The sequence below is a fragment of the Furipterus horrens genome, unplaced genomic scaffold (genome assembly GCF_987537825.1).
Source record: "Furipterus horrens unplaced genomic scaffold, mFurHor1.1.pri manual_scaffold_15, whole genome shotgun sequence".
In the NCBI taxonomy this organism is placed as follows: Eukaryota; Metazoa; Chordata; class Mammalia; order Chiroptera; family Furipteridae; genus Furipterus; species Furipterus horrens.
This window is the reverse complement of record NW_028327185.1, coordinates 22,356,639-22,467,937: the sequence shown is the minus strand read 5'-3', so window position 1 is coordinate 22,467,937 and position 111,299 is coordinate 22,356,639. Positions and strand designations below refer to the sequence as shown.

Sequence of the window (111,299 nt, the reverse complement as noted above, 5' to 3'; positions counted from 1 at the left end):
GCGCGTCTCCGCCTCACACGCCCCCAGGTGACGCGCCCCCGCCCCTCGCAATACGCGTCTCCGCCTTGCGCATCCCCAGGTGCCACCGCCCCTAGCCCTGTTTGTCACCGCCCCGCGCGCCCCCGAAGCCTCAGGCGCCACGCCCCAGCCCCCCAAGCCCTCCAAGACCCCCGCCCGCACCACTCGGGGACAGAGCTCCACGCTTTGCGCTTTCTGATGATTACTTGTTTTGCAGAAGTTGATTTTTTATATCAAAAACAAAGTTTTCAAGTCCTTTTTTCTTTTAAAAATAAAACATTATAACTCCGTGGCTGCTCGTACTGGGATGATGCTTATTTCTAAATCCAGAAATGCCAAAGATAGGATTTGTGTTTTTCAGGTCAAGTTTGTGAACTCGGAAGGAAGGAACGGTCCAGTGGCCCCCATTTGCTCCCGGAGGCCCACGGCTCGCGCCCCCACGCAGTGCGCCCTAGGACACAGTGCACGTGGTGGGGGCGCTGCGCCCCTCACCTCTCAGCCGTGCCGCGGGTGACCCCGAACTGCAGGGCGGCAGGCGGCCAGAGCCGCAAGACTTCCGAGGGAAGTGGCACCATTCCGGCCCTGCCTCCCACTGCGATCCAACCCGCCTAGTAGGGCTGTTCCTCCGCCCTACCAGCAAGCCCTTCATTCGCTGCAGCTGAGCGGGTGGCTGCTCCGAGGCGGTGAAGTTGACTTCAGTTTATGTCCCAGGGCGCCACTCTAGCCTTATCCTCGGGGTGCCCGTGGCGTAGAGCGCTCTGCGCTAGGAGGAGACTCCAAGCCGCCTCTGGGAGCATTTCTAGGCGAGCAGTTCTGATATACAGTACAGAAGAAAGGGACCTGATCCTTCAAGGCTCGGGTAATTTCTTGTGATTTGGTTTCTTTAGTTACTACAGGCCGGCCGTGGAGATAATGCCAGTTCGGTTTCAGACCTCCACAATAAAGTGAGTGCTAATGTTTTTGGTGGTGGAGGGTCTTGCCTTCAGATTGTAAAAAACACCAAACCTGTGAAGCCAAATAAAGGAGGTATGCTGTATTCAACTTCCTACCTATCTGCATGGTCTTATTTTCTAACCCGGCTCTCAGAACCTGAATCCAGCCCTGCTCTTCCTCCCATTTACTTAGTGTTTACACCCTCCCAATGTGTCATCAGGGCCAAGTGTGCCTTTGGTGTCAAGTTCCTTTTCCTTCTCTCCTACTACCATTTAAAGAGAAAATATGAAATTATTCTCCCCATCTCTGATTTTGACCCCAACAATCCATTCTGCAAGAGCAGCTGGAATGCTCTTTCTAAACAATAAATCAGACCATACCATTCCTATGCTTACGTTCCTTCCACCTGCCCCTCATTGCTCTGAGGATAAAGTCCAAACTCCTACCCTAGCTTGCCTCCTGAACTCTCTTAAGAGGGGAGTTAACACCTCTTAATTCCTTGGGCCAAGAAAACGGTCTCCACCCTGTCCTCCAAAAACTGAACAAATCCTCTCCTATAAGGGAGTCACTTCCTCCAAGAAGTCCTCCCAGACCACGCCACCCACCGTCCACTCAGGCTTAGGCTAGGTGCACCAGCTGTGTACTTACAGAGCATCCTAGCATATTGCCAGTCACCCCTCTTGTTTAGAGGTTTCCTAAGGATAGAAACTATGCATTGTTTAACAATGTCTTGCCTGTGCTTGCTGGGATATCCAAAAAAACTTTCTGTTTTATTATACTGAAAAGAATGTAGTGTGTCATCAGAGGCCTGAGCTGTAACTAATGTTGCGTCCATAAAGAGGACTTCCAAGCATTGTACCTGTCTCCTGGAGTCAGTGGTGCGAGATTCCACAGCCCATCCTCTACTTTGAAGGCCATCTTTCAGCCTGGATTATGGACCTGCTGAAAAGCCTCCCTAAACTCACAGTCCCTGTAGATTCATGAGGTTTATCTCTCACACTACAATTTGTATGCTTCTTACTAACATCTAGAGTAACTCCTAGTCCTGGTCTGAGATCCTCATAGCATGGGATCGCCATTTCCATTTCCTGGGGAACATCGAGGTGATTCCGAATTCTACAGATCAAATTGTGGCATGGCTCCAGAGCTGAAACAACTCTGAAGCAAGATGGAAAGTCATCCTTGCTAGATGAGACTAAGCAGCTTTTGAAGTTCTTTGCTTACTGAGAATGAGGAAACAATCATCTTCCTTGAAGGGCTACATTGACGTCACCACCTTATGAAGTTTATGATAACCTGTGACCACTGTCCAAGACCTGTGCATCCTCTACGTCAGCTGGGCAATTGTAAGGATGTTATAGGAATTTACCTGTGGTATTCAAGTTCAGGTCGTAGAATTGGTATGGGTATCAGGTTGTCTGTTGTTGACTTCAGAGCTTTTGGTTTGCTCCTGTCACATGGATTATTATGTAGACCATACGGGGTTGCCCATCTATTTTGGTCCCAGGGGCTCATGATCAATTCCTTTCTGTCAAAGATATCTGATGGGCTGGCAAGTCTGATCCCCAGACTGGCCCTGGGGATGGTCATGGTCACCGTGACTTCTACTGAGATGATCTCACCTCTCCTGGTGGCTGTGCCATGCTGGCCTCTGACACCTAGGACCCTGGGGTCTGTCTAATGCCAGCAGTTCTCCACAGAACCCCTACCTATGTAAAACAGCTGTGACAGTGCGGGTGAGAGATGGTGGCATTTCCCTCTCCAGTGTGCTTGTCAATACCTTGCCGAAAGGACTGTCTTCTCGTCGCTCTCAGGGACCAGGGTTAGGGGATTGGTGGGTGGGTCATCCATGATATGTCCACACCAACATGCCTAGTCCTGCTCCTACGCGATGCCACAGAAATTCAGGCGTCTCGACTCTTCTTGGTGTTGGTTGCCAGGATTCATTCAGCCCAGTCACACTGCCTTGGGAAGGAAGCGTCCTATTCTTTCCCTGGTTAAGCACCTTCAGGTTTGACACCCATGAGTGTTCCCAAGACTTTTACCAAGATAAAGAGCAAAATCTTGCAATTCCTTTGGTATAGACGTCCCCATCCAGGTTTGGTTTTACAACAGGAAATAAAACAGAACACTCAGGCTGTTCAGTCATGAGGCGCTCGATTGTCCACCACCAAAAAGCATAACTCCTAATAGCAGAGTTTGACAAAAAGGAAAGGAATTATTTAAAGGTTATACAGATTTAGATTAATGGCCGAATTCTGCTGTTAAGTCCCACTCCCTTCAAAACACCCACAAATAAGTCCTGCCTCCCCTCTTGCCAAACCAGGCCAGTTTCAGAACAGAAAAGTCAGAGGTGCCGTCTCCCTCTGGGAAAATAGAAGCTCGTGGCTCCGTATTTCCCAGGCATAGTTCATCATTCCTGGCAGCTCCCATTCATCCATGCTTGATTGAGGGGGTCCCACCCCTGTCACACTGTTCTCCAGCTCTTAATCCAGAACTGCATGGCACCTTCTCACATACCAGCCTTCCTGGGCGGGCTTGGGGGGGGGGGGTCCCTCTATATCCTTTCAAACCCCATGGTTCCATCAAATGGCTGCCACCTTATTTTTAAACCCTGACCACGGCCTGTGACGCAGTCAGTGTGGTGACTGGTCCTGGCCACACGCAGAACCTCGCGCAGGCCCCATAGGCTTCTCATCACCATTCTGAGGTCAAAGCCTCTCCCATCTCCTTGGCCCATGGAGTGGCCATAGCCATTTGCATAACTAAGAAACTAGGTATCTTTCAGGAAAATGGCTGTGCTCCACCGAGTCCCATCCCCCAAATTCTGAGGCTTCTGGTCACTCTCACAGAAGGACATGTTAGTATCTGGCTATGGTTTTGGTCTGAAGACAGAAGAAGGGAGGTATAAAGGGACTTGCATTCCTCCTTGCCAAGCAACTTCCTGAGGCAAGAACATTCTAGGTCTTGAAACAAGTGAGGAACAGTGTCTCTGCACAGGGAGAAGGGAAGCTTCATGCTCTGTGTGTCCTCAGTCTCGTAGGTCCCCATTCAGAGACTCCCGATGTTCACTGTTCCCAATCTGTCCCCTCATTATCAACGGGACAAGATCAGATTGTGAAGAGGTTGCAAAAGATAAGATACTCTTCTCCCAATTGGTGGAAGTCCTGGTTTGCTCACTGCCTTGAGCCAGGATTCAGGACCCTGCCACTCACTTCTTAAGTTTTCCAGCCATTAGCACCTCTGACCCCTCCACCCACTGGTGTGGATTCCCGGTGCCTGTTGCTGTTCTCTTGGTCTCTCCATGCCCTGACCTCTCTGTGCTGGTGACGTTCACTGCAAGTGACCACGAGAAATCATTTGTGTCCTGAATTGTCTTAACACTGCCTGGATTTTTATTGTTCTTAGATCCAACAAGACCACATAATCCATCTCAAATCCTCTCCACCTGTGAGTGTGTGCTGCTGCTGTCAGTTTCTGAATTTCTCAGGACTGTTGATTGCAAACAACAGAAATAAACGTTGCTTATTTTTTTCACCCCCCCATCTCTGCCTTTATCTTCACAGCGGTCTCTCTGTAGCCATATGACCTCACCTTTTTTTTTAATTCGGTGAATTTAAGCAGAAAAAGAATGTGTTAAAAGACATGTTACGTAGGAGCTCTGAGATCTTCAGGACATCAGAGAGAGGAGTGACCAGAAGTAATGCTGCAGAACGGGTTCAACGACACCGCTCGCACGCTGGCTCGGACTTGCCGGCTTGCACCACTGGCCACACAATGCTGGACACTATTAGTTTGTAATGAAGGCAGTTGTGAAGAACAGAACACCTGGCAATAATCGTTTAAAGACAAATGCCCCCCTACCCCCATATCTGGAAGTCAGTTGTTGCAAGCATGGACTCAATTATCTAAAAAAACTCTGCCAGGGACCCTGGCTCTCTCAATCTGCTTTATTCCGTGAGCGTATTGGCTTTAATCTTCAGAGTTGTCCCCTCATGGTTGTAAGATGGCTGCGGCAGCCATAGATGCCACATTTGCATTCAAGGCAGAAATTGAGAGAACACAGAAGGGTGACTCCTGTATCAGGAAGGCAACAGTTTTCCAAGACATCTCAAGACACGCCTTCACCTGTATCCCCTGGTAGAAGTGCACCCCGCAGCCAACGAGAGATAGATACAAAGAAGCCTAGGAGCAGATGTACTTGGCAAGCCCAGCTTCTGCCACACAGGGCAGCAGGGGAACGGGGTGTAAGGTGTTGGGTGAGTGAACCTCTCTCTGGAATAGATTATGCACCCCATGCATGTCTGAGACAAGAGCTTCTAGTGCAGAGTCTGGCCAGCACCGTCCTGTTGGAGAGCTGAGGCTGTGTGCCCACATCCCGGCGGCAGTAATGGCTGGGGACCTGAGAGTCTGGCATTTTCAGATCCTACTTCCTAGAGTAGGAAACTTCCCCATGGACCAAAATGATGGCAAATATCTTCCCGTATTGTTACAGACCTTCCCTGATGATTGTGTGCATGTAGCTAAAAGTTTAGAATTAACTTTTTAGGAGACAGATAACGCATTTGCATGAAATAACCTTTTTTAAATTATCTGTCAGCTGTCCTCAGAAATTCTTTTGTTTAAAGGGTGAGAAGAAGGTAGGCCAAAATGATTTTGTGTTGGCCCTTAGCAGGTCACTGAGATCCAGCTACCACCAGGCTGGTCTCCTAGCTCTGAACTTCCTGGTACCTGAGAACCCCCACTGTGCAGCAGCCCAGCCCCCTGACCCCTGACCTTTGTCATGCCCACCAGCGCTCCAGGCCAGGCCAGCGTATCTGTCTGTGCTCGACTTCTGAGGCTTCCCATGGTGGCAAGTAGCTCATTTCAAGAAATCCTTGCTGGTATTTTCCTGGGAAAGTGGCCTGTGTTGCGTTCGGTATGGCTGATTCCTGCTGGTGAGCAACAAGATCGCTAGACACAGCCTGCTCAGTCAAGGCCCCAGAAAGGGACACACTGATCAGGAGTGTCAGTCACGAAGAAGGCATGCCCCCTGGACAGTGGCAATGACACGCACTCATATTGGCAGGTGGACATTGTTGGAGAAAATGACTCAGCAGCTACAGTAGCCACAGCATCATGCTTTTGTCCAGATTTTAAATTCAGCCCCTGGAATCTGAGTGTCCTGGGACTTTCAGCCTCCAGATCCCATTCCTAAAAAAGCTGATGGAAAGACCCGCGACCTCTTCATTTCCATGGCCAACACGTGTTAGGTATTTGATTGATTATTGAATGAGCAACTGATTCACTGGCCGTAGTTGTTGTTCTTAGCCAGTCAGTACACAGACAGCATTCCTTACGGGTTTTTTGGTGTCAATCACAAGCTTAGACTGTGAAAACCTGGGCTTTTGAAGGTTTCAGGAATGCTGGGCCATGCAAGGGGAAGGAGCGGAGAAGGTCTGAGCAGTAATGGTTTTGCAGGCTAAGGTAATTTTGATGTAAAAGATCCTGTTTCAACAAATGAATCTGACTTTTTGTGACATATGAGTGATTTCTGCACCTATTTGCTTTTATCTCATGCTTATAATTCCTACATTTAAAGGAAGCAGATCAGATTTTTAAAAAACTTTATAGGATCATAAAATTTGCCCATTTCAAGTTTACACTTCAGTGATTTTGTAGTAGTTTCACCTAGTGGTGCATTTTCCACCATAAATCTGTGTTAGCGTTTCATGCCCCACCCCCCATAAGCATGTCGGGTTTTAATTCAGCCAGGTGGCCCTAGAGGGATTATTTATAACAAACTCCAATCTAGGGCACTCATTGCCCACTCACTAAGCAGATGAGCAGGTGGTGCTCAGAAGTGCTTTTAATGGTTCAATAATCTCATTTAAACTTGGGTATTAAGTGGATCTGGGGTAAAATGGAACTTAGTATAAATCGGGCCCACAGTGGTCAGGAGCTCGGAAAGCTTATTTACCTGAAAACATAATGAAATCCTCCTTCCTCTGCCCCAGGCAGTCACTATTAAGTAGTTTGCCCAAGTTCTTTCCGGAATTCTTGGAAAGGCCCTGCCTGTCCCTCCACCCCCGACCCCATATTCACCTCCAGGAAAGGTGGTGCTTCAAATCACACAAGCAGAAGAGGGAAACCCCCCATCTCCGCCCACCCAGGATCTCTGTCCTGGGACTGAGGTGCGAGGCTCATGCCCAGCAGGGCTGGCTGTAGTGACTGCCCCAGGGTGCCCCCTGCACACATGCTGAGCACTGAGGTTGCTGGGTGTCTGGGCCCAAGGGGGGTCATGGAGGAAGGCCTGCCACAGCCTCGGTGGGTAACAGGAGTGAGGGGGAGGGCGTGCTGGGACTGCTTCCAAGAAAGCATTCAAGCAGCCGAGCCACAGCCAGTTTTCATGGATCCTAGAGCTTCTTCAATGTTAGAGGCCTTCTCTAAGAAAAGAAAAATAATTTCCAGCCAAAATGGAAACCTAGACAGACATGCTGCATCTCCTTCCACAACTAAAAAGAAATAGAACTACCTCAAACCTAGAGACAACCAGAGTTCCAGAAAACTGAGCTGCGTGGAAGTCCAACACACAAAGATATAAAGAGAAAATAACTTATCCAGATAGGTAGGAGAGGTGGATCCGGGGCGGAGAGGACTTGGTGTGGTGGTGGCAGCAGTGGTGGCAGCGGCAGGCTGACAGAAAGCACAGTCACATGTTTTAAATAGTCAGGAGAGACACCTGGGGAGCATTCCCAGCCCCAGACCAGATTGCACAGGTCCCAGTCCCAGCCCGGGGGAAAATAAAGCCTCATTGCTTCTGACTGTGCAAACCAGTGGGGGTTGAGGTGGAGAAAGAAACTGCTCATCTCTCAGCAGAGTTTGCTTGTTTAAAGGGCCCCCACAGTCCTAGAATATCCACAGACCCACCCACTCTGAGGATGATGGCCAGGGCAACAGCTAGAGGGGCACCAGTCCCATATGGAAGTAGGAGAAGTGCCTGGAAGAGGTACAAGTGCTAAGCAAGTGGCATTGTTCCCTCTCAGACCCCTCCCCAACATACAGCGCCACAATGTGGTGAAACAGGTCGCCCATTCTGATGAATACCTAAGGCTCTGTCCCTTACAACATAACAGGTGCAACAGCTACCTTAGACACAGAGGCAAACAAACACAGGAGCCTGTCAAAATGAGGAGACAGAGAAATATGGCCCAAAAGAGGGAACAGACCAAGGTTCCAGTGGGAGAACTAAGTGACGAGGAGATAGCCAACCCAACAGATGCAGAGTTCAAAACACTGGTGACAAAGATGCTCACAGACTTGATAGATATGCTTGAGTAATGCAAATGCATCAGGGAAGAAGTGAAGGCTATGCTAAATGAAACAAAGGAAAATCCACACAAAACCAATGGTGAAGGAAAGGAAACAGGGTTTCAAATCAATGATTTGGAGGATAAGGAAGAAAAATACAGTCAACCACTACAGAATGAGGAAACAAGAATTGAAAAAAATGAGGAGAGGCTTGGGAACTTCTGGGACCACTTTAAACATGCCAACATTCAAATCATAGCGGTGCCAGAAGGAGAAGAGGAAGAGCAAGAAATTGAAAGTTTACGTGAAAAAATACTGAAGGAAAACGTCCCAAATTTGGTGAAGGAAATAGATATACAAGTCCAGGAAGTACAGAGAGTCCCAAACAAGCTAGACCCAGAAAGGGCCACACCAATACACATCATAATTAAAATGCCAAAAGTAAAAGAGAAAGAGAGTGTCTTAAAAGCAGCAAGAGAAAAGCAGAGTTACCTACAAAGGGGTGCCCATAAGACTATCAGCAAATTCTCAAAAGGAGCTTTGTAGGCAAGAAGTGACTGGCAAGAAGTATTCAATGTGATGAAAAGCCAGGACCTACAACCAAAAGCACTCTATCCAGCAAAGCTATCATTTAGAATGGAAGGGCAGATAAAGTGCTTCCCAGACAAGGTAAAGCTAAAAGAGTTCCTCATCACCAAGCTATTATTGTATGAAATGTTAAAGGGACTTATTTAAGAAAAAGAAAATCAAAACTATGAACACTAAATGACAACAAACTCACAACTATCAACAACTGAATCTAAAAAAATAAAAACAAAATCCAACTAAGCAAACCAGAACAGAAACAGAATTATAGGTACGAGGATCATTTGGAGGGTTATCAGCTGGGAGGGGGAAGGGGGAGAAATGGGGAAGTCGTGCAGGGATTAAGAAGCATAATTGGTTGGTTCAAAATAGACTGGGAAATTAAGAATAATATAGGAAAGGGTGAAGCCAAAGAACTTATATGCATGACCCATGGACATGAACTAAAGCAGGGTGGGATTGCTGTAGGGAAGGGGAGCACTGGGCAGAGGGGAGAAAAGGGGGAAAAATTGGAACTACTGTAACAACATAATCAATAAAATATACTTTAAAAAAGAATATAAAAGAAAAATAAAATCGCAAATATAAAAGTAGGTACTAAAGTGAGTATTTATTTAAAACAACAAATTACAAATTTTAAGAAGCTGACCAGTACAGCCAACATCACAAAATCCAGAAGAATCATGCAACATTTTTACTTATTAATGGTGTGAGGCATCTCTAAATACCCTTTTCCTACACTTTTTGGCTGCATAGTCTTCTTCATATAAGAATGAGTCTGCAATATAGTTTTCTGTAGAGAGAGAACAGAAAGATTTTTTTTCCTCTAGCACAAATGATCCAATACTGTTTTTATTATTGACATTCCGGAGACTTTCAGCTTCATAACTCATTCCTGTTAGTCTTGTAGTCTTTTAGGATCATTGTGAGTTGGGAAAACTTCAGTGAAGTTTTCTGTCACTTCTGAGCCCCAGTTTTGGGGCACCTCCCACTGCCTTGTGCACTGATCAGTCTTAAATAGTCTTTGAATTAAGGACACTCATTACCCAGTTTGTTGTGATGTCCCTGTTGTGGAAGATGAAGCTTTCCATTACCCTTCTGCTTCAGGCCCAATCTGCTGAAAGGGAAAACAGAGGCTGGCCTCAGGAAATGCAAGCCAGTGGGTGGGCCCGGGGAAACCAGAGCCTCACTGGCATCTTCCCTCTGTGTGCACAGTGACCAACTTGTGTTTAGAAGGGGAAGAATGTGTTCCCTGCCCACGTGCCAGGAGGCAGCCTCCTGCATCTTCTCCTGTGGAGACAGAGAAAGGGGAGGAAGAGGAGGCAGGGAGGCTGAAGGGCCCTGCCTGGGAGGCCGGGCTCCTGGGGGCAGGGCCGTCTGCACTAGGACTCTGGAGTCCAACAGGTGCCGTGAGATCGGACTGTCAGACCACCCCTTCTAGAGTAGACAGAAAATGTACAGCTTGTTCGGGAGCATCTAGAAGCAAATCCTAAGAAAAGTACTTCCTCATTGAGCTCTTGAAATGTGAAAACGGCACCAGGGATAATCATTCCAGCAGTAATCATGTTTGATCCCCTGTATTGGACTGAGAAAAAGGAAACTAAGTGTGTTCATTTGCTTGGGCCCTGTAACAAGATGTCGCAGGCTTGGCAGCTGAAACCAGAGAAATTATCTGCCCCCAGTTCTGGAGGCTGGAAGTCCAAGGTCGAGGAGTCAGCACGGCAGGGTTCTGATGAGAGCCCTCGTTTTGGTCTGTAGATGGTCACCTTCTCACTGTGACAAAACAAGGTGGAGAGAGAGGGAGCTCTCTGGTGTCTCTCCTTGTAAGGACACTAATTCTCTCATAGGGGTCCCACCCTCAGGTCCTCATCTGAACTCCATTATGTCCCAAAGGACCCAACCCCATCACACTGGGAGGTAGGGCTTCCATGTAGGAACCTGGGGACACAGCTCAGCAGAGCACCAACTAAACCGAGGGAAGGAGAAAGCCCAGGGAAGGAGCTCAGATGAGTTGGGGAGAAGCAGGGTCATGGATCTCGAGAAGCGGTTTGGGGAGCCAGTGGGAGGGCGAGCACTGTCCTCTCTGCCCATAGTAAGAGCCACCCCATGGCTAGAGTGACCGCAGCTGCCACATGCGCTGCCTCAGCACATCAAGGTCGTGGGACGTTGCCTGCCTCTGCTCTGACAAGCTCGAGGACCAAGCTTCAGGATGCGCCCTTCTCCCCTCCCCCGCTGGAGCACTGGGAGCCCTTGCCAGCTCAGGGTGCAGCCTGGGGTCTCCCTGCAGTGAGCTGAGTGGATGGCCGAGCTGGAGCACGCAGGGGCCGTGGGAGGAGGCAGGCCCCGGCACTGCCGGTGCTGAGCTGCCGATGCAGGAGAGGGGTGGTTCTGGGCTCTGCCTGGGGGGCACAGGTACTCACTCCCCTTACTGACTTAACACGGCCCTGCTGATCGTCACGGCTCTTCTCGTCTAGATTAGACAATCAGCCTCACGGGGCTGTGGTGAAAATGAAATAAAACGGGCACATGGATGCTGAGCCCTGTGTCTTGGAGGAGCCACCAACGCAGACTAGTGACTGGTGCTGCCGCTGACAACTTAGCCACCGTGACAGGGGCCGTGAGCAGCTTTACGTCTGTGGCGAGGCCTGCATGCTGGTCTGTGCCCCTCCCCGGACCTTGTTCCCTCTGTAACAAAAGTGACTCAGCTGCCCGTGGCCCTGAGATGGGCAGCCCCTTAGGAGACATGTGACTCCCAGCTCCAGAGCTGAGGGTCATGGGAACCAGGCGGAAAGAGAAGGAAGTAGAGAGCTGGGGAGGACTTGAGGTACAAATGGGAACCCAGAGTATGAGCAGGGAAAGAAAGACCTGGTAAAGGGGAGAGCTGAGGGGTCCGCTCTCACAGGCTGGGTGGCTCTCATGAAGGACAGCAAACAGGTCTGCAGCCATCCTGAGGTCAGGACATGGGGAGGTGGGGGCGAGGGGGCTGGTGACTGAGGTCACACAGGCTTGAGGGAAGCCAGACAAGCCAACAAACAACCGTTCTTAAGGTGCTAGACTGAGACATTTCAAGCCCAACAGCTCATTCATTCCTAAGCAGATCCGCATCCATCTGTACACCTGTTCCCGCCAGCTGCTGGGTGAAGAAGGGCTCAGAGGGGTGGGCGGCCGCCCCCAAAGGCACACAGCTCTCTGAGAGCGGAGCTGGACGGGGAAGCCTGCGTCTGGCGCTGAGCCCTGCTCCATGCTGTCCGGTGAGCACTGGGAAGGCCCTCAGCAGACCCAGGGCAGGCCCCCTGCCCCCTCCAGCCTGTGCCTTTTAAGATGCAGTAGTCTGGGGCCAGCAGGCAGCCGGCTCTGTCCCGCGCCAGGCAGAGCTGCTGAGTGCCCCGCGAGCAGCGACCACCACCGTGTTGTGGCCTTTGCACTGTGAGCCGCTGAATGTCTGGGCTCAGCCAGGATCCCACTTGACTCTATGCTGCCTGTCGCCGCCACCTCTGTGAGCCTGCCAGGACCCCCAGGGGCTGAGGGACAAACAGCCAGGGGACAGGCTTCCCCAGCTAATTAAATACACCATGCACCATGCACCATGCACCAGGCAGGTTCTGAGAATGCAGAGGTGGTACCACCCAGGCCTTGGCCCCGCCCCCCACGTGACATGGTGAAGCAGAGGAGGGAGGCTCAGTGCCTGGGAGCATCTCAACGGCTTGGCCAGGAGGGGAGGCTTGGTGGGTGAGGGCAGCTGTTCTGCTCAGTGGCCTGTCCGAAGGCCCAGAGGTGAGAGCCTCCTGGCTGCAGGAATGTCCCCACACTAAAGGGCCAGAGTGGGTGGCAGGCCAGAGCCCAGCCCACAGCTACTGCCAGGAGCAGCTGAGTTGGGGTCTCATTCTTTAGGCCAGTATTTGTCAGGACCCTGTGCTGCAAATGTAGTAAACCAACTCGAATGAACTTAAGCACTAAAGGGGACTATCAGACAAGGACCCAAAGGTCAGGGAGGGCAGAGGCTGGTCTGGTCTGAGAGGTGTCGGGCGAAGGTGGGACCCTGTGTATTCACTTGATCATCGCTCTGTGTGTATCTGTTTCCCAATCTGCTCCTCCTATGAGGTGGCCAGCCAGCTTGGGTTAGGGTCCACCCTTATGACCTTGATTACCTCTTTAAAGGCTTCAGTCTCCAAATACTATCACTTTTTCAGGTTCTGTGGGTTAGGGCTTCAACATCTGAATTTCAGGGGACACAGTTCAGCCCAAGACATAGGAGTAACAGGTCGTTTGGGGTGAGTTGTGGCTGGGAAGTGAGAAGGAACGTGATAGTTATTTCCAGTGTTGGTGTGCCAGACTCTGTTGAGACTTTCTCATGAAATAACTACTTTTATCCTTGTAACAAGCAATGAATTGCTTACATCCATTAAAAACTAAAAACAAAAAACAAAAACAGATGGCAGTGGTTGGTGTTGGACCGGAGCTGGAAGGTCTCAGGCAGACTGTGCACTGGGTGTGTGTGTGTGCATGTGTGTGCATGTGTGTGTGTGTGTGCGCGCGCGCATCCAGCGTCTGCCTGTCCTCAGTTCATGCTGCCAAGTTCCGTTCTTTCTTGTCCGACACCCATCCATTAATCAAATTCCTCAGCAGGCATCTGCTGAGGATTCTCCCAGCCCTAGGCCCAGAGCCCAGGAGCTGGAGAACCTGCATGTGTGAGATGCGTTCTTGCCGGGCAGGTAGTTTCACGTGCATCTGGTTTGGGGTGAGGAGCTTCAGAACCAGAAGAATCCAAGAGCAGTGATTCGCTGTGGGTGGAACCGGGCAGGCGGGGACAGCGCAGTGAAGGAGAATTGTCACTATATACCTTGTTGTATCTTTTGATGTTTTTGAAATCATGTATCTCTCTGTATGGCCTGTTTACAAAATTAAGTTAAAAAGAAAGCAAAAGAGTTAGACATGAGCCCATCCCTCAAAGAACCTATATTTAGTCACATTTGTATGAGACTTTAACTTTAGCAACATAGTAAGTCTAGAATTATCCCATTTTCTTCACCTCTGAGAATATGGAGGGCTGGAACCCTTATCCTGCTTTGCAAATAAAGAGCTAAAGGAAAGTAAAGAGACCCCATGAGACACCAGCAAAGCAAATCTCTGTTCGATGTGGTATTGTATTAAATACTCATAAACTCCTAGTAATTTCAAAATAAGCCTTTTCATTTTTTTTCTGCCTGGAAAAAAAACATCTCCCAGTGAATGGGTTTGGTATATTATATATCGCTGTGTATGGACATGCTAAAGTCACCAAGCAGGATGCCACCCCACTGCTCTCTTGGATGTGGACCCCAGCACCCTGAGGTGGGTCCCTCCACACTAGAAAGAAAGGCTTCTGCTCAGAGCAGAGGACACTCGGGACAACCATGAGCTGATAGGAATTTAAAAAAAAAAAAAAAAAAGGAAGGAAGAAAGAAAGGAAGGAAAAAACAATCAGGACATGGTTTAGAGCAGGAAAAATATTTCCTTCTACTCAACAGAGATTCTCCCATGGCACTGTGTAATGAAAGACAGATTCACAAGACAAAAAACCCAGGTTTATCAACATGTGTATCTCATATACACATGGAAAAGAATAACTCAAACAGGTAGCTTAGGATTCCACGTTATAAACATGTTCAAAAGAGAATAATAGGTTTATAGAGGAAAGAAAATAAAACAGAAAGAACGATGCATGGGAGGGACTGAGCTGGGATGACACATGATGCGGTGGGGGACATTTGGGTTGAGGTCCAAGGAGCTGCAAGGTCTGAAACACGAGGTGACTGAAGCTGAGGACACAGAGTCATTCCGTGAGCCCAGACCTGTGATCCTGGTGGGTTTTCTGCTTGGCCCCAGGTAATACGGAATGAAAAACAAAGTAGGAATCGTGCTCCTTGACTTGAAGAAATTTGCCACCTGGTAGGGGAAGTGAAGGTAACCCCTGAGACACTCCCGTAGTGTTTGAGGTGGGTGGACCTGGGTGTACTTCGCTCAGTAGATGGCAGAATGGAGAGGCCTGGCGGCGGGGAATCCAGGTGTGTGACCTGGGTATGCAGAGGGGCAGAGCGTGGTCCCAGCGTGGCTTTGAATCGGCAATCAGGTGACACAAGGCAAGTTATTCTTCCTGTCTGACTCTCGGCTCCCTAATCTGGGAATTAAGTGTTTCGTTTCTACCCCCGGTGTGGTCGTGAGTGTTATATGGACTAAGATCACAGTAGGGCTTTGGAGAACGAACCCGCTGCGCCCACAGCCATCTAGGACTGCAGGACCAGCTCCGGGGCAGCGCGGGCTGAGCTCCCAGGGTCTGCAGCAGCCACCAGCTCAGCCTCCTGGCTTGCAGCCGGCTCGGGGCTACAGACAGCCGTCCAAACCTGCGCCCCTAATTAAGAGTCTTGACTAAATGATAGGTGGGTTTTGTGGAAACCACAGACAGCTGCTAAGGAAGCCACCTGGGTCTGAGAGGAAACCGCCTCTCCCCCACCCTCCCTCTCTTTCCTCCCCTGTGGGCAGGGCGGGGGGGGGGGGTCATTCAGTGTCATGGCCACCCCTCAGAGAACTCGGAGCAGGACCTATATCACACGTGCTAATCAGCACGAGTATAGTTAAAGCCGAGAGCACAGCCACAACCCTTTCTTCCGGAGAAGCACCTGGAATAGCGCGGGCATTGAGAGAAGCGACAGAAATCTAGAGACAGGCCGTGGTCCCAGGCCCGGAGGGAAGTCTGCGATTCTCCCGGCTGAGAGGAGTCAGCTGTGACTTTGATACCCTGGAAAACATGGAGCAATTTCACCTTAAAAATGGTGAACAATCTTTAAATGCAAATGTTTCCTCTTTCTGAATCTTTGAGTTGGAAGAGATCTAAATCGCCCTTTGTTTTTACCGACAAAGAAGGCGTCCTGACATGAGGTCGCCCTGCCACTTACTGGCAGATCAGGGGAAAGAGGACTGAGGTGTCCTGGTGTAGAAAGGCATCTTCTCAGCTATGCCTCCCTGCCTCCTGCGAGCCCCTGGCAACTGGCAAACTGTCATAGGCTGCCGTCATCAGGAAGCATTCGGAACCCCTACCTGGGGAGGACAGGGTGGCGCCCCCGCCACCTGCACAGCCTGCTCCACCTCCCGCAGGGCGACTTTGATTCTCTGGCTTCAGCACATCTAGCCCAGCTCTATTCACTCACGTGCAATCTAAGGAGACCAGGGTCTGTCTGCGGGAAGGCCTTCCAATTTTTCAGTAAGAAATAGACATCAAGTGACTTGGGAAAACATCCATGCAGCAGATGGAAACACTGAGCCTCAGAGGGCAAAAGCCTTTGTACTAAGTAATAGTGTATGAAAAACTCTTGCTATACCAAATAGGAAAAGAAGTTCTGATTCTAGGAATGATGTCTTCGAGGAATTATGATTCATCCTTGAAAATTTCTGAGAAAATTAGCTGGTGAAAGCCAGAGGCAAGCATGAGGATATAATTAAAGAGGCCAGTGATTGGACTAAAAATGCTTATGTACCACAATAGCCTTTCAAAGAGAAAAGTCAAAGAAACCCAGAAGCAGTCAGTTGAACATTAAAAAAAGAAGGAAAGAAACAAGTCAAAGAAAATCTACCATACTAGACTAAGTACATACATCAACAAGTCGGAGAGATAATTAAAGAGGAGACTCATTGCAGAGCATATAGGGTTAGACTAATAATCAAAAGCAAACACATTTGGAAAGAGAGGAAGATAATGATGAATTTAGAGAATGAAGTCCAACTGGCCTGATACTCACCCTCCTGCCTCGGCTTCCTCAACTATAATCATCCAAATTTAAAATTCAGTAAGAGATAGCTAACTAAAATTTTTTATTTCTTAACTTTTGAATTTTCTTCTTCCTGTATTAAAAATTTTTTTAATCCTCACCTGAGGATATTTTCTAATTCCTTTGAGAGAGAGAAAGAGAGAGACATCAATTGGTTGCCTCCCATATGCACCCAGGTCTGGAATTGTACTTGCCTGGACCAGGGATCAAACCCACAGCCCAGGTATGTGCTCTGACTAGGAATTGAACCTGCAGTCTTTTGGTTACGAGATGACGCTCCAACCAAATGAGCCACATCAGTCAGGGCTTATTTCTTTATTTTTAACTAAAACACTACATAGGTAATTTTTCTAGAAAAAATAACACATTTGAGAAGAGAGGAAAATTAAAATCATTCATCTTACCACCCAGAGAAAGTTACTGTGAATATGTTAATGTATGCTCTCCCAGATTCGTATATAAATACAGATGATTTTGTTACCTGTTTTCAGTCAATAAAGTATTTCAAGGATTTTTTTTTTTTTTTTTTTTTTGGTCACAGTTGTGTTTCCGTGCCGTTGCTGTGGACTGCAGTTTAAATGAAGGCAGAGGGTATGGCATTTGTTACAGGATGTGTTACAGCACAAATGTGAGTGGGTCCAGGATGCAAGACATGACAGAAGTTGAGAGGAAAAATAATAAATATGTGATGCTTCTGTTTTTACATAAAAGCTCTCTAATCTACAAAGATGTTTTTACATCTCTGTGACTCCCCAGAGAGCACAGTGTCTAGCATATAGGAAACATCAATAAACATTGTTGAATAAATGAAGAAATAAATGAATATGCTTTATTTTATGGATTCCTCATAAAACTGGGGTGAGACAGGCATCATCAGCATCGTTTTACAGATGTTGCTGGTTGCTGCCCCTGTCACCGTGGTAAAATTCATTATGCTTTTGGTAGCCTTTTGCATAAGCCCATCTCATTTGAGCTTCTGAACTGCTCGGCAATGAAGTACAATTGAATCCCATTAAAGAGAAATGGGAAACGAGGCCCAGTGGTCACAGTTACATAGTCAGTGAGCGGGGAAGCCTGACTGTGAATCCACACCCACTACACTGGCCATCGCTTCCCAACTATGAAGCGCTCTGCTCCATGTTACTTAAGCAGCTGGTGTTATGATAGGACAGAGTCACCAGAGTGCTGGTGTAATGTTGTGCTCTGGGGTCGGGAGCCCTGATTTATAGGGTTAGCTGGTTTCCCTGGTGTAAACCCTCTGACTGTGGCTGATTTGAAGCCAATGGCATGATGTCACTGAATTCAGAGGTGGAAGGATGTGACCACCATCAGCATCCAGGAATAAACTTTATTTCCACCTCATTATTCATTCCCGGAGGCTAGGGACTGTATATCTTTTCAGTGTCATAATGCCACACACAGAGCCAGCAAGAAATAGACGTTTAAGGCATAAACGTCAAGCCTGGCTTTGCTGATTTGGCTTCTCATTCTCTTTAGTTTCCACACCTGGACTTGGGGGACTGCATGGGGACAGTCCTGTCACTTTGGTGTTGCTCCTCCCTCCATCACCACTGCGCCTGGCCATGGCCTGGGGTGCAGAAGGAGAGGCCTTGGGGTCAGGGACTCATGCTTCACAGTCTCTTAAGACCAAGAGTCTTCCCAGGGTCCCAGCAGCTCACTGTCCTCAGAAACATCTGAGCTGTGGCTCTGACTGGTCAAAGGGAGGTGGAGATGGCAGATGGGGGGTGGGGCAGGCAGGCAGTGAGGCTGATCAGCCCTGTTGGTACATTTCTTCAAAACTGACTTGGCACAAAATCCATCAACAATTTGGAAACCAGGAAGCTGCTGGTTCTACCAACCATGGCCACAACTCTTGGGGCTCTTTTCCCCTAAACATCTCGCTGGGGATTTGCTGCTGTGGATCTTAGCTGGAACTGGTCTCTGCTGATAAAGAAATGTTTTCTTGAGAGTGATGTGCTGTGAGACAGCGAGGAGCCAGGAAGAAGGTAGAGAAAAGACATACTTTGGCGCCATCTGCTGAACGCTTCTGCTTTTACATGCCATGTATGAGTTCACATAATATTGACAAAAAAGAAATTTTATATTTTGTTTTCTGATACGTGGTTGATTTTGAACATCTCCTATAAGAAGAAATATGGAAAACATAAATTTAATAAAACACTAGTTAATACTAATTTCTCCCCCACCAAAAAACAAAACAAAACACTGATCAAATCTGCTATCAGATTGAAGTTTAACTTACGTCCCCCTCCAACCTCACCTCTTCTCAGACACTACTATCCAGCAGGACAGCCAAAGACGAGAGAAGAAACAGCGAGAGAAGCCAAGGATGAAACGGTGACTGGCCTGGAGAAACTGTGAAGTGTTTTCTGTGTGTAAAACCAGCACAGCCCCTTCTCAGGAGCGAAAGAACTTCCTGCAACTTCTAAAATCAGGCAACACCAACAAAAGGGAAAAAGAAAAGGGATGCCAGCTTCTGGTGGCACTGACAGGCCGCACAGCCCGCAGCAGCTTTGCTGGAGACCGCTGCCCGCAGCCCGGCCAGCGCTGGGCAAGAGGCATCTGCAGGCCCATGTGGCAGCGCCGAGCCCACGCTTTGTTTCCACCTCAAGGAGCAGCTTCAGAAAAGCTCATGATGCCCTTCTCCTCTTCCTCATTTTCAACAGTTTATTTGTAGGACACTGGTAAATAATTTCTTCTCTCTCCAAAAAGACTAGACCTATTTCACCGTGACATTATTCGGTATTTTCACATCGTTTGATGCTTTTCAAAGGCTGTCTCCGCTGTCACCTCCCTGCACTTTGGGGGTGGGTGGGAAGGAGCTGCTCCCTGTGCCACTGAGGAGAAACCGAGGCTCCGAGAAGGCAGAGTATGTTGTTCAGACATGAGAGACCAGTTCCTTGGGCTCCCACTTACCCTGTGGGGCGTTGTAGGGCCCCAGGGCCATGTGGGGCTTATGTCATGTGGAGAGGCAACAGGGTCACCCTCGCCAAAGCATGAGTGACTGCTGTCACCCCTCACCCCAGGCTGCTCGAGCAGGTGCTCTATGGAGCTGGGGTGGGAAAACCCTGCAGGGATGTATTCCAGAACACCCTGACCTAGCAGCAGAGGGGCGGTGGGGGTAGGCCGTGTTGTGGCTGACTCACAAGATCATTGTGGAGCTGTAACCAAACTGCCTGCTGGAACGAAACCAAACTCGTGAGACAGGTGCTGGTACAAAAGGGAAGAGGTTTATTCAGGTGCCGTGCGACCTGGGAGAATGGTGGGCTCCCGACTCAAAGCCCATCTCCCCTTCCTGCTCAAGCCTGCAGTTCTTATAGGGATAGGGAGGGGAAGGATTCTTTTTCTAATTATCTTGCTAGATTTTGGTGGGCTCAGGTCCTGTCCATTCATCTTTCTGGCTGGTGGTGGCTAAGTGTAAGAACCTCCCCCTGTGCCCTCTTGGCCAAGGCAGGAGACTCCTCAGCACTTCCTGACTGTCTAGGGTAACAGGGCCAGGAGCCAAAGCCAAAGCCAAAGTGTGGTCCCCAGAGGGCTTTTAGTTAGACCACAGGTGAGACAGGTATGAAAAACTACAGCGTAGGGTTTTAGCCCACACCAGACAGTGCTCCCACACCAGCTGGCTGTACTACGATGGGATTCAATTCTGACACCGCCTGGAGGTGGCATCAGAAACCACAGGTCAAGGGTTCAGTCTCACAAGACTGTTCCCGTCTTCAGACACCAACTGCAGGTCCAAGTCGTCACCTGTGCTCTGACCAACTATAAACCAGAGGTTTCCATGACGCCTCCTCAGTCATTTGCTAGAATGGCTCACAGAACTCAGGAAACAGTTTACTTACTAGATTACCGGTTAATTATAAGAGGAGTATTTATGACAAAGGGAAGGGGGCGATTATATCAATAGGAGAAATTTCTGTAGTTGCAATAAGCTAACACAGGGATTCAGGTTGTAAAGAATGTCTTTAATTTCCAGTCCGGTAGTCGTATACTAAACAGTAAGACAATGGTGCTTTTTGCTCAGTTCAAAGGTTATTTTGTCCAATTTTAACATCCAAAGGTTTGTGCAGAAAGACTTGCAAGACAGTTCCCCTGGAATGGCAACTCCGACTCCATATTCAAGTGGCTCGGTTCCCATTATTTTCTACACGTCCAGTGAGAAACAAGGCGAGTACAGAAAAGGCAACCGGGAGACAGAAGTGTGCAGAGACCAGACATGGTTAGGGTATGCCATCAAGGGTGGTGATGAAGGGGTCAAGCTGTAGAATGAAACATCCAAGTTAGCTTCCTGACCTTAAGCAAACTTTCTGTGCCCCAGGTTCCTCATCTATAGGCTGGTGCTAATAAGAGTACCTACTTACACTGGGGTATCCAATGAACATGTTAGGAGTTATCTAATGTCTGACACATAAGATGTGCTCAGTAAATATTAGCTCTAATTATTACTACAGATTAGCATGGCAGAAGGTGGGACGAGGAATGTTGGAAGAGACTTGCATTTCTAGATGGAGCCAGTAGGGGAAGGATGAGGAATCCAGGGAGCGGAGTCCATTTGGAAAGAAGGGAGAGCTGAGGGCACCAGCACCCCGGCGACAGAGGGAGGGCGCTGGGCATTGTCAGGAGGGAGGGAGGCTGTCCAGAGCGGCACTGCCAGGGGAGGGGCCCTCCCCCGGAACCCTCTGTGCACCTGCTTTGTGCGCCCAATAAACTGGACAGGAAGGCGCCCAGAACTACAAAAACCTCCTTTCAATGGGCTGCAATTATGCTTTAGGTGTCTCTTATCTTTCTTCTCTCTTCCTGACGAACTCACTCGCAATTTCTCTGCCCATGTCTGTCTTCGCTTCTAGGGTAGCCTCCCAGGGGCTCAGCCCTGGGGTAGAGCAGGTCTGCTGAACACATTACCTGGGCTGCCGGGCCAGCTGTACAGGTGGCTTGCTAGCGCTGAAACGTATCCTCTGCCCGCGCACCGCCCCCTGAAAGCGCACGCGGGCAGCGCATCCTCCGCGCGCGCACACCGCCCCCTGCAGGTGTACGGGGGCAGCGCATCCTCCACCCATGCACACCATCCCCTGCAGGCGGACGCGCACAGCGCATCCTCCGCGCGCGCACACCGCCCCCTGCAGGCGGACGCGGGCAGGGCATCCTCCGCCCGTGCACACCGCCACCAGCAGGCTGACGCGGGCAGCGCATCCTCCACGCGCCCTGCGTTCCGCAAGCGGACTAGAGCAGCGCATCCTCTGCGTGCGCACACCGCCCCCTGCAGGCGCACGCGGGCAGTGCATCCTCCGCCCACTCACACCGCCACCAGCAGGCGCACGCGGGCAGCGCATCCTCTGCGCGCGCACACCGCCACCAGCAGGCGCACGCGGGCAGCGCACCCTCCGCCCACTCACACCGCCACCAGCAGGCGGAAGCGGGCAGCGCATCCTCCGCGCGCGTACATCACATCACGCAGGCGGGAAGTAGAGAAACGAGTTGAACATTGGCCCGGAAGGCAGGCAGGAAGTGATGGAGGTCTGTGGGACTGTGGTGCAGCTGCTTTCAGACCTCTGGCTTTGCAAAAGGTACATGCACTTCATAGTAACTTTAAAGCATGTCTAGTTGTGCAACGACGCCATACATATCTAGGGCAGGCAAGAGGCTGTATTTGTGTGATTCGACTTATTAAAAATCACCCGTGTTCAGAGGGTGAGTGGGAACCAATAGATTGGAACCCTCAACGTTAGCGCACACCCTCAGCCGCTTAGCATGGCGCTGTGCCTGCCCCGCCCATTGCAACTGACGCTGCTGAGAGCTCCCTCTCGGAGGAGACAACGCTGTCCCTGAATCAGTCTGGGTGCGTGCCCTGTGCTGCTGACTCTTGTCACCCATTCTGCTGACAGTGCAGGTGCGCAGGCTTAGTATAATCTGGACAGCTTCTTTTTGGTCCTGTGTAAGGAAATCTTGGTGTGCCAATGAAATAGTTTAGTTAATGTATAGGTACATAGTGAAGAGAGGTGAGAATGGTGGTTAAAGATTAAACACATCCCTAATGCTGAATGGACCAGGTGTTTTTTGTTTCAAGCATTTTACCTACAGTGACTTGATCCTTATAGTCAGATGAGGTAGATGCCATTACTAGCCAATTGAACAAATTAGGAAACTGAGACAGAAGGTAAGTAGCTTGCCCAGACTGCACAGCAGGTAAGTGGTGGAGCCAGGACTTGAACCCAGGCAGCCTGACTCAGTGTCCACACTCTCAGACTTCTTAGTTGCTGTATCTCTGTATAGTCTCGTGTGTATCAATTAGCTTCACACAGCTTTTTTTAAAGTGGAAACCTCTTTTATTCTGTTCCTATTCCCATTCTCTCTAGCTCCTGCCCTTGCTAATTCACACGAACTTTCCTTTTTTGGCCTTCTGTTCACTAGGGCCTCACAGAGACTGGGTTTCTTCTTTCAAAAGGTCCTACTTCTGGCAGATGACCTCTCACTCACTGCATGTGGACTGTCCCCTCCACAACTGTCAGTGTGAGGAGGGTTATGCCTGAATGACAGAGATGGAGGGGACTGCCGTCTCTGCGTGAGAGGGGCATTGTTGCTAAAACTCCTCTCCCCTAAGTTGTCACATGGAAAAGGGCAGATTTCTCCTCTGTAGATAAAAAGACATGAAGACTCTGGTATATTATTGGGGGAGCCCAAACTGATACAATATTTTTAGATTGGATTTTGGAGTATCTAACAAAATTGTACATGCCCCTTTCCTTAGCAATGCCATTTTCCAAACCTATGTTATAAACCTGCTGGCAAAAAAAAAGAAGGCATTGCAAAAAGTGTCTGTGAGGAGGATGCACATGGCACCTGGGTCTGTAAAAGCAAAACTCTAAAGGAACATCGGTGCTCGCCAGCAAGGCCTGGGTCAGTGGCTTGAGGGGCCTCTGCTCCCTGGAATACAGTGAGCTGACATCGTACACCATATCTGTGCATGCTGGCCTATGGAGACCTACTCTCTATCGCTAAATGAAGGTGCTGCGTAAAAGCAGTACAAACAAGATGTACCAAAAAGACAAATGTGGGGGCAGAGACTGAGTTGTTTGCTTGTATTCCTTCTTTATTTCCTTTAGTAATAGATCTGATCTCCCCGCCCCACCCATTTTAAGCTAAAGACTACGTTAACTGGGGGTGGGATGAAAATCCAGGGACAGTGTAGCCCAGTCCTGCACTTAAGCAGCAGGCAAAGCCTCTCTTTAGCCAGGTTCGACAGGTCTACAATCTTGCCAACAGGATGTGAGCAGAAGTGGTCACATCCTTCAAAAGGAAGCTAGTTGTCATCCACTTCCTCTGTTCCCTTCCTGCCAGTGGACCCCAAAGATAAAGCTGTTGTAGACAACGACCCCTGCTGGGGGACGAAACTTCATGGAACCCAAGCAACTGCCCACCTGATCCCCCTCCTCCAACTGCTTCTAGAAAGAGTGAGAAACATCTACCTTGTTTGAGCTACTGTAGTTTGGGATCTCTGTAACAGCAACTAATCCTATTTCTAAGTAATACAGTGTGTGTTTATAATATTCCCACTAATAGTAATAATTAACACATGTCTAGTGCTTATTATGTGCCAAGCACTCTTCCCAGGCACTTAAGGTATAATAACTTGTTTAATCTTCACAACAACCCTAGGAAGTGAGTAGTGTGGACATTGAGAATGAAGGTACCTAGTAGAAAGGGCTCCTTGTCACTAACTAAACCCAAATTAAAACAACAACAACAGCCTAGCAGCCATTTCTGCACAGGGGCCTCTCGCACAAACTGCACTCCAGGGAGAAAGAAGCCTGCATTCGCCTTTGCCCTGAGCTGCCTGCCTGCACTGTGCTCCTATCACCTGAGCCAGCCCTTAGAGAAGAGCTCCTAGAATCCTGTTTCAACAAATTGGTTTGCCTTTCCCATCCAATTCCAGCTGTGTACTTATATCCCCATCGGCATCTTTACTGACCAATCAAAACAGCTCCATTCTCACCAGTCACTCAGGAAAGTGCCTGTTGAACCAATAAAACTTCGAGGATATGGAGTCCTCATTTGCATGATGACAGATCAATCAGGGACCAGGGGCAGGGATTTCTCTGTATATAAACCGGCTCCCCTCTAGCTGGGACCACACTTTGCCTTTCTACCAGGGAGTGAAAGCTGTGTTTTCCTGGTTGAGCTGAAATACCAAAGATGTTTTGCGGTTGCAGGTCAGCTCAGGCCAGAGCAGACCAACGAAGAGCAGGGCAGAGCTGTCTAGCCTGAGAGCGGCCTGGCCCCAGGGCTGCCTCACGACTCTGCTGTGCCGCAACTGAGCTGCTCTGCACTGAATCAAGCCTCTTTTTTCACCACACCCCAAATGGGGGTTTCCTGTTGGCGTTGAATTGGCACCAGTGATGGTTACTTGTCAGTAGCATTGTTGTCCCCATCGTACAGATGAAATAATTGAGACATGAGGTGGTCAAGTAACTTGCCCAGGGCCTTCCAAAAAGAGTGGCAGAGCTGGAACATGCACTCAGGCAATCTGACTCCAGACCCTGTTCCTAATGTGGGATCCTGAATTATCACGAACGTGGGATTTAGGGAAGGGAGAGGAAAACTTTCCCTGTTCGCTTTATACATTTCTGAATGTTTGCAATTTATAACAGAAATGCATTATTTTTACAATATAGAAAAGGGAAGGTTATTTTTTTTTTAAGAAGTCTATTTTACTGAAAAATAAACACAATGGAGAGTGATAACAGTAATTTAAAATACAACTAGGAAAATAAAGAAATATGCTTTTCAGGCCCTGTTGCTCACTCCAGCTCAGAGAAATGGGAAAGATGCCCGTGGTGAGCCCTGATGTTATAACAAGATGTGTTGAAGAATCGATTTGATGCTGAGATGAGCAGATGAGAACAAAAGTGCCCCCAGATGGGCCAGAGGAGCCAGCTGATACTGTTGTTCAAACAACCCTCTGAGTCAGCCAGGCCTCCCTGGGAGTCAGCGCCCCATCTCTCTCTACATCTGTAAATATTTAGTGCTCCAGTTCCTGGGAGAGGAGAAGTGTCAGCCTTTCGTAAACTTTCCTGTGCTGTGTGACGGCCCCGGGGGGCATGTATTCTGGGCCATGCTGTTGCACCATATTTGGGCTGAAATGAGTGGATGGGTGATTGTTTTAAATCTTCTAACTGGAACAGAGGATGTTAGGTCCATGCAGTTTAAATGGACTCAAGGGTTCTGTCCAAGTACTTATCTGCAGAGTCTCTGACCTCTCTGTCCACCCCACTGGGAATCAAGGTTCTGTAAACAGCTGGATGTGCTCTTGTTCCTGGCAGAGTTTCTGAAAGCTGAAGAGACGGCTCGGCCACCTGGAGAAGTCAGCATTATGTTAAAGGCAAAGACGGAAGTTCACTGCTGGTGGGAGTTGTCCTTTCATAGCTCTGTAATGGAAAGGCTCCGGACTAAAGAGCTGGTGTTGCCTCTTGCTAATTGGGTGTCTCTGGGCAAGGCATGTACTTCAAGTGTGTTTCCTCACCTATAAAATGGGGATAAACATGCTGAGATTAAATGAGATTGGAGATGTGCTTTGTAAACGAAAAAGTTCTCCCCCGAGATGTGAGGTGCACTTAACAGGGTGTAGGAGAGATGAGCTCTGTTGGGCTCTGGAGAGGAATTTTTTGTAGGAGGCAGATCTGTGCTGGGTCTCCAGATAGGCTGAGAGGCATGTGCTATTTCTCCAGTGTTGGCGGTGACTTGGTTCGTGTCCTGCCTTACAACGCCCCTCCCCCTCGTTACCAACAGTGACATATCTGGGACAAAAAATTGTTCACAGCCTTGACCCAGTAATCACACTTGGGAAGGGGATTTCAGGAAATAATTCCCAGAGAGGAAGAGCAATATTCACTACAGATTTTTTTAAGTAATAGCCAAAAAAATACAGATGGCCTAAATGCTAAAAGTAGGGAAACAGGTTAATTCTACTCTAATAAATGCAATGTCTGCAAAATAACAATTATGAAAGTGATGTCACAACATGGGAATCATTGCATCGTTGTGCAAACTGGAAAAAAGTGAATACAGAACGATGTGTGTATATTGTAGTGGTCTCTCAGCACATTTGCAAACCAGCACTGATTAGAATACAAAAACGGAAAATACCTGCATTTGGGTAATAGTGTTACGCTGCTTTAGAAATTTTGAATCACACTTGAATGTCATTATAATGGTGGAAAGACGCTTATGTTAGGAGTCAGGATCGAGCTTTAGGAGCTTTAGCCTTTGCTCCACGGAGAGCAGCTGCTGAGACCTTGGGCATCTGTTTAACCCTCTCAGGCCCAGCTTCCTCACCAGTAAAGGAGACGTGGTCATATATACCTCCTGGGGCTCTGTAAGGATTAGATGACATCACATATGTGACCACACAGTGAGTGAGTGAGCCAGCCCCCAAACCTCACCATTTTCCCAGCCCCTGAAGAATGAAGCTGGGGAGCTGGAGGAGGCAGGGAGGGCAGGTGTTGCACCTGAGGAAGAGAGGGACGTGGCAGGAGGATGGGTGGGAAGACCTCAGGTGCAGATGGGACTCCCCAGCAAAGGCACTGGGCGGGGGAGCGCATATCCGCAGGAAATGGCCTGCACAGCACCCCATGGCTGAGGGGGGCAAGTGCCGGGCGCCAGCAGTTAGCTGTCAGCCAGCTGTGCTCCCTGTACCAGGTCTGAGCGCATTTTCATGGTCATGGCGTTTCTCTCATACTGTCCCTCCTGTCGATTCCACCTCTGTAACTATTGGTATCTTCTCCCCTGTCCCTGACACTCCCACTCCCATGCCATTTCTCCACGAATCCCACCCGAACCTACCCACAGAGGAATCTTCACAGGACACACCTCAGCTGACGTCACCACTCAAACACCTCTAGTGGCTCCCAGGTGCCTGGACACACCTGTGCCTGCCTGGTGCGACGGGCTTTGCCAGGCCTGCTCATCCGGCCCCTGTTCCCTCACCTGACTAACACGGGTCGTGTCTGGATGGATCGTCGTCACCCAGCTGCCACGGGACTGCTCATGTGATGATTGAGGCACTTGTGGTCGGCTCTGGTCATGGAGTAAGAAATTGTACCTGGACCCTGGCTTTTATGTCCAGGGGATGTGGCTCCTTTTACAACCCCATGCAGTTTCAGGGAACGTGATTGCAGGCGTAGGAGGCTTGATAAGACCCCAGGTGGGGTCCAGCCCAACAGCATTTGCCTCGGACAGGCAGAACCCCCCCGCTCAGGTCCCTGTCCATGGGTGCATTTGGGAAGTCATGCTGCAGAAACTTCTTGGGCCCCCCCTGCCCGCACAAGCCTCCTTTGTGCCTGTTCCCATCAGCCCTCACTTGTGGGAGATTCTGTGGCGAAGCCCTGCCTCCACTAGGCTGCCTGCTGTCCCTCTGCATTCAGTCTTGCCAAGTGTGTCCCCGAGGCCCCTCTCCCACCTCGTTTCCACTGCTGATTCCAGTTACCCTCCTGTCCAATGAGTCCCAGGCTCACTATTTGCCAAGGGCCAGAACACCTCCAGGAGGGCACATGGGACAGGCCTGATGCTTTGAGAAGGATCTGAAAGGGAGACAAGATTCATCCAAAGAGGGGAAATAGTCCAGGTGCCCTTCAGCCCCACAGTGGCCTAAATCTCATTGCTGTCATTGCATTGCGGCATTGGCAGGTCACCTTCTTCCTACTTAAATGACACTGGAGGGAGATGGGTGCATCCGAGGAATCTCATGTTACCTTTGCTGTGATCGGTTCTGCTGGACTGTAACACAGGCCACGTGCATTTCTGAAAATCACCGCGGAAATGAAAACCACAAGGCTTAGGGGGAAAGTGGGGCTAGGGGCACAAAACTCAAAAACTTCAGTGAAATTTAAAAACAGCAACATAGAAACCTAATATAAGTGGTAGCGCAGTTAATGCACGTCAGATGGTTAAGAAACACACACACAGCTATGGCACGCTACCTGGGGGAATACCTGAGGCTCACACATGGATGTGTGTGGCTCTCTGGCCCACTGCTGAGTGAGAGGAAGGGAAAAAAACAAGAGAAACCAGAGATAAGGGAGAAACAGAACAGAGGACACAGGAGTGAAACACAAAATGGGCTGAGCGGACAGGACAGAGCATCGCTGGGGCCAGACAGCCAGGGCAGCCAGGGCCCACCCAGGTGGCTGCTTGGAGTCCTGTCAGGTGGTAAATGGGCCAATTCAAATAGGCAATGGACTTGAATAGACATTTCTCCAAAGAGGATACACAAATGGCCAATAAGCCTGTGAAAAGATGGTAATCATCACTAATCAGGAGGGAAACGCAAATCAAAATCACAGTGAGATATCACCTCTCATCCATTACATGCTATTAAAAAAACAGAAAATAACAGGTATTGGTGAGGTTGTGGAGAAATTGAAATGCTTGTGGACTATTGGTGGGAATATAAAATGGTACAGAGCTGTGGAAAACAGTATTTTATTTCAAAAAAAAGAACAAATTACCATATGATGCAGCAATTCCATTTCTGGGTACATATCCAAAAGAATTGAGAATAGAAGCTCCAACAGGTATTTGTACACCTGTGTTCATAGCAGCATTATTCACAATAGCTAAAATGTGGAAGAAACCCAAGTGTCTGTTGGGGGATGACTGGATAAACAAACTGGGGAATATACATGCAATATTATTCAGCCTTAAAAAGGAAGACCCTTCTGACACGTTATAACAAGGATGAACCTTGAAGTCAATATGCTTAGTGAAATAAGCCAATCGCACACACACACACAGAAAAAGAGAGAAATACTATATAATTCCACACATGTAAGGCCCCCCTAGAGTAGTCAGATTCATGGAGACAGACTGCAGAAGGGTGGGCGCCAGGGGCTGGGGGAGCGGGTGGGGAGTTAGTGTTTAATGGGGACAGAGTGTCAGTTTTGCAAGATAAAAAGTGTTCTTCTGGAGATGGATGGCGGGGTTGTTTGTACAACAATGTGGACGAGCTTAATACCACTGAACTGTACACTTGAAAAGAGTTAAGATGGTAAATGTTATGTTTGTGTATTTTACCACAATTTTGAAACCTTTCTACAAATGACAAAAGGACATAAAAAAGCATTTCGCAACAATTGCCAAATATCACAATAATAATTGATTCTGGCAAGAATCATTACTGGAGTTAAAATCAGAGGGTAAACCTAACTCCCTACAACATACTTCTTAATTGTAAAAGGAAATACAGTAGTTTATTTTAGTGGAGAAATCTGGGACATGGGATCGAAGTGACCACCAGAGGCACGAGGACCAGCTGACCTTATGTGTGTGTCTCCTGAACTGTGAGGCCCTGGGGACGCCATAGCACTTCTGCGGGACTCCTGCCAAAATTGGTGCAAAAATCAGATCTAATTATAAAAAAAAAAAAAAAACATAAGAAAAACCCAAACTGAGAGACAGCCTACACAACAACTGATCTCTACTCTTAAAAAATGTCAAGGTCATGAAAGCTAAAGAATGACTGCATAAATGAAGCCAAAAAGACGTGACAACTACAAGCAATTCATAGTCTGGGATATCCTTTTGCTATTAAAGGACATTATTTTGACATTTGATGCATTCTGAATAAGATCTGTAAATCAGGTTACAGATAATAGATTATATATATTATATATCAACACATAATCAGTGTCAATTTCCTTATTTTAGCAACTGTATTGTGGCTATGTTAGAAAATGCTCCAGTTTTTAGGAAATATATAGTATTCAGAGGTAAAGGGGCATTATGTTCACAACTTACCCTCAAATAGTCCAGATAAAATTCTGTGTGTGTGTGTGTCTGTGTGTGTGTGTGTAGAGACACAGAGAGAGAAAGAGAGAGGGAGGGAGAGGGAGAGGGAGAGGGAAGGAAAGCGAACATGGTAAAATGCTTACATTTGAGGAATCTGGGTGAAGCGTATGTGAGAATTTTTGTATTACTCCTGCAACTTTTATGTAAGTCTAAAAATTACATAAATCAAGATAAAATATTAAAACAACAACAAAAGGCAAGTGCAACCCAGGTAGTTTATGATGGAGGTCTGAGGAAAACAGGATGCAGAAAGGGAAGCATTAAACTTGAAACGTTCAAACCTGTGGAAAATTTTTGGTGAGTTTATTTGAGCCAAACTGATGGCAATGGCTGGAAAGCAAAATCTCAACAGATTAGAAAATGCTCTGGAGAATGGCAGTTTATCACTTTATTTTATACATTACAATCAAAGGAGGAGATACATAGAGGTTACAGTATTCCCTCACTTATCGCAAGTATTACGTTCTAGACCCCCCACCTCCTGCGATAGGTGAAAATCCACGAAGTAGGAACCTTATATTTATTTTAGTATTTATATATATTTTAAGGCTTTATAAACCCTTCCCCCACACTTATAAACCGTTCCCAGTCCCTTATTAACCTTTCCCACTCCCTTATTAACCTTTTCCACATTTTTATAAACACTACTTATGTTCTTAAACATATTCTACACTCTTAAACCTACGTAACTTTAACAACATACGTATACAGTACCACAAAATCCTGCGATATAGCAAAAAATCCATGATAAATAATTAAATATAATATTTTTAAAAATCCTGCAATACAGTGAGGCCGTGATAAGTGAACCGCAATATACTATTGTATACATATATGAAATCCCTTGGTGACTGATTAGGGAGGGGGGAGAAAGCAAAGGGAGGGAGGGCTGAACCTCTGGGATTGGATAAAAGGTAAAACAAGAGACACATGCCTCTTTTACACGGGGAGGGGGGCGGGTGCGGGCGGGTAAAGGATAGTTAACAGTCTACAATTAACATGGTAACAATAACCACAAGGGGATTTGTGGTCTCAGCTCTGGTGGGGAGTTGTGTCCAAGGGGTTTGAACAAGGGAAGTTACTTTGACCTTCCAAAGGTCTGTTATCCTAGATGCAAAAAGACAGTAGACCTGCTCAGTTAAGGTAAAGACTGACCTTTGTTAGGGAAAAATACTGTCCTAGGACAGGACTACCTGCCGTGAACTGTTTAGTTAATAAGTTTTAATTTCAGACCATCCTTTGTGGTTACTTTAGGTCTCAGAGTTGTAAGGCCGCCTCGCAGACCTCCCCTGAGCTTGTCAGGTTAATATGTGGACCCTTTTCTTTCACAATCCTGAAAACTTTGGCATTTTCTAAATCAAACATGCAGGTCAATGTAGTTGAGTTTCCCCAAAGTACATTGTACCCAAATCTCCTTTGAAAATACAATAAATTGAGCACCAAAATCCTGCTTGATTTTCATCCTTTGTAATTTAATTCGTTATCCTTACCTGAGATAATGATTTACTGTAACCTGCTTCATTAAACTAGTGATCATCTTATCTTCTTCATGAATTACAGGAATTCCTTAGGGACTAAAATACTACCACAATGAACTCTACCTGACATCTGGTTGATAAAGGACTCTTCCATGGCCTATGGGGTCAGTGGCCAAAACTTGCAGGCCAGTGACTTGAGAACAGTTGTCTCCTTCAGTAAACGGGCCAAATGAGCTATTTTCTTACTCAGCTGCCTGGACTCTTGTTACCTTGGCTTCTTATAGGTTTAGCCTGGTTCCTAAATTTTGTCCGGATGACAGCAGCCAACAAGAGTATGGGTCTCAAAAGCGCAGGGTTTAACATAAACAAAACAATACTGGAGTATTATTACAATTATGGGCTCACATGCTCCTGCCTATATATACCTGATGGTTCTTAGAAGTACGATTGAATTCTTAAGCTGTTAACTTTTGTTAATGTGCATGTGGCATTGGGATAGGCCCCATGAACTTGGACAAGAAATAAAACACATGATCCTTGCATACAGTGGTGAAAAATATGGGAAATAACTAGAGAAAAAAGATCTAATTATGTAGACTGAAGAAAGTTTTGATTGCACACTAAATGTATTTGAAACTATGAATCCCAAAGGAGTGCCTGGCATCCAGCCCACATTGTCCTTGTAGGAGGCACAGCCTGGATGTCACGTCCCCCAAACACCAGGCAATGTGCCGTGAGTGCAGGGCTATAAATAGGAAATGACAGATAGTTTACAGTATATACTAGACGTACTTAAGCAAGATGATACTGATGGAATAAGGGGGCAGGAGCATATGTAAATATAGGGCATGAACATTGCGTATAAACAGCAGAGCAAACATATTTCGTGGATGGGAATTGAGAGAGAAACTTCTGCAGAAAGACAGCAGGGTGTAGTAGAAACGGTATCAGCTTCGGTTTCACATATCCTGGGATTCAGATCCTGAGTCTTCCACTAACTGCCGGAAACTGGGTGCATTATCTAACTCCCACAAATCTCATCTCCCCTCATCTACAATGAGGCTACTAGTTTTTGCAATTGTTAATAGTATTAACTATGTTAGAACATAGTTAACATCCCATTGTGTTAGTGTTATGTCTGTCTTCCTCCATGGAGTGTGAGCTGCTCACAAAAGGAATTGCATCTCAATGGTCTTGGTGTTTCAAATTCTCAGCACAGTGTCTGACTCATGGTGGATTCTTAGCAAATGTTTAAATAATAAGAATCATGAAAACTGTACACTTAGATTATAATGATGGCTTAATATTAAGGGAGTACTTACTTTGTTCCTGGCCCTGTGTTAGGAGCATTTCATGGATCATATTTAATTCTCTTAACAATCCTCTGATTGTAGGTATGAACTTCCCATGCCAGTGGGAGGTGACTGAGACTTAGAAACTTCCCATATTTCCAGAAGTAATAAATGGTGGAGCCCCGGCTTCAGCCAGGCTGGACTCCAGGCGCTACTCTGAACCAGGAAAGAGGAGAACTGCGCTTGCTCCTATATTAGCTGAGGAAAATTCCATGGACCAGTAGGAGTTTCAGAAGCTGTCTGAATACCAAAAAGGGCAAGAATTCATGAGAGGGGTGAGAGCATTCTGGCACCAGTGACAGACAGCTTCAGAGCAGGCTCTGAGGTGAGATGGGGGGTGGGATGGGGGTTGAAGGAGGAGCATCTGAGGTGCATGCTGGGTTATGGGACCCCTGCTGTGGCAGGTGAGCACTGGGAATGAAGCAGGGGCTCCACTGGGAGCAGTGCTGGGGCCCAGAAGCCTGGAGATGGATAACCCAGCAGTTGAGACAGCATGGGGTAGAGTCAGAAAGTGCTTCTAGCAGGGAGTTCAGTGCTGCAATCCCAGGAGGGAGCTGGAGGAAAAGCCACTGGATTTGGCAACAGACTGCAGGCAGCATTAGTCCTTCTTTAGCAAGAGAAGAAAATGTAGCAATACAGAGGCCACTTAATTAGATGGTTGTTGGTGCCAATTCAAGGCCAACAAGAATCCCCAATTTGGGGTGCGGTGAAGACTTTATTCAGCGCTAATAGCTCAGTTGTGATACAGCACAGCTGTGGAAAAGCTCAACTGTGTTACAGCTCAATTGTGGAATAGCAGGGCCAATTCTGCTCTGCTCCCATTTGCCAACATTACCCGTATTTCAGCCCCAGCTGGGAAAAGCAAGCTTCAGTGGAAAAGGAAAAGTCTGCTCCCTGGACCAGAGACCAGCGTACCTGCTGAGAACTGACTTACATAGAAGTTTCAGACCCTGGTCCCTGGTTGGTCCATCCTCATGCAAATGAGAACTCCAAATCCTCATTATTTGACTGGTCCAAAAATCACTGTCCTGATTGGTTGGACTAGATCTGCTCTGATTTATCAGTGAAGATACTGAGGATATAGTTGTGCAACACCAGCTGGATGGGGAAAGTCTCACTTTTATTGGTTGAAATATGATTCCAGGAACTCTATAATTGTTGGCCCAAAGAGCAGGAACACAGTGCAGGCAGGCAATTTAGTGCAGAGGGCAGACAGTTTAGTGCAGGCTTCTCCCTGAAGCGTGGCTTGCATGAGAAGCCCCTGTTTGCAATGGCTGCTAGGCTCTGTTTATAAATTTCAGTCCAGTTAGCCACCAGCAGCCCTTCTCAACAGGGGTCAAGATCTGGTGACTAATGAATTAAAAAGATGTCATGTGTCGATAAAAGCCTTTATGTGCAGAGAGTGTATTTCATTTGCTTGTTCTTTGTGTTTTCTACTGGTTCAGGACTCACGCTCCCTAAATATTATGTGAAATTTGCTGTTTATTAGGAGAGTTATTAAGGTGGGTCCCAGGCCCTCAGTGATAGCTAGTGACAGAACCAGAGATGACTGTTGTTCTCTCCAGGTTAACACAATATCAAGTACATCCAGCTCCCACTGTCCCAAGTCCTGTTCCCTGACTTCAAAAGGCAGCCCTGATTCTAACTTGAACCTTGCATCCAATTCTAGCTTTCCTCCCTGTCCCTGCGTAGAAAATTTATAATCACGTCTTATTCCTTTCATTTTAATGCCTCTTAGATGCATTTCTTTTCCACTTCTTTTCCTTTCTCAATCTTTTTGTTTCCTTTGAGTGTCCTCTAATGACCTCCCTGTCTCCTCTTGGAACCCAGAGCCAAATTAATGATCAACCAGTACTGAGGATACCACTTGCATCACTTACCTCCGATTGTCAAGAACTCTCTGTAGAGAGCGTAAATTCCTAGGTTTGATATGAAAGAGTTTCCTTGGAATAGTCCTCTCCCAAAACCTCCACTGGGGATGGTCCTTGACTCCACCCACGGCTCAGTCCGCCACTTTCCAGAACGTCCCTTCTCCAGTCTCCTCCTGGGACCTGGCCAGATTCCCACATCCCACACGAAGCTCTCCTTGGCCAGTTACTCCAGCCCCATTGTCCTTTCGCAGTCGAGGACCCCACCCCACTTAGCACTGAGTTATGTTACACACTCGTGACTCTGTCTCAGAGGGTGGAACCCCATTTCTGGCGGAATTCCACTTAGGGAGCCCAGGGTCCCTCCTCAATGAAGCTGAAAGAACGGAGGGACAGTAAGCGAACGTGCTCCTGGCCTGGGCTCTTCTTGACAGTCCCCAGCACCTACGCCTCTTCCCACCAGATTAGCACCGTGTGGGTCTGACCTCCCGACGCCGCCAGGCAGCCTCACGGTGGGCACTTAGCCCATCGTTCAGGGACATAACTGTGCCCAGAGCGCTTCCCTGCCGCCTCCTCCACAGGACTCGGCCCAGACTCCGGACACCGTGCTGATCCCGGCGATTTGCTCCCACCTCCTGTCCCCGCAGCAGCCCTCCTGTGGGAGCCGGGCAGGTTTCGGGACTCGAGGCCACTGGCATCCACCGCCCCGGGACCAGCACGGGGGGCGCGGTGTCGTCCTCCCTCCCGCGCGGATAGTGGGCGGCTTGGGCGCGCCCTGCGCACAGGCGGGCCCTTTCCTCGGCCCCTCTTCTCCTCCCCCATCGCCGGGGAGGGGCTGCCGAGGGGCGTCCGGTTACATCTCCGCCTTCCAGCCTCCCGCGCCGAGCCGCTCGGGTTAGCGGGACCGCAGTTGGGAACCATGTGGGCCGAGATCTGCTGGAGCCGGGCTGCGTGGATGCGGGCGCTGCTGCTGCCACTGCTGCTGGCGCGGCCCGGGGGCTGCCTGAGCCGCCAGGAGCTCTTCCCCTTCGGGCCGGTACACGGGGACCTGGAGCTGGAGCCCGGCGACGACCGCGTCTCCCCCGCCTTGGAGCTGAGCACGGCGCTGCGGTTCTTCGACAAATCCGACATCCATTCGGTCTACGTGAGTGCGCTCCGGGCGGAGAGGGGGCGGCCGGCATGGGAACAGAGTGGCCGAGCGGCGAAGGGAGGAAGGGAAGGAGGCCGGGGGCCGGAGCCCCAGCGGAGCCGGACGGACGTGGGCGTCGGGGGCGGGGACCGACCCGCTGGCCTCTGAACGCGGGGCGCGCGCTGGGTCTCCAAGCCCGGTGCGCTCCTGCCTCTTGGCCCCCGACGTCCCCATCTCCCGGTCACTAGGAGCTCACTGGGCTGCGAAACTCGACCCGTCTGCGCAGCCCCGTGTGCACCCTGTTCCTTCCGAGACCCCGAGACCCAGGGCCTCCGGGCGGCGAGAGTGTTCTCCCCGGCGGCTGTGCGCGACATCGCGGCCGGGAAATCGACCTCGCTATTGTCCCGAGGCTTTGCTCCGCGGGGCAATGGCCCGAGCTGGGGCGCAGAGGCAGAAAACCACCGCCCAACCCGGCTCTCCGCGCCAGGAAAGGAGCGGACAGGCCCCTACACTGGTGTGTGCAAACTCCGGCTCGGTCCTGGTAAAGATTCTGCTCTCTAATTGACCTCGCTTCAGTCCAGAGTTCGGGGCTTAGGAAGCAGAGCTCCCCGGTGATCCATTTTCCTGTAGCCGAGCACTGTCACCACGGAGGCCCCAAATGAGGAGCTGGGCCAGATGACCGCTAGGTCTCGAGCCCGCTCAGAACTAGTCAGGAGCGCTGCCATGAGGGTCAAGGCCTTGGTGGCGTAGCCGCCCCCTGCTGCGCACCATGTGGAATTTGTATAAAGTTGTGTGCATCCAGAAGGGGGACCACACAACCACAGCTGGAGTCGGTCCTGCCCCCGAATGGCACCGCACGGGGCAGACCGCACCTTTGGCCACACCAACATGGAGCTCGTGGCTTTGCCCAAACAGAATGAGACTTGAAAACCTCCTAGCCGGTTGACTGCACTGACCTCCTGGGGCAGTCTGGTGAAACCTCTAAGACTCTTCGTAGAATAATCTTTTTAAATGCATAAAATAAAACCCACAGGGTAGCCAAGGAAATCAATCATGTTGAAATACAGATCAAGATATTAGAACAAAATATTTGTGAAGTTACATATGCGCTTCCTTTTAACTACAATAAATAGCCAGAGGTAACAGTAGATGCCATGGTGGGTCAGGTAATTACTGAACTTTCAGGCTCCTGAGGTCTGTAAACAAAATTGAGACCCCTGCAGTGACAGAGTACCTGTGACTTCCACCCGTGGCCAGGTCACTGAGTGTTGCTACTGCTGTGCATTGTGGCCTGTGTGCATGATGGGAGGAAATGCTGGATACCAGTTAGGGGTTACTGCAAAAACAAAAAACAATTTTTTTCCATCTAAGTGAAAAGACCTACTGAATTGTAGTCAGGAACCCCCATGGGAGGGGTCACTGGGTCCCAAGTTAAGAACCCCAGTGTTAAATATGAGACCTCCTGCCCCTCCTTTACTTACGGTGTCAGATTACCCACATTGCATTCTAAAGACCTGGAAATGTTATTGGTAAACATTGATTACTGTCAAACAGTACCTTTTGGGTCTTTTTGGGTTTATTTTGCACTTCAATGAGAAAAGGTCCCAGAACTCGGTATGGGTCTTCCATCTGTGCTACAGGGTGGGTTTCCAGGGAGCTAGCCCTCAGGTGCAGCTTAGCAGGCAGGTTGTTTCATGAGGGGCGCTCGGCAGAGCCCCACCTGTGGGAGCGAGGATCCTGCAGCAGCACTGAGCAGAGAGGGGAAGCTCTGCTGCAGTACAGTCCCGCCAAAGGTCTCAGCCAGCGCCCTGACTTCTCTGAAGCTGGGATGGCCTTTCAAAGCTCTCTCAAGTCTGCAAAAGAATGCTGGGCTTTGGACTCTTAGAAGATCAGTCACGGGATAAGGGCTGCCCTGGAAGGAGGCATGGCCCCAGGCGAGGCTGCATTCTCTGGAGGTGACCCAGCCCAGCATCCACCACTCTCTGTAGCTGTGCAGATGCTCTTTGAGCTGAGAGGAACCTTCCCGTGTGCCTGCCTGAGAAACTGAATTGACAGGGTGTGTGAGCATGAACCAGATGGTCTGTACTGTTCTGGGCACTAGGCTAGGAAAAGGAGGAACACCCATGGAGAAGGAAAACAATTATTGGATGTGTATATCTACATATGTCAGGGACTTGCTAGTTTTATATTGTTGAATCTTCAAAACAACCACTATCTTTTTTTCAGATGAAGAAATGATAATAGCAATTGGCAATTACCCAAGTGCCCAAACTAGGCTTACAGCCCAAGTCTGTGTGTCTGACTCATAAAACTTTCAAGCATCAAGCCCAAAACATGTGGAAATGGACAGAAGGATCGTTGTGGGCTAGGGTAGTCAGGAAAGACTTTGCAGAGAAGGTTACATTTAAGACTTGAAAGACAGGTACAGTTTCAGTGGGCGGAGGGGGGATGGAGAGGCTGTTCCAGGTGGGAGAGGCTGCAAGGGCAAGTGCATGAGGATGGACCATGCTTGGCATGTGCTGGGCGAGTGAGGAATGGGATCCGACTAGAGCTGAGTGTTTCCGTTGGAATGGGAGGTGTCTGTCTGGATAGGCGGATGGTGTCAGGAGATAGACTGCATCATTTAGCTTTTGCTGCATAAGAAACAACCAGGAGAAGCCATATTGTCCCCTGTGTCTGAAGCAGTGGGGTGAACTCATCTAGGGTGGCTTTGGCTGGGCCCATTGGGATGATTTGGTTTTGCTCCATGGGTCTCTCATCCTCCGTAGCTGTTTTATCTAACATGGTATCCGTTAGCTGTGTGTAGCTATTTGAAGTTGGATAAATTAAATGATAAACCTTTAGCCTTTCAGTCGCATTAGCCACATTTCAAATGTTTGATACCTTCCTGCGACTAGTGGTTACTGCCTTGGACAATGCTGCTGTGGAATGTCTTTATCCTCACTCCACGTTCTACTGGTTAGTGCTGCTTCAAGGAGCCAGCTTAAGCATGTCCTTCTTCATGGTGGCTGCCAGGGACCCAGAGAGGAAACAGAAATGCCTGAGTGCTTTTTCAAGCCTCTGCTTGGGTCATGTCTCCTGATATCTCATGGGTTAAAGCAGGTCACATGGCGGAGCCTCCCAGTCAGTGACAGTGGGCACGGGGCCAGGGAGAGGTGAAGGGTAAGTCTGGTAGTGGTTTGCAAGACAGCCTGGATGAACAGGCAGAGAGGAAAATCAGTCCCACATGTTGCTGGTTTATTCAAACATGCGGGATAAGGGCTCACAGAAAGGGACAAGGAGAGAAGAGGGCAAACCTGAGAGGTGATCTAAGGTGCAACAACAGGATTTCCAACCAGTCACACAAGATACAGTATGAAGAGAAGTCGGAGGTGGGGGTGGGGGTGGGAGGTGGCATTGGGGCCAAAATGGCAGCAGAGATGCCTTGGAGCCAGCAGACCTCCCAGTGAGCCATCTGTCTGGGAGGAAAGGGGAGGCCTTGAGATGCGGTTACAAGGCTCAAAGGGTGGTCTGGGGACTCCCGGAGACTTGTTCAAGAAATTCACAGGGTCACCCCGGCTGGTGTGGCTCAGTGGATTGAGCACAGCCTGTGAATCAAAATGTCACTGGTTTGACTCCCGTCAAGGCACATGCCTGTGTTGCGGGCCAGGTCCTCAGTTGGGAGCAAGCGAGAGGCAACTGATTGATGTTTCTCTCCCTCTCTATCTCCCTTCCTGCCTCTCTCTAAGAAATAAATAAAACCTTTAAAAAAAAGAAGAAAAGAAATTCATAGTTCAAAACTCTTTTCCTAATAATACTAAAATGTTATTTGTTTCTTATACTCCCATGCACTTATTTGTATGCAGTGGAGTCCGCCAGAGGCTACTTGACCTGTGACCTCTCTTCCAACATCACATGTAGACAATATGAGTCCAGCTGTCTCTATTACATGACACATCACATCAGCTGGCAGAAATGTAAAACAGTGACACTTTCTCTCTAAGTTCTCTGAGTTTTATTTTCCTAAAAAATGCTATTTATGTTGATATACATAATATGTTTGTTATTTAAGTATTTTAGATATTAACATTTTTCTCAGTTTTAATTCATGACATGATAAATGTTGATCTATATAACTATATAAACACAAGCTTTGGGGAGTCTTTAATAATTCTCGAGAGTGTAAAGGAGTCCTAAGACCTAAACATTTGAGAGCTGCTGATCAAATGGCCTCAGTCTGAGAGCTGTTCAAAGGCAGGAGGAGGAAACCTCCGTGGCAGGGCAAAGAGCCAGCCTGGGGGCCATGGCGGACTCCTTGCAGAAGGTCTGATTCTCCTCAGGGACTAACCTCTTAATTTTGGAAAGTGAATCAGTACAGGCCCAGCAGTGAAGACATTCTTTGGTCCCCATGCTGGACAATGAGTGGGGAATGGGCCAGTCTGTAAATCTAGGCCAACCAGCGTGCTCAGCCACTGGGCTCACCTGAGCCTGCTGCCCTGCCAATGGGCTCTCCTCCCCGGGCAAGGGCTCTTCAAAGACATCATGAGGTTGTGCAGAAAGATGAAGCATTTTCTTCCTTTGACTAGAATTTTATCACCCGTTTGTTAATGCTGGTTCTCTCATGCTGATCCCTAGCTCTGTGATCCCTAGCTCTGAGTGGCTATGCAGACCAATAGAAAAATTTCCAGAAAGTGATTTTATTGCATATTATTTATTGCATATTAAATTATTTATGTCTTGATCATAAAAATGGAAAGGTGAATTAGTTGTTTGATGAGGTTGGAGATAAAATCCATCATGTCATGTCATGGAAAAATAATAAAAAGTTTATTCTTGGTAGGAAAAAAATTTATGCCTCTAGCCTGGCTCATCTCCCTACCCCACAAACAGATTCTCATCATACCACTTACATACAGGAATCTTTCCTTACGTAGGGTGAATTTAACTCATTCTCAAGATCTTCTAGCTTTCTTCCTATTTTCACTTGACCTTCTCTGCCAAACGCAGGCCACTCACTTTCTTCCAAACTTGATTAATCGGGCCAGTGTTTACCAAGGGACTCTTCTGTGTGTAGGGCACTGTGCTCCGTGCTGTGGCTGTGAACTCTGACAGCAGCTGACCATGACCAAGTCCCTGCCCTCAAGGGTGCCTCAGAGTTGTGAGGGAACCACAGGGAAAAGGTGATTCCAATGTCCCCTGAGAGGATCAACCCCCAGAACCTGGGGCTCATTCCCAGGCCCCTCTGTGCACCATGCTCATTGCAGATGTTTCCTTTGCTCGTCTCATATATTCTCTGTCCACAAGTCTGCTAGAAAGCCCCTGGAATCATGGAGTACGGGTTTAATGGCGGGTGCACTGGGTGCGTGCCCTGGGCCCCGACTTCTGAAGGGCCCCGCTAAACCCCAACTTTACACTTTTTTGTAATGACATCAAATTTGGTTTCATATGTGCAATTTTAATTATGTACAAGTTTACAATGGCGATAAAACCTGATAGCACGTTTATACTCGCTTATTTTCATTATTGCATTACTACACTGCATACTATACACAGACTACGCTGCACAGGTCCCTCGCGGCTGCGCTACCACTCATCGGAGCAATAGAGTCGTATTTGCTACTTTGTGCTTACAAATTCTCCTGCAGTGCAGACTTACGATACACGCAGATACGCAGGATGTAAATCAGCTTGTGGATGTGTACTTGTGTCATTTACAGTTTCAAAAATGGTTTTCTGTGCATATAAATAAATATTTTTATTTTCCCTGTCTCTCTTTTTTAAGGGGCCCAATATTTTCTTCTGCGTCCAGGTCTCAACTGACCTTAATCCACCTCTGAGTATGGTTTGTATTTCCTTTGTTCAATGATTCCTTTCTTTGGAGATCTGGCCAGCCTGCCTGCTCCATGACAAGGTCTCTGGCCATGACCTCTCAGATTTTCAAAATCGTCCCAGATGTTTCCACTCAAATGCCCACCTGCCACTTCAGGTTCTGCACGGCAACTGAGAATACTCACCTCCCACCTCCCACCTCCCTCAGCTACTTTCATTGCCACTTACTTATCCTTGTTAACGGCACCTGTGAGGGTTCTTACACTGCCCTCCTTCGTTCATTTATTCTGCAACTACGTCACAAGTCCCACGATGGGCCAGGCACTCCACAGGCACTTAGAAAGGACCCTGTCCTCGCGGAGCTCACATTCGAGCAGGGGAGGACAGGAGAATAAGCAGCAGACATGGTATGTTAGTAGGTGCTGGGCTACTGAACCCCGGAGTCGGGGATGGAGTAGGCAGTTGGATATACGAGTCTGGAGTTTGGAAGAGAAGGCTGGACTTTGGAGATAAATTTGGGACCCCTGGCATGTAGGTGGTTTTTAAAATGAGAGAACTAACTAGATGCACTCTACCACAGCATGGGTGTAGATAGAGAAGAGGCCACTGGAGCCTCTTACAGGTCAGGGGTTTGGGGAGACTGAAAGAAGGTAAGAGAACCAAGCGGGGTGCCCTGGAAACCAAGTGAAGACAGTGTGTCCAGGAGGGGAGAGTACACCGACCACCATAGCACATGCTCTGATGGGCCAGAAAGATGAGCTTGAGTACCAGGGTGGTCGTCTTGGAAAATCACCTGTTCTTCATTTCACCTTCACAGCTGGCCCTTGCACCTTATCTTCTTGTCATGTGGCAGTGACACTTTCCAGCTGTGTTCAGTTTCTGTAGTGCCCTCCACCCCTACCCCATTCTAACTTCAGAGGAAGGTGGACTCCTTGGCATAGAGACAGGGCCTCATGCTGCCTTTCTAGCTTTCTTTCCAGTTTTGCCATAACACTTCCTGGAAAAGGAAACGAGGCTTCCTTTGGCCCTTCACTCATTCTTCTCTGCCACTTGATGCATCTCTTACCTCTCAGGTACCTCCCATCTCCGCCCCAATTCTGTGGGGTACAACTCAGTCCTTTCCTAACTGACCAGGGCCAGTGGACGGCATTGACCTCTCAGTGCTTAGATCTGCCTGTAAGTCAGTCTGTTTCTCCTTTCTGACTGTTAAGATAATGCTGCTGTGAATGTTGGTGCACAAGTTTGTGTGTGGACGTCTGCTTTCAGTTCTCATGGGTGTATATATACCCCAGGGTAGAATTGCTGGGTCTTATGGTGATTCTATGTTTAACTTTTGAGGAGCTTTCAAACTGTTTTCCAAAGCAGTTGCACCATTGTACATTCCCACCAGCAATGTATGAGGGTAATTTCTCTACATTCTCACCCACGCTTGTTATTTATTATCTGATTGCTTGATTCCAGCCATCCTAGTGGGTGTGAAGCGCGATCTCATTGTGGTTTCGATTTGCATTTCCCTGATGGCTTATGACATTGAACATCTTTTCACATGTTTATTGCCGTATGTATATCTTTGGAGAAATCTCTATTAGTATCCTTGTTCATTTTTAATTGGATTATTTGCGTTTTTATTTTGAGTAGGTTAAACTTTATGTAACAGGAATACTTCATGAACATACAATGTCATATTGTAGAACATCAGGAGGCAAGCGATGCTTGGTTATTGCTCTACCAGCTGCCAGTGTTAAGGAGATGACACCCAGATCACATCTGTCAAGTTCTGTTTCTCCCTGTGAGCAGCGAGCAGACTCGGGGTGATGGTTGGGCCCACGCAGCTGTCCCTCCCCCATCAACCTTTCACATAGTGGTTTGGCATTCACTCATGATCTCTGCCTGAATCAATATTAAATTAAGGGTAGCCAAGTGGTGTTTTATTTTGCTTCATTCCTTGCTTGTTTCCATCATTCTTTCTACATTAGTTAGCTGACACGCTTCTGTGAAGAAGAGTTACTCTGGCATACAGTCGTTCTGGGAAGGTGATCAGTGAAGGTCCTTTCCCTATCACCTCTCTACGATTTCAGATTAAGGGATTGCATTCAAATTAAGGAATTTGTGTAATCCACATTAAGGGAATCCTGGTGCCCGGGCTGGCACATAAACACCTAGTCTCTACATCCCAGGTGCTAAGGAGGAGCACGTTTCTCCCCAGAGTGGGGGGATTTGGACCCCTCCCTTGTCACCTGCCAGCTGGAACACTGAAGGGCAGACACTGCTACGCCTCCTCTTTGACAGACAGACAGAAGTTAAAGTTTAAAGACCCCCATCCATTGAAAAATGCTTGGAGATAATCTTAGAAATTCCTGTAGAAGAGATGGGTAACTGATCCCACCTCCATTAGATATTAACTGGATTAAGTTGCAAACATTAACTGAACTCTTAACTATTACCCCTACGTTGTCCCTTATTTGTATCTGCTAATCCTTTTGTTTCTATTTCTGATTCAAACCACAGCCATTTCTCTGGTTCTGTGAGGTTAATGGGAAACATTTATTCTGTTTTTGTTTTATTTTATTTTATTTATTTATTTTTAGAGTGAGGGGAATGGAGAGAGAAAGAGCAGGAGAGAAACACCAACATGTGAGAGAAACATTGATTGGAGACTGGTAGCCTCTCACATGCCCCCCAGCCTGGGACCTGGCCTGTAACCCTGTGCATGTGCCCTGACTGGGAATCGAACTGGCAACGAACACTGCGGTCTACAGGCTGACACTCAATCCACTGAGCCACACCAGCCAGGGCAAACATTTGTAATTTGGACTCAGGAGTTTTGTTCTGGCCCTTCTAGTGTAGATCTTAGGCAAATCTTATAAACGGAAACTCATTTTTTCTCCAATGAAGAATGAGATGATAGTAATGCTTGCTTTCCTAGGTTTAATGAGATACCTGGAGTAAAAGTGCTTTGTGAACTGTGATGGGTCAGGTCCTAGGCTGAAGCCGGCCCGCCTCCACCTTGATTGTGTACCGTGAAATTGGTGATTCCCAGGCTCCTTCATCAAGTTTTTCTTTTCTTAGGCCCCTTCGGTTTCCCAGCTTTTTCTAGCTGTCCAGTTTCTAACTGTGGCGCCATCCCATGACGCTTCTGCAGCTTCCATGACTTTTGCTCCCAATATCTCTAAACTAGGCAGTCAAGTACACAGGAAGCACGCGGCTTGTGGACTCTAGTGGGTGTGGGTTCAAATCTTGGTTCCATCACTCGCTGGTCGTGTGACATGAAGCTAAGTTAAGTCTTGTCATTTTCTGGTCTATTTCAGATATGTGAGAAGAGGCATGGTTGTATGAATTTTTAAAAAATGCACAGTTTTAGTAAAGGGTCCCAAATTTAGCAGACACTCAATAAATGCTGTTGCCTTCCTGTGCTTCACCCTAAATTATTTTACCTTAAGTCGCTGCTTCCTCCCACCCGTGGGGCTCGCTTTTGCAACTCATGCAATTTCATTGTCTTCTCCAGGCTGGCGTTTGCATTTCTGAAACGAACCCATTTGTTTCTCATTTGTGCCGACCTCCTGTGTTTTCCAGCCACATCTGTTCTGGAGAAGGCTTTCCTGCCACCCCTGCAGGCTGCGTTCTGCCCTGGGGACCGTGACTGGGCGTGTTGAAGCCTGAAATGGTGGTGGTTTTTTCACTTCGACGTGGATTTTAATATCAGGAATCCAGCATTACATTTGAATTTACCGAGTATTTGCATTTGGACTTTTTTCCAGTGGCTCATACTGTAAGGGTGAGCAGGAGACAGGAAGTGCTCTTTTAAACGGGGACAGTCCCCCATTAAGAGCAATTGCTGTGTCTGTCCTCTGTTAACTTAGCTGGGTTGGAACAATTGTAGTAAGTGGCACCAGCTGTTAGTCATGTGATGCTTGGCATTTCACCCTGAGGTGCTTTTGGCTTTGGGATAGAAGTGCTCTGTAAAGGGGCACTGAGTTGTTAGTAACACACGGAGATGAAGTTTAACTTTGCTAAGGGAACTTCTTTTTCCCAGTGTGAGCTGTGGGCAAGATTTCAGGGCGACTGTTGCCTTGGTCCATGTGCTGGTAGGAGCTGTTTTTCCATAGAGAGCTGGTGTGTTATCTACAAGAACCTCAGCTAGGCAATACTTGGGTAGGCTGAGTTACCTGGAGACAATTATATAGCAGACGGGCTTTGTCAGGAACACATTCGATCCCACAGGGTTTTTGTGGTGTGACTTGCAGCAAGGATGTGCGGGTGTCCGGAGGGTGTGCTGGTGCCTGTGGGAGTCTGGTCTGAGTTGGGCCCAAGTCAGGCCCGAGGCCCACTACAGACACATGAAGGAGCGGGCGGTAGCCCTGCTGGGGCAGGCCCGGAAGGCGACACAGGAGAAGTGACACTGTGCCAAGGGCACAAGCTGAATAGATAGGGTCTTCACGGCGGAGGGGACCGCAGATGCAGAAGCGTGCAGTGTTAGTGGGCGGAACACCACGGCGAGCTTGCCGAAGTGCAAGCAGTGTATCTATTTGTTTGTTTGTTTTGTAAAGTAGACATTTTATGTGTGTTTAAACTTACAAACCAGACAAACTGGTAGTATTCTTATGATACAACAAAGTACAAAACGTCTCTTACAGATACTTGAGTCATACGTGAGAGGTTGCAGTAACATAGCGAAAGGGGCAGAGGAAATCAGGGAAGCATATTGTAGCTTAATCGGTCACCTCAGCTGCGGTTTTTAACAAGCCTCCCGATCCCAGAAAACACGAATAGTCCTTCATTACACACTTTTGTGCTTTTACTTTCTGTTCTTGAGGTTATGATTCTAGGTCCTAGAGTTATCCCAAATACTATTATGTCTAATTGTGTATAGCCAGAGACATCTTTTATCCTTTGTCTATAGGCTACAGAAACCTCTTAGATTGGACTGCGGTCATACCCCACCCCCACCCTCTAAATGGGCACAATGTGCGTAACGAGAAGCGGCATATAAAGGCAGCGGTACGTAGGAAAACCCTCGGAGGGAAGACAGACGCTGCCCAAACGGAGACTGAGTGATATACCCGTCGTCACACTGTTCACGGCTGTGTGTTCGTGGAGTCACCTGGGAACAAGCCCACGGTTCGCCGGCTGCTGCAGTCCCTCAGGGTGTGCAGGATCGCACAGTACTGCGCCATAGCTTTCTTACCCCAGCAGTTTCCACCGCGGCCTCCGAATGACTGGCAGACAGGATTTTGCTAGGCCTGGATCTGGGGCTGCAAGGATTCCCTCCGTAACTGTACGACAGGTGGTTCCGGGCCTGGTTGGTCCAGGCTTCGGGGCGCCAGGGGCGCCCACTCCAGGAATGGCTGCTCCAGGTTAGGTTACTGCATGGGTCACAGCGTTCACCCCGCGTCCCGGGGACGGCGAGAGGGGTGCGGGCCCTCCACGGTTACTGGGCTTGCCTGAGTCACACGGTTGCTGCTCCCTGGCCAGTTGTGCTTCTCTGCCTCTCACATTCCAGTCTCTGGTTCTGGAACCAGGTCCTACTTAATCTGTTTGTAGCTAAGGATCAAGGTGTTGGAAAGTTCTTGCATCTGCTGGAGGCTGAGATATTTCTGTCTCTGAATCTCTCATTGAGTACCCAGAGCCGGGTCAGTGAGAAGACGGTTCTGATCTCCTGTTTCTTGACCTGGGCGTGCTCCTCCTTCTCTTCTGTCCTGTTTCTACAGAAGTGGACAGGTTTACGTCGGGACTGGTGAAGGATCAGGGCTCTTCTGTAGGGAGGAAGAGCAGAGACAGTCTCCGTGTGGAGGGTCTCAGCAGATGACATGGGCAAGGACGCCTACTTTCCCTAGGCACTGGTGAAGGTTCCCTAGATTTGGGTGCTTTGGGGCAGGCAGGCTTTGGGGACAAGTCAAATCCGTTGCTTTGCAGTAACAGGAGCCAGCCAGCCCAGTCTGGCCCAAGTGTAAACAATTTAAAAGTTCTTCCCAGCACATGTATTTCTACTCCGGCCTGTAGTCATCAACATTTGTATCAAAACTAACATTCGGTCGCGTAACCCATGTCATGTCGCATGGGCGGGTGACCAGAAAGCAGTGCTGGTGCCTGCCGCACAGTCCTTAGGTTTCAGCACCGTTTCTTTCCGGGCTCCGGGCACCGCACCAGGGCCTCCGGGCTCTGTAACATCGATGAATTGCAGAATCGGCTTCCGCCTGCACCTCTGCTCGTTGTCACAGTCTGATGCACCCAGTGCAATGAAGATTCCTGAAAGTCCCTGGTGGGAGGGAGGGGTCGTGACTGGAGGGTGTGCGCGTCTGCAGGAGGGAGGAACTTGGACTGAACCACAGGCGCTCCTCCTGATGACAGAACATTGGCCTGGGCTGACCTATAAAAGCCAGCTGCCCTTCTTTGCTAAACTTTAGATCAGCTGTGTTCATTATCTATTTTTTTTTTTAACAAAAATGCTTTATGATGGAAAATTTCAAATATATGCATAATAGAGACTATTAGAAATCACTCCTAGGAGTCGCCAGCTTCAATACGAATCAATTTATGGCTTGTCTTTTAAAAAAATTTGTTTTTATTTTTATTTTTTAAAGACAGGGTAAGGGAGGGAGAAAGAGAGGGAGAGAAACGTCGACTGGCTGCCTTCCACATGCACCCTGACTGGGGCCCGAACTTGCAACCCAGGCATGTTCCCTGACCGAGAATTGAACCGGCAACCTTTTGTTGTACGGGATGATGCTCTAACCAAGGTCTGAGCCACACTGGCCAGGCTGTCGCTTGTCTTGATTCACTTCTATCCACCTATTCCTGATATCTCCCCCTCACCTAAATGGAGTTGCTCTTAAGCAAATCCCAATCATTTGATTTCATTCTAGATATTTCAGAGCATGTCTCTAAAAAAATTACTCTGATTTTAAAACAAAACTGCAAAGTAACAATCACACCTAAAAATAAGTACTACTTCCTTCATATCATTCAACATCCAAATATTTTGCTTTTGAATTGATTGGTTTAAAGCAGGCTCCAAACAGAGGCCACATGTTGCATCTGGCAGCTGTGCCTCTTAGGACTTCTTAAATCGATAGGCTCCCCTCACCTCTTTTTTCTTGCAATGTGTTTGTTAAAGGAACTGGGCATTGTCCTGCAGGGTGTCCCATGTCCTGGATATTGCTGATCGTGTCCCTGTGGGATCATTGAACATGTTCATTCTCTTGTCCCCTGCCTTACCTGGAAACTGGCAGTTAGATCTAGAGATTTGCTCAGATTCAAGTTATCAGTTCCTATTTATGCAAACTCTTTTGTTTTATTGTTGCCCTTCAGTGGAAAGACCTGCAGTGACACCAGATGCTGCGGTCCCCTGCAGATCACACATCTTCAGACATGGTTTCTAGAACAACCTTGGAATGCTGTATCCTGCATGAAATCTCCTGTCCCATTTCCTGGAGGAAGTGAGGAAGGGCGGGTACCAACACGTGCCAGGCCACCTGTGAGATCTGCAGCTACCTCAGTGGCCAAGATAGACGAGGTCCTGGCCCTCCGGGGACAGACTGAGTAGGGGGGACAGCAGCCAGAGCCAGCAAGCAGACAGCAAGATAGTTACAAATAGCAGGCGGAGATACACAGAGGAGTTCAGGGAGCGAGGCAGCAGGAGGAGGGGTGAGGAGCCTACCCAGTAGTTAGAGAAGGCTCTTCTAGCAGGTGTTACTTCCGCTGAGGCCTGAAGGATGAGGCAGAGCCAGTCACGTGACCGCTTTAGATGGTGGTGAGGATGCTGGTGGCAGTGGGACGGTGAAAGTGTCAGATGCTAAGGATGTAGGGCACAGCACTGGGGTGAGAGCGAGGAAGGGATCAAGGCTGATTCCCAAATGTCCTGGCCTAAGCAGCTGGGTGAGTGGCAGTATGGGGACAGCCCTGGGAAGCGGGACAGGTGCTGTGGGAGTCCCTTCAGGGTCCGCTGCCTAGTCCCCTTAGAGGCAGTACCCAGGTCTGACCTCCTGGCCTCCTCAGTGCCTTTCCTTTGTGTTCCCTGTCCTACTGTTGAATTGGTCACTGGTGCTTTAAAAAGATGGAGGAAAGGCACCAGGGGCTTCGTGTACTTGACAGATGTGTCAGGTGAGACCGGCACCAAGCGCACGGGAATATCGCCCATCGTGCCTGCCCTTAATGGTGTATCTGGGGAAATAAAAGTCTCCTGGGTGGAAGTTAAAAGCTAAGAATCGAATGAAACTTATGGATGTTCTGTGTATGACCTTTATCTGTGATGTCATCTTTCTTCTTGGGCACAGACCGTAGAGTTGAATGTGCAGGGAAACTGGCTGGAAAATCATTCTCCCAAACTAATACTAATGAGGGTTATCTGGTCTTGGTCCAAAGCGTCTGCAGTGCTTCGTGACAGCGGCCTGAAAACTTGATTCCTGAAGCATTTCTTGTGAAAATAAGAACATTCCTATGCCCAGATTCTCAACAGTAAAAGGCCCTGGGAGTCTTTTCAAAACTGTGGGACTGACTTGAATTTCACTGGAAACAGATTTTTTAAAACTTAAGTGGTCTGTATGTGGCCCTGTGTGTCACTCCCTACTAGCAGCTGGTGACTGCTAACTTCTGGTGTCTTGAGAAAGTGAGCCACTTCCCACGCTCCGGCCCTCTGGCTGGCCAACTGTGCTGGGAGGTGTTTGGGTGGGGGTGGGTCCCAGCCAGCTGGGCCAGCTCACCCCTGACCCTCTCTGCAGCCTGTCCGCATAGTCCAGAAAATTATTGCTGCCGCCAGGAGGTGTCCCCTAAACAGCTCACAGCCCAGGAAGTTGGGTGAAAAGGGAGGTGTGCTAAGTTTACTCCCTGAAGCCCCATCTTCCCTTTTCACCCGGTTCTTGGCATGTTGCAAAGGTCTGCTCTTCAGTTCCTGTCCTTTTTGTCCAGCCTGCTTCCTCCTCCAGTAACGAGGTCTGAAGTGACAGAAGGATGAGGAGGTGGGTGGAGGAGGGAAATGAGTGACCTAGAAAGCCCACAGGCCTTCACACCCCCTGGACAATTCAGTGTCCCGTTTTGCATTGGTGTTTTTCCAACCACAGCCTCTTCAAGTGCAAACTGAGGTGCCATTTGCAAAGTTTCTTCCATTTGATCTGGGATTTTTTTTTTAATTCATAGATTCTTGAAGTAAAAAGATCGGTAGATTTGATTCTGTGTCAACAGTGGCTTGTACAGCCACAAGACCGTGTGCAGGGTCGAAGCGTGCATACCAAGGTTGTTCTAGAAACAATGCCACACTGGCCGGGCTATGGCTTGTCTTGACTGATTTCTCTCCACCTAGTCCTGATATCTCCCCCTCACCTAAATGGAGTTGTTCTTAAGCAAATCTCAATCATTTGATTTCATTCTAGATATTTCAGAGCATGTCTCTAAAAAATTTACTCTGATTTTAAAACAAAACTGCAAAGTAACAATCACACCTAAAAATAAGTACTACGTCCTTCATATCATCCAACGTCTAGATATTTTGCGTTTTAGTTGATTGGTTTAAAGCAGCCTCCAAACAGAGGCCACATGTTGCATCTGGCAGCTGTGCCTCTTAGGACTTCTTAAATCGATAGGCTCCCCTCGCCTCTTTTTTCTTGCAATGTTTTTGTTAAAGGAACTGGGCATTGTCCTGCAGGGTGTCCCATGTCCTGAATATTGCTGATCATGTCCCTGTGGGATCATTGAACATGTTCGTTCTCTTGTCCCCTGCCTTTCCTGGAAACTGGCAAAGCCAAGTGCTCTCCCCCGACCCCCACTCCCAGTTGGACTGTCTGTCTCTTCCTGTTTTCCTGAGGTGCCTGGGTTTCCGCTGGACGAGAACAGTGATACTGTGGTACAGGTAGTTATAAGTGACTTCAGGACAGCTGTCCATGCATGTGGTGATGAGGAGAGCCAACGTGGAGTTGGTCTCCCTAGGTTCACACCCCAGTGTTGCCACTTGTTGGTAACTTGGGACAAATGGATTCCTTTGCCTCATTTTCCTCATCTGAAAAATGTGGATACTAGGGGTACCTCATCTTACAAGGTTCTTCTGAGAATTAGGTGTTGGTATGATGCCTAGAACATGGTAAACATTCAATTAGTATTAGCTATTATTCTAAGACATCAAATTATTCAAAACAGTGATACCATAATGTCCCAGGTAGATTTACTTCTATACACCTTACGTCTCATTTACTTGTTGTTGTATCATTGTCTGTTTGGGACCATCCTTCTCCATACCCTTCTGCATTGTGGGTTCCTTGAAGGCCGAGTCTGGCAGTAACCAGTGGACCTGGTGTGTAAGGATTACTCAGCTTGTTGAGTAAATTAATAATGACTGATGTTGAATGGCTCTTTGCAGAATATAAAGCACGCACCTAAGGGAAGCCTGAGACTCCTAAGACACTTGTCCGTGGCGCGGGGACTGGTATATGCCAGCATTGGGGCTGCAATTCTTGCACCATGCTCCTTCTACCAGGACATCTGTCCAGGCAAACACACTGATTTGTGCCATCCAGGGTCACATCTTCCTCCGATTCTGTTGTGTACTTGGCATACCGTGCGCACCTGTGACAGCATTCTCTGAGTGGCCACTCAGTTTCCCCTGAAGAAAATGACATTTCTGCACCCTTTTAACTCCGCTTGGTTTTGTGCAGGTGACCACAAATGGCCTCATTGCCACAAGTGAGCCCCCGGCTGAAGAAGCCCATCCTGGGCTCTTCCCTCCGACCTTTGGGGCAGTGGCGCCTTTCCTGGCAGACTTGGACACGACCGGAGGCCTTGGGAAGGTTTACTATCGGGAGGACACGTCCCCCTCCGTCACTCAGCTGGCAGCGGAGTGTGTCCAGAGAGGGTTCCCGGAAGTCTCTTACCAACCCACCAGTGTGGTGGTTGTCACCTGGGAATCCGTGGCCCCCTACCAAGGGCCCAACGAGGACCCTGCCCAAGAAGGCAAGGTGAGCACTCACCCAGGCACCAGTGTGTAGAGTCTAACGGGCTGGCTTGGCCTGGCATCTGCTACTCTAATGTACAGCATGCTATGTCGTTGATAAAGACAGGACATGCCAAGCAAAATCGGGGCGGCTAGTTATTTTTGCCAGCCTGAAACCTCCTGCTCCCTCTCTGCAAGGCTGTAAATCTATGTTTCAATGATGAGTCGATTAAAGAGCGCCAGTTCCTGAGAGGCCTCTTACAGGGGTCGAATAATGGGAGGTCGTTGCTGGTTAAATAGAGACGTTATTAATATGAAGTGATGAAGGTTAAAATAACAGAGTAGTCCCGACGGATGTGAGAAAATAAAGACAAAAACCACTTGCACCATGTGAACGTTTCAGAGCGCCCAGTGGTAGGGAAAGGCTGTGGGTACAGAGCTGGGACATGCCCTTGCAGAAGGGGTATCTGAGTAGGTCAGCAAGCCATCTTGAGATCTGAAATCACTCTTCAGGACATGCTTCAGTTTCTCCTTGGGAAAATAATTTCGCTCCATCATTACTTAATTTTTATAGGATTACACAGTAGGGAGAATCTTGAAAGGCCCTAAAGTACTCCATTTAACTGGATATGTCCCAAAATGTGTACCCAAAACACTTGTCGCCCTTAGTCCCTGAGAGAAAGGCCGCCCCTGGCCAAATGCCCTAGGGAAATGCTACAACTCTATCTCCCTCTTGGTGACTCACTCTGAAAAGCACTGTAATAAAGAAACCTCCTTCATTTTGATGAACTTAGCAGTCACCGTGCCTTTCGGCCATCCCCCCGTTTTCCTGCCACAGAACACCCTGTGGGAAGGTCTGTTATGGGCTTGCACGATACATTTTGCTTTGTCACCTGTATCCTGAGTGCTGTACTTGAACTCTGCTTAAACCTTAAATTTCTCAAGCATGTGTCCCTTTCTTCTGAGCACCAAACACCCAGCCCCCAATACAGAGCCCCTGCCTCCTCTGGGCCTGACCCGTCCCCTTCCCCACACATCCTCTGCAGTAGCTACTTTACTTGTCACCAGCAGTATCTGGCCCTCGCTGTCCTTTCTGCCATGACCTCCTCTCCCTGACCCTCTCTGCAGGTGCTCACGCAGACTGTCAGCCCCCTCTGCACCCACGCCCAGTGTCAGCATGTTTTCCTGCGGCTCCCGCATCGCTGGCACACTGTTACAGAGTCAGCCCGGCCCCCTGCCGCTTTGCAATGTCTTGTTCATGTCAGTCTTGCCATCCAGACCGTACATTCTCAAGTGCAGGGACCATGTCTTCTTACTCTTCGTATCCTGTGCCCAACACAACCCCCATGTAAGGGATACTTTCTCCAGAGCTGCCCTCCAGTTTCTGTGAAGGAGGTGGTTTCATCTCCATCTGACAGATTGAGAAACCCAGGCTTAGAGAGTTCAGGTAACGTGCCCCGGGCCACACTCCAGAGGTGACTGAGGATTGGGATCCAGACCTGTGTTCACCCAAAGCTCATGCTCCTCCTTCCTGTATGGTCCTTAGGCTCAGTACCGTGTGCATAACGATGAATGTGAGAATATGTTTAGTGGCCATGGAAACAGATTCTAAGGGCAAGAATTTGCTAAATTACATGGGAATTTTAGGCCACCATCTAGAGGTACCATCTCTATAATTTTTGGTTAATCTTAGGGTCACAGTTATGCAGAAGGTATTCATTAATTCATTGGAAAATTTCATGTTGCCATAGCCTTCAGACATTTATAGTGGCGCTGTCTTGGCATCCTTGGTCCTTGCTACAAAAGCACTTCCAGAATAAGGTGGGAGTACTGCCGTCTTTGGACATTTTACACAGAGTCTGGTGGATAGCACATTTTAAGGTCTGCAGCTACTTGCCCGAGTAACTGATTTTTAACTCATCTTCCCAGAGAAACACATTCCAGGCTGTTCTGGCCTCCTCTGATTCCAGCTCCTACGCCATTTTCCTTTATCCTGAAGACGGTCTGCAGTTCACGACAACGTTCTCAAAGAAGGACAAGAGCCAGGTCCCCGCCATGGTGGCCTTCAGCCAAGGGCTAGTGGGACTCCTGTGGAGCAGCAATGGAGCTTATAATATATTTGCAAATGATGGAGAATCAATTGGAAATTTGGCCAAGTATGCTTCTTTGTTCTTCAGTAGGTTCCCCCTTAATAAGACTGATTAGCACTTTTTTATTTTATTAAGGATAATGTAACGGGCATCACAGAATAGTACCTAAAAATGGTCCCTTGGACTGCAATTTTGTATATATATAGTTTTTATGTTATGTGGTAATTTTTCTGATAAACTAAAGGGAATATATTCTTAGGATGAGCAGGTGTCCTATTTTTTAGGTACCATCCTTATTTGAAACAGTTTCTACCATTTCCTCTGTAATATTAAGTTAGAAATAAAAGGGTTTCAAACCCACCTCCTGCTATGAACCCAGGGCTGAGAAAACCCACTCCCCCTGCATTGACGAGGCAGGAAATCTTATACCAGAAACAGTGCTCTCTCAGGCTATTTTGTAGAACTTGGCAGAAGGGGAGGAAAGCTTAGATTGCTTTCTCTAAAATTAAAATCTTTTCTCTACCAAAATTCTTTAAAAAACAAAGACACCCCCGCACCCCCAATTTCATATTGTTAAAATGAGTCTCAAACTCCTTCCCCTTTAACTTAATGGTGACGGTAGTTGCTTAGCAGCTGGCTGTACAGGTGTCGGAAAGCCCTCGTTTCCAAGGCTGGCCTGTGTCTGGGGTGTAAAAACTCCTGCCATGGCCGGGTGCCACCTGCTCAGGTATGTCACTCAACATGGAGGTGAGACAAAGTGACCCAGTGTGGTATCCTTACTGTACAGATGCAGTAGACAAACTACTTCAAGCCACACAGATAATAGTCACATAATTCGAATGTGATGAGTTTTGAGTGTTGCCTTTGTAAAAATATAATTTTTTACAATAGCTGTGTTGAATAACTGGCTTGCGAAGTTTCTAAAATTTATCAACCAGCTCTCGTGAGAGGCCCACGCACACTGACTGACCGGACATCCTGTTTCTGCAGGACTTGCTTGATTCCTCATCCCCTACCCAGCCCCAGGGCTCCCCACCCCGTATAATCTCATAAGAGCAAAAATGGTGCAGCAAGGAGTAGCGATTAGGGTTACTAGGTTGTGTTTTGTAATTCTGAAATGCCTTTAGCGTCTGAGTCTCACTTGTATTTCACTATACTTTTGCAGCATAAAAAGGCTAACTGAAACGCCCCAGATTACACAGCTAATAGAGACAGGATTTCTAAGAAACAAGTCTGTTCTGTTTTCACTCACAGCACTTCTGACACCAAATGTGTGGGTTTCTTTCTCACATCAACCGATTCTCTGACTCCAGACACCAGCTGGGTGCCCTACTATTCAGTTCAGCTGTGACACTAACTGCCCAGGGTTAGTGCAGACCCCACAGGTGAAGGGTTCAGCCCACAAGACACCCCCACCTCAGATCCAGTCACAGGTCCCAGGTTACAAGCCTCCCCTCACCACACCCCAAGTCATAGAACTCAGGAAAGCACTAACTTAGTATGACCAGGTTATGACAAAGATACAACTCAGAAACAGCCAAACAGAAGAGGTGCACATGGCAGCAAGGTATGGGGGGGAGAGGGGGCATGAGCTTCCCTGCCCTCTCTGGGGGCACCACCCTTCTGGCACCTCCACGTGTTCACCGACCCAAAAGCTCACCCAGCCTTTAGGGGTTTTTATTACTAGGCATGGCTGATTAAATCATTGACCATTAGTGATAAACTCAGTCTCCATCCACTCTCCCCTTCCTGGAGCTCAGGGCATGGAGCTGAAAATTCCAACCCTCTAATCAGCCCTTCTGTTGAGCAGCCCCCACCCAGGAGTTATCTAGGATCCCAGCCACCAGTCATCTCATTAGCATATAAAAGACACTTATCACTGAAGAGATTACAAGCACTTTAGGAGCTGGATGCCAGAACTAGGGAAAAAGACCAAATACAGTTGACCTTTGAAAAACATGGGCTTGAACTGTGGGATCCATTAATATGGGGCTTTTTTTCAATAAACACTGAATGTATTTTCTATTCCATAAGATTGTCTTAATATCATTTTCTTTTCTCTAGCTTACTTTATTATAAGGCTACCGTACATAATACAGTAATAGACAAAGTATATATTAATCGACTATGTGATTGGTATGGCTTCCAGTCAACAGCAGGCTTTTCGTAGTTAAGCTTTTGGGGAGTCAGATGTTCTGTGTGGATTTTGATGGCATGGGAATGGCGCTCTTAACCCCTGAGTTATTCAAGGGTCAACTGTGTGTATTTCTTCTTATGTCACACCGTGCCATGGGAATAGAATGATGGATGAAATGAATGAATGACTGCCGTCAACAGGTTGCTTACACTTGGGCATATGACCAGGGAGTTGTACTGTCTCATTTTAAGGCCTGCCATTGTCCCTTGAGTGCTCCTCTCCAGTGGCAGAGGGCAAGCCTTTGCTAGTCTGTGGCATTTGGGACACAGCTCAGCCACTGGCCCAGATGGCCTCAGCTCTGTGTTGATCACGGATGACCCAGTCTGCTCTCCCACCCTCAAGCTTAGCTGGTGTTCAGATTGGCACAGATCCCCAGGGCTCCTTCTGCTTGGGTAGCAGGGGCCTATTTCCAAGAAGTCTGTCCTTTCTCCTAGGAGCAGCAACTCTGGGAAGCGGGGCATCTGGGTGTTTGAGATTGGGAGTCCGGAGACAGCCAGTGGCGTGGTGTCCGCAGACGTGAACCTCACACCGGACGATGGAGAAGACTATAGTGATGAAGATTATGACACGGTGACAAGTCTGGGCCCGGAGGACGTGGGCACCACACCCTTCCCGTATGAGGCCCCCAGAAGGGGAGACACTGGCACTTACAATGTGCACAGAGTCCTCACCACCCCCCGCCTGGCCACCAACCGACCAGCTGGGCCTTCCACCGAGAGGACTAGGTCTTTCCAGCTGCCTGCAGAGAGGTCCCTCCAGCAGCACCCGCAGGTCATAGATGTGGATGAAGTCGAGGAAACAGAAGTGGGTAAGGCCGCTGAAGTCGCTGTTGGGATGTTCTTGGACACTTGGGTTTCCGGACAGAGGGCAAATGTTGGAGGGGTGTCTGCTGTGTGCATTCTGTGGTGGCTTGTGAGGATGAGAGCCTGGGAGGTGGGGGGAGGGCACAGTGCAGAGCCTCGGTGGCCAGGCCCGCGCCTGTGAAGGCTCAGGACAGCTTCCGGGACCGGGGCTATGGTTGTGGAGACTGTTGAGCTGTCCTGTTTCAAGTTCTGTGTTATTCTCTTTTGTCTGTTTCACGGAGAAAAGTGCTTTAGAATTACTTTGAAAGTCAGATTTTCTTATTTGTGATTTCTGAGGTCAGAAATATATTCACCCACCTGAAAAAACATTTTAGAAGTTCCTCTGGCTGTTGACGCAGTTTATCTTTGACATTTATTTCCTCTTGGTTTTGGAACGAGAATAGTTGATTATTTTTCCTCCCAGTTCCTGTCAGTTTCAGAGTTGGTTTGTGAAGATTTTAAAATACAAAATAAGTAGATCCTTTTTTTTCAAATGAAAGCAAAACTTATTTTGAATGTCACAGAGGTGGAAGTGAGCCATGGATGAAGTAAGCCAGCTGAGCTGTGTGGGCTCAGGAAACAAGTCCCAGAGGCGAAAGAAGGGCCCTTAGAGCTTAGGAGAGAGAAACAGACAGACAAGGAATAGCAACTGAGGAAAGCGAGGGGTGGGGGGGCGTGGGTGTGCCCCATAGAGGGAGCCGCCAGACCCCTCTTGAAAAGTAGTTTTAAAATATCAATAAAATATCTTCTAGCCAACTGTATTATATGAGGTTTCTGCTACATTTTGAGGGAAAACCAGTATGTTTTGATTTTTCTTATACGAGATGTCCAAACTAAAGTGTGTTCGTTAATTTTTGCTTTTCATGTTGACTTATAATGTGCAGAGATTCATACAATGTTTATCATGACTCTGCTGTTTCTTCTACGAAGTTTTCAGAAGACCCTCAGAAAATCTACTCCATGCCACATAGTCACTTCTTTTTATTTCTTACTTGTTCTGCGTTGTCCCTAACGGTAGTCACACATATTTTTGTTCTTGAGTATCGCAAATCATGGACAAGATCTGGTGGCCAGGGGTGCTGTGCATGCGTCCTTCCAAGGCGCAGAAGTGAAGACGTTGCCCTTTAGTGGCATGATGAGGACATGGGTTCATGTCCCAAGGCTCCAGCCCCCACTGCAGCCTGGGTTTCACCCTGGGTTTCCTGGGGTGACACTGACATGCCTTAGTGCCCGGCACTCTGCTCTTGCAGCGGGGTTTCAGAGGGATCTCCCCAGATATGTTGGGTTGTTTACCTGCAGATGTTGAGATCTGAGCCTTCGTCCCACCTAGGTGTCTCTGAAATTCTCCTCTGTGAAGCCCTCATGTTGAAATGAGGTAATATCTGGCCCCAACAACACATGGCGGCGCATTGCTTGGTACTAGTAAAGCCTAGATTTGAACCCAGCCTGTGTCTAAAACAGATGTTTTTCTGTCCATCTATCCCAGTTATTTCACTGCTTTTATTAAAAGGTCAGTCTTCTGTGGCCAGCTGTGCATTCCTGGTGTTATCTGAATAGTCAGCCACAGATGCACAGGCCATAGGGACCCCCTGGGAGCGGGGCCCACAGCTGGAGCTAAGCTTGGCCCCTCTCCTGCCACACCTCCCCTCTTCCCCTCTGGCAGTCGCCATACTGTTGTCTGTGTCTCAGCTTTTTTTTTTTTAAATAGCTGTTATTTTTTTAAATCGAATTTATTGGGGTGACATCGGTTAATAAAAAATAAGTTTCAGGTATACAATTCTGCAATCAACTGTACATTGTACTGTGTGTGCACCACCCAAGTCAAGTCTCCTTCCGTCACCGCCTATCCCCCTTCACCCTCTTCTGCCTCCCCACCCCCTTCCCTTCTGGGATTCACACGCTGCTGTCTGTGTCTGAACGGTTTTGTTCGGTTTTGTTTTTGCCTAATCCCTTTACCTTTTTCCAAATGCCATTTTTATACCCACTGGAAATTCCCCTCGGAGCTTGTGGGACTAACGGAATCTTCCTGAGTTACACTTTACTTTCATCTTCACTCCTAACGTCCGTTGTGAATTGGACCACCACCCCCTCTAAAAGTGCACCCTCTTGTGCTTTTGAGCTTCGTTCCAAAGTCATTTCCTCTGGATTATTAAGTATAACGAGTATTATTTCCTAATTCTAATAGATTGAACCCGAGTGAAAGGCTTTTTAGACCAGGTATGACTAAAGAATTTTTTCTAATCAGCTTTCGAGAGTAAGAGCTTCTGAGTTATCTCCCTGGGGAAAAGGGACAAAAAGGTTTCAAAATACTTCAAAGTCATTAAAATGACAAATCTTATGTTATATGATTTTGCCACAATAAAAAACATAGCGAAAAAAATTTTAAGGTTCTCCTAAAATGCGAAGCCCGTCTTTCTGACTGCGTTAGGGGGACACCACATTAAGGCCGGTGCTGGAGGGCAGTGACCTCGTATTGATACTCCGATCCCGAGTTTATTCGATTGCAGCGTTTTTTGATAACTCACCCCTGTGATTTCTACACCCCTTTCAGCCCCACATGCCTTGGTGGTTTGAGTAAAGGAGCGAGCGCCCCATTTAAGTAGCTGTGGGCAGCGAGTCCTGTCCCCGAACTCCCTCCGCAGATGCGATTCATCCTGCGGGCCGGGGTGCCCAGCGCGAGGCGCTCCCAGGCCGGAGCCCTGGGCCCCGCTCACGGGGCGCTGTGTTTTCTCCGCAGTTTTCAGCTACAATACGGACTCCCGCCCGACGTGCGCCAACAGCAGACACCAGTGCTCCGTGCACGCCGAGTGCAGGGACTTCGCCACCGGCTTCTGCTGCAGCTGTGTCGCCGGCTACACGGGGAACGGCCGGCAGTGTGTGGCTCAAGGTACCTACTTTTCTGTGTTCCGTGCTCGTTTCGAAAAGTTGCCTTTACCCAGATGACCTTTGGCTCTCGTCCCTGGTCTGTCTCATGCTGCTGAGGGCCGGTCCCTTCTCCACCTCGGGAGAGGCTGTCTTATCTCCACAGCTGGCCGCCCGGGGCAGAGGCTTGTGTGTTGAAGTTATTCAGCCTGTACCAGAAATTGTTGATGCCTCTCATTTTTCTCGGTTTCTTTCAAACCTCTGAGTGGGCGCTGCTCACAGACCTGACCGTCCAATGGTTGTTAAACCCCAGCAGGGCCACGGTGAGCTGGAGAGACCAAAGTAGGCAGTGGGTGAGGTCTTCTCCGCCCCCTTGAGTGGCCCTTTCCTCGTGCCCCTGGTGATGGCAGGGCACACAGGTGACCACAGCTGATTCTAGAGCACCGACCCCTTTGTGGGGCGAACTCCAAGCTGGATCCAGCTGTGGGCCCATGTCACTTCCGAGCTCTGCTCCCAAATGGACCAGGCAGTCTCAATGCTCAGAGGTGCTCAGATGGGCATGAAAGTGTGGAGGCTCTGCCCTAGGGGAGGCCAGGGCCATGAACTCAACTTAAAACGAAAGCAACCATACTGGACATTTGTCCCGTCAGATGCCAATTACCTCACTTGTCACTGCTTATTTTCCTTGTGTATTTTAGTGAGGAAATTCAATTGCTTCACAAATAAAACTCAGTTGGAAGAATTTTCCTGTTTTTTAGATCACTTGCTGTAGCTATCGTTAAATCAGTTTTTTAATTTACTAAAAAACAAAAGCTTCCTTCCAAGTCACAATTAGATAAAGTGGGTTTTGTTGAATACTAACTTCGGCAATGAAAGAAAATTTTGTATAGTTATGTTAATTTGGGGGGATGTTTTACACTTTTATAAATGTATTTTCTGTTTTCTCCCAAATCACGCACCCCAGGGGTGGTGAGCCTGCGCTCTTTTGTTTTAGGCTTGGCTTTTATAACCAAGGAGAAGCTTCCAAAATCCACAGCAAAGGCTTCTTCTCACAGAGCAATCTCAGTAGCTCCCCCCGGGCCAAGTGCCAGAGCTGGAAGTGCTGAGCAGGGCACTGGGCAGCGAGCTCAGCTATGACAAACCATCCCGCCCCACATTTTAACATCGCATGCACTCCCCATAAGAGGTTCATGGTTTAAATATTTGTTGGATTCTACGTGGTTTAAACATTTGTTGGATTCTTGCTGCTTTGACACATTTTTCTAGCTCAGACTTTGGTTGAAAAAAATTGGTTTCCTTGACTTGGTTTTCCTGCTTGTTTCTGTGATTTTTTGGGGGATGTGTTTTTTCCATGTTTGTCTGGCATGACAGTCCGTGTGCTGAAATGCTCCGTGTGTCATGTAGTGTTCACTTGTGTGTCACTGTTAGCGCTCGGGCACTGAATGAGCCAAAGGCCTTCGGGATGTGGTGGTGATGGCCAGGTGCAAGCCGTCTGTCTGGGGTTACTCAGCAACTTCCCTTCGCACTCCCTTCGCACAGGAAACTGCAGAGGCTGAGTGGGGGCTGGGCATGAAAGCCCTGTCCCTAGTAATTTCTAAGAAGATTTGTATGCTCAGCAACCGATGGAATTTAATCTACCTCCAACCTGAACAGTCCAACGTAACAGATCTACCTCTTCAGTTTTTTTTAAAGATGTAACGAACACACTTATTTAAAGTACACAGTTTTGTGGTTTTTAGTATATTCACTAGGTTGTACAACTGTCATGATACCTAACTTTAGAACATTTTCATCACTTCAGACAGAACTCTGTGCCCATTAGTGGTCTCTCTTAGTTCCCCCAACCCCCCAGTCCCTGGCGGCATTCTGTCAATATGGCTGCTCCTGTTAATGGACACCTCACGTGAATGATATCATACAGTATGTGACCTTTTATGTTTGGATTCATTCACGCAGCATAAGGCTTTCAAGATTGATCATGTTTTAGTGGGTGCCAGAGCTTTGTTCCTTTTTCCCTGCTAAGTAATATTCCATACCATGGATACATCACATTTGGTTCCATTATCCATTGATGGACACTTGGGTGGTTCCTATTTTGGCTGTTATGGTTAATGCAGCTAAGAAGGTTTGTGTACAAGTCTTTGTGTTTTCTGTTCTCTTGGGAATATACTCAGGAGTTGGAATAGCTGAAAATCCACAATGAAATCTTATTCTTAAATAACAAACTCTTTGGGGAGAACAATGTGGTGGGGAGGGGGGGGTTTGGGACAACTGTAATAGTGTAACAGAACCCCTGGGCTGCTCCAATTGAAACAGAACCCACGGGCTGTTTAGTTAGCGGCCTGATTCCCCGCCGCCAGAATTATAACTCTCAATACCAGAGTTTGGTGAAAAGAAAAAGAATTGTTCATTTGCACATAGTTCTGCCTCCCCCTCCCAGACCTGGCCAATCTTAAGAAAGTCAGAAACACTGTTTCCCTACTTCCTAGGCACAGTTCAGCTTTACCAGTAGCTGCCAATCACTCAGTTCTGATTGGGGAGGTCCTTTCTGTGCTGTGGTGCCCTCCAGCTCTCAATGCAGAATCGCCTGGATTCTCAGCCTCCTTGTAAACTGCCTTCTTCCTGCAAACCTCATGGATCTCCTCTCCTTCTCAGAACCGCATGGCAAGAACTTCTTTAAGCAGCCTGGAGACCCCTTCTCCAAGCCACATGGAGGGAGCGAGCACCTTAAAGCAGCCTGGAGAGACCTGCTCCTCCAAGCCACATGGAGGGAGCACGCCAGCTGTCTCCTCATTTGTTAGGTTGGCTGTCTCCTCGTCGCTTAGTTCTCCCACTGGATCCTTGATTTGTTCCCTCTTTTGGGCCATACTTCTCTGTCTCCTCACCTTGACAGGTTCTTGTGTTTGATGGCCTCTGTGTCTTAGGTAGAGCTGTTGCACCTGTTATGTGGTAAGGGGCAGAACCTTAGGTATTCATCAGTATGAGTGACCCATTTTACCATGTTGTGGTGCTGTGTGTGGGGGAGGGGTCAGAGAGGGAACAATGCCACTTGCTCAGCACTTGCCCCTTTTCCAGGTACTTCTCTTGCTTCCCACATGGGATTGGCGCCTCTCTAGCTGTTGCCTTGGCTGTCATTCCCAGAGTGGTGGGTCTGTGGACGTTCTAGGCCTGTGGGGGCCCTTTAAATAACCTGACTCTAATGAGAGACTGGCAATTTCTTTCTCTGCCCCACCCCCCACTGGTCTGCACAGTCAGAAGCAATGAGGCTTTATTTTCTCTGGCACTGGAGCTGTGAGCTGTGTGGTCTGGTCTGGTGTTGGGAGCACTCCCCAGGTGTCCCTCCTGACTTTTTAAAATGAGTGACAGTGCTTTCCACCAGCCTGCCACTGCCGCCGCCGCTGCTGCCACCACTGCTGCCACCACCACACTGTGTCCTCTCTGCCCTGGCTTCACCCCTCCTACCTGTCTGAATGAGTATTTCTTCTTTATATCTTTGTTTGTTGAACTTCCATGCAGCTTGATTTTCTGGAACTTCTGGTTGTCTCTAGTTTTGAGGTAGTTGTATTCCTTCTTAGTTGTGGAGGGAGATACAGCGTGTCTGTCTAGGCCTCCATCTTGGCCAGGAGTGCCCCAGCAAACTCTTTTGTGATGGAGGTCATATAGCCTTCAGTTTTCTTATTCAGATACAAGAACAACTTAAATTCTTTAGAGCTTATCTTTTCCTGATTAAACAGTAATAAACATATACAAATTATAAATATTCAAACATTATAGAGACATATAGTGTAGAAACTAAAAGTCCACCACATCACCCTGAGTGAACCACTGGGAGCAGTTTTGTGTATATCTCTCTTCAGATTATTCTCACCTAGGGATATGTCAGCGTTTTTTGTTAATATAACTTTTAAGACAAAAACAATGTCCTGCATACACTGTGGCATTTTATGCAGAAAACTTTTAGGTTTGCCACAGTAGATCTCACATCTGTCCCAGTTGTCTGAACAGAGCGATCAACACCCATCCCCATCCACAATCGGGTCTGGGTCAAAGGGCACGTTTGTGTGGCTGGAACGAGCTGCCTGCCAGGCCCGAGTGTGCTGACTTGGGCTGCGAGAAGCCCCAGGGCTCAGACAGGCAACCAAAGGCCCCACATTCCCAGAGCCGTCCAGTTCAGCCCCCCTATTCCAGTGAAATCACTAGTTCTGTTACGCTCTCCAGGGTGATCAATTTTATGTCCCTAATTCTAGGTCACCCATGATTCTGCTCTTCTCCTGAGGTTACTTCATGTGCCCCTGAAGCTCCTCCGTCACACGGCTCCCGTTGGAGCCCTGTCGTGCTGCTGCTGTCAGTTGGCGTGGGAGGCAGAGACAGGGCGCTGGAGTCTCTCAGGTTCATGCGCACAGGCGAGGTGCTGCCTTCTGGGGGGAGCAAGGACTTCTGCTGACTCCAGAGCCCTTGATCCCAGGGCTGTTTTGCCACTTTGCCTTATAGGGATGGTCCTACCAGACATTATTCTCTTGTAAAAGGCTGGTTTCTTCCTCTGGCTCTTGTTCAGGTTCCCCCCAGCGAGTTAATGGCAAGGTGAAAGGAAGGATCTTTGTGGGGAGCAGCCCAGTCCCCATTGTGTTCGAGAACACGGACCTGCACTCCTACGTGGTGATGAGCGACGGGCGCTCCTACACGGCCATCAGCACCATCCCGGAGACCGTGGGCTATTCCCTGCTTCCCCTGGCCCCCATCGGAGGCGTCATTGGATGGATGTTTGCAGTGGAGCAAGATGGATTCAGGAACGGGTTCAGCATCACGGGTATGTGTGTAAGGTGTTAAAATCAGTGGGTACAGCAGACCTGGGGAGGAATGGGAGGGAACTCTGTGTCTGCCAATAACTTACGATGAGTGTTGCGTGGCGCTGGGAATATGATGTTGTAAAATTATCAGTACTTTGTCATTAATATGTATTAACTGAGACCGTCTAGAACTGTATCTGGACCAGGGATCCAGAAGTCTCCAGCAGGGCAGGTGATGCCACCTCGCATACACTCACAACCCCAGGTTGGGGGCTCGCAGGCTCCTCCTCCTGCTTATCTAGAGGCCTCCACATTCCAAACCAATCTGAAACTGATGTTTGGCATTTTCCCAGTATCTCTTTGGAAGAAAGGAACCTGTCAGTTCCTGCTGGTAAATGCATTCTTTGCAAGTCAGGGAACCTGAGTCTCCTTGGATGGAGCTTCTTAGAGATGGGCCCTGTCAGGGAGAGCTCAGTCTTTAGGAGGCACACGCGGGAGGTGTTTGGGGGGACAGTTCCCGGGTGTAGTGGTGACCTCTCTCATGCTCTGCCCATCCATGCATGTCGGAGGCCCTTTCCTGGGAACCGCTCAGGTGGGAGAGCCTCTGTCCTTCATCTCTGGGCACTTGCAGGACCTAGGGCCTGTTGGCCGGGGCACAGGTACGTAGCCGCTGCCCTGACTGCCTAGCGCTGCCCTCTCCTTGCCGCCTGGCTCGCTGGAGCCCCAGCCAGGGCTTGAAAGCAGGGTCTCTAGAATGTACACCGTAACCGTCCAAAAGTCACAGACAACAGACACTCAGCTTCCTGATGTGTGGCCATTGTAAGAGAGGAGAGGCTCTATGTTTGAAAAGGGGTGAACCTACCCATCAGGTATCTCATTTGCAGCCCACTGGTTTTCCTCCCTATTCCTCAGGCATATGTATCCTGAGTATTACAACCACATTCATGCCCGTTGTAGACATAGTAAAGCTTTAAGTCAGACCCACGCACCCTCCTCCTCCCCGCAGAGCCTTCTACAGCATGAGGCTTTGCAACGGGCACCTTCGGCGGGCTAGGGAGTCTCCGGAAGCTCCCACAATGGCAAAGCTTTGTCCCACAATGGTTCTGAGTTGCCCCAGATCCTGTGTTGTCAGCTGGATATTCCCTCAAAGCCTCTATAAAGCAGGAGTTGTCAATTTTTTCTGCAAAGGGCCAGATAGTAAATATTTTAAGCTTTGCCAAATACTTCAGGCTATGCAGCCTCCGAGAGAAAGCAGCCATAGAAAATGCAAAGGAATGAGCAGGACTGTGTTCCAATAAAACTTTATCAGTGGGCACGGAAATGTAAAGGTCATGTTATTTTCATGTGTCACGAGATATTATTGTTTTGACTTACAAATGTGAAGACCATTCTTAGGTCAAGGGTTGCCGGCAGATGTTGCCCTGGGCCTGGGGTGCCGGCCCTGCCTTGGGAAGTGTGCACAGCTCGGGGAGGGAGGAGCTGAAAGAGGGGAGTACTTTTGCTGCCTGTCTGGGCTGCTGCCCTGCGCAGACCCGGGGAGCTCTGAGCCAGCACCCTGGTGTGTGCTCCTGGGTGGTTCTGGTACTGCTGGCGGTGTGCCCCGAAGAAGCACCCGTCCTGATCAGGACTTGGCGTCTTGGAGCACTTGGCATCCAGCAGAGCACTGTTGAATGCACTTCCTCTCCTCTCATTTCCACAAGATAGACTATCCCTCTTTTCATCAGGAATTGCAGGCTCAGTGGCTTCAGTTCACTCAGCCAGTACTTGGCACAGCTGGGTGTCAAACCCTGGTCTCCTGCTTTTTCCAGCACAGCCCCTGAGCTGACCCATCTCGGATGCTGGTTCTCTCTGTGCATGACTTAGTTGGGGCACATGAAGTTCCCGCTCTGTCCTCAGGTGTCACCAGCCCCATTTCTACCAACCAAACTGAAGCACGTGCAGAGGAGTGAGCCCCGCACCTCAATGACCAGCCCTGTGAACCTGGGCGGGCCCAAGGGTGGCTTCCATGATGGCGAAGTGACAGACTGACTTTGCTTTCCAGGGGGCGAGTTCACCCGCCAGGCGGAGGTGACCTTCGTGGGGCACCCGGGCAAGCTGGTCATCAAGCAGCGCTTCAGTGGCATCGACGAGCACGGACACCTGACCATCGACACGGAGCTGGAGGGCCGCGTGCCGCTCGTCCCAGCCGGCTCCTCGGTGCACATCGGGCCCTACACGGAGCTCTACCACCACTCCCGCGACGGTGAGGGGCGACAGCCTGAGCTGCTGCCGGCCCCGGGCTGCGGCGGGGGAGACCGAAGTCACCTGTCCCCCAACGACAAACACAGTACACGCTCACTCTGGGAGAGTTTACCCCAGAAAGAAGATAAGCATAACTTAGAGTTGCAAAACCAGACATAACGCTTATTAAATTTCAGTGGGTTTCCTTTTAGCCTTTTCCCTAGTGTGTGTATACACATCTAAAACACCCCAGCATATATAATATCCCAACGTAAGTATCTCAGCACATTACCTAACTTCAGAATATGGGAACATAATTTTATTATGCTTTACAGCTATATGTAGTTAGCTTTTTATTTTTAATAATATTAAGTTTACAGAAAAGTTGAAAATAGTAAAATTACCCTGCTTGCTTCACCAGTTACTGGCACTTTGCCATGTTTATCATTCTCTCTCATGCATATATATGTATATATTTTGAGAGTAAGTTGTAGACATCATGGTCCTTCTTTTTCTTTTAATTGTATTTTTTTCCATCACCATTTATGCCCCCATCCTTCTTCAACCCCCACCCCTCCACCCCCCACCCTGCAGTCACCATACTGTCGTCCGTGTCAATGAGTCCTTTCTTTTTTTTGGCTCTATCCTCCCCACCCCCACCCCGAGACAGCGTGATCCTTTATCCCCTAAATATGTCACGTGTTTTCCTAGGAACAAGAACATTCTTTTGCATGGTCGCAGTACAGTGATTAAAATCAGGAAATTTAACATTGATGCAATACTACTATATAATCTACAGTCAGATATATAGTCTTCATTTAAATTAAATTGCAATCACACCACATTATTATATCTTCACTTTCCCAGTTAATGTCAAATCAGGAATATCTTATGGTTTTATTAAGTAGGCTTTGAAAACATTTTTCAGTGAATTTATATGATGCTATTGTGTGGCTACTAATTTAAATCATTCTATTTTCTAAAACTTGGTTATTTCCCATTATCCCTTCTCATGATGAACTGAAATGACTTTCTTCATCATAAATCTTGACCAAATTTCTGATTCTTTTCTAAGACTCAATTCCTAGAAATCGCAGTGCTGAGTCAAACAATAAGAGCTTTTTCAAGGCTCTTATTAAATTGCCCCCTAAAAGGCTGTACCAGGTCCCCAGGCTCTGCGGTGGGATGGGCTCTCCTGGGCCGAGGTGGGTGACGAGGCGGCCGGTGAGCAGCAGCACCCCAGCCTGCAGCCACCCTGTGGGCAGAAGGTGTTTCTGGCAGCCCAGCACGTGGGAGCTGGACGAGAGGCAGCGCACACGAATCTTATTTATCCTCTGGCTTTATTTTGTATTGCAGTGGAGCACACAAATATAAAGAGTCTTTTATACTTTTTAAAAAAATAGGAAGTTGAGAGTTTCATGGAAGGGGTGAAAAGCCAGCTCTTCTGAGTGGGAAAGACTGTCTCTCTTCTCTATTGAGGTTTTCTCCCAGCACTTAGTAATTTTTCAGGAATTGGCTACTGAAATCCACTTAATGTCTTATTCCTAAAGTATCAGTGAATTGCTTAATCTAGGGTTATATATAGTAACCACTACTTACTGACTCCTAAGTGAATCATTTCTGTAAAGCAGTTAGCACTGCGTTGGTCAGAGGGCGATTGCCCCATAAGGCCTAGTTGATCGTAATAGTATGAGCCTGCTCGTTTCCAGAAACTTGACGTACATTACCTCATCCTCGCCCCAGCCTAGGCTGGAGAAGGAACTGAGGCTGGAGAAGTCAGTGACTGGCCTGTGATCACACAGGTTATGAGTGATGGCTCGAGGTGTGATTTCAGGTGTATCTTCCTCCAAGAGTGTGCTCCTTCCAGCAGATCTTAATCTTTAGGCTGGTTCTGGCAGCTTAGGAATTTATAGAGAAGCACTTGATGGTAAAAGCAACAAATGTTACTGATGCAAATAACACCAATAATAGTGTGGGAAACCTAGGTAGCAGGAACCTCCATGTAGACATAACGAGTCTTATTTACCTGCTCCACCTGCTGTCCCTTCTGGAAGCTTTGTGGCAGGAGACACTGCTAATGGTTTTGGAGCTCTGTATGAAGCCTCTTGCATCCTTACGCTCTCTCCTTTGTCCCCCGCCTTGTGTCCCTCCTGCCCTCCCCCATCCCAGTGATCACATCCTCATCCACCCGGGAGTATACCGTGACAGAGCCGGCGCGGGACGGTGCCGCCCCGTCCACCGTGCACACTTACCAGTGGCGCCAGACCATCACCTTCCAGGAATGTGTCCACGACAGCTCCAGGCTGGCGCCGCCCAGCACGCAGCAGCTCTCGGTGGACAGCGTGTTTGTGCTGTACAACCGGGAGGAGAGGATCTTGCGCTACGCTCTGAGCAACTCCATCGGGCCTGTGCGGGGTAAGAGACGGAGGCTCAGGCTGGGCGTTGCGTGCCCGCGCGTGTGTCTGTGCTCTGTGACATGCTGTTTTCTTGTCTCTAACTCTCAGTAAGAAAGAAAAGTATGCAAAAATATCTCCTAACAGAAAAGAAAGGCCTGTTATCTGTGATCCAGGGTGCTTACCTGTGAGCTATCTTACAGAGCCGGCCATCCAAGGCTGCAGCTTTCAAGGGGCTTTCAAAACACTCTTCACACCCAGCCCCAGAAGGAGCGTGTGCTCAGGGCCAGAGGGAATCTGAATAAAACCCGATGAAAACCAGGCACACCCGCCACCACCCACTGCCCTGTGCTGGCACATTGTGGGTGCTTCTGGCTGCGGGAAAGGAGCTGGCATTTTGGGGAGCTCTACCGTGACATCTGCGTCAGACCTCACATGGTCCCAGTCTTCATGCCCCAGGGGTTCTGCATATTTGGGGTCTGGGCATTAAGGCCTCTCTTAGTTCTTTTGATTCTCCCACCACACCCAGGTCACTTCTCCAGCTGATGAAGTTTGTCCTTGTCTAGTTCCGTGGAGCAGAAGGAGGTCGGTGTCTTCTCCCTCCTTGACCACTGCAGCTCTAGACATCAGGGGTTGGCACCTTTGTTGCTAAATGGCTGAATCGTAACTATTTTAGGCTTTGCCAACAATCATCCAGTGTCTGGCAAACCTCAGCACAAAAGCAGCCATAGACCGAATGCAAGCAGACAGATGCAGTGGTTTCCAATGCAACTTGATTCGCAAAGAGGCGAGGGCCAAGGGATGCGGTTTGCAACCCAGAGGCGCTGGTCTCCTGCCCCATATTTTTGCTGCGCTCATTGTCATTATACCTAACTGGCCGTAGGACAACATTGGTGCAAAAAGAGGTAAACAGCTCTCGCACCTGCGGCGCATGGCCAGGACCCCCGTGACGGCACACTGCCGGACCCCCGTGAGCACCCTAATGGCTTTGGAATCGAAGCGAAAGGCCACCTCTGCGCATTCCCTTCCCCTGCGGTCTTTCAGTGGGAGAGAGAGGTTAAATAGCGGTGGTCTGGAAATGGTTAGCACTTCTTCCAGGTGCCAGGATTTTTGCCCTTGATGTTGCTGGTTTCTTGTTTGGTAACAAGGGCCTGGGGGGCAGGAGGGAGGCACGGGCCCCAGGGAGCAGGCGAGCGCTTAGGGACCATCACGGAGACCAGTGGTATCGCATCTGTACATGTGTTCACATAGTTTGTATTTCCCAATAGGTCTTTTTAATTTTATGATGTTGTTAATGTCCCTCTTCTGTGTCATGATTTTGTCTTTTATTTTAAGGATTTTGTTTATTTTTTAGAAAGAGGGTAAGGGAGGAAGAGAAACATCAATCAATGTGTGAGAGGAGATACATCCATCCATTGCCTCTCACGCCCCCAATCAGGGACCTGGCCCACCACTCGGGCATGTAACCCAGCTGGGAATTGAACCAGCAGCCTTTCGGTTCGCAAGTGGGTGCTCAGTCCACTGAGCCATACCAGCCAGGGCTGAGTTTGTCTTTTTTAGGGCAAGATTGCCTTACGGCCCGTTCTGTGGCAGAGATGCTGGCTGGGAAGATGCCCTAGTGGAAGCACCTGGTCCAGGATCCCGAGGCTCTCTAGGCCTCCCCTGCCTTCCTCTCCGTGGGGGGTGGAACCTGTGAGTGTGTCTGAGGACTCACCTGGTTAATGTCTCTGTCCTTGCAGAAGGCTCCCCGGATGCCCTGCAGAACCCTTGCTACATCGGCACTCATGGGTGTGACACCAACGCAGCGTGTCAGCCCGGCCCTGAGAACCAGTTCACCTGCGAGTGCTCCATCGGCTTCCGGGGAGACGGGCACACCTGCTACGGTACAGCCTCGGTTCTGATGTCGGGGGGAGGGGGAAGGGGAGGCCACATCCCGGAACCTGATTACCACGGGAGGGGACGAGGTTCCTGAGATGAGCACTGATGGCATGCCACTCGGTGTCCCCTCGGGAACGTTGGGGCCCTGCCCCTTTCTTTGCACTGGTCTAAGCAGCAGAGCAGAATTTGTGAGGCACACTCCACGCAGGGGTAAAGGGAAGCTAAAGTCAGCCCTGTTTGTAACCCGGAGTGTGACGTCCTCGGGCACGCTGTGAGCTGTTTCACAGACACCACCTCATTTAACTCAGCGGCTGTAATGAGACTGTCATTTCTGTCTTTTTAAAAATTATTTTTAATTGTGGTAAAAGATACACAATATAAAATTTACCATTTAACCAATTTTAAGTGTAGAGTTCAGTGGCGCTGAGTATACTCACCTTGTTGTGTGAACATCACCCCCGTCCACCTCTGAACTCTCTTTATTTGTGAAACTGAAGCTCTCTTCCCATTCAGCTACTTCCCATTCCTCTGCCCCCAGCCCCTGGCAAGTGCCATTCTACTTGCTATGAATTTGCCTGTTCTAGGGACCTCATATTTGTGTGATCATATAGTAACTGTGCTTTTGGAACATGCCTATTTCACTCAGCATCACTTTGTCAAGGTCCATCTGTGTTGTCACATGTGTCAGAACTTCATTCCTTTTTCAGGCTGAATAATATTACATTTTAAGGATATGCTACATTTTTTAAATCCATTCATCTGTCTATGGACACTTCGGTTACTTCAACTTTTTGGCTGTTGCGAATAATGCTGCTGTGAGCATGGCCATGCAAATATCTATTTGAGTCCCTGCTTTCAACTTGGGTTTATATGCAGAAGTGGAATTGCTGCTTCTTGGGGTACTGTATGCTAGGGTTTTTGAGGAGCCATCACACTTTCCCACAGCAGCTGCACCATTTTTTCATTCCATCGGCAGCCGTGCGCAAGGGCTGCAATTTCTCCACATCCTCACCAGCATTTCTTTTCTGTCTTTTTGTCTTGTTTTGTTTTGTTTTTTTGATAGTGGTCATCTGGGTGGGAAATCCATTCCTCTTTGTATAGATGGGAAAATTGAGGCTTGTTAATGTGAGCACCTGACCATATTGGAACTCGAATCTGTGACTCCAGTGTGCATGTTAAGCTGTCTTCTTATTGAACACATTTTATTACTTATAGTTTAATTTCAGAGATTTTCCTGTAGACAGCCTGATATTTACATGTTTGTTATTAGATTGTAATCTGCTACCAAGAGTCACTTAGATGACTCCCAACTCAGTGAAGAGTCCAAACACTGCAGGCAGCCAGTGTGAGAATGGCAGGGTCTTCCAGCTGTTCTACCTCAGCTGCACCAAGGGTTCGCGAATGATGTGCGGAATGCTAGAAGTAAGTCTCCCCAGTGAAACGAGGGGTGCACACATGCATGTTTGGCCAGAACCATAAGCAGCCCTCTTGAAGGACTGGGTATAAGAATCTGGTGAGCCCAGCAGCCTTGGCATTTGGGAGTAATGCCTTGAGTCTGGAACCCCATGCCTCCAATTAACGGTGAACTTCACATGCTGATTTAACGTGAAGGTTGAAAAACCCTGTGTTGCTGTGTTTGTGCCAGAGTGAGACAGCAACAGGCTATACAGCTGTTTAGCCAGCTTACTGGTGACTTCGTACGTGTGGGAGAATCCAATCTGAGAATTACAAAAAAATAAAAAAATTATTTAAAAAAAAGGAATTAAGAGTAAAGAAGACAATGAAAAGAAAAAGAAAATCTGAGAATTATCTTCCTAGTGACATACCGCTGGGGTGGGGATGTAGCTCCTGCTCACTTCAGATCAGAGCTCCCCAGTATTTCCCAGAGAGCGGTGGTTCCGGGCAGCTTGGAGCAGCACGATGCTGCTGTGCATGAGAGCAGAGACCCCAGGGCTGAGAGGGTGGGGGCGGGCACCCTGCAGCCTGGGGGTGCCCTCATTTCTCCAGTGGGAGCCTATGCCCCCTTAGTCTTTATGGAGCCCTGCCGCAACTTCATCAGCCACCCGAACAGTAGCAAAGCGTAGAGACACCCCCACTTGCTGCTGCTGCTGAACCCCGGCCTCTGTACTTTCACTCTCTGAGCCTGAGCAGGTGTCCTGGGAGCGCTTGCTTTGCTTCCCCAGGCACGACCGCCTGTCCTCGGCGTGATCTGCCGCTGTCATAGAAAACCCTCTGGTGTCCTCGCCCGACAGGACAGGTGGCCTTGTGTGCATCTGCTTTTGTCCTGTGGTTAGTCCTCTTTCTGGCAGATTAGCACCGTGGAATGTGGGTTCACTTCCAGTGAGGCCGCGCTTTGTTCTGGGTCAAAGTGTTCATGCACTGAGACACTGGGCTGTTGATAGGAAATTGCATTAAACAGACCACTCATGTATTCTCTTGTTCTGGAAAGGGCTGGCGCGGAGAGTGCGTCGGAGGCCGTGTAGTCCAGCGTGCGCAGCACTGATGCGGTGACAGGGGACATCCACAGGCTGGTGGGGTTGTCCCCACAGGAATCTGCAGATTTCCAGTTGAATCACAGAGCGCTAGTGCTTAGCAGAATGGCTTCCGCATATTTCTCATCTGGGCATCTGGAAAGCTAGTTTGGGATGATCTCTCAGAGAGTGACTTAGCGTGCACAGGCATTGAACAAACCAAAACAACATTGCTGTCTCAGAGAGCCTGGCCTAGAGAGCGACAAATGGGGGAAACTTAGAGTTGTGGAAAGTATGTGAAAAGTAGCTACTCTGGGGAAAAAAAAAAACAAAAAAACGTCAAAAAGGGAGTCGTAATTAATTACAAGAACAATCCAGGATTTCCCTGTTGGGTTAGAGAATGATTTGTCTGAAAGGAAATCTCATCCCAGAGACATGCTTGACCAGGGGCTGAATGATAATAATTTTCAAGCAGATGCTGTGATGTTTTGTGAGGGACAGTTAGCACCAACTCACGATTTCACTGGAGGAAGAATTCACGTGTTGGTCTCAGTTTAGAGAAGGGAGGATTTAAATTGGACTGTGGGAAGAATTTCCAAACTGCAAGGACCTTGGGACATTGGTAGGGGGGTTGCTAGGTGTCGCCCGCTCGGGTCCTGCGTGGGGTGGAGGTGGTGCCGGGGCCGTCACCACACTTTCCGTAACACACACGTTCCCTGTCCGTAAAGCTTCCAGGGTGACTGGCAATTGGAAAGGTTCGGGGGTGAATTTGTCCTGTCCTTGGCAGGGGCACGGGAGCCTTGGGGCCCTGCCGTCTGCACACTGAGGCCAGACACCTGCGCCGGAGCGTCCTGTGTGCTGTGGGGCAGGGGCAGGGGCAGCCGAGTGGTCTTTTCCTTCCGTGCTGGTGGCACAGCGGCCGCCGGTGGGTGAGCTGCGATGTCCACACCCGCTGAAGCCCCGTCTCCGCGCTGCTCCTGCTGGCAGAAGCAGCCGCCTCGGGCGGAGCTCTGCTCCTTACCCTTCCAGCTGTGCCGGGGGCCAACGTCCTGCCTGAGGGCTCATGTCTGAGTCATTCCACAGAAACATTCGTGGCATTGTGTTTTCAAAAAGCTGAACCCCATTGTGTTTGGGTTCTTGCCTGGGTTCCGGTCCACTCACAGGCAAAAGTCCTTTCTATTTTATTATAGGTAGTGATGTGAAGGGGTTTAAAACAAGTCTTCATTTTAAAAAATTTGCTGTAGATATCGACGAGTGCGCAGAACAGCCCGCGGCCTGTGGGAGCCACGCCATCTGCAATAACCACCCGGGGACCTTCCGCTGCGAGTGTGAGCAGGGCTATCGGTTTTCGGAGGAGGGGACGTGTGTGGGTAAGTTCTGCAGGTCTGACGGTTCCTGGTCTTTGTTCATGTGCCGCGCGTCAGCGCCTGTGGAAATGTGCCACTGCAGGGGGCAGGTGCTGAGGTCTGGTGTGGGGGAGCAGTTTCCAAAGCTGAATCGGACTTTGTCCCTTTCCTCCAACTCCCTGGAGAGTCACCCAGACGCAGGAGGAATTAGTGCTGTTACTGTTCACACTAGTAACACCTGCACCTCACCTGTCCCAAGCTTTGTATCACATTCCGTTCTAACAAAGCTATCTTTGATTCTTTTCATTATTCTTTTAAGAGCTGTTAAAGCAATTAGACTTGTTTTCCCTTAAATGAGTGGCCTTGGGATTCCTGTGGAGGGACTCCTGTCATTTCCTGCCTTGGTTGACTTCTTCCTGATTTGCATCTGCAAGTCCATGTGGGGCCATTCTGCATCTCAATGTTGGTTTTACAGCAACTGTAGTAACAGGTCTATTTAGCTTTATCAAAGTAAACAAGCTGAGGCTGTGAATTAGGCTAATTATGCTTCAGCGGTTCTCAACCTGTGGGTTGCGACCCCCAATATGCTTTAGGTCAGTGGTTCTCAACGTTCCTGATGCCACAACCCTTTAATACAGTTCCTCGTGTTGTGGTAACCCCCAACCATAAAATTATTTTTGTTGCTACTTCATAACTGTAATTTTGCTACTGTTATGAATTGTAATGTAAATATCTGATATGCAGGATGTATTTTTATTGTTACAGATTGAACATAATTAAAGCATAGTGATTAATCACAAAAACAATATGTAATTATATATGTGTTTTCCGATGGTCTTAGGCGATCCCTGTGAAAGGGTTGTTCAACCCCTAAAGGGATCATGACCCACAGGTTGAGAACCGGTGCATTAGGTGGATGATGATTTGGTGGTGATGATGATGATGGGCCATCTACAAAGAGCCAGGTTGTTGGACTTTTTCCTGCTGCTGCACTTTGAACTGTTGGTTGCAGGATTTTCAAGTTCAAAGACTCTTGGATATGTTCAGTCAGGCAAGTAGTGTGCCGAATGGGCCATCTGAATTCAACATTTCTTCCCGATTTAAAGCAGATTTCTCTTTTACGGCCTCAGTGATCCATCTCCTTGCCCTGCTTTGCTGTTTGCTCAACCCTAGTGTGCTTTCTGTTTGCTCCGCCTTGGAGCTCAGATGAGGCTGCCGAGGTCACAGGGCAAGGTGGAGTCTTGAGGCCTGGAGGGAACAGGCAGTTCTCATATTTTGAGTATGACCCAAACATCTGTGAACTGAAAGAGGCCAGTCCCCTTTGCACACAGTTGAGATTTCAGCTCTGCTCAAATTACATCTTTTTTTTTTTTTAAATAGAGAACAACAATTTCTGTGTATCTGGCCTGATTTTCCTCTCTGCTTTTTTTTTAAGTCCTCACCCAAGGATATGTTTATTGATTTTAGAGAGAGAGGAAGGGAGAGAGAGAGAGACAGACAGACAGACAGACATCGATGTGAGAGAGAAACATCAATCTGCTGAACCTGCAGCCTAGGCATATGCCCTGCCTGGGAAGAGAACCCTCACCTTTTGGTGTGTGGGATGATACTCCAGTCAACTGAGCCACCTGGCCAGGGCTCCTCTCTGCTTTTTGACGTGGAGATTCAAAGGTTTGTTTTCCTGGTAGCCCCATTTATGTTACATTTCGGCTCAAACTTGGCTAGTGGATCCTTTACCCCTTGGGTGGTGAAGTGCATGGTCCTGGGACGGGTTTGTGTGAGGCATGATGTCCTGGGTTTCTGGATCCAACCTTTCCTGATGTCCGCACTCACTGGAGGGGCAGGGTGGATGCAAATGTCTATTCACAGGCATTGGGTTTTGAGGAAGACACTTGGGGGATTAGACAGGATCACGGGTTTACTGGGTCCCTGAGCCCTGGCAGCTGCCTCAGGAGCTGCCACTGAGCCTACAAAGAAGCTGTGGGCAGACTCTTGGCCTCTGGCCCCAACCTCCAGGCTTCCATTTTTGTACATGTCAACTTCTGAGTAAGATTTTGTTTGAATAATGGATCCCTTGGCTCAGAAACAAGTGTGGAAACCACCTGAAGATCATGAACTTCCACCAAGACCTGGCACCGTGATGCCTCCTGTGTCTCCCTCTGCCTTCAGACCCCATGCAGCACCGTCCCCTGGGCTCTCCCTCCTTCGGTCGCTCCTTTGAGACGCACTGTGCCTCCCTGGATCCAACCAAGTCGGCTTCAATGCAGCCAAACATGTGGTTCTGGCTACTCACCAGTGGTCAGTGGCGCCTCTTCCAGAATCCTCTTAAAGACACTCTCCCGGCTGGCGGGCTGGGCCAGGAAGGTTTCTCTCTGGGTCAGAGCAGGGATGGGTGAGGAGGCTCTGGGATGGTTAAGAAGCCAGCTGTGAGGGCCAGGGCTCCAGCAGGCCTGTCTGCTGCCAGAAGTCATTGCCTGCTCACTGGAATCTGCCCCCAGGAGGGCCGCTTTGTGGACTTCCATACTTGGCATTTTCTGTACACCTGTGGCTTTCTCTGTTCCGCTAGGTGAAACCTTTTATGGCTAATTAGAGCATACAAAGTATGTTTACGCAACAGGAAGACCAGCATCAGCTAACACGTAAATCGGCTTTATGTGACAGCCTCGACACCGCTCTGAGCGAACATGTGATGCGTGGCCTGGCATGTGGAGTGCAGGGAAATGTGAGGTCCCGCTGATCCTTCACTGGGGCGGCTTTGTGACGTGTATACCTGTCCTGTCAGGTGGGACAGGGCCAGGCTCCGTGTCGCCTCACCCAGCATGCCTGCTCTCCCTTCCTTGCCTGTCATATTGTTGGGAAAAATTATTTTGAAGCATTCATTTTTGTGATCTGATTCCCAGCAAGCAGAGGTAGTGTGAGAGCACCCGACCCAGAGCTCGTTAGGCCCTGCCCTTCCCCTCCTCTCTGACACATGACTTCTTTCCCCAGCATGTCCTCTCTTCTCCCTTATCCCCGACTTTCCGGCCCACCGGGCCTGTTGTGTCTCTCAGGGACCACTGTCAGGTGGTTGGCAGCATTTCAGAGCCAGCCAGCGCTCTGCTCCTTCCCTGTCAGGTACAGTCCCCCAAAAGCGAAACCCCAACTTACAATTCAATTATAATTAATTTTTAATTCCCATTTTGAGCCCAAATTTCTCTCCTTTCCAAAGCTTTTCCCTCCATCCCAGCGGGCAGCGTCCCATTGGTTGAGGGGCCTGGGTTGCAGTCGTAGGAGAATTGTCACCCTGCACGGTCGGGAGCCTTGAGGACAGCCCAGCCGGGCACGGCTGGCCCCTCACCCCCCCGGTGTTCAGGTCTCCTTTAGGTGGTGGGGGTGGCACCTTCTCTTTTGCTGTGATGGGCCAGTGACTGTCCTGTTTTTAAAATGACTCCTCTTCGAAGGAACATAATCAGCAAGACCATCCAGAAACCGTGTTGCGTGAGGACTGGAGAGAACTCCCTGGGCTCCCAAGAGCCTTAGGAAATGCTTTCCTTGTCATTGATGGGAAACAGTCGCTAAAAAATGCTCTGTTTATTTTAAAAATGAAAAAGGTAGAAGTAAACTGTAAAGCTGACTTTTAAAGCTTATTTAAGAAGAAAATCCCTTTGGCATGAAAAGTGCTGTTACATGAAGAAAAACATGATTTAAAAAAATTAAGTTATAAACTGCCTTTTTCTGTAAAGGACTTGAAGATTATGGAAACACTTCAGTGAGGAGGATGGCTGGGCAGGAGCCCCCTGACCTCTAGGGTCTGCAGTGGGGCCTCCTCTGTCCGTAAGGGTGGGGCACAGGGGGGCTCTGAGCAAACATAAAATGATCGCTTACAAGCTATAAATGACATGTATTTGCAGAAAGAGTAGAGAAAATAAAGTGTGGGAGGTCCATCTGCTGGTTGTTCTCTGTCTGAATAGACTTCTCCCACCTTTCTGGGTCACAGCTCTTTGAGAATGTTCCCTCTCTGTTTGTGGGCTGAAGGAGTGATTGTATATTGGGGTGTGGGGTGGGGTTGTAACGGGAGAGAAGAAGAGCATTAGCAATGACAGTAAGTGAGAGAAGAGAGCAGGGGCCAAGGAAGCAGGAGTGTGTCCTTGGACTGGTGGGTTTTCCTGGCTCCTGATTTTCAGACAGGAGTTGGGGCTGCTCGTAGCAATTTACAATCCAGCAGCCCGTGGGCCCATGAGACGTGCGTGATGGTGCGGGTCTCACGGGAGTTCATCAGCATTCTGGGCTCAGGAGTCTGAGCTGTGCGTGCACAGGCTGGGCCTCCACCTGCCAATGTTGGCTGACCTCTCACCTGGCACAGACCTTTGAAGAGCATCCCCTTCTTTACCTGTCCCTTGGCGGTGCTTCCAGCTCTGCCTCGAAGCGCTGTAGGCAAGAGGAACTGGATTAATCCTAGGAGGACTCGTGGAGAAAAACAAGACCTCCTGCCTCTGGGATAACCCAGACACTAAGGCTTCCTCGGAGGGAAGGAAGGTTCTGTTCTGACAGAGGGATGGGGCTCTGTCCTGGGTCTGAGAGCTTTAAAACCAGGAGCTAAATGGCGCCGTGGGGACCGCAGAGCACCTGAACCAGACACTGGAAGTCACCCCTAGATCTCAACCCTTGGTTTCTCTCTTGAGGCTAAAGCTCGGATGGGGGGTTGTTGGAGCACCTGCATGTCACCCACCCACCTCCTGAGCCCTCGTTCCCTGAGTCCTGCCCTCAGGACCCTTAGACAGCAAGAGCCCCCTCTGCTGGGCCTGTCTGTGCTCAGCCTGCTGCAAGTGATTCCTGCCCCACAGGGGAAGAGCAGAAGCTCTGGGATTTACGCAGAGCCATGTGCTGGGCACATGCACACCTGCTGGAAACCCAGGGCTGCCTCCTCCAAAAGCCCACGCTCTGTCGCACGTGTGCTCACTGCCCTGGGAGCTCGTTTCTCCTCCCTCGGTGGGAATGGCTGACCTTGGCTTCAGCACCCTTAGCGACTGTTCCCCCTGCCCAGCGGGCCACGCTCGAGGCACCTGTGGAAGCCTGAGAGCCTCAGCTCCCAATGCTCCCCCAGCAGAGCTGCCCCGGCAGGTGTGCACTTGGGGTGCTCCACCTCCGCATCCGGAGGGTGGAAGTCGGGTGGGAGACCTGGTGTGCAGAGCGGCCTGAGGCAGAGCCCTGGGTGCGACTGGGTGTGAGAGCCAGGCTGTGTGGATGACCTGGTGTGCAAGGACTGAGCAGAGGCGGCATCAGGGTAGGAGGAAGCAGGGGAGTGAGGGTTCCGGCCCAGGGGGAGCAGCGAGTGAAGCCTGAGAGATGCCTGCAGGTCTGAGGTCCAGGCATCTCAGACCTCAGTGGACTACACCCCTGGTGTGGAGGACCCGGGGGTGGGGGTGGGGGGCACTGGGACATCTCAGGGGCCTCCCTCCTGATACTGTGCACCTTGTGTTTGAAGCTATCATGGACCAGCGCCCTATCAACCACTGCACGACGGGCCTGCATGACTGTGACATACCCCAGCGGGCCCAGTGTGTCTACACAGGAGGCTCCTCCTACACCTGCACCTGTTTGCCAGGCTTCTTTGGGGACGGCCGGGCCTGCCAAGGTGCGTGGTCACTCTGATACTTCTCCTTGCATAACTGGGAAAAATGCCCTACGTGGGACTTGCCATATGCTAATTACCAACTCCTCTGGGTTTAAAGGAGCCGTTCTCTCAACACTGTTGGTAAATGAGCTGCATTTTTGTCTCTCTCTCCTAGTCCAAACTATGCCTTTTCCTTTGGGGGCTGTTCTCCTTGAGGAAGACACTTGGCTTCCCCCTGCTCTTTTGTTCCATGTGAGTTGCTCATTCAGGCAACAGACACCTGCTGTCTGCTAGGAGCTCAGGAGATTGCCTGTGTTTTACGAAAAGAAAAGCCATCCTTGCATTCACAGAGCTTGAAGTCTAGCCATTTATTCAGTAAGATGTGTATAGGCATCTGCTCCAGAAGAAGGGAGATCTCCGTACCGAGTGAGTGGGTGCAGAGTCAGAGAGTATCAGTGACTCCGCAGACCCGAGAGCAGTCCCTTGTTGGCTGCTGGGGTGCCCTTTGGGTGGCTTTAGAAAGGTGATGTCACCACAGTGCTCCTGTCCCTTGTTTGGCGAGATTACTTTGTACTACAAAGTATTTCTGAAAAGTCCAAGCCTTTCTAGGAGAGATTATGAGATACTGCCTCTTCGTTACTGAACACGTGAATTTTCTCTAGTCTCTGAGGTTCTTCTGTCCTGCTGTTAATAATCTCCGTAAACCCTCAGACATTTTTTGAAGCTCTCATTTATGATGAGAAGAATCACTTTATGATCGAAAGGAATCTGCCCTTTTTCCTGTTTGCAAGCTTGATTTTTCATGAAAACATTATCACCCAAGTGAGATATTTGTAAATGCACAAGATAGAAATTGGGGACTTAGTGTTTTGCTAATTAAGGCTGAGTGAAGTCTAAATCGCTGTTCCTGGGTCAGCAGCAGGGTCCCGTAGAGTTGAGCAAATGGCTTAGATTACCGTGCAAACCACGAGATCCAGAAGAAGTCTCACTGTCCGGGGCCCGGGGGCCGTTTTGCAGACGTGGATGAATGCCAGCCAAGCCGATGTCATCCCGACGCCTTCTGCCACAACACTCCCGGCTCCTTCTCATGCCAGTGCAAACCCGGTTACCAGGGAGACGGCTTCCGCTGCGCACCTGGAGGTGAGGCATTAGGACCCTGTGGTTGCTGTGTCCGTGAGTATGGAGTGCGTGGCCCTGGGGGCAGGCGGGGTGGGGAAGTGTGGGCTCCGTGTGGGCTCCATGGGGGCTCTGAGGGCTGTCGAGGTAGGAGAGTGGAGCACGGCCACAGTGAACGGGAACGCAGGTGTGTGTCGCTCAACCACAGGGGGTCCCAGACGTGGACCGTAATGGACCCTAACTGTACTGGCAGCCTGGGGTCTGGTCACCCTGGTAACCTGAGCACGCAGTGCGGGGTAAGAGCTGGCCTATAGCAGTCAGGCTTCTCCAGAGAAACAGAAGCAATAGGATGCGTGTATAAATATATATTCATATTAAAGAAATTTATTGTCAGAAACTGGCTCACATGATTATAGGGGTTCGAAAGTCCCCAGATCTGCCTTCAGCCAGCTGGGACACTCAGGAGATTGATGGGGTCATTATGGTGTGAATGCTGCCAGGCTCGAGACCTGGAAAAGCCGATGTTTCCATCTGAGTCTGAAGCAGGAAAACCCCCAGGTCCCAGCCCTTGGGTCGTCAGGAAGGAAGACTTCGTTCTCACTTCGGGAAGGGCAAGCTTTTTGTTCTGCTCCAGCTTCGAACTGATCAATGAGGCCCACCCCATGCGGGAGGGCAGCCTGCCCATGGAGCCTGCGATTACTCTCGTCCCAGACACCCTCACAGGAACACCCTAGATAATGCGTGACCACATGTCTGGGCTGTCTGTGGCCCAGTCAAGTGCATGTGTAAAATTAACCATCACACGTTCCTAGAGTCATGAGGGAGAGAACTGGGCTGGGGTGAGGGCAGGGGTGAAGGGTCCCTAGTGGGGGGAAGATGCAGGCTGGGGCCTGGAAGGTTGGCTGCTGACCTGAGACTTGAGTGGAATCTCATTAGATCATGAGGATAGTGGTAGCTCGAGGTCAGTACCAGGAGCTCAGAAGGCACTCACAGGTGCTATTGGATGTGTGAGTATAATTGGCTGCCATTTGTGTGAACCTACTATGTGCTCAGTGCGAGTATGCCACCCATGGTGGGGCTTACAACTGCCTAGAGTTGTTGAAGAAATAAATGAATGTGCCCATTTCCACTCCTACCAGCAGTATTAGCCACGCTCAGCAGGATTGGATGGGATCAGTTTTTAGGATAGCTGCCCATCCAAAAAGAGAAAACGTTTAATCAAAAAGATTAAAATTTAAATTCTGATATACCATACTACATGTTGCTGGTCTAAATTGTCTTCTTCTGCTTAGAAGAGTGATCAGCAAACTTCCACTTACAGATCAAATCCCGCCCACCTCCTATTTGTGTAACTAAAGTTTTATTGGAACACGGCCGTGTTCCTTAGCCTATGTGTAGTCTGTGGCTGCTGTCATCCTACAAAGGCAGAGTCCAGTAGTTGAGGCAGAGTCTGTAAAGGCTGGCAAAGCCTAAAATACTTACCACCTGGCCCTCGGCAGAAGAAGTTTGCTGACCCCTAGCCTAGATGGACCCAGGCAGGGCCAGGGCCAAGCTTTTGTTCCTGAAACTGTGGGTCAAGACTGTAGTACTGCCCATAGATTCTGATAGGCAAGTTACAGAGAGAAGACTTCATGATCGTTTGAGTCAAGATATTCTAGCTGCTATTAACAATGACTAACATTCATTATTTCCTTAGGCTTGCTTCACCTCTGCACCTCAGGAAGAAGTGGTGCTTTATGTTTTGTTTTGTTCCTTTTAACCTGACTCCTTGTCCCCTCTTTAAGGCTTTGTTGACTAAACAAACAAATCCAGACCTGCAGGCTGGGATATAAAGATGGGACAATAATAAAACCAGTAACAGCTACCTGCTAGGATTGTTTAATAATTAATCTTGTTCCCGTAAGAGAGTCAACATCCAGTTATATACTCAAGAGAGGATGTGCACTAGAAATATAGTATTGTTTGTAACCACAAAAATCTAAACAACTGTCAAACGGGAGGAATGGACAAATGAGTTTTGGTATAATTCATACAATGAAATAATATACAGTGTTTAAAGTGAGTGAACTAGAATTAATAGGTAAATCTCAAAAACATGTTGAGCAAAAAAAAATTATAGAGGATATATGCAGTATGATCCCATTTATATAAAATATGAGTCTGTATGGAAATAAACCTACCTGTGCGTAACCATATGTAAGGAAACATAAAATACACACCTGGAATGAGAGAAAAGCTTTAGAAGGAGGTTACCTGGATGGTGGGAGAGAGGGAACTGGGGTGGGCGGGGCTACACCGGGGCTGCAATCAGAGACTGTGGAGTGTATGTAGTAGGAGTAAGTATTGTTTCATGAAACGATACTTGTATAAACGCCTGTGTGAGCTCATGGAAGAGAAAGAGAGTGTGTGTATGTACTGAATTGCCCAATGAATTGTATTTCTGTATTAGTTTTCTTTTGTTGTGTAACAAATTATCCCCAAAGTGAGCTTCAAACAGTCGGCAGCCGTCTGTCTCGAGAGACGATGGTGTAGCTTCTTAAGAGTCTATCTGCACCGCCGAGAATGGCTGTGCAGTCCGACTCGGGAGTGACACGGTATCTGTCTCCTCCCATGTTGAATCGACATCTTGCGATGACGCTGGAGTGTCCTCTCCAGTGAAGCTGAAGCTACAGAGCCTGGGCAGGGTGATATGGAGGGTCTGCTGTTGCCCATGCAGCAGACCCCCCCTCTCTTCGCAGCTGAAGGATCCAAGGGAAAGACGGAGTGAATACAGCTTGGCTTCAGGTGCGCTGCAGGAGTTGCGGGTGTTGACTACAACGTCAAACCGCCTTAGGGACTCCGGCTCCAGATTTTCTGTCGGGGTTTACTCCCTTAGCCTTTCCCCTGAAGAGGTATGCCGCAAGGCAGCGGAGGTTTTTTGGAATCAGAGTTTTCCTTCTCTGATGTGCCCTGACTGGAAGATCGAACCAGCGACACTTAGCTCGCAGGCCGACGCTCAATCCACTGAGCCAAACCAGCCAGGGTAAACAGGTATTATCTCACGGTGTCTGTGGGTTAGGAATCCGGAAGCAGCTTGCAGGGCGGGGGCAGGGGTAAGTGTCTCGTTAAGGTCTCTCCTGAGGGGGCTCTCAGACATCAGCCAGGGCTGTGGTCTTCCTGGAGCTTCACCTGGGGCTCAGGGTCCACGTGCCGCCAGCAGCCTCAGTTCCTCAGGGACTGTGGCTTGCAGGTCTCAGGTGCGCACAGCTCGGGCCTCTCCACGGGGCTGCCTAAGTGTCATCGAGTCCTGGTAGCCTGCTCCCTCCAGAGCAAGTGATGAGAGAGGACCCAGGATGGAAGCCTCAGTCTTCTATAACCTAATCTTGGCACGACAGTGCTGTCACTTCTGCTGATACTATTAGTCACAGGCCAGCTGTCTTAACAGCGTGAAAAGGAATACCTAAGTGGAGATTGGGGGCCGTCTTGGAGGTGAGTGACCATACAGCCACTGGCCTTGTCTGGACAGTGTCTGGGGGAATGTCATGACTCGAGTTTGGGAATGTAGGATCCCATATTAGAGGACAAAGAGGAGTATAAAATGCCCTGGTCTCGAAGGGCAAACACCATGCCTGTGGGATTCGATCAGCTGTGTCCACACTTGGCACCAGCACACGGTATCGCCTCCCCAGCGCGCATCCTCACAGAGACGGGCAATGAGAGTTCGGAAAGTAGGGCTGCAGGAAGGATGAAACCTTTAGGAGAGAAAACACCACGTATCTGTTGTTTGTGTTACAGTTTGTACTTTATTTCAGACAGACCTGGTGTTAGAAAATTTGAATTTCCCAGTTAGAGCTGGAAGGGGCTCTAGAACGTCTGTAATTCATCTCCAAGGCCTGAGTCATTTCTTACTTTTACAGAGAGATTTCTTGAACTCTTTATATTAAGAAATTTTTAATAGAAATTTTCTCAAAATTGTGTAAGAACCTTTTTTTTTTTTGTTTTGTTTTTAATAATTTGTTTGTTTATTTATTTACTTTTAGAGAGAGAGGAAAGGAGAAAGAGAGGGAGAGAAACATCACTGTGTGGTTGCCTCTCACTCGCACCCCCAACTGGGGACCTGACATGCAACCTAGTCATGTGTCCTGACTGGGGATCGAACCAGCGACACTTGGTTCGCAGGCCGATGCTCAAAAATAAAAGAAAACGTTTTAAAAGAAAAATGTTCTTAAGGCTTCCAGTGTTGGCTTAAATTATTTTTATTATGGATAAATCTAGGGATCAACTTGTTTTATAACTATAAAATCAAAACACGTTTATAAATTAAAATTACAAATCATAATTTCCCAGGCAACCTTCATTTAATGTGCCAGATTATAAACGGGCATCCCTGCTGTTGGCTCCACTGTGTAATTCCAGCTGGCGGCAGAGAAGCTGTGAGATTTCTCGTCTGAAAGACAAGACTCCCCCCTCTCTCACTGCCGTCCCAGTTCCACCCTCTCCTGTGTAGTTTAATTCCTCAGAAGGGTTGTCTGGAGTTGCTGCATCCTCTTCCTCTTCTCACATTCTCTTTTTTCCTATCTTTTTATTATAAAATAAACCTTAGATACAGAAAGTCATACATAACAAACGTACAGCTCAAGGAGTTATTCTAAGGTGACCCTTGTAACTGCCACCCAGGGCAAGAAGCAGGACTTGACCAACAGCCCCAGCAGCCCCTCCTGGTGCTTTGTCCCGGTCAGAACCTCCCTCTCCGCCAAAGTAACTGCCACTCAACTCCTACAGTAGGCACTCCCCGGCCTTTCTTCCAAGTTTACCTTCCTCGCCCCTGGAGATTTAGTGCTCCGTATTCTCCTATCTGTAGTTCCCTCTTCAGCCCTTCCTTTTCCTTGCGTTTGGTGTCCTGGAGAACCCACGACTTGGAGCTGTGGACTGGCCCGTGGGCTGTGCACTCACTCATGCCCTCCACAGGCCCTTCCGCTCTGATGTCTGCACACTCACAGCGGGTCCAGGGGCTGGGTCAGACTAGCCTCGGTCATTTTGGCGCGACGGTAGGCAGTCATCACCTTACATTGGAAGCACACAGTCTGCTCATCTCATGCTTTGTGATGTTCGAAGTCATGTATGATTATGGCCTAGATCCATTAACTTCTAGGGAGTGGCAAAGGGTGAGATTCTAGATCTGTCAGTTCTTTTCTCATTTACGGGTTGAAATTAATGCACATTGCTTAGGTCCTTGCATTTCTGCTGGGTGATAGTCTAATTCTATTGGCATTTTTTTCGTTTGTTAGTTGGAGATTTAAAAGACGCTCCCCTCATCTACCCTTCAGTTGCCCAGCGGCACATTCCATGAAGGAAAGCAGGACAAGTGCTTGGGTCTTCCCCTTGTTTGCTAGTTGTCAGGATTACAGATTGATTCCTTATCAGCTACTGAAGGTGGCTAATTCAGTTCTAGTTTTTTAATACCATTATAAACTTAAGGGTCCCAATTGGTTGTAATTATTATACTCCTTGTACTCAGAGTGCCATCTTTGGCCCATGAGTCTTCCAGTCAGCCACGATCCTAGGAGCCTTTGATAGCTTCCTTGCTCTCTGGTATGAAAAGGTGTGCTTGAGTCCGTGTGTATTTCCTGCCTCAGACCTAGAACCAGCCATTTCTCCCTGAAGCCCTGGTTTCTTTCAGTGGAAAATGGTATTGCAGGACCGTGATCTTAGTACTAGGGATGCTCAGACAGAGCTGGGTACACCTTATGAGCTCATGTTGATATTTACAGTTCAGATTCACAACTACAGGGTTTTCTCTAACTGCTTCTAGTTTGCATCTGTAGCTCTTCTGCATGAGAATCCTTGTTCTCATGGCACAGCGGATGCTGAGGTTAGAGTGGACCGTAATTCCTTATTGGCTGTCTCCCTCATTACACACATCGCGGTCTGAGAAGGATACCAACACTGCCACCACCGATGTAATTCCCGAAAACAGTGAAAAGCTTTTGCACCTGCTCTCCGCATCCCCTCCCCGTATTTTTACAGTTGAGCCTATATTGCCTGGGCGTGTAGCCATTATATACGACATTCACTCCCTTTCAACCCTCCTCTCAACCCGTATTTAGTCCTAGTTCAACGAGGAACTGTATTGCTTGTCACTTGTCCTTATGTCAGTCAGCATCTCCTGGTTTTTCTCTGGTTGATTCCTCAGAAAGGGCTCATGGAAGCAATATTCCTTGATTCACTTTTTTTTCCTTGACTATCTCAAACTTCTTCTGACATGAAGCATGACAGTCACAAATGCACATGATAATCTGAAAATGATTTCCCTCTTTTTACCTAGATGCCCAAAGCATTTTTCTTTACCTTCTATCGTTCCATTCAGAAGGTCAGTAGTTTTACTGGAACACGGCACGGTGTTGGTCGTTCTGGGTCAGTATCGGTAGTTATACTGCGTGCTTTTTCAATTTGTCATTTCAAATGTTTATTTTTTAATTTCAGGGACTTTTCTTGAATAAACAGTTTTAGTGTTTGGTCTTTCCTCCCTTTGGTTTACTTCTTCAGGGGCTCCCGTTTATCAGATTGGACCTTCTTTGCCTGCCTCCAGTCTTGGCCCCTTCCCCAACTCATCCTATCGCATTTCTTTTTGGCTTCAAGCATTTTCCTCATCTCCACCCTTTGTTTCTCTTAAAGCATAATGTCTTACGTTTATTCACTTCTAGGTTCCTTCTAGTTGAGTCTTAATTTCTGATGCGATTTTTTTCCTTTTGTTTCTACTTTCCTGAATTCTGTTGCCTCATTTATGAGTTTGTCAAATTCTGATCCATTTTCTACTTTGCATTTTCTTATTCTTTTTGCTTATTTTGAAATAATAGGATGTTGTAGTTTTGATCTGTTTGCATGTCTTTCCTGCAGCTTTTATTGTCTATAAGGTTGTTTTTCTACTCTTTATTGTCTTTTTTTCTTATTGTAACTTTGCACTGGATTTGATCTTCACGCTTTACTGTTGCTTGTTTTTATGTGAAGCTTGGTTTTCCCGAACTATCAGAAAGAAGCTTGGTTCAGACACCTCTTCTAACCAGGCAGAGCTTCCCCTTTTGTTCTCTTGGTGAAATTCTTCAAAATGCTCCACCTTAACTTCTGAGATTTCTTGGCTGTGTTCCCTCCCCGACCTGTGTGTAGATGTCCCTCTCCTTGTCCCTGCTGTTTGCATCACACTGCACTTGGCTTCCATTCCCAGCACTTTCTTCCACTGGGAGCCTTGGGGCCAGGTGAGTGTTGAGCATCCCTAGAGGCCAGATCTCCCAGCCCCTCAAGGCTTTGCCTCCCTGTGAGTAGGACAGTCCTGTGAGCTTCAGCGGCTGCATTCAGCTTTGCTCTGCTGTGCTTTCTCTTCAAATACTGTTGACAGTTGGGGTTCACTGTTTCCCGGAACTGCCAGAGGCCCTGCTGCTCCCCTCTGCTTTGTCCATGCAGGTACTGATCCCTGCAGCGTCTGGCATGGTCTCCCTTGCTTGTGTTGGGGTTTGTAGGACTCTTCGTCACCTCATTTTGTTGTAAATATTTTCCATGGACTTGGAGATTTGCTATCTAGTTACTCTGTGTGTAATTCGATTCTAAAACGAGGCAGTGACCTTCTTCCCAGAGTCCCTGTTGCTCTTGAACCACTGCCATCCAGCTGTGCCCCTACTCCCGCCCTGGAACTGTTCCAGGAAGGTCCCCAGTGATGCCCACGTGCTCAGATCTCAGGCCTCACCTTTTCTAGTAGCACCTGGTACAGTTGATCTCGCCTTCCCTCCCAAAACACTCTCCTTTTGGTGCTCGGGACACCCACGTTTTGGTTTTCTCCATCACGGGCCTGTGTACCGCTGGGGAAAACTAGTCTCAGCCAGTGGGTGAGGGTTAGAGAGACCTGGCTTGTCCGAGGCACCCAGCTACCTGGCGGCGCAGCCAGGGTCAACTCTAAGTGTTTCTCAAGCATCTGTTGCGCACCTGCCACTGTGCTCAGCGTGTGAACAGTGAGGTGCCAGGGAGGAGTTCACACTATCACTGGGCAGATTCACTCCTCGTGAATCTGCAAGCATAGCCAGGGGCTGGAGACCCCAGGGAGAGACCCCAGAGAGCGGGGACAGGTTTGCACTCAGCCTTGCAGGATGCGTAGGATTTGAACTGGAGATGGGGCAGAATAATGAAGAGGAGAGGGAGGTAGGCAGCCAGGGGCAGACGGGGCTGTCGAGGATCCTGGGAACCAGGTCCCCATGACCCCTCTAGCCACTCTGGACCTCTCAGCTGTCCCAGGCCCGAGCTTTTGTTCAGTGGTGACATGGCTGAGCCTGGCAGCTCCTCCATTCCGTCTTCTCTCTAGGTTCTCTCACCTGAATCCAGGGTCTTTGTCAACCACCCTCACCAATACCCCAAACTCAGCCGGCAAACCTCCAGCCTTAGCTGGTCAGCCCTTCATCCAGGCCACTGGGCTCAGCCCCAGGCGTGCAGGGCAGGGACAACCACGTTCATCACCTTTGAGTCAGGTGAGCCCTTGACTGAGATGACCAGGGCGACCTAGGCACCCTCTGCTCCCACCGTAGCCTGTTGGGACCGGCCAGCCGCTCACAGCGCCACCCTGACGGGGTCCCGGGCACCGCAGGCCTCTCCTACCAGCGCTGACCCTGCTGCTCACAGAGCGCCCGCTCCCGGCAGGTCTCAGTAAACGCTTATAGCACAGAGTCAGGACTCAGGGGGCCCCGGGGCTCCCGATTTAAGGAGTATCATGAACACGAGCGATTTTTACATCCTGCACTGGCAGTGTTGGGAGAGGTCGGTACAGCGAGGGGACCCAGAGGCCGGTTTCGCGTGACGAGACTGCGCACAGACTGGACGTGCGTCTTCTGTTCCTGGGGTTTCGTGACGTTCTGCTTGCCCAGCCCCTTCGCCCTGTTCCGGTTTCTGGTTCGCTCCCCACTCTGGGCATTCTCCTTCCTGTCCCACCTGTCAGGATTGGGGATGCGCGTCGGGAAGGGGCTTGGAGGGAGCTCCTAAGTAGAGGCGTCGTCACCATCATTACTGTTCGTCCTGGCAGCGGCGGGGCCGGCAGTGTTCTTAGTAAACCCCTGGGAGCTTAAGGGCAAAGACCGCGTCAGACTGACACTGTCCCCTTCGCTGGCAAAAACCCATTCTGGGAAATCTGGCAATCTTGGACTGATACGTGTCCATCTGGCGGCTGGTGAGATGAGGTCACGAGCCAGGAAGTCTGAACCCCAGCAGAGCTCATGGGTGGTTCCCCACACCACGTGAGCTCATGGGGGGGGGGGTGCATGCAGAGGCCAGGGGGAGCAGTGGCACCTGGGGGGAGTGGTGCAGACTGTGCAGGAGCAGCTGAGCCAATGGCGCCTCCCTGAGGTCCTCCACCCCAGCAGTAGATCAGATGCTGCAAGCTTTATTTATTTAAAATAACACAGATAAGGAGATGTAATCAGGCAAGGGAATGGGATACCAATCAAAAGACTGAAAATATGTTGTTGTTTTCTGACTTCTTCCTCTATTTCATTTTCCTCACCTCTTTGACTCAATTCCAAGAAAAGTCCCCAACCCTAGACTTCCTGCTGTTCCCAGATAAGTATCAAGTCTTGAATGCTTCTCCCTCCAGCAGATCAGGCTATGATGAGTAAAAGGAGTCTTGCTTGCCTGAATCATCATTTCGTCAAGGCTAGGAAATGCATCCTTATTGCCCCACCCTCCAGGCCCTTAAACTCCCCATGGGGCCTGGGGCTCCCACTAGAGCTGCCCGCAGTCAGCCACCAGCCAGGCTCAGACCCATCCCAGGAAAACCAATGATGTCCCAGCTTCCCATAAACACATGCATTTCCATTTCCAGAGTCACCATTGAGGTTTTTCATTCCACTGTAAATTCTGGACCACTTGAGATGTTGAATGTTGGCCAAACACCATGTTAACACAGAACTATCAGCCGCACGCAGTGGAGCAGCCCTGTCCCCCTAAAGGCTTGGTGGACGGCACGCACACAGGACACCAGGCTGTTGGCTGGCTGGAAAGGCAGCACCGCACACAGAGGTGGGTGGGAGGAAAGGGAGCTTGTGGGCCACAGATAATTTTGGCAAGAGCGTTATGCTAACATGCAAATGCCACCACTGATGTTGTGTTCAGTGTGTGTGAGCCGTCCTGGGCACTGAGCATGTGGGTGCAGAGAGGTGGGGGCTGGGCAGGAACCTGAAGGCCCTGGTTTTAGCCTGAGCTGACCACTCACGGGGCTGCGGCCCCTTCAACCATCATTTGGTGTAAAAAGCGTGGTTGTCTGACGCATGGAGAATTAAAGTGAGAAGTAAATGAAACGTGTGGATGGAGACAGCTTATGTGGAAACTAACGCCCTGTACCAATGTAAGATATGGAGGAAGCAAACATTCTATATCCCACCGTGAACAAAACCCAACACTTACTCTCAACCAGATGGCTTATTTCTAGCTTGCTTTGGCTCTTGCTACATCAAATATGTTGGTTTTTTTCTTTTTTCTTTTTTAACATTAGCCTTTGGGACAAGAGAGGAAGCACACATAGTGTTCCCTTGACAGGTGCAACTGCACTGCTCTGACGCGCTCGCTCCTGCTGCCAGGGGCGGCCACATCAAGTCAGCGGGTGTGGGAACTGGCAACACAGACCAAAAGTGCTTATGGCGTTTATTGGCAACGTGTGCACAGAGCGCTGGCGTGAGTGCAGAACTCAGTGCTCAGCCTTGTGCAGGTACACGGTGGTGACCGTGAGCACGGGACTGTATGTTCAGCCTCGTGCAGGTATGTCGCGGTGACCCTGAGCGCAGGACTGAACGTTCCATCCGTGAGCATTGTCTCCTCCCGTTGTCCTCCTTGCTCCTTAGAACATTGCTGTTAGGTTGGTTGTTGCTGTCACCGCCGTCCTGCCGCTGAGGCATTGCAGCTTAACCAGCACTGTGACATGCTTGAGGTGACAGCAGGAGAGCTGGAACTAGAAATGAAAAACATTTCTCAGAGAAAAAATCCTGTGAAATATAGAATATTATATCAATATTCTATTCCTATAGTATGTATTAACACACTAATATAGTGCCACGTTAATATATAAATTAGCATATTTATCTATAACTTCCCCCTAACATAACTGTGATGCCCTAGAGCAGAGGGTGACAACTACAGTCCCCAGAGGCCAAATCTAGCCTAGTGCCCATTTTTATTGAAACATTTACTTATGTGTTAGACCTGGTTGCTTTCATGCCATAACAGAGACCATATGACCCATAAAGCCGAAAATATGGACTCCCCCACCCTTACAGAAAAAGTGGGTGGAGCCCCACTCCAGGTCTGTGCAGCCAAGTCTCCCAGTGAAGGTCAGGAACAGCACTTGGGTGCCCCTTTGCTCTCTGACCCATGGAGAGGGTCTCTGCCCACTTTTCCATCTGTTGTATCCTGGAGCCCTCTTTCAGAACTCTGGCTGGACTGCGACCCTGTTCACTGTTCCCTCCCCTCCAGACAGCAAACTCCGGGGGGGCGGCCCCGTGGTCATTCCCTGTGCATCCCGCCTTCCACTCTGAGTCCACGGTATGGAGATGCAGTCACTCGTGGCCCTTGGGGGCCTACAGTCGGCCCAGGGAGGCCCAGCAGGCTGTGTCCTGGTGACAGGCGGTGGGTGGCAGAGCCTGGAGAGCTGGAGGCAGGGAGGAAATGCCAAGCAGCTTAAGGCCTTAGCTGGGGAAGGGGTGGAGGCATCCCACAGTAGCCTGCAGGGTTCCATTTGGGGGAGTGCGGCCAGTGCTGTTCTCGCCAGTGTCTGGGTGCCACTGTCCAGGGCAGACGTGAGGGCACTGCTGGCCTGGCCCTGTGCCGGCCGGACTCGAGCTGTGTGGAACCACATAGGCTCTGAGAGTTGTTTATTCCAGGCCATACCTTGTTATCAGCAATTCCCCACAGATCCAGAAGTATTTCCTGCTCTGGGATCTGAGCTGCACAGTTATGAGGCGTACTTCATGCCAAACATCGTTAAAGGGAAACACACACGTGTTGGCAAGTATGCCCTGTGCCTTCGGTCCCCAGATCTTTGACTGTGACTCAATGTAGGTAGTCAAGAAGCTTGAATGATTTTTTTTTTAAAGACAAATTTAAGAAAAACTGAAAACTTTAAAATTTAAAACAAATGTCAGTGCTGTCCATCAAGCCATGGATGGACAAACAGAATGTGCTGCAGCCGCACACTATTTGGCCACAGAGGAAGGAAGTAGGTACTGATAACATGGCTACAACCTAACAGCCTTGAAAACATTCTGCTGAGTGAAAGCAGCCAGATCAAAGCCCACGTGTTGTAAGATTCCATTGATATGGCGTGTCCAGAGTAGCCACAGAGCAGATTGGTGGTTGTGGGGGGCTGAGGCGAGGAGGATGGGGAGCCTTTGTGGGAAAATGTGCTGCAACTAGATGGTGGGGTGGCTGCACAGCATTGTGACTGCTATATGCCACTGAATTGATTCCTAAAATGGTTTGTTTCATGTTTTGTTGATTTTGCCTCAATCTTTAATAGAAAAATTGCCTAGGAGAGATAAGAAAATGCAAATATAATCTTCTTGCCTATTAAGTGCATTAAGTAACAAAGATGTTTTGAATTTTAAAAAATTAATTGAGTGGTGACCAGGCAGCTCTTTGGGTCTGAGTTGGGTGTGGGGACTTGTGCAGCCGTGGCTGTGAACCCTGATGACGACACGGGTGACATGTCCCCTTTGCTTATCTTGACAGAAGTGGAGAAAACCCGCTGTCAGCTGGAACGTGAACACATCCTCGGGACGGCGGGGGTGGCAGGCCCACAGCGCCCCCTGCCCCTGGGGCTGTTTGTCCCCGAGTGTGACGAGCATGGGCAGTACGTGCCCACCCAGTGCCATGGCAGCACTGGCTACTGCTGGTGCGTGGACCGTGATGGCCGTGAGCTCGAGGGCACCAGGACCAGACCCGGGATGAGGCCCCCCTGTAAGTTGGGGGACAGCGTGTGCTTGGGCCTCAGAGAGACCTGAGGACCACAGTTCCGTGTGCCTGTGAGCCTCTCTGGGGGGCCCAGCCGAAGACACAGTTGTTGCTCTGCTGCCCTAAATCCTGAGAGCCCCCTTGGCTTAAGCCCCATTCCCTTCCTCCCTTTCTCCCCTCTGCACCCCTCTTCTCTTTCTCCCTTGGCATTCACCCCACTGCTCTCCATCTCTCCCTGCTCACACTCACTCTCTTCTTACCCTCCCCTCCTGTTCTGTGGCCCCTGCTGCAGCAGTGCTGTGCTTGGCGGCAGAGAGGGTACGTGGGCCCCAGGTGAACTCCCTGTAGGGTGGCCTGGCCTTCCGGCATCTCCACACTGGGACACTGCAGGGGTGGTAGAACCCAGGGCCGGGCTCACTCAGGTGGTGGGAAGGAGCTGTTCTTGCCCTGGGACACTGGCCTCCTCAGGCACCAGGCAGTTTAGGATGCAAGGAGGTTTTTGTGGTTGGTTCCGCTACATCCATGGCTATCCCAGGGGTCCCAGTACTCGTTCCATGGCCCTTACCCTGCAGCAGGGCTGTCTGTCCCCTCCTGGGACATTCTCTTGTCAGGTGAGCCAGGGAGCCATGCTCTGCATCAAGGCTGGCAGTTAGAAGGCGAGGTGCAACTCAAGGGAGAGTCAGCCCCTGGTTGTCATGCGCCCGGCAAAGCCCAGAGGGGCACGTTGCTGCTGTGGAGCGGAGACCGCCCCCCCCGTGGGCAAGTTCACTGGCAGTCTGCGTTACAGAGCTCAGCAGCGTCCACCCCACGGAACTTCCTGGGAGCAGGGCTCTCTGTGCCGCCACGTTGCTGTTGCTCAGTTCACTGTCGTGGCCCACGTCTGAATCAGGCGTGCACAGTGAGGCAACTGCTGTTTGCGTCACCCCGGGCCCTGTGCTGTCTTCTCCGCCTACGCCCTTTGAGGTCTTTTTGCTCCCGTGCTTTCAGATATAAAATGGTCCCTGTGTGCCTGCTGTCTGCAGTGCCACGCAGGTGACCTGACCTGGCATGTGGGTGCGTGTGGATGCGTGTGCATGGCCACGTGCAGGTGTGCATTCCTGCTGCACACAGGCCTTACTCATTGACCACTCCTGCCCCGTAGGTCTGAGTACAGTGGCTCCCCCGATTCACTATGGACCCTCAGTTCCTCCTGCTGTGATCCCTCTGCCCCCCGGGACCCACATACTCTTTGCCCAGACTGGGAAGATAGAGCGCCTCCCACTGGAGGGAAGCACCATGAGGAAGACGGAAGCCAAGACTCTGCTACACGCCCCGGTGAGTGCTGGCTTATTGTATCTGGGGACACAAGCAGGGTGCCGCCAGAGAAGCCTGTCCCAGCCGCGAGCCGCCTCCTGCTTTGTCTGCCGTCGTACACTCGGCACTCCTGACGCACGCACGTCGGTGGCTGTGCATCGGACGTGTGCCTTCCTGCCCAGAACAGACACACTGAGAGGAGAAACGGGTCCTCTGTCTCACGGGGGCTTGTTCTGTGGCGGGACTCCAGAACGGTGCTTGGCGCTCAAACTGGACTCGCTGCACCAAGTGCGAGTGGTCTTGGTGTTCTCCTGCTGCCCTGGGAAACGTGAACCCCCGAGGTGGCCACTTTTCTTCCTGAGTTGCCTCCGGCACACACTCTCGGAGTGGGGATGGGCTAGTTCTCTGGGGAAGTCATTTCCCCGAGACCAAGGGAGAGGCTCTGAAAGCTGAGAGTGGAGGGGGCAGGGGGCCAGCACACGGGTGGGTATCCGCTGCGTCCTTTGGGGTTACTTATTTCTTACCACTTCAGTCATTGTATCGCCTGGTAGCGTTAAGTACATCCACAGAGTTGTGCTACCGTCCTCCCACTCTATTTCTGTATTTCCACAACTTTTTCATCACCCTAATCTGACATTTTATGCCCTTTAAACACTAACCCGCCTTTCCCTCCTCCCCCAGCCCCTGGCAGCCAGCCTTCTGCTTTCTGTCTCCATGCATTTGCCTGTTCTGAGCTCCTCATATAAGTGGAATCACACAGTTTGTCCTTTTGCAACTGGCTCACTTCACTTAGCATAATGTCTTTGAGGTTCGTCCACGCTGTAGCACGTGTCAGGATTTCTTTCTTTTTAAGGCTGAGTAATATTCCATTATGTGGACGTGCCCCAGTTCACTCCTTCCTTCATCAGAGGAGGTGAGTTGCTGCCACCTTTTGGCTCTTGTGCATAGAGCTGCTATGAATATGAGTGAGCAAGTGTTTGCTTGAGTCCCTGCTTTCCCTTCTTTCGGGTACAACCCAGGTGCGGAATTGCTGAATCATACAGTAATTTTATTTTTCTGTTTTGGAGGACGTGCCGTTCTGTTTTCCCTGAGAGCTGCACCATTTTACATTCCTACCAACAGAGCACAGGGTCCCAGGTTCTCTGCCACCCTGCTGGCACTCACTCTTTGTTTTTTAATGGTAGCCATCCTAACAGATGTGAAACGCTCTCACTGTGATTTTGATTTGCTGCTCTCTACTGATGAGTGATGTTGAGCACGCACTTGTGGACCGTTCATGTATCTTTGGAAAAAATGTGTATTCGTATTCTTGGCCCACTTTGTAATCGGGTTGTTTTTGTTGTTGTCATTGAGTTGTAGGAGTTCTTGAAATATTCTAGATATTAAACTCCTTATCAGAGATATGATTTGCAAATATTTTCTCTCATTTCATGGGTTGCTTTTCACTCTGTTGAGTGTGTGCTTTCATGCACAGGTGTTTCTAATTTTGACAAAGCCTAATTTATCTATTTTTGTTTTTAATGTCATATCCTAGAAATCATTGCCAAATCCAATGATATGATGCTTCCCTCCTGTGTTTTCTGCTAAGAGTTTTATAGTTTAGCCCTTCAATGAGGTCTTCGATTCATTTTGAATTAATTCTTGTATGTAAGGTAAGGATCACTGTGTCCTTTTTGACCGACTCTTAAGGGGAAAGCATCTGCTCAGAAGCTTGGTTTTCCCACTAGGAGGTCATCCTGGTCCTCCACTCCTGTGGTCCCCAGAGCCTCACTGTGCATTTCCATATACATTTTAGAGCAAGCTTATAAGTTTCTGCTACCTCCTCTCCCCAAAGTAAGCCTGCTGGGATTTCGATGAACATCGAATTTTTAACTCTATTTAGAGAGAATTGGCATTTTAGCACTATTCCATTAAACTGATTATAACTTTATTTATTTAGGTCTTTAATTTCATTCTGCAGTTTTTGGTAGTATTCGGTGTAGAACATTGCACATTTAAAAATATTTGTTCTTCAATACTTTGTTTTTGATGCTATTGTAAACATTATTGTTTTCAAATTTTATTTGTTACTAGTAGAAATGCAATTTTATATTGACCTTGTACCCTGCAACCTTGCCAGGGTCAATAATTAGCTATAAGAGTTCTATAGATTCCCCAGGATTGTCTACATTAATAATCATATTGGCTTGAAATAGAGTGGTTTTGCCTCTTCCTCTCCACTATTTATGTCTTATAATTCTTCTTTTAAATAATCTTCAGGTAGGCAAAAATTTTTTAGATGATATACAAAAAGCATTAGCCATAAGAGAAAACAACAATAAATTGGATTAAAACCTTTTTCTTTTCAAAAACACCATTAAGAAAGTGAAAAATAAGCTATATACTGAGAAAAAATGTACATAACATACCTACACACATACGCATAGTTAGATGACAAGAGATTTTTATCTGAAATATGTAAAGAACTCCTGCAACTCAATAATAAACATTTTGAAGTGGACATAAAGCCACTTTAGAAAACAAGGCACAGAAGCACATGACAGGCTCCCACCATTGCGGGTCACGTGGTGCTTGTGGGTGGACTGCTCTCACTCCTGGTCTGTGCTTCCAGGATAAAGTCATCATAGGACTGGCCTTCGACTGTGTGGACAAGATGGTTTATTGGACCGACATCAGTGAGCCTTCCATCGGGAGAGCCAGTCTGCATGGCGGGGAGCCAACCACTATCATCCGGCAAGGTGGGTGCAGAAGTACCAGCCTTCCTTTTTGGTTTTGCTTCCAGAAGCCCAAGTGGCTGTGGGGGGAGGGCGGAGGGATTGTGTGTGTGTTGCTCACCGGACATGGTGACTTCAGGGGGGCTGGGTCTGCCTAGCCATCTCTGAAGAGTCCTCCAAGGACTCAGTGTTGAACCATGAACACTTTAGCTGGGATTCATTGCTAGTCTAAGAAGAATAAAATCAACACAGCGTAAGTGTGTTCCTTTCTTTGCAAGCTTGTGTAGCCAGTTTTAATGAACAATAAAGGCCAAGCTCAGCCACTCAGTTGGGATATACATTTCTCCCTCTGGCTGCTGAGCTTAGAATGAATTCTCAGAGCGCCTGCCCACCCTGGTCTCCGTTAGGGTCTTCCCACAGGCAACAGGCACATGATCACACAGTCGGAGGGTCACAGGCGCATTGGCCAGTATTGCCCAGGACAGCTGAGTCTGTTCCCAACATTGTTTAAGTTGAAGGGTTGTCATGTCACCCCAGGGAGGGGGGTCTCCACTTCTCTGCCTACACCTGCCCCCACAGGCTCAGATGGCCTGTCCCAGGAGTACAGCAGACCAGGCTGAACTCTTGCCCACTTTGTTACACCACTGACAGCCAAGTTCACGGTGGTTTGGCACAGGCTACCCCTTAACGTTTAACATCAGTTCCTTAACTTAGGGATGCTGATGTAAGCCAAGAACTATGCATTATTTTAATGCATACATTCAACAAGTCAAGACTATTTTATCTTTTACATGGCTGCGTTTTATCAGCATTAAAGACCATTACAAAAGAATCCAAGGACTTGGTAAAAATCCCCTTGTATTGAAAGGAGAGTTGACTCCCAGGTATTGTCAATCCAGAGGCATGATCATGCTGGTGATGCTTGTTGTGTATAATTGTCCTGCTTCCTCTGCAGGACACTGAAATCAAAGATACAGCTTTAAAATACACGAGCCTCGCTTGGGATGTCTCTTTACTTGGGGCTGAATGGAGCTTTTCCCACTTCCTATTTAACACCTCCCTAACAACTGATATTCCGGAAGGTTCTTTTGCCGATGGAGCGGCCCCTGGGGCGTTTTTCCCTTCCTTGGCTCCCTGGTAAGAGATGACGCGACAGGAGTTCGGCTGAGGTTGAGATAAACATGACAGGCTTTGGGCAGAGACACCGCGTCCTTTTCTGGAAGGCGACGTGCTATTTAAACAACATCTGCTGGTTTTCATGCTTTGGTTTAATGAGCAGAAGTTTGAAAACGTCTTTTCGCATCCTGTCTCTCTCTGTTGAAAATGTGCTGTTATCTATGATTTGACTTGGAAACCCAGTGGGAGAGGGGCGCAGGGCCTCGCTGCTCTTTCCTGTCGCTTCCGAAGCTGAGAACCACCCGAGAAAGCTGTGAGCCCAGTCAGAAGCAGTCCAGGCAGGGCCCACGGTGAGGACGGAAGCAAACGCACGGGCGATCTTTGTGGAAGGAAGGCAATCCATTTCTGTTATTTAAAAAGAGAGAAAGCACCTTCCGCTCCAGTCTTCCTCAGGTGACCGTGGCCGCGGGGGCCTCTCCGTCTTGTCATCTGTAGTAACTGTCATCCTCTTCGCGCTGACCGCACAGCGCGGGGTGCCCTTCCAGGCTCCTCCTGGCCCTGTGGCCTGTACGGAAGGGGCCCCTGGCAGGGCAGGAGGGTGGCCCGCCCTCGGCTCTGCGGGGGTCTGGTGAGGCGCTCTCGCTGAGCAGACCCGCCCCCCTTCGCCCCGTGTGTCTGCGCAGCCCCCGCCCCCGCACAGGACGTGCCCGCTGCGGGCGGACCCAGAAGGGTGTGCGCGGGTCTGTCTGAGCGTCCAGAGGGTCTTCGGCGGTCAGTCTCGCGGTCCCTTCGCCTCTAGGGACATGGGGAATAGTTCCATACTTTGTAAATCTCTGCTTGGAGTTTGAATAGTGAAGGCCTCGTTAAAGAGCTGTTTCTAATTCGTAACGAACTGCGCCTGGCGGCTCCTTTCGGGCTCTGACGCTCCTGCGCCCCAGCTGGGCGGTGAAGGCGGCGCGGGCCGAGCGCTGACTCCCTGCGGCGCCGCAGAGAAAACGCGGTGCGGGTGACTTCCTCACGCCCAGCAACCCCCCCCCCAGGGCCGCTCCCCCTTCCGGCCACAATAAACCACCTTCAATTCTCTAATCAGAGGAGGGGAGGAAACCCTGCGCGACAGTAGTAAGTCCCTGGTGGACTCTGGCTTTCATTCACGGCCACGGAGCCATTGCAGTGCTGACCGTCTGATGGGCTGGGTGGGCCCTGCAGGTTCGCACGGCAGTGAGCTCGCCCTGGGGCGACCCCGGCTTGAATTTACTTACTTGTAACCTAGTAAAGACTCCCAGGAGTGTTACTTCGGGTCCCTGACACCCCTCTTTTGTACTCCTAGTACTTGTATAAAATACAAACAAACAAAAAAGCTGTGACTTCTTACATAAATTTTTTCCTCTGAAATGACCTTTCCCCTTCAATGATTAATGAATATGGTGAATCTGTTTCTTTTATTCCTCATCTTAGTATCTTCCTGTGCCTCCCCTAGGCCTGTGGGATAAGCTGTAAGCTCTTTAACATGGGAACCCTAACTTCATCTCTGGCCACTCTGCACCCCCACGGTTTCCAGCCACACAAAACTATACCCAGGTCATTTTAAACCATGTCCGGTCTTCCTTTAGACAGACGTGCCCATCCCACAACCTGGAAAACCCTTCTCTAGGACCTTTGCCTGACAGACTCCTGTTGTCCATCAAGAGCCAGCTTCCCAAATGTCACCTCCACCAGGAAGCCTTCCTGGTGTCCCTATGCTGAGTCCAGTGTCCCTCCCTGTGCTCCTGAGGAACCCAGAACTCAGAGTTGGCTGTGGGTTCCTTGAAGGTGGAGCCAAAGCTTCAGCATCGTTTGGACCTGGTTCCTAATGTGGTGCACAGGGGGTTCACAAGTGACCGAGTGGCATCTGTTTGTCACTTTGAGTATTGCTTATCTTATAAACAGCAAGCCTGTCACGTTCACGTTTGTTTTCTCAAAGTGCAAGGATTGGACACCATGTGAAATAGCACAGAGTGATCAGAAAAAAACGATACTTACCTGGTTAAAAAGTCGGATGTGTCCTGTGTTTGCTTCTAGATCTTGGAAGCCCAGAAGGCATTGCCCTTGACCATCTTGGCCGCAACCTCTTCTGGACAGATTCTCGCCTGGATCGAATAGAAGTCGCAAAGCTGGATGGCACCCAGCGCCGGGTGCTGTTTGAGACCGATTTGGTGAACCCCAGAGGCATTGTGACGGACTCTGTGAGAGGGTATGTGGTGTCAGTCTGTGTGCGTCCGCTGTCCTTGCTCCCGCCCTCTGGGTGTGCTCAGTGTGAGGCTCTGACTCCAGCACCACTCTCCTGGCATCAACGCCAGCAGTTGGTGGCTGATAGCTACCCACAGCGAAATGGCAGAATGCCTGTTACAGTTGGGGCTTGCTGCCATGTTCCACTTTCAGATCTTTTCCCACGAGACTTTGTAAGTTGGGTATTTCCACGTGGGTTGGATGTGGATCAACAGCTGAGTTGTACGAACCTCAGAAGGGCATCCAGTATAAATGTACCTTCAGGGCCCCCTTCCCTGGGGACCGCCCAGTGCTAAGGTGAAGGCCAAGGAGACCCCTTCCCTTTCCAATGGTCTTCATCAGTGCCTCGGGGCTTCCTCTCCCTTTTCTGCTGCAAGCTCTGAGTCTGACACACCAGGCCCCGGGCATCTGGACACTCTGAGGCCACGCACCCCCTGTTCTGGGGCCACCACCACCTCTGCCAGCATCTGTCTCTGGGCCTCAGCCACAGACAGGTGTGCTGTGCCTCCCTGGGTAGTGACAGCATGTGGGGCTTCCCACGCATTCATGCTGCTTGCGCCATTCTGTTTTGTTTTTCTCTTTTAACAACTTTATTGGGATGTTGAAGGGAAGGGGATTCGGTGTTCACAGAATAACCGATTCAAGGGAAGAATCAAGGCAAAGCACGTCTCGGCACCTCCAGGTGCTTTTGAACCCTTCCGAGTTTTCATGTCTGCTGATATCTCCGTCCGAGGTTCCTCCTCAGGACTTTTAAACAAAGCTTCTCTCATGTGTCTTCATTATTCTTCTTGCTCTTTCCCCTCCTCTTCCTCCTCCAGGAATCTTTATTGGACAGACTGGAACAGAGACAGCCCCAAAATTGAAACTTCCTACATGGACGGCACCAACCGGAGGGTCCTGGTGCAGGACGACCTGGGCCTGCCCAACGGGCTGACCTTTGATGCTTACTCGTCCCAGCTCTGCTGGGTGGACGCAGGTCACTGCGGGGTGGGGTGGGGTTTGTTTGTTTGTTTTTTGTTTTTGACCAAACAATTACTGTTGCCCACACTGAGCCAGCCCAGTCTGTACCTCAAGAGGATGTTACGGGAAAAGGGCGTAACTTTTGCTTTGCCTGCACAAAAAGAGCTGCATGTCCTTGCTCTGAAATTCATTGTTTCTCTGGGCTTAATGTGCTCTGGGGACGGGTCTCGATCCTCTCAGTCTGGGGTCAGCAAACTACAGCCCATAGGCCAGTCCTACCTGCCACCTGCTTATATATCACCTGGTGTAACCTGGGAGCTAGAGACGGTTTTACATTTTTAAATACTACATTTTAATTGGTTACATAAATGCCTGCACAATGTCCTTGATTTTGCCTCTTGGCCCACAGAACCTAAAATGATTACTACCCGGTTCTTTAGAAAAAGTTTGCCAACCCCAGAGCCTGTCCTCATTGTAATACCTGTTAATTCGTGACTTACATTCCTATAGTTCCCACTGGTCCCCAAGGGCCAGGGCAGGGCATGGCTCCAAGGGAGATAAAGTAATGCCAGTCTGATGTGTGCCCCTGCCCTGGAAGACTTGGGGTATCCCTCGGGCGAGGGCTGTGGGCAGGGTGCTCAGTCAGGTGGGGAACGTCAGTCATCCATCCCAGTCTGTTGAGAACCTGCTCTGGTCCAGACTGTCAGTACCGCAGGGGAGCAGGGACCATGTCTTACACTTGGGGTGCACCAGGGGTAAGGCATGCACAGCTAAAGGGAACACAGCCTTGTTGTCGCGTGGGTGCAGACGTGGGTGCGAGGCTGTTCAGAGCCACTGACCTGCAGGGCGGTTTAGTTCTCAGGCCCCGCATTCAGGGAGGGATCAGGTGAGGCTTTGGGGAGGGGATCTGGGAGCAAGAGCTCCAGGAACGGCCTCTGCTCCACTCATGTCTCCCAGCAGAGCCAGGAGTGAGCGCCTGACAGAGGTGGGCATCGACCAACGGGGCCAAGAGGAGACGAAGGGACAGAGCTGGCCTCCTGTGTTCTCCAGGACCCATCATTGAAAAGCCACATTTCTCTCGCCCTCGCTCTTGCTGCTCTTGTTCTGTGACACAAAGGGCCATTTCTTGTGCAGACAATAAACGACTTGTTCCCTCTCGCATAGGCACCAGCCGGGCCGAGTGCCTGCAGCCCGGCCAGCCCAGCCGACGCAGGGTGCTTGAAGGGCTCCAGTACCCTTTCGCGGTCACCAGCTTCGGGAAGAATCTGTATTACACGGACTGGAAGACGTACGTCAGCGGCCGGCCCCGCCACCCTCCACCTCGGGGAGGCCGAGCCCTTCTGTTGGGCTCTTGGCTTGGCCTCCAGCCTCCAAGACTCCCCCTCTGCCTTGGCCCTCTGGTCGTGGGACACGGAGGAGGCCGGAGTCTTGGGGGGCAGGAGCACCACTTACCATGCAGACACTACAGGATGGGCGGCAGTTGCCGTCTGTGAACTTGAGGTTGCTGAGTGCTGGGTGCATCGGCGCCTTCCCCAGGAGCTGGCCCAGAATCCCTTGGCTGGTGGGCTCCATGCCCACTCCATGCCCCTACTTCCTCATTGTTCTTAAACTGCAGAATGCCGTGGCTAGAGGGAACACAGGCCCGTCTTAACCACCCCTTCCTGAAGAAAGGAGGGTTAAACCGAGCCAGCAAGGCAGTGCTGTGGCCAGGGTCTGTATAGATAGCAGATTTCCCAGCTCAGAGTTTAGTGCCTGAGGGGAATGCCAGCTGATCTTTGTCCTTTCTAAGAAGACAGAAAAATGCAGGCTTGACCCACCCTAGAGGGGGGAGGGAGGGAGAGAGGGATGGAGGGATGGCTACAAGCAAGACCAGTGTATCTATTCACAGCCTCCAACTTACCCCCAAACTACAGAAGAGGCTGCTCTGTGGGGAAGGTTGGAGCCATCAAATATGTTTTACTTTCTGCCTTTGGTTCTTGTAGGAATTCCGTGATTGCTGTAGATCTTGCTGTTTCCAAAGAGACGGACACCTTCCGCCCCCACAAGCAGACCCGGCTGTACGGCATCACCACTGCCCTGCCTCAGTGTCCCCAAGGTAACTCAGCTGTACAGTTACTGTTCAGGGGCCAAGGGCACCCTGTGGCTCAGAGCCCACGCTCTGGCTGCTACCTGTCCAGCCTCTAGTGGTCCTGATCACATGTCCCTTCCACCAAGGGCCTTCGTTATTTCATGAGCGAACCAGATAAATAGAAAACATAAGGGAATGAAGTGGACAAGGGTGAGGAAAAGTATTGAATCTGGGGCTGGGTCGAGAAGTGTGTGGTCTTCAGGTTCCAAACAGGAACACAGTGTTAGGATCTCCGCTGCTTTGAAAGTCCATTTATTGGGCCTAAAAGCAACAACAGTAATTAATAATCAGAATAATTACAAACATGACTGTGGCACTTACTGTGAGCTGGGTGCTTTACACAGATGAACTCACTCAGCATCCTAAGTGCTTTGTATTCATTAGTCCATTTAATCTTCGAGCGACCTGCTGAGGTCGGTACCATTATGGTGCCCATTTTATAAATAAGGAAACTGAAGCCACTTGCCCAAAGTCACGGCTGATGGTGGCAGAGCTGGGGGCATCTAGGCAGCTGGCTCCAGTCTGTGCTGCTTCTTCAAGACCTCTCCCCACACACCCTGCCCCCCACACCCAGTCGAGGGCAAAGCCAGCCGGGCAAGCTAGAGGGAGGGTCCTTTGTGCTTTGAAATCCCGACTCCATGTTATCATCAGAGGAAGATCGCTCTCACTGAGATCCATGTAGCCCCCAAATCAGGAATCAGGGTTCTTGCCTATCTGGCAAATCCCGAATGATGAGGAAACAGCCAGGAGATGAGCTTAGCTGAGTGCCTGGTACAGCCTTCCCTGGTCCCCTGGAGCCCCCCATGGTTGGCCTCCTGAAAATGAAAAAGGGGGTTAATATGGAAGCCTTGCTCTTAGAGGGCTGTTGAGCTGATTGCCGCCTTTTCCAGGTCACAACTACTGCTCGGTGAACAATGGCGGCTGTACCCACCTCTGCTTGCCCACCCCTGGAGGCAGGACCTGCCGTTGCCCTGACAACACCCTGGGAGTTGACTGTATCGAGCGGAAGTGAAGACCCAAGTGCCTTAGTCCCTCACCGAGCATTTCACAGCAACGCCCTACTTCAAAGGGTCCAGACAAAACTCTATCTGACCTGGTGGCTAAGTGGCCACCAGCCTGAGCCTCAACATTGTGCCCCTCACTGTTCCCCAAAACATAAGCCCTGAGCTTCTGGAATGGGGAAGTCTCTATCCCTACACAAAGACAGAACACCCCCACCCCTCACCCAAACCCTCAGACAAGCATGTAAAGTCCCAAAGGAGGGTTATATGCCCCACCCCAGTGCTCTGGAACCGTCCCCAACAGAGCAAGCACCCCAGTGGCGTGCAGAACCTCCCAGGCCTGAGCTGCCCCCTTTCCTGTAGCCTTACGAGCTCAGCGTCACTGTGACGCGCCCACCGTTTTGTCAGCTCCTTGACACACCAGCCAGGGCCGTAGCCCGTTGGACCTGAATTGGGAGAGAGCCTTATGTGAATAATTCGAGTTTGTTTTCAGAGACAGATATATTCCCAAGAATCACAAGGTTTGGGAAACACATGTATTGTTCATATAGCCCAACCCATACATTAGTTTCATTTTCTTTTTATATTTATCATTCTATATCAAGCCCTCTATATCAAATGTTTGTCATGATTTTGTATAATTTTTATAACTATTCTTTTTTTAAATGATAAATTCTAAAACTGTGGAAACCATTGAAGGTGCTTACTAACTGTTCCCCCAGTTTATACCAGTGTTGGATAATCCCTTTTGAGTTTACAGCTGTATAAATACTAGTGCAGAAAATAAAAATAAAAAATTTTGTTAATAAATCTTCCTCTATCCTATTCGAATGAAGAAATTTAATGTCAGGAGGTTGATTCACAGTGAAAAGAGCCGTTTGATAATCCGCAAGCCCATGGAACCCCAGTGTTGCGGGACTGGCTGGTTTCCCAAGGGAGGCAACAAAAAACCTAGGGGCTTGTAATTCACTTAAACATTAACTCGGTCATAGACCCCTAACCACCCTTTGGGACGTTGTTTTCCTTTTTTAGAAAAATTTCAGTCTCTTGATTCAGTTCCGAAGATGAGCTGCTTCCCTGCCTCCTCATCTCCAGAAGGAACACGCACTTGCCCGGCGCTGGGCATGGAGCGAGGCCGCTGGTCAGCTCGGAGCCGGCACCCGTGCTGTGCCCTGCCTGCTGGGTGCAGTGACCAGGCCTTGGACTCAGACAGAGGGTCAATAGCCTGACTATGTGAAGAACTACAACTCAAGGTTAACAACCCAATTTAAAAATGGACAAAGGGTCTGAATAAACATTTTTTTCAGAGAAGATACACAAATGGCCAATAAGCACATGAAAACATGCTAATAACATCATTAATCTTCAGGAAAATGCAAATCAAAACCACAATTAGATATAAAAAACAAACCGTGTTGAGGAGGATGGGGAGAATCGGGACCCGTGGGTACAGTTGGAACCACATTGCCAGTCAGAATAAAATCGCGTGGCCCTCAGGGGAGATAGCCTCACAGTTCCTCAAGAAGTTGAATATAAAGTGACCACGTGACCCAGCATTTCTGTTCCCAGGCAGACCCAAAGGAATGTCTTCCCTGGATGTGTCCCCTCCCCACGATCTCAGGGTCCCAGGAGCCACTGCGTCCCCTGGTCTCTGGGCCTCAGGGAGGTCACAGTCCCTGGCACTATCCCCTTGGACCGCTCTGTTCCTAGGGGATTCCCCACACCCCAACCATAACTAAGCCTCAAACTATCCCAATGTGAATACACCGTTTTTTACTGAAACCCTAGCTGATACGTAAGGCCATAACTCTGTGACCTCCACTTTTGAATATGTTTGAAGATGTCTGCAGTTTAGTTTTCTTAAAAACCTATTTTATAATCACACATCACATATATTCATGTCCACTTAGGAAGCATGTTAGTTACAGATAACTGGCAGGTATGAATCACACACACACACAAAGGTACAACAAAGCCCTATTTGTTTCACTCGCTGTGATTTTCAGCCGGGGAGCCTTTGATGGCAGACAGCTTAACCTGCTCACCTGGGGAATTCTGGTTTCATAGGGTACTTTATGTCATTCTGGGTTCAGACTCGGCTGTATTCGGGAGTGTCAGCGCTCCGTCCCTGCTCAGAGTTCTCCAGTCCCAGATCTGACCCCCTGGGGCTGCAGCCCTGCTACTTAAGATGCCCCCAGTGCAGCCCCACTGCATGGGATCGGGCAGGCCGTCCACTGCAGGTGGTCCTCCAAGGGTGGGCCTGCTCGCAGCTGCCCCACCGGGGTCTCCTGGCCGCCTGGACATGGGGGGACCCGCAGCAGCTTCTTCAGTCCCTTTTTACCCCCTGCAGACACAGATGTACAAGGGGCAATGTCTTTCCCTACATGGGTAGTAGGTGGGCTGCCTCCTCCTTTGTTGCCCTTTCTCGGGGAGGCTGCCCTGCAGAGGTCCATGGGGACATGTGAGGGGTCTTCACCTACTGGCAGGCTCCACTCCACCTGCAAGAGCTCTCGCTAATCCAGCGTGGTTCTGCCTTCCCCTCCCCCTTCGAGCTCCCCCTCTGCTCTGGGCTTTTCTGAGGGCCATGGGGGACAGAGAGGCCTCCTCTGTGTGCTCGTGGCCTGGCAAGGCTGTGCTGTCTCACATCCTTGTTCAAGGTCATTCTAACCACAGCCCTGCTGGGAGAAAACAGAGTCCCTGTGCTGTGGTCCTAAAGACAGAGGCCACAGGTGACAGGTTAAGAGAAAGTACACCCCATAGGTAATGCCTCAAATTATCAGTTTAACACACACACACACACACACATTCCAGTAAAGAAGTAATATGGACATAACTATCCCAAAACACTTCTCAGAGGGAGATGTAGGATCTTAAAAGACACATGCTGTGAACATACATTTGCTCAGTCAGTGGTCCTAGAGCTAGAGAACTCCTTCTCTGGCACTTAAGCCACTTTAATATATAGCAACTATCTTTTCTCCCCCAAGGAGCACAGGTTTTCAGTTCTGATTGCTCACCCCAGGAGGCCTCCACTGTTTCCACTCACAGACTTGTGTTAAAAAACCACCTCCAAAGTCCTGGCCAGGAATCTCAGTTGATTAGAGCATCATTCCTGATGCACCACAGTTGTGGGTTTGATCCCCAGTCAGGGCACATATAAGAATCAACCAGTGAATGGATAAACAAGTGGTACAACAAATAGATGTTCCTGTCTCTTTCTCTCTAAAACCAATAAATTAAAAACAAAATAAAATAAAATAAAAAAATACCTGCATGTATTGAGTCTCTTGACACCCAAAACGTAAATGTTAGCACTTGTAACCCTGACATGAAATGAACAGTCTCACGGTGTCCAATCCAGGGAGCAGAGGCTCCGTGTGCAGCCTGGGTGGGCCCAGTGCTGTACCGAGGCGAGTGTGCAGCAGGAGGCTGGGGCTGCCCTGAAGAACGGGGAGCAGGAAGCGACGTTAGAGGTTGTGCAGCCGATCTTCATCAGCTGGGAGAGAGCAGGTAAGGGATGTCCACTCAGGGACTGGCTCTTCTGGTGCCAGGCGCGGTGCTGGGGAGGAGCTTCCTCTGGTATGTCCAGCCTGCAGGAGGAAGGGTGTCTCACATATGTGCCAAGCTGTTCTCTGGCTGCTGCTCCTGCTGGTCTGTGATCCTTTCTACGCCCTGGGGCCTCCAGGGTCCTTGGCCCCTCGGGCCCACAGCTACCCTCTTCCTCCTCAAGGGCTTCTGAGACAGGGCAGACCACAGAGCAGAAGTCACTCCTGGATCCCCTCCCTTCTTTCATGGCACCACCCAGGTACTGCATGAGGGTGACAGACCCACCCCCCTGCCAAGCAGCCCTACCCACCCCCATCCTTGCCCCGTCTACACCCAGCCCTGCGATCTACCCCACTTGACAGGCTCCTGGATATTTTCTTTTGCTTCTAGTCTGGGTCATTCAGTCTAGGGTGGGCAGTCAAAGACTTTCAAGGACAAAGACACATCACCTCACAGCAAGGTTTTGTGGTTGAATGGGAATGCAAAGACAGG

At 49.2% G+C, this 111,299-nt stretch overlaps 1 protein-coding gene across 1 annotated transcript; it reads left to right on the top strand.

The window, feature by feature from the left end:
- The first annotated feature begins 35,549 nt into the window (after positions 1 to 35,549).
- NID1 (nidogen 1) lies at positions 35,550 to 108,071 on the top strand. Its single transcript, XM_090263162.1, has 20 exons — positions 35,550 to 36,330; positions 52,764 to 53,063; positions 54,968 to 55,194; positions 57,760 to 58,133; positions 60,905 to 61,054; positions 65,585 to 65,836; positions 67,858 to 68,058; positions 70,206 to 70,451; positions 72,169 to 72,312; positions 76,023 to 76,148; positions 81,589 to 81,738; positions 82,735 to 82,857; positions 95,563 to 95,790; positions 96,926 to 97,098; positions 99,689 to 99,815; positions 102,966 to 103,137; positions 103,991 to 104,148; positions 105,297 to 105,420; positions 106,115 to 106,227; positions 107,151 to 108,071. The coding sequence occupies exons 1-20, from the start codon at positions 36,106 to 36,108 to the stop codon at positions 107,270 to 107,272; spliced, it is 3,735 nt and encodes a 1,244-aa protein (XP_090119288.1). The 5' UTR covers positions 35,550 to 36,105; the 3' UTR covers positions 107,273 to 108,071.
- The last annotated feature ends 3,228 nt before the right edge of the window (positions 108,072 to 111,299 follow it).

What these genes read in the sequence shown, in the direction of transcription:
- NID1 (XM_090263162.1), top strand. Translation starts at nt 36,106, where the DNA reads ATGTGGGCCGAGATCTGCTGGAGCCGGGCTGCGTGGATGCGGGCGCTG. An exon ending in ACCCTGCCCAAGAAGGCAAG is followed by an intron (nt 53,064 to 54,967) that starts GTGAGCACTCAC and finishes TCATCTTCCCAG; the next exon opens with AGAAACACATTCCAGGCTGT. An exon ending in GAACGGGTTCAGCATCACGG is followed by an intron (nt 65,837 to 67,857) that starts GTATGTGTGTAA and finishes TTTGCTTTCCAG; the next exon opens with GGGGCGAGTTCACCCGCCAG.